General features: G+C 51.2%; 1 protein-coding gene and 1 non-coding gene across 2 annotated transcripts; one reads left to right on the top strand and one right to left on the bottom strand.

The window, feature by feature from the left end:
* Nucleotides 1–849: 849 nt before the first annotated feature.
* Nucleotides 850–120,570, bottom strand: GALNT9 (polypeptide N-acetylgalactosaminyltransferase 9). The gene is made up of 11 exons (XM_043488527.1): nt 119,871–120,570; nt 87,229–87,409; nt 68,669–68,835; nt 66,264–66,438; nt 61,623–61,820; nt 47,906–48,023; nt 12,624–12,809; nt 10,570–10,707; nt 8,979–9,074; nt 2,901–3,068; nt 850–1,746 (listed from the first exon to the last, which is right to left on the bottom strand). The coding sequence occupies exons 1-11, from the start codon at nt 120,109–120,111 to the stop codon at nt 1,600–1,602; spliced, it is 1,815 nt and encodes a 604-aa protein (XP_043344462.1). The 5' UTR covers nt 120,112–120,570; the 3' UTR covers nt 850–1,599.
* Nucleotides 26,610–26,681, top strand: TRNAE-CUC. Its single transcript has one exon. It is a non-coding gene; the product is annotated as a tRNA-Glu (tRNA).
* Nucleotides 120,571–121,896: the final 1,326 nt, after the last annotated feature.

Here is a 121,896-nt window from a genome sequence, read left to right as displayed (position 1 = left end):
CCACTTCTGGGAGGACAGACTACCTGGCTACACTTCAAGTTTCCCCCCAGCTTAAAACCCTGTTGTTTGGGACCCCTGCCACCCTGCATCCCAGGTTACTCTGTAAGAATGGGGAGGAGGGCTTCCACGGTGACTCAGTGGTAAAGAATCTGCAGGCTAATGCAGGAGACACAGGTTCAATCCCTGGTCCAGGAAGATCCCACAGGCTGTGGAGCAACTAAGCCCCGTGCATCATGGAGCAACTAAGTCTTCTAGAGCCCATGCTCTGCAACAAGAGAAGCCACTGCAATAAGAAGCCAGCACACCACAACTAGAGAGTAACCCTTGCTTGCTGCAACTAGAGAAAAGCCCATGTAGCAATGAAGACCCAGCATGGCCAAAAATAAATGAGTAAATAAAAACAAAAGAAAATGGGGAGAAACTAGGAAGTTACTGATGGTGCCCACAACTTCCATCCCCAGGAGACCCTCTGTGTGGGAGGAGACAGTTGGTTGGCTTTCAGCAGCTTGGCATCTCATCTGCTGTTCATTTCCACGGCTGGGTGAGCCAAGCCTGCCCTGGGGCCCCTCACCAATGCATAGCTGAAGACTTTCATCATTGGGAAGGAGGGAGCAGCTAGGATTGGACTGTTGCTTGGCACTGGGCCTGATGGGGGAAAGAAACAGCCAGAACTTTTTGTCCAGCTTCCCTCCCAGTGTCCTGCAGTTCTAAATGCAATCGTGAAGCATCCTCTTGCCCAAGAGAGCCTCTTGGAGGCCCTAGGAGAGCCCTGGTGGGGGGTGTGCTGCTTCTCAGCTCCAGCCTTGGAATGTGAAAGCCATGGACAATACATGAACAGAGGGGTGTGGCCATGTACCAATAAAACTTTATTTATAAAAATAGGCAAGGGGCCTTGGGTTATCGTTTGCTGACCCCTGCCTTAGACTAACACGAGAAGGCGCCTGGCCCTGGGTTAGCAGCTAGAACAGGGGTCCCTCCCCGGACTGCCAACAAGCTCCTGTGGACGAGACGTCAGGTCTGTATGTTTAATCACTCTTTCCTGGACCAAAGCAGTCACAGCCGCCTCCTCACCCGGCGCTGCCCTTGGGGTTGTCTTTGATGTCACCGCAGCTGCTGCTGCCCCGCTCCCCTCACCAGCCAGGGTTTAGGTGGAGATACTCACAGGGGCAGCCCCACCCAGGGCTGGAGACATCGGGAGCTCAGAGTTCACAGGGGGCTATTTCTGCCTGGGGGATGGACAGGGGCTCAGCACATGCAGAAGTGGCTGCGGGTGGCTGGACAGGAATACCGTAGAAAAGGCACGTGATTTGGAGCTGGAGTTGGCTGTCAGCTGACGCGCTCAGGCAGAGCCGCCAGCTGAGGGGGGTCCGCGCTCCTGGAGGAGAGGCTGGTCCCGGCATCAGCCTCCAGAGCATAGGGAGGTCCCTGGGTCCCAGGTGACAGGGCCCGCCAGCAGCCATGGAGAAGTCAGTACCCAAGGTGGTGCAGGCCCGACCAAGGCCCTCTGCGTTCGAGTGGTGGATTGAGTGGGGGGGCCCCACACCTGCCCCAGGTCCTTGGAGTCTTCACTGGGGTGAGGAGGCAGGGTGAGGCTGGGGGTCAGTGCCGCCCTGGCTTGATCCAGTTTCTGATGGTCCATTTCTGTCCTGAGCACCTCTGCACCACCAGGCGGAGCCCGAAGTTGGCATCCTTGGACATCTCCACCTCCAGGCACCGGCCCGTGTCTCTGCTCACAATGGGGCCGCCCTGCGAGGGAGGGAGACCCAGCGAGCCCATGGATCCCATCCCAAGAGCTTCCCAGGAGTGGGGTGATGCCAAGGCCACCTGAGGGTCTGGGTCCTGCCTCTCCCCAGCCCTCTGTCTCCCATCCCTCTGTCCCCACTGACCATCTGCTCTCCAACACTGCCTCCCAACAGCCACCTCCCTTCTCCTGGGGTCCCAGGAATGACCAAGACAATGGACTACAGGGGCCTTGAGATGGGCATTCCCCCCAATATGCCTCCCTGACCCCTGGCAGGTCCGATCTGCCCATTGGTCACCTCTGCAGGCCCTTTGATCCTTTGAACATCAAGGGCTCTGGCCCAAACCTGAGGATCCCAGGCTCATATCCTGTTCTCTTTCCTCCAGACAGGTCCTTCCCATGCACTCTGGACCTCACTGTCCTGGCCCCAAACCCAGCCTCCTGGGGACTCTGATCTCGTTGACTCTACGTGACAAGGTGACAGCTCGTTCCTGCTGTACCTGGGAGCCCCCAGACAGCACTGTGCACACGTCTGTCCCAGGGTCTCCTGCTTGGGAGGAGTTGGGTCAATCTCAACAAATCTCTGGGGCTTCCCAGGTAGCAGTAGTGGTAACAAACCCGCCTGCCAATGCAAGAGATGTAAGAGAAGCAGAAGCAGGTTGGATCCCTGGGTTGGGAAGATCCCCTGGAGGAGGGCAAGGCAACCCACTCCAGTATTCTTGCCTGAAGAATCCCATGGACAGGGGAGCCTGGCAGGCTACATAGACCATGGGGTCACAAAGAGTTGATAGCACTGAAGCAACTTAGCATGCATGTCCACAACAAATCTCTGGGCAAATCCAGCGTGGTCCCACTCAATCAGCAGCAGGGGCAGTCAGACCCCACCCCTTCTGTCTAAACCCTTCCCCCACCCCCAGGAGGCTGGAGGAGTCGGCAGTGTGGGGCAGCGAGGCCCTGAGGAGGCAGCCAGGGCGCTGGGACCAGCCCAGCCCAGCCCTTCCTTGACCTTGACTGCGAGCAGATCCCCTAAGGTCTGTGGAGGCGGTTCATGTGGGAACAGCTGATCCAGCGCCCCTGGGCCTTGAAGTTCGGCCCCCGCTGCCCTCAGCTTCCCCCACGGGCTGGCCCAGAGACCCCGGGGTCCCAGCAGCCCTCTGACCTGGGTGAAGTCCCACAGCCGCTGCGCGGGCCGGGCCACATCCTCGCACTTCTTCAGGGAGGGCGTGCGGCCCCTGCCGTCATCCACCAGGCACTTGGAGTCAGGCAGGAAGGCGGTGGAGCCCAAGGGGCCCAGCTGCAGCAGGCCCTCGGCGCTGTACCGCACCAGCTGAGGAGAGGCCATTAGAGCGGGGTGCGTGGGCACAGGGTGACCGTGCGCAGCGCTGGGCCTGAGGCCCTGAAGGGGGTGGGCGGGGCGGGGCGTTGTGGGCGGGGCCAGCCCAGTCACCAGGGCCAACCTTCCTGGGGAAGGACTGGCCCTCCAAGGAGATCGCTTAGCCCTGGCATGCAGAGGAGGCTGTATCTGGTGGACCCAAGCCCCCAGCCCTATTCCTTCTGCAAATCTCCCCAGGAGGACCGCCTCCGACCCCTTCCCCTGAGCTCCGCGCAGACCCCACCCTCCGGGGAACCGGAGCCTCAGCCACCCGTCTCCCTTTGAACCAGAAGCAGCCCCAAGTTTACGATCCCAGGTTACGTTATTTGCCAAATACCAGGTAAGCAACATCTGTGCTCTAATGAGGAAACCAGTGCTCCAGATTCCTCTGCGCCTGGGCTGTGTGGCTTTGGACAAGTCACGTCACCTCTCTGTGCCTCGGTTTCCTGATTTGTGAGCAGATAATGCCAGTGCCTGCCTGGCGGGGCTGCCGTGAGGACCCTAGGGCACCGCACGCAGAGCTCGCTGAGCACGCAGGGGTCACTGTGCTTCTCGCCTTTCTCCTGTTTGCTTTCGGATAAGAGCGCGCGCGCACATACACACACAAACACACTGCTGTGTTTTCCAGTACAATCTGATAGAACACCACCTTCCCTGCACCTTCACTTGGCCCTGCGACGCTGACACCCCCGTCAAGCGTGGGGCCCACATTTTCTACCGAGTACTCCTGCGGGGGATGGAGAGGGGCGTGTGAACATCGCAGAAATCCTGCCACCGACTCTGGGGCAAGGTGTCAAGACTCAGGACACCTCCCGCATCTCCTTGTACCCTGCTGATGGGATGGCTGCTCTGCAGTGAGGAGCCTGGGGCAGCCTGGCCGGGTGGGGGTGGAGGCTACCTGGGGAGGGCCAGAGACCCCAGAGCAGCCAGCTGACGGCAGCTCAGAGGGTACCCCGCCAGCCTGCCGGGTGGCCTGGGTGATGCTGTGCAGATGACGGGCCCTGCTGCAGATTTATGAGCAAAGTGGTCCTTTCAGGTCATTTTGCCTGGGGACAGGTGATCACGGATATGCTCATGCCCCTTCTCTGTTAACTTTCTGACTCTGAGGAGGGTTGAATCTGGGACCTGCAGCCCATGAACTCCTGCAGCATGAGCTCCAGGTGGGCTGCCTGTGGCTTCAGCCTTGCAGGTAAGGACTCAGTGGAGCCGGGCATGGTCAGTGCGCAGGAGGGCCAGCAGGGTGGGTGAAGCACAGGGATGGTGGCCCATCCCTGTGCCCATGGAGGACTGGACAGCCAGAGGGTCTAGTCAGAAGGCTGCACTGCACCAAGGAGGAGTCTCCGCTCCTGTGCCTCTGGCCAGCGGCTCCCCGGCCTGCCTCAGACACCCAGCCGGGGTGGGGGTGGGGCAAACCAGGCTGAGAAGGGCATGGGCTACTGTAGGCCATCGCTGCTGGCTTGTGGGGAAGCCACATACTTTTTAGAGATGCATCCTCAGGAAGCATCGACTCTGGGATATCACCCTCAGATTCCTTGGGCTCTCCAGAGCTGGTGGGTCACAATGTCCCAGTGGAAGGGATGGGGGAGAGGACTTCAATAATCCAGGCTTGCGTGTGAATGGGCCAGTCATTGAGCACTGGCGGGGAGTGGGTTAAGTGATGTTTATCAAACTGCCAGTCAGGCAAAAATTAGGCACCTACTGTGTGCTCAATATGGTGCTGGGTATAATGTGACTGAAGTTGCCGGACAGGAGTCCAAAAGCTCAGAGTCCAGTCCAGGACAACAAAAGTGTCACAGGCACTTGTCTTGGTCCACAGAGGGCGGAAGGCAACTTACAAAAACAAACAACAACAAAAAACAAACCCTGCAATGTAATAAAACAAAGTACTGAAGAAATAAAGTCAAAGGGAAAATGGGGAGCAGAAAAATATGTTATTCCAGGAAGCAGCATAGTAAACAGACTGTGTGAAAATGGGCAGGTAATTAGCTGCTAAACGAGGAGACTCAGAAGAGAAGAGGGGCTTCCCAGGTAGCTCAGTGCATGAGACACAGGAGACGTGGATTTGATTCCTGGGTCAGGAAGATCCCCTAGAGGAGGAACTAGCAGCCCACTCCAGTATTCTGGCCTGGAAAATCCCATGGACAGAGGAGCCTGGTGGGCTACAGTCCATAGGACTGCAAAGAATCAGACAAAACTGAGTGACTGAGCATGCACCTGATGTTTGCAGAGGTGAAAGGATTCAATGTCTGCAATGTGCTTTAAAATGACTCAGAAAAAAGTAGATGATGCAAACACAGCCCAATCTGAACACCGTCGCATCGGACCAGGGGTGGAAAACCGTGTCTGTGAAGGGCAGGGAAAAAGCAAGCGTGCTCTGTGGACACTGTCACATGTCCTTTCTCTTCTTTTCCCTCCATAAACCTTTAAAAAGCTAAAAACCTTTCTTTGACTGGCAGGCTGCTGTTTGCTGATCCCATGAGTGTGTGGTTGGTCATCTTAAGACTTTTCTACTTTTCTGGATGTTTGAAAATTATCAGAATAAAACCTGACAAGTTAAAGGAAAGTCCTCTAAACAACCCCGAGGCTATCTATCGAGTCCAGCCCGGGAGGGGTCCCGTGCCTATGTGGAGGTGGACGCACTTGCCCTGTGTCCTTCTCAGGCACATTGGTCAAACCAGCACGGTGGACAGAAGACAGAGGGCTGGGCCCTACCATGAAGGGTCCATGCATTCATCTGTGTCCACTAGCTGAAGACTGTTGACTAACCATCTACAGGTGTGAAGATTTGGGTCCAAGACTGGATTTCTTTATGGCCATTGTTAGAGGCTGTATATTGTCATCCTGCTTATTTAACTTATAGGCAGAGTACATCATGCAAAATGCTGGGCTGGGTGAAGCACAAGCTGGAATCAAGGTTTCCAGGAGAAATACCAACAACCTCAGATATGCAGATGACACCACCTTTATGGCAGAAAACAAAAAGGAACTAAAGAGCCTCTTGATGGAAGTGAAAGAGGAGAATGAAAAAGCTGGCTTAAACTCAACATTCAAAAAACGAAGAGCATGGCATTCAGTCCCATCACTTCACAGCAAATAGATGGGGAAAGAATGGAAACAGTGACAGACTGTTTTTTTTCTTGGGTTCCAAAATCACTTCAGATGGTGACTGCAGCCATGAAATTAAAGGACACTTGCTCCGTGGAAGAAAAGCTATGACAAACCCAGATAGCATATTGAAAAGCAGAGACAGGGACTTCCCTGATGGTCCAGTGGCTAAGACTCTGAGCTCCCAATGCAGGGGGCCTGGGTTCGATCCCTGGTCAGGGAACTAGATCCCACATGTCTCATCTAAGACCTGATGCAGCCAAATAAATACATATTAGAAACAAAAAGAAAATTAGAGACCCTACTTTGCTGACAAAGGTCCATCTAGTCAAAGCTATGGTTTTTCCAGTAGTCATGTATGGATGTGAGAGTTGGACCATAAGAAAGACTGAGTGCTGAAGGATTGATGCTTTTGAACTGTGGTGTTGGAGAAGACTCTTGATAGTCCTTTGGACTACAAGGAGATTAAACCAATCCTAAAGGAGATCAATCCTGAATATTCATTAGAAGGACTGATGCTGAAGCTGAAGCTCCAATACTTTGGCCACCTGATGCAAAGAGCTGGCTCATTAGAAAAGATCCTGATGCTGGGAAACATTGAAGGCAGGAAGAGAAGGGGACGACAAAGGACAAGATGGTTGGATGGTATCATCAACTCACTGGACATGAGTTTGAGCAAGCTGTGGGAAATGGTGAAGGACAGGGATGCCTGGCATGCTGCAATCCATGGGGTCGAAGAGTTGCACACGACTGAGTGACTGAACAATTGTCATAGTCTGAACTGTGCCCACCCCCCCCTGCAAAGTCATGTTGAAGTCCTAACCCCCCAGTACCTGTGGATATGACCTCATTTGGAAACATGGTCATTGCCGAAGCACTCTAGGGAAGATGAGGTCACACTGGGCTTGTTGTTGTGGGTTAGTTGCTAGGTGTTGTCAGACTCTTTTCACCCCCGTGTACTATATCCCATCAGGCTCCTCTGTCCATGGGATTTCCCAGACAAGAATACTGGACTGGGTTGCCATTTCCTTCTCCAGGGGATCTTCCTGACCCAGGGATCGAACCTGGGTCTGCTGCATTGGCAGGTGGATTCTTTACCACTGAGCCACCTGGGAAGCCCCATACTGGGTTAAGGTGGCTCTAATCCAACATGACTGGTGTCCTGATAAGGAGAGAAGACAGAGACATGGGAGAAAGGAAGGGGAAGATGAAGATACAGGCCATATAACCCATGTGCCGATGAAGGCAGAGACTGGAGGGAAGTGGCCACAAGAAAAGAACTCCAAGGGCCACCAGAGGCAGAAGGGAATGTCCCTAGAGCCTCAGGAGGGAGCACAATACTGCTCATACCGGAATTTCAGATTTCTGGTCTTCAGAGCTGAGAGAATAATGAACATTTGTCATTTAAGCAAGTGCCCAGTTGGCTGTACTTCATCGCGGTGGCCCCAGGACACTAACACAGCTGGGGACTAGGGTTTGGGGGCATAGCTTGTCCCCCTTAATATTTCAACAGCCTCCATGGAGACCAAACAGACTGAAGTTGTTTGCAAAGAAGAAATCACTGTGGGTGTGTCTGGCTTGGCTATGGACACAGGTCCATCAGATGTTTCCGTGGGGCTCGGCCACGTGGGCTGGCCTCCCCTGTCCACCTGCCTCCACCTTCACTGTTTCCAGCAGCAGCGAGGCCCCTTCTGCTGGCTGCCCCAGGGTCCCTGTGTGGAGAGGGCTTCCCCAGGGAATTGAGCGGGGTCGCTGGTACACCCACACCTCACCCAGCCACGCGAGTCCCTGCCCCAAACACCTCGAGGCCAGCCCTGCACTGCTTCTCTCCACAGCAGGGCTCAGTGGGAAATGACCACGTCTGCCTGTCACCTTGTGTTGCTTCCCCTCGAGGGAGCAGACAAACAGAGCCTGTCCAAAGACACCCTACAAAACATGGCCCCTCACTTAGGATCTATGCCGGCCAAAGGACTCCCCTCCCATGTCTGATGGGCCCAGCAAAGTGGATTTCTTCCTGGAGGCCTCATTAGCATCTTGATGTCATCAGGGGTCCTGGGAGGAGGTGGCAGGGTGGGAGGGAGAAGGTGTGCTCTGTCATCATTATAGGCTCAGGGGTCCCTCCCATCCACAACGCACCCCTGGGCAGCTGTGTGGACATGTCAGCATCCATGGATGTCCTAGAGCACAGATTCAGAGAGCTTGTAGGGGCCAAGTGTCATTTTGGGGGTTAATTTTAAAGAAGACACAACACCCATTGAGAAAAAGCATTTCTCCTACAAGCTGTCCTATACCCCTGAATCCACTGATTCCACCAGCCTGGAGTCTGCATACCTGCACCCACCAACTTCACTGGCCTGGGTTCTGGACACTGGCATGGATGTTTTTAAAGCCCTTCAGGTGACTCTGAGCTGCAGCATGGTTTGGCAGGTGTTCAGCGATAAGAACTGGTGGTTGATGTGATACTGCCTGGGTTTTGTCTACCCTGTGGCCACCCTCATCTTCCACTTCAGTCCACACAGCAGCCTGAGAAGTAGGTACCATGATCATCCCATCTGATGGATGGGGATACTGAGGCACAGATGTTAGGTGATTTGCCCAAGGCCCGTTTGGCACCAAAGCTCTTGCTCTTAATTTATCTGGGGCCTGAACTCAGCCACTGTGGCGTCAGGACGCTCCAGCCAGCCTGACCCCGCTCCCTGGGTGCCACCTCTGGCTGTGGTCTGGGCTGTGGTCCCTGAGAGACATCACCATCCTCCCTACCTGGGAGGACATCCCGTGGCAGGGATACAGGATGGCGCGGTCATCGTCCTCTGCTCCTTGGTCTAAGCAGTAGCCGCTGGCTTTGCTGTTTCTCACCTACGAACAGAAGCCAAAGGAGAAGCCCCATCACAAGGACCCCTAAGGCCAAAGCAAGCTAGAAGGGCTTTACTCACCTGTACCTTGCCCAGGGCCAGCGGTCTCAGGAAGGGGTAGTCCTCCCAGGATGAGAGGGGAAAGGAAGGGGAGGGGGAGGGGAGGATGGCGCTCTGGCCAGTGGGCTGGCTGAGGAAGACTAGCTGGCTCCTGTGAATGGCCTCCCCGAGTTCAGGCCTTTGGCTGTATGACTGCAGCTCCTCCTGTTAATAGCGGTGGGGTTGGGTGGGGGTTGTTGCTATTCCCATGGTCCCCTTCTGGGCCTGCCTAGAGGCTTGTGTGGCTGATAGATGCAAGAGATACCTGTGTGCAGCTCTGAGCCTCGGGATTCCTGCAGCTCCCACTCTGCCCAACCCTGACTCCACCCTGACAGCAAGCCGGGCCCTGCTGGGGTGACAGACAGGGGAGAGGAGGCCTGTCCCCCAGCACAGACCAGAGCAAGGACACAGTGCTCTTCCCGGCTTTAAGGAGAGGTGGGTATGGCCATGCGTGTGGGGGCTGGGGCAGACAGGAGGGTCTTCCCACAGCTGGTGCCTCTCCTGGTGTGTCTCTGAGTCCTTCCATCATGCTCTCAACATGCAGGCACTGGTGGCACACGAGCAAGGTGGTGCATGTGACCACCTCCACCTACAGGCCTTTGCACATGTGTGCTCATGTTCACATGTTATTTTGTCTCAGCAACAAGCATTTGTAACGCGCCGGGCAGGTTCGATGGATGGGGTCAGTGTACAGAGGGGAAAATGTATGGGGTAGCTTTTTGTGTGCATGTATGTGAGCAAAACTGTGTGCAAATGTGTACTTTTGTGTCTGTGTACACTTACACATGTGTGCTTGCTTAGTTGCTCAGTCATGTCCGACTCTTTGCGACCCCATGGACTATAGTCCACCAGGCTCCTCTGTCCATGGGGGTTCTCCAGGCAAGAATACTGGAGTGGGTTGCCAAATCTTCCTCCAGGGGATCTTCCCAACCCAGGGATCGAACCCAGATCTCCCACATTGTGGACAGATTCTTTACCATCTGAGTCACCAGGGAAGCCCAGGAATATTGGTATGGGTAGCCTATCTCTTCTCCAGGGAATTTTCCCAACCCAGGAATCACACTAGGGTCTCCTGCATTGCAGGTGAATTCTTTACCAGCTGAGCTACCAGGGAAGCCTGCAGACTCACACATGTATATGCGTTTGCATGGATCCACACATGTGCATGTGGGCACGTATAAACACATGTATGCGGCACATGTACACATACACACACGTGTCTCCAAATCTACTTTGTGATCCGCGGTGGCAGGCATGCATGTGTGTCCAAGCAGCTCTTACACTGGCGTGTGAGTGTGCCTGTGCGCTCTGCCGGCTGCTGTCCATGGACGTTCACACAGGGACAGGCCAGGGAGCTGGGAGGCGGGGTGCGGGGTGCCAGCCATCCGTGGAGGCGGTACCTCTCCGTACGTGAGGGTGTCGTTGTATGTCCTCATCTCCGGGTACACGTTGTCCAGGTACCACTTGAAGCTGCGGCACTTCAGCCTCTGGCGCAGGGCCAGCCGCTCGGACACGTCCCCGAAGTCCACGCCCGGGTTCTGCGAGACCGGAAGTGAGGCAGGGCAGACGCTGGGGTGTACGGAGCCCCGACAACCCAGGCCACTACCCAGGGTGGGGGAGCTGCGGGACCCACAGGCACCCCTCCAGGAGTGTCCCTGCCCTCAGGCTTCCTTGTCTGGGACCCTCCTGTCCTCCCAGGACCCTGCAAGGTCCAGGGCAGCAGGGCTGATGGCAAAGGCCTGGTGTCTCTGGCCTGTTTGCAGAAGGTCCCGCTGGAGACCAGCCTGGCCTTCAGTTGGCCACTGGCGGCGTGTGTGGGCCTGGCTTGCTTGTCATGCCCTGCACACTCACCTGGGAGGTAACTTAAAACATCCTGAGTACTGCTGTTTACTGGGGCTGGGCCAGGAGGTCTGTGTTACAGGATGATTTATGGGGGTTACTGTGGGCATTAGCTTGACCTCTGCAGGGACCTGAGACCAAGTCTGGGCACACGGAGATCAGCCACGTGCACATGAGCCCCATAAACTCCAGACACTGAGACTCCGGTGACCTTCCCTGGTTGGTGACACCCTACATGCCCTGCTGCTGGGAGAATTCAGCACTGTCTGTTCTTTCATCATAACAAACCCCAATCCCCAAGTGACAGCTCTCCTGAGTTCTGAGTCCTTGTAGCCAAACACTGAAGCTCAGGGTGGTCCCGGAGGCCCTGGCGCTCAGTGAAAGGTGGAGGATGTGGATGGGTCGGAGGAAGCCCCCTCCCTAAGCCCAGGTCCCGGAGGCGTTGATGCCAGCTAAGGACTGCCCTCAGGCATGGAGAGAAGGGCACACTCTGGCTGGACTTGGGTGCGAGCGGCCCTGGGAGATATCACCAGATGCTGGGCTATGATCTGACTCAATTCAGAAGATTCCAGTGAAGCTGTTTAAAATACCAGGACATTTTGCACATAATGAAGATAATTGTTGCTTCTTAACTTTTTTGTTATACATACGAAGCTCTATCTTTTGACAGCTAAAAATCCACACATACACATGTGAGCCTATATGTGTGTGTGGATCCTAAAAGAAGATCCAGCTCTTTCTGTGGGTGGATGTGAAAAAAAAAAAAAAAATGTTCCCAGGACAAGTCTACCCCCAGAGACTCAAATCCTCCTGTGTCCAAGGAAGCAGCTGTGTGTGAAGCCTGGGTCTGCAGTTGGACTGCAGAATCAGTTGGGGGCTTGGGGGACAAGGAGAGCCTGTCCTCAGCACACACACGCCCATGTATATACATGCATGCACATGATGCACACACACATGTATGCCCAAGCCCCCTTCTCAGGCTGCCCTGCCCCCCAGGCACTGGTTAGGACCCTCTGGCTCACACCCAGTTCCTGCTTCTGGCCAGCAGCAGCATGCAGACCCCTGGCGTGGGCCTCCTGCCTCCACTCCCCGCAGGGTGGGTAGATCCGGCTGCAGACACCACACATGAGAGAAGCCGCCATCCCCAGGCCCTGAGACCCTCGTGACAGGGTCCTGTGGAGGACCGAGTTACATGCCTACTCTGCTACTCATCAGCTGGGCACACTCTTGTGTGCAAGGCATGGGGTCATCATATCACTGTGGACTCCTGCAGAACTGACATGAGAGGCTTCCACAGGGCGAGGGGGATGCTTGTGTGTCCCAGGAGGGGCTGTGGTCACCCTGGGGGAGCTCTCTCCTCAGTGCCACCTCTGCAGCCTCTCAGGGGCTCATAACTTCTAGTGAAGGAGCTCTTGTGGTGGTGGAGGGGTCTGCCAACGAGTGTCACAGCTGTTGGAAACAGGCTCTCCTTGCTGAAGGAAATGATGTTTCTGAGATGGAGCTGTCCAGGAGGCCCCACACTGCGTGGATGGGCTGCGCCCTTGGATGACTCTGAGGCTGTCCCCATGTGTTGCCCCCATCCCCGGCCCCTCCCCGCCCAGCTTGGCCAGCTTACGGTCATGGGGATATTCCAGGCCATGTACACGTGGGACTTGAAGCCATCCATCCACACCTCGGCCGCTCGCAGGGCATTGCGCTTGGCGTAGTAGTCGATGTCATTGTTGTAGGGCTTCTTGGTGCGCTCGATGTGGGCCACACGGGAGCAGGGCAGCACCTCCATGCTGCCGCCGCACTGCCACACCTGCGGGGCAGCCGAGGGCCCTGGGTAGTGGCCCCGCCCCTCCTGACAGCCACCGGGGGCCGAGGCTACCAGCCCTCCCTCCCTGCCTCCCCTGCCCACGGTCCCCAGGACAGGTCTTCCCTCCCAAGCGTGAGGAGGCCTGGCCACCTGGGCTATTCCAGGGGAAGAGGCCAACCAGAAGCTAAGGCCTTGGGCTAAGTTCACCAAAGCCTGGGCGCAGGCCTCCCCTTCTGGATTTCCTACCAAATCTCATTTCTTTTGCACATTCCTTGATCTAAACAATGGAAGGATTTTTCCTGACACCCTGACACTTCATTATTATCCCTATCCTGTGGCCCCCGCCCCCACTCAGCATTTGCTCCGGGCCCGGAGTCTGGCCCGAGAGGCTTACCTCCCACCAGCAGCTGCCTCCACCACCTCTGAGCTGGAACAACCAACCTACAGTCTAATTTTAAAAGAGCAGCTTCCTGTGCAAACGCCACCCAAACCACTCCAGATAACTTCAATCCAAGGGTGCACTTGCTACGCAAACATGGCTTCAAGCACCCCAGACACAATCTCAGTCTAAAGAAAAGTCTAAGGAAACAACTGCTTCCTCTGCAAATAGGGTTCCCTAAAGTCCCTCACTGATGCAACCTGCATCATGATCTCCTTTTATGCCTGCTTACTTCTTGCACTGCTTCACCTCAACAAAACTCAGCCTTACTAGACATGGGCTGTATTAGTCTATTCCATTCTATCCCATCCTGCCTGTGATGGTTAATTTTTTTTGGAATTTTTTATTTTGTATTGGGGTACAGATGATTAACAATGTTGTGATAGTTTCCGGTGAACCGCAAAGGGACTCAGCCATATATATATATACGGTACTGGGGCTTCCCAGGGGGCCCTAATGGTAAAGAACCCACATGCCAATGTAGGAGAGGTAAGGGACATGGGTTCGACCCCAGCCCAGGGATCCATTTCCGATACAGGGATCCATTCTCCCCCAAACCCCGCTCCCGTGTGATGGTTAACTTTATGTGCTGTGGGGTGCCCGGATATTTGGTTCAACATTACTTTGGGTGTGTCCAGGAGCATGTCTCCAGGTGAGATGAACACTTAGGTGGGTGGGCTGAGTAAAGCAGATTGCCCTCCTCAGTGTGGGTGGGTCCCAACCAATCAGTTGAAGGCCTGAGTGTACAAAAAGGCTGAGAGAGGCACAATTCTTTTTCTCTGCCTAATGGTCATCAAGCTGGGATGCTGGTCTTCTCCTGCCTTCAGCCTTGAGTTGGAAACATACCCTTGGCTCTCCTGGGCCTCCAGCTTGCCAGCTCTGGGTCTTGTGCCTCTCAGCCTCCATCACTGTGTGGGCCAAGTCCTTGTCTCTGGAGAACCCAGACTATTATCCTACCATATCACATCCCACCCCATCCCACTGAAAAATGCTAGTACCATCCACTAGGTTGATGTCACCATGAACAAATCAGTCTGAACAACTTGGCCCAAGCTCTCTTCAATCAGATTGTTACCCCTAGGCCTCTTCTAATTTAGACATTTTGGAGGTGCCAGGCACGTGCTCAGCACCTTACTCACTTCATCTCACTCACCCCCACCATTACCCAGGAAGGACAGGTACCATGGGCAACATTCTCCCCACTGTACAGAAGAAGATACTGAGGGTCAGAGAGGTTAAGCCAGTCACACAAGATCACGGGATATGACCAGGCCTGATTGATCCAGAACCTCTTAATGTCTATGTTGTGCTGCCCACACCTCCCACACACAGACACTGTCTCCTGGAAACTGTCATCTTTTATAGTTGAAATGTAACATCAATTCACAAACATTTGTCCAGTCAGCCAAAGACCTAAGAGTTGTCGTTTCTGATCACAGTGAAGATGGGTTTTAATTCACTTCCTGTTGCCCAGTTATTAGACATTTAAATCTTCCTCCTTCCTCTTTCAATAGTTCCTTCACTATTCAAAACAATGCTGCAATCTACATTAAAATTGCTTTCTTGGGACAAACCTTCACCATAACTTGGCAGGCATGGGTGCTTTAAGCTAAAGTCTTGATGACAAGTACAATAGGGTGTCTCTCAGCCTTGAGCATGGATTTCACTCTGTGGGTTCCTCTGGCCTCTTGTTTGGCCTTCTTCAGCCTAGAAATTCTTCCTTATGCCCAGTTTAAGTGGCACCAGCTTCCTCAAAGCCTATTTCTCCCTCACAGCGACTGTGAAGAGTGGCTGTGACGCATCGGGGCTCCAGCCTAAGCATCCAGAGCCCACCTCAGGGGCCCCTATGGAGAGGCATGGAAAGTTGACCCTGACACCAGTTAGAGGCCGCCCATGTTTCCTGGGACCACCATAAACAAGGACCACAGACCAGGTTTAAACAACAGACACTTACTCCCCCACAGCTCCAGGGGCCCTGCTCCCTCGGGGGCTCCAGTGGAGGACCCCACCTGCCTCTATCAGCTTCTGGTGGCCCCGTGCCTTCCACCACACGGCCTCCTTCTCTGTGGGTCTGTGTCTTGCCTTCTCCTCTCCTCTTTCTGGTAAGGACACCAGCTGTCAAATTTACAGTGGTTTGGTTTAGTTGCTAAGTCGTGTCCAACTCTTGCAACCCCATGGACTGTAGCTCACCATGCTGCTCTGTCCATGGGATTTCCCAGGCAAGAATACTGGAGTGGGTTGTCATTTCCTTTTCCAGGGGATCTTCCCAACCCAGGGATCAAACCTGGGTCACCTGCACTGCAGACAGATTCTTTACCAACTGAGCCACTGGGAAAGCCCTGTTGTGCTGTGTGGTGCTAAGTCACTTCAGTCATGTCCAACTCTGAGATCCTATGGACTGTAGCCCAACAGGCTCCAGGAAGCCCTCTACACCCTAAATCCAGGAGGATCCTGTCTCAAGACCCCTCACAGATTCTTGGAGGATGTATCATTGGGGTTGCCACTCACCTACCATAGTTGCCAAGCTCCCATTTCAGCAAAGAAGACAGCCTAGCCCTATTCCTTCTGTGTTCCCACTCTGCCTCCAGACAGAGGAAGAAGGCAGGAAAATCTCAGTGGACAGTCGATGGCCCCTTCTCACATCACCCACAGCCAGGATAACAAATCATGTCTGAGCAAGTCAGACATCCTGGGTCAGGGAGGCTGCCTGCTCCTCGTGGCTCACTGAGCCTGTGCCCAGCACCAGCTCCCCTGGCCCAGCTCACAGCTGCTTGGGACCGCCGCTCTGCACCCTGCAGAGGGCAGAGGGCAGAGGGCAGCATCTGCCTCCCTTGCTGGGTGGTGAGAACCCTGTGTGCTCTGTGTCAGAGATGCTGGCTGAGGTTTATGCCTGCATTGTCTTGCTTCCACATCACTGGAGGAGGGACTGCTGTCCATCCTGGCCTGACCCTGGGGAGCTGCAGGGGGCAGGTGGGGGGCACTGTGGAAGCTTTGAAAGGCCAGGCCCGTGTGCCACTCCCACCTCTTCAGCTCACTGTGCTATGCTTAGTCAATCAGTCATGTCCGACTCTTTGGGACCCTATGGACTGTAGCCTGCCAGGCTCCTCTGTCCATGGGGATTCTCCAGGCAAGAACACTGGAGTGGGTTGCCATGCCCTCCTCCAGGGGATCTTCCCAACCCAGGGATTGAACCCAGGTCTCCTGCATTACAGGCAGATTCTTTATTGTCTGAGCCATCAGGGAAGCCCAAGAATCTTGGAGTGGGTAGCCTATCCCTTCTCCAGGAAAACTTCAGGACCTAGGAATTGAACCGGGGTCTCCTGCATTGCAGCTGGATTCTTTACCAGCTGAGCTACCCGGGAAGCCCGGCCGTGACTTTGATTCACACATCTCTATCAAATTCCAGCACGAGGCCCAGCTGCCCGCCAGCCTGGGAATGCAGGTAGACACTTGGTGAGCCAGGAACCTTCCCGGAGGCCAAACATGGAAACAAACAAAAGAAGCTCTGCAGACCTGCAGGGCAAGCATCTGTCCATCTTCTGTGGCCACCTTCACTGGATGTTTTCTGAGGGGCCTCCCTGCTGTCCATCATCCCTGCCCAGTCTCCACCTCAGGCTAGAGGTTCTTCAAAACCCATGTCCAGCCATCCAGTCCTCTGACCCTCCCAGGACTCACCACCCCTCACCCCTGCTCTCCCTCTGCTCATCTCAGACCCCGCCCCACAATCTGCCACGGCCTCTGCACTGGCTGCTGCCTCCATCAGGAATGCCCTCCCCCCTCCCCGGATCTCGGCCTGCCTGGCTGCCTCTCCAGCCTCAACTCCTCAGATGTCACCTCCTCCGCAATTCCCCCCTGAGCACCCCATTTAAAGCTGCAGCCTCTCTGGCCTCATTCCCCTGACCAGCTTTATTTACCTCTGTGACTTCTGTCCCCTTCTCACATGGGACACCATTGGCCTGCTGATTTCATTTTGTCTGTCTGCCCACTACAACATAAGCCTCGTCAGTGGGGTTTTCCATTGCTGTGTTCCCAGCTGATAAAGCTGGACCAGGAGAGAACAGTGAGGTGAAGAGAAACCGCAACAATGCCACGTGGGATGGGTGGGGGATTAACCTGTCTTCAGTGCAGATGAAAATGAGAACTGAGGCTCAGAGGTGTTAAGAAGTACATCCAGCGTCACATAGCTAGTTCGTGGTAGGGCAGGGACTCAGAACTGTTGCACGAAGCCCCTGAAGTTGCTCTTCACCCGGGGCTGTGGACAGCGTCACGGGGCTGATCCACACGATCTAAGTGTTCTGGTCACACCCACTCTGTGTCACAACCGTTAATTATTAATATCTCAACCAAGGTGGTTAACTGCCACCCAAACAGAATAGCAGACATGAGGCAGAGGGCCAGGGGCCAGACCTGCAAGCAGCAGCTTGGGGGGAGGCTCAGGGCACCTGCCCACCCCACCCGAGGGACCCCCCTGCCTGCAGGGACCCCTGTCCCTCAGTCAGCAGGTCTCCTCAGCTCCTGGAGCCTCAGGGCTGGAATTCCAGAGCTGCAGCTTTCACACATAAGCCCTTCTCCTTAAAAAGTCTGGAAATAATGGTCTGCCAGCAGGGATGCCAATGAAAGCTTATTTATCCTCCAGCCCCAGCACAAGCCTGACCTGTGCCCCAGTAGAAGCCAAGGGGCTGGGACGGTGCCCTGGTGTCTGGGCTGAGTGTGGCCTGGGGACGGCAGGGTGGGTGACAGCGTCTGGTGCCTTCCCTCTAAGGGTGCTCATCATGAATCAAGTTGCCATTTCTCGTGGTTTCTTGTCCATCTTCCTCCTGCACCACAATGATCACAACAACATTCTTGGAGAGACCTGCTATCAAAAAGCCAGTGCTTCCCGCAGTTGAGTGGAAAAGGAAAACAGTGCCGGCCGCTTGGCCTTGGCGTTCATCCATGTGGCGGTGGGAGGCTATGGGTCTATACATCATTTTTATGGAGACGTTTCTCTGGACTCTGAGTTCATTTCCTTAACCGCACAGCCTCCCTGCAGCCAAGAGCGTGGCACGCGGCCCCTTGCCAGCCCCCTTCTCTGTGAGCCAGTCTGTCTTCAGGGCGCTGAGCCTGGGCTGGGGAACACGGATGGGGTTGGGGGCCTGCAAGTGCTGCCAAAACAGGGGCACCCCAATCTGCTCCATAGTAGGAGCTCCTGGGGGAGCTAAAAGTCCTGTGGTCTGGGCTTCACCCCTGGCGACCACATCAGAACTGATGATCAGATGGTCGACTCCCTGGGGACTGGAGTCTGCACTCAGGCAGAAGGCCGTGCTGTCTCTGGGCCTCCTGGGAGGTGGAGGGAGCGAGCCCCGCGATTCTGTTTGGATAAAGCTGAACACAGGTGTCCCTGCTGTTGCAACCAGGGTTTCCAACTGGGACCCCCCAAGAGAGGCGATGAAGTGACAAGGCCTGCAGGTTCAGCCCTGCAGTGAGACCTGCTCACACACCCAACTCATAGTTACCGCTGGGATAGCTCGCCCTGTGGACATGCAGTGTTCTGTGGAGCTACCCCCGCCCCATGGCAGGGACACTCAGGAGGGTCGCCTGGGGGCCTGCTGGGGCCTCTGCTCTCTCCTGGCAGCAGTGGAGTCCGAGGGTCCAGTGTCCCGGCCACTGGAACAGAAGGCAGGTCTGTGCTGACACATCAGGCCCAGAGCAGAGACCCAGCAAGTCTCAGGTCCTTCAGAGCTGGCGGCCCAGTCAACAGGCTCAGCTGATTTTCACAGACGCAGCCCCGGTCGCCTCCCAGGATGGAGGAGGAGGCAAGGTCCAGACGCCTGCTCCCCTCTGACTCAGGGTTGATCCCCAAGGCCTCAGGGGCCCCAGGGTGGAAGCTGGAGAGAGGCCAAGGGTACTGCAGCTCCTCACTCCTGGGAGTGGTCTGGGAGCCGGTCAGCAGTGCGGACAGTCAGGCCCAGCTGGCCCTCCCTGATCAGAACTGAAGTGCCTTTGGGAGACCTGGCGGGAGGTGCCACTGTAATGGCCGAGCTCCTTTTTATGCATCCAATCTCCCCACAGGTGGTCAATGACTGTCCAAACAGATGCTGGCCATAAAACACCAGTCTGGGAACACAGGCACAGTCTGAGCCATGAGTGCCTCCCCAAATGTCTGTCCATGCTTCTTGCACTTTCAGAGGACCTGGGGACACCACCCCCTTCAGTATTATTCAAAAAGATTACCCCAAAGGGCATTGGAAAAGAGGGCGTTGACGCCTATGCCCAAATGCACGTCCATGACCTGTAACAGCTGGCTCACTCGGAGATGGCTGGTGTGGCTGCATGGACTCAAGAGAGGCCAGAGGGGAGCTCTGCAGAAGGTCAGGGCTGAAGAGGGGAGAGGAGGGCTGGCCTGTGTATTAACTGTCTTTTTATTTTAAATTTTAATTTTTATTGGAGTGTAGTTTACCTCCAGTGCTGTGTTAGTTTCCAGTGTATAGCACATGGATCCATTTATACATATACATGTATCGATTCTTTGTCCCTTCTCTTTACTCTGATGCTTTGACATCTGGGGCCTTGCCAACTCGGAAGGACTGCTTCTCCCAGGTTCCCAATTCCAGGGGGCTGTAAACCGTTCACGTGAGCACCCCATCATGTGCAAACCAACCAGCCAGAGCTCCACTCCAACCCCCTCTTTGGGCTCTCTTGCCCAGGGTGATGCCAGTCCCAGGCCCCAGAGCCCTGGAGTGATGCCACCAGCCACTGCTGGGCTCCCCCACCACCCCCAGCCTTCCCTGGGAACCCCAGTAAAGGCTCTGACGCCGGTGTACCCCACCTTCTGCCTCCTGACCTCCCCGTGGCCCCTCCTCCTGGGAGCTGGCAGTAAACCCCTCCTGTCAGTGGCCATCATCTCCAGACCCGCTGGCCTCTCCATAAGTGAATAATGAAACAGCTGGCCAGGGATGGCAGCCACCTAGGGGCTGGGACAGCAGGTGACAAGGGGTCTTAGACCCCAATTCCCTCTTAGATTTCATCTTGCAGAGCAGGGTACACCTCACTCCATGCAGGCCCATTCCTATTATTATCCTATGACTGCGTTGGAGGAGGATTTTAGCTGCTGGGCAAACTTGGAATGTCCTGCTTTGAGAGTTCAGAAGCTGCCAACTTTCACGTGAGGGCCTCTGAGAGCTTTCTGCTGGTCCCAGCGTCCTCATGACCTCTCTCTGGTCCAGTCTGTTTGAAGCCCACTTGGAGGAAACTATACAGAAACGCTGGCTCGTGGAGGTGCAGACCCCAGACACAGTGGCCCCTCCCCAGCCACTTGGACAGAAGTCATCAGTTTCACCAGTGACCTGCTCAGGACCCTCGTCTTTCTCAAATGATCTGCAGGTGACACTTGGGAGGCTTTCGGTGACACAAACAGTGCTTCGCATCCCAAGCTGCAGCTGTATCACCCTCCTGCAGGCGGCATCAATTATGAAATTATGTGCCTGGAGATGACTTCTAGCTGGCATCTGAGCCACGGCCTACCCCAGGACTCTGCTCTGAGTCCAGGTGGGAAGGGTTTTCTGAGTGTGGCCCTACCCTCCTGGTGATGCTGTTTCACAAGTTCATCCAGCAGAGACATCCTCCCCCGTTTCCCAGGGAGCTCAGGTCCTCTGGGGTCTCTGAGGGGCCACACAGAGGGTGACACAGCCCAGTTCACCCCGATGGCCCCAGCTGGCCATTTAGTCTCTGAGGCCCAAGACCCGAGGATGATGAGAATGACCCTTTTCAGTATCAGGATTGACTGATCACTTTAATCAGCAACTGGATTTCACTGGATCCGGGCAAGAGTGCACATCTGGTTGCTGTCTGTGTGCACAGAAGTTTGGGGTTTTTTTGGGGGGGGTGTGACAGAATGTGGTCCACTGGAGAAGAGAATGGCAAACCACTTCAGTATTCTTGCCTTGAGAACCCCATGAACAGTATGAAAAGGTGAAAAGATAGGACACTGAAAGATGAACTCCCCAGGTTAGTAGGTGCCCAATATGCTACTGGAGATCAGTGGAGAAATAACTCCAGAAAGAATGAAGGGATAGAGCCAAAGCAAAAACAACACCCAGTTGTGAATATGACTGGTGATAAAAGCAGGGTTCAATGCTATAAAGAGCAATATTGCATAGGAACCTGGAATGTTAGGTCCATGAATCAAGGCAAATTGGAAGTGGTCAAACAGGAGATGGTAAGAGTGAACATCGACATTCTAGGAATCAGTGAACTAAGATGGACTGGAATGGGTGAATTTAACTCAGATGACCATTTTATCTACTACTATGGGCAGGAATCCCTTAGAAGAAATGGAGTAGCCATCATAGTCAACAAAAGAGTCCAAAATGCAGTACTTGGATACAATCTCAAAAGTGACAGAATGATCTCTGTTCATTTCCAAGGCAAACCATTCAATATCACGGTAATCCAAGTCTATGCCCTGACCAGTAACACTGAAGAAGCTGAAGTTGAATGGTTCTATGAAGACCTGCAAGACCTTCTAGAACTAACACCCAAAAAAGATGTCCTTTTCATTATCGGGGACTGGAATGCAAAAGTAGGAAGTCAAGAAACACCTGGAGTAACCGGCAAATTTGGCCTTGGAGTACAGAACAAAGCAGGGCAAAGGCTAATAGAGTTCTGCCAAGAGAATGCATTGGTCATAGCAAACACCCTTTTCCAACAACACAAGAGAAGGCTCTACACATGGATATCACCCGATGATCGATGCCAAAATCAGACTGATTATATTCTTTGCAGCCAAAGATGGAGAAGCTCTATACAGTCAGTAAAAACAAGACGAGGAGTTGACTGTGGCTCATATCATGAACTCCTTATTGCCAAATACAGACTGAAATTTAAGAAAGTGGAGAAAACCACTAGACCATTCAGGTATGACCTAAATCAAATCCCTTATGACTATACAGTGGAAGTGAGAAATAGATTTAAGGGACTATATCTGATAGACAGAGTGCCTGATGAACTATGGATGGAGGTTCATGACATTGTACAGGAGACAGGAATCAAGACGATCCCCAAGAAAAAGAAATTCAAAATGGCAAAATGGCTGTCTGAGGAGGCCTTACAAATAGCTGTGAAAAGAAGGGAAGTGAAAAGCAAAGGAGCAAAGGAAAGATATACCCATTTGAATGCAGAGTTCCAAAGAATAGCAAGGAGAGATAAGAAAGCCTTCCTCAGTGATCAATGCAAAGAAATAGAGGAAAACAACAGAATGGGAAAGACTAGAGATCTCTTCAAGAAAATTAGAGATACCAAGGGAACATTTCATGCAAAGATGGGCTCAATAAAGGACAGAAATGGTATGGACCTAACAGGAGCAGAAGATATTAAGAAGAGGTGGCAAGAATACACAGAAGAACTGTATAAAAAAGATCTTCATGACCCAGATAATCACAATGGTGTGATCACTCACCTAGAGCCAGACATCCTGGAATGTGAAGTCAAGTGGGCCTTAGAAAGCATCACTATGGACAAAGCTAGTGGAGGTGATGGAATTCCAGCCAAGCTATTTCAAATCCTGAAAGATGATGCTGTGAAAGTGCTGCACTCAATATGCCAGCAAATTTGGAAAACTCAGCAGTGGCCACAGGACTGGAAAAGGTCAGTTTTCATTCCAATCCCAAAGAAAGGCAATGACAAAGAATGCTCAAACTACTGCACCATTGCACTCATCTCACACACTAGTAAAGTAGTGCTTAAAATTCTCCAAGCCAGGCTTAAGCAATACGTGAACTGTGAACTTCCAGATGTTCAAGCTGGTTTTAGAAAAGGCAGAGGAATCAGAGGTCAAATTGCCAACATCCACTGGATCATCGAAAAAGCAAGAGAGTTCCAGAAAAACATCTATTTCTGCTTTATTGACTATGCCAAAGCCTTTGACTGTGTGGATCACAATAAACTGTGAAAAATTCTGAAAGAGATGGGCATACCAGACCACCTGACCTGCCTCTTGAGAAACCTGTATGCAGGTCAGGAAGCAACAGTTAGAACTGGACATGGAACAACAGACTGGTTCCAAATAGGAAAAGGAATACGTCAAGGCTGTATATTGTCACCCTGTTTATTTAACGTATATGCAGAGTACATCATGAGAAACGCTGGGTTGGAGGAAGCAAAGCTGGAATAAAGATTGCTGGGAGAAATATCAATAACCTCAGATATGCAGATGACACCACCCTTATGGCAGAAAGTGAAGCGCCTCCTGATGAAAGTGAAAGAGGAGAGTGAAAAAGTTGGCTTAAAGCTCAACATTCAGAAAACTAAGATCATGGCATCTGGTCCCACCACTTCATGGGAAATAGATGGGGAAACAGTGGAAACAGTGGCTGACTTTATTTTTCTGGGCTCCAAAATCACTGCAGATGGTGATTCAGCCATGAAATTAAAAGACGCTTACTCCTTGGAAGGAAAGTTATGACCAACCTAGATAGCATATTAAAAAGCAGAGACATTACTTTGCCAACAAAGGTCCGTCTAGTCAAGGCTATGGTTTTTCCAGTGGTCATGTATGGATGTGAGAGTTGGACTATGAAGAAAGCTGAGTGCCAAAAATTGATGCTTTTGAACTGTGGTGTTGGAGAAGACTCTTGAGAGTCCCTTGGACTGCAAGGAGATCCAACCAGTCCATCCTAAAGGAGATCAGTCCTGGGTGTTCATTGGAAGGACTGATGCTGAAGCTGAAACTCCAATACTTTGGCCACCTGATGCGAAGAGCTGACTCATTGGAAAAGACCCTGATGCTGGGAAAGATTGAGGGCAGGAGGAGGAGGGGAGGACAGAGGATGAGATGGTTGGATGGCAGCACCGACTCAATGGACATGGGTTTGAGTGGACTCCGGGAGTTGGTGATGGACAGGGAGGCCTGGCGTGCTGCGGTTCACGGGGTCGCAAAGAGCGACTGAGCGACTGAACTGAACTGAACTGGGGTAGGGCGCGCTTCTTCAAGCAGCCACTCGGACCGAACGAGGGGCACCTCCCTGCGACTCCGCGCCCTCCCGGTGTCTGTGGATGGAGAGGGAGAGCGGGTGTGGAAGGTGGCGTTGGAGGACTCAGGGTTCAGACTGAAGCCGGGGAGCACGCAGCCGCCTCGCCCCAGCGCCCCATCCCGGGAGCGAGGGGCGGTGGTGGGGGAGACCACACCCAACAGGGCTGGGCGGTGCCAGGCTCCGGGGAAGGGAGGCGGGGCTATGCGGCCCTGCAGCCGGCAGAGGAGAGGGGGAGGGAGGAAAGGAAGGGGGGAGGATAGAGGAGATTGGGGAGGGGGGATAGAGGAGACGGGGGAAGGGAGGGGGGAGGAAGAGAGAAAGGGGAGGGGATAAGGAGGGGGGAGGTTACGGGGAGAGGAGGAAAGACACGGGAGAGAAACAAAAGGGAGCGGGACCATCCGGCCGGAGTGCTCTGCTGCTGCTGCTGCTGCTAAGTCGCTTCAGCCGTGCTCGGCCGGGTGGGAAAGAAGGGGCAGCCGCTGAGTGAAGGCTGGAGGAGCAAATGAGAAGCCCCTGGAGGCCCACCTCCGCGCATCTCTTCCGAGGTGGCAGCTGTGCCGGAGCGGGGGCGGGGCCGGCGTTTCCAGGCTCCTCCCGGGAGGGCTTGTCCGCGTGGCCTGTTTATTGCTTGGATCCACACCAGAGGCACCGCAGCAGGGTGACAGGCAGGGTGGGGCAGCCAGAGGTGGGGTGTGGGAGCCCGCCTGGCGTCTTGTCACCGTCCCACCCTGCGGCCCTGAGCGGCATGTTCTCTGGCAGAGCGAGGCTCCTGGCAGATGTCGGTGGGTCCCCAGGCCTGTAGCACGGGCTCCTGGCTTCCCTCCGATGTGTCCCGGGCCGTCACTGGCCATCTCCCTCCTGAGAGCCATGCGCCCTCGTCATCACTCTGGGAAGCGGCTCCACAGTCTGTGGGGGAAATGCTTTCCTTTTGGACCTAAGAGCAGGGAACTCATTGGCAGGGCCGGAGAGAGCCCGAGGGGTGGAAACTGAAGCTTTACTGAGTGTTGTTCTGAGGTTAAAGCTGGCTTTGTCCAGGCCAGCTATGAGGAGCGTCTTCCTGGGTTTCTCAGCTTGTCTTCCTCAGAGTAGCCTGCGCTTATACATGGTGAGGAAAACTTGGGCCTAATTTAGTTTATTTTTGATTCCAAGGTTTACATATGATGAACTGTGTATGTTTCCTTCTGGATGTTGGAATCCACTAAGCATGATAAGAGTTGATTTTCACCATGAAAATACTGCGGATGGGACTTTGCCTGGCAAGCTATGGTCAACATCTACTCACATTAGCTTCTTTCTCTCTCTCTCTTTTTTTGCCTTTGTAAAATCCATGGATCCAAAACCAATCAAACTGTCCATCCATCCACCCATTTACTCATTAATAAACCCATTCATCTACCCATCCACCACTTATTGAACGCCTAGCCACCATCCACTCATCTATGCATCCATCTAGCCATCCGTCGAACCATCCATCCATCCATCTGTCTATCCATCCACTCACCCACTCATCCATCCATCCATATATTCATTCATGCATTCATCTGTATTCGTTCTTAAATCAACATGACTCTAGGCACTGTGCAAAGGTGTATTAAGAACAAATTGAGAGGCAAAGCAAGTTCAGTGTTCCTAGCCCAGACCTCTAGGGAAAAGTTTGGCTATAACATAGGCTGAGGCTAAAAGGAACCTAGATATCCTGCCTCACACTGTCTCACCTGGTACACACCCAAAAGGTACCAGCCATCGTCTTCCTTTTGGCAGTACAGAATTCCTCCCTTTAACAAAAAAAACTGGGCTTCAGATCCACTCTGGAAAAAAACGTGTGCATGATTTTTTTCAGAGATTTCACATCTGAACCTAATTTTTTAAAATGATTTACAATCTGTTCAACTGCCCGCTGCCCCGCCTCCACGCACACTCTGCCCAGGCCCAATTATTTCAGGAAATAATTCCTAGAGTGCAGCCAAGGAAATGCCTCCCTCTTGTCACACAAACTACTCACGCTGCAGGACCGATTCATCTCCAGGGGCAGAATTTGACTGGATTTAGCTTTGGAAAAGCAAGTTGCAGCTCCCTGGACTCAGTTGGGCTCCATTCGTAAATTTTTGACAAGAAAACATCTCTTCCTGGACTATCTCAGGCCGTATATATACACACACAAATATGCTATAAAAAACAGCTGTTTCAGTGTTCTGTTCTTATGCCAGATGCACATAAACTTTTGAGCTGAGTTTTCATTCCAAATTCCTCCCACTTGTTTCACTGAACACTTTGAACATCTCAAACAAAAGAAAAGAAAAAACTAGTTTCTTTCCTTCTAAACAAGTGGTTTTCAAAGTGTGATCCTGGAGGAATTCCCTGGTGGTCCAGTGGTTATGACTTAGCATTCTCACTGCCAGGGCCCAGGTTCAATCCCTGGTTGGGGAAGGCAGCCAAAAAAAAAAAAAGTGTGGTCCTTGAACCACAAGCATCAGCATCACCCCGCACTCCTTAGAAATGCAGATTCTCAGGTTGGACTTAAGACCTGCTGAATCAGAAGCTCTGCGAGTGGGGCTTCCCTGGTGGCACAGTGGTAAAGAATTCACCTGCCAATGCAGGGACATGGGTTTGATCCCTTATCTGGGAAGATCCCATAAGCCTTGGAGCAACTAAGCCCATGCACTACAACTATTGAGCCTGTGCTCTAGAGCCTGTGAGCCACAACTACTGAGCCCATGTGCTGCAACTACTGAAAACCCACAAGTCCTAAAGCCTGTGCTCTGCAACAAGAGAAGCCACCACAATGAGAAGCCTGCATACCACAACTAGAGAGGAGTCCCTGCTTGCTGAAACTAGAGAAAGTCCAGTGCAGCAATGAAGATCAACACAGTCAATAAATAAATAAAATTATTTTAAAAAGGAGAAACTCTGCAAGTGTTTTAACAAGCCCTTTGGGGAGTTCAGAGGTTTGCTGGAGTTTGAGAAAAGATGTGCTAAATGCTGAGTCTTCTCACCCCTCCCTTATCCCTTCTCATTAGTACTCCAAGCACTTGGCACAATCGTCTATTTCAGTAGCTCTGTCTCTTGAACACTAACTGAAGGTGGGACCACATCTTCTTGACTTTTCTCTCCTCAAACATAAGTAAGGCTGTACTTTTTAGGTCATGATTCCCAAGCCCACTGTAGCTGGAAGAAATGACAAAGGAGATATTTAGTTAATATGGGGCTTCCCAGGTGGCTTGGTAGTAAAGAATCTGCCTGTAATGCAGGAGACACAGGTTTGATACCTGGGTTGGGAAGATCCCCTGGAGAAAGAAATGGCAACCCACTCCAGTATTCTTCCCTAGGAAATCCCGTGGACAGAGGCGCCTGGCAGGGGTCCTAGACCATGGGGTTGCAAAAGAGTCAAACATGACTTAGCGACTAAACAACAGAAAGTTAGTATCATGAATATGGAAATCTTTCCTACCTGCCCCCCCCAAAACATATAAGAATGATAGGCAAAATGATTTTAAAAGTTAAAAGTACATATTAGAAAACAAGATGAAATTCCCCTTAGCTCAGAAAAAGCAAAAACATGATGGTGTAGTGAGGCTGAAGCTCTAAGGCACAGTCATCTAAGCCTTATGAGGAGACAGGGGCTGAATGAGTAGCCAGGATCCTTGCAGGAAACCAGGGCTGAGACTAGGCTCCCTGATTATGAGTAGAAGCTCAAATCAGCTCTGATTGCTCCCTGGTTTTCAGCCATAAACAATCAACTGAGAGAGGAAGCAAAGGTGTACATAACACCTGGAATCAGGCTGGTTCTCTGAATAAGAAATGAAACAGGAGACCTCAGGGTGAAAACTAGAGTTCAATAAAAAGAAAAAAGAAAAGCTAAGCCACTAAATTCTGATCTGGGGAGTGCTTGGACAAGATAACCTGAAACTTCCAAGAAAGAGCGAGTGTGATGTGAAAATACAACTCCCGTGAAAGATGAGCTGTCAAAAAATTTCAAGGCACACAAGGAAATCCAACTCTAAGAGAGTCATCAACAAATCCAAAGATGGGCAAATTTAAACCGAAGGAAAGAGAGAGAAAAGAGTGACTAAAAAGATCTTAAGTAGACTATTAAGATTTTCAGAGATGAAGGAATGAGGGGAAAGCATTCATCAATAAAGAACAAGAGATTAGGAATCAAAACAGGCAGTTATACAAAGGGAGAAGAACCAAATCAACAAAATTAGAAATGAAAATGGAGAGATCACAACAAACAACACTGAAATACAAAGGATCATAAGAGACTACTACCAGCAGCTCTATGCCAATAAAATGGACAACTTAGAAGAAATGGACAAATTCTTAGAAAAGTATAACTTTCCAAAACTGAACCAGGAAGAAATAGAAGATCTTAACAGACCCATCACAAGCACATAAATCGAAACTGTAATCAGAAATCTTCCAGCAAACAAAAGCCCAGGACCAGATGGCTTCACAGCTGAATTCTACCAAAACTTTAGAGAAGAGCTAACACCTATCTTACTCAAACTCTTCCAGAAAATTGCAGAAGGCAAACTTCCAAACTCATTCTATGAGGCCACCATCACCCTAAACCAAAACCAGACAAAGATGCCACAAAAAAGAAAACTACAGGCCAATATCACTGATGAACATAGATGCAAAAATCCTTAACAAAATTCTAGCAAACAGAATCCAACAACATATTAAAAAGATCATACATCATGACCAAGTGGGCTTTATCCCAGGAATGCAAGGATTCTTTAATATCCACAAATCAATGTAATACACCACATTAACAAATTGAAAGATAAAAACCATATGATTATCTCAATAGATGCAGAAAAAGCCTTTGACAAAATTCAGCATCCATTTATGATAAAAACTCTCCAGAAAGCAGGAATAGAAGGAACATACCTCAACATAATAAAAGCTATATATTACAAACCCACAGCAAACATTATCCTCAATGGTGAAAAATTGAAAGCATTTCCCTTAAAGTCAGGAACAAGAAAAGGGTGCCCACTCTCACCACTACTATTTAACATAGTTTTGGAAATGTTGGCCACAGCAATCAGAGCAGAAAAAGAAATAAAAGGAATCCAGATAGGAAAAGAAGAAGTAAAACTCTCACTGTTTGCAGAAGACATGATCCTCTACATAGAAAACCCTAAAGACTCTACCAGAAAATTACTAAAGCTAATCAATGAATACAGTAATGTTGCAGGATATAAAATTAACACACAGAAATCCCTTGCACTCCTATTCACTAACAATGAGAAAACAGAAAGAGAAATTAAGGAAACAATACCATTCACCATTGCAACAAAAAGAATAAAATACTTAGGAGCATATCTACCTAAAGAAACAAAAGACCTATACATAGAAAACTATAAAACACTGATGAAAGAAATCAAAGAGGATACAAATAGATGGAGAAGTATACTGTGTTCATGGATTGGAAGAATCAATATTGTGAAAATGACTATACTACCCAAAGCAATCTATAGATTCAATGCAATCCCTATCAAGCTACCAATGGTATTTTTCACAAAAACAGAACAAATAATTTCACAATTTGTATGGAAATACAAAAAATCTCAAATAACCAAAGCAATCTTGAGAAAGAAGAATGGAACTGGAGGAATCAACCTGCCTGACTTCAGGCTCTACTACAAAGCCACAGTCATCAAGACAGTATGGTACTGGCACAAAGACAGAAATATAGATCAATGGAACAGAATAGAAAGCCCAGAGATAAATCCACGTACCTATGGACAACTTATCTTCGACAAAAGAGGCAAGGATATACAATGGAAAAATGACAACCTCTTTAACAAGTGGTGCTGGGAAAACCGGTCAACCACTTATAAAAGAATGAAACTAGAACACTTTCTAACATCATACACAAAATGGATTAAAGATCTTAATTTAAGACCAGAAACTATAAAACTCCTAGAGGAGAACATAGACAAAACACTCTCCGACATAAATCACAGCAGGATCCTCTATGACCCACCTCCCAGAATATTGGAAATAAAAGCAAAAATAAACAAATGGGACCTAATGAAACTTAAAAGCTTTTGCACAACAAAGGAAACTATAAGTAAGGTGAAAAGACAGCCCTCAGATTGGGAGAAAATAATAGCAAATGAAGCAACAGACAAAGGATTAATCTCAAAAATATACAAGCAACTCCTGCAGCTCAATTCCAGAAAAATAAATGACCCAATCAAAAAATGGGCCAAAGAACTAAACAGACATTTCTCCAAAGAAGACATACAGATGGCTAACAAACACATGAAAAGATGCTCAACATCACTCATTATCAGAGAAATGCAAATCAAAACCACAATGAGGTACCATTACACGCCAGTCAGGATGGCTGCTATCCAAAAGTCTACAAGCAATAAATGCTGGAGAGGGTGTGGAGAAAAGGGAACCCTCTTACACTGTTGGTGGGAATGCAAACTAGTACAGCCACTATGGAGAACAGTGTGGAGATTCCTTAAAAAACTGGAAATAGAACTGCCATATGACCCAGCAATCCCACTCCTGGGCATACACACTGAGGAAACCAGATCTGAAAGAGACACGTGCACCCCAATGTTCATCGCAGCACTGTTTATAATAGCCAGGACATGGAAGCAACCTAGATGCCCATCAGCAGATGAATGGATAAGGAAGCTATGGTACATATACACCATGGAATATTACTCAGCCATTAAAAAGAATTCCTTTGAATCAGTTCTAATGAGATGGATGAAACTGGAGCCCATTATACAGAGTGAAGTAAGCCAGAAAGATAAAGCCCAATACAGTATACTAATGCATATATATGGAATTTTAAAAGATGGTAATGATAACCCTATATGCAGGACAGAAAAAGAGACACAGATGTACAGAACAGACTTTTGGACTCTGTGGGAGAAGGCGAGGGTGGGATGTTCTGAGAGAATAGCATTGAAACAAGTATACTATCAAGGGTGAAACAGATCACCAGCCCAGGTTGGATGCATGAGACAAGTGCTCAGAGCTGGTGCACTAGGAAGACCCAGAGGGATGGGATGGGGAGAGAGGCGGGAGGAGGAATCAGGATGGGGAACACATGTAAATCCATGGCTGATTCATGTCAATGTATGGCAAAAACCACTACAATATTGTAAAGTAATTAGCCTCCAACTAATAAAAATAAAGTTAAAAAAAAAAAAAAACCAGAAACAGGCTGTTATAGAAAAGAACAACCAGATATGAAAAGCACTAATGGAAGATGTCATAAAGCATATTAATTGAAATAAAAATCCAAAGCTAAAGAGGTGGCTTAAATAGTCACCTGGACATGGCTAAAGGTAGAATTTATTTATTGGAATATGGAGCTGAGGAAATTACCCAGAACACAAGGCAGGATGAGGAGGATATAGCAAAGTGGTTGAGATCTGAGGAGATCTGGAGGGTTGATGAGCAGCCCCACCAGGTATCCAACAGGACTTCCAGATCAGGTGAGGCCACATAAAAGAACCCAAGCACTTTCTAGATCTGTAAGCTAAGCCTCAGGTTGATCACCTAAACCAGGACTCAAGAAGAATACAAGGCAAAGGGTCACAGAACACAAGGGATTCAGGGCCCAGGACTATCTTCCCATCCATTCCTGTGTGATACTAAACTCAACTGATGTACAGGTGGACCAGAGTTTGATAAAATGTTTCTAAAGTTCATACAAAAGAGGAAAAACAAGAGAGCAGCCAGAAAGATTCTAAAATAAAAATGAGGTTACATGGACTTCCCTGGTGGTACAGTGGATAAGCTGACCCACTGGAAAAGACCCTGATGTTGGGAAAGATTGAAGGCAGAAGGAGAAGAGGGTGACAGAGGATGCGATGGTTGGATGGCATCAATGGATTCAATGGACCTGAACTTGGACAAACTCCAGGAGATGGTGAAGGATAGGGAGGCCTGGTGTGCTGCAGTCCATGGGGATCTCAGAGTCAGATATGACTTGGTAACTGAACACACACACAGTGGATAAGAATCCATCTGACAATGCAGGGAACATGGGTTCGATCCCTGGTCTGGAAAGATCCCACATGCCTCAGAACAACTTAGTTCACGTGCCACAACTACTGTGCCTGCGATCTATAGCCTGCGAGCCACAACTGTTGAGCCCACATGCTACAACTACCGAAGCCCAGACACCCTAAAGCCTGTGCTCCACAACAAGAGAGTAGCCCCTGCTCTCTGCAACTAGAGAAAGCCTGCGTGCAGCTATGAAAACCCAGCACAACCAAAAATAATAATAAAATAAATAAAAATAATGAGGATGCATTCAACTGCTAGACATCAGCATATTTTATAAAGCAGCAGGCTAAGAATAGAAAGTTTAAAATAGATATAAACACTTCTAGAAGCACTTAGAATATATAAAGAGCACCTTTCCCATCAGTGGGAAGGGGTGGACTATTTAATGGATAATATGAAAAGAGTTAGTCTACCATTTAAAAACGATATAAAGGCAGATCACAACCTTACTTATATAATGAACATATTCCAAATGGATTAAAGCTTTTAATGTAAAAAAGGAACTATAAAGTGTCAGAAGGAGATGTGGTTAAATAGTCTTTCAAATAGGCCTTTCTAAGAAGGAGAGCAAATTCATGTCATTAAAAAAAGTAGATATTTACATTCAAAAATTATCTATATAAAAAGTCAACATCATAAAATTAAGAACAAGGAAAGCATTTGTCTCACACAATAAAGCATCAATATCCCTACTGTATAAAGTGCTCTTAAAATCTACCACAAGATGCCACAAGAAAATATTAGCAAAGAAAGAAAAACATATGGTCAACAAATGTCCAAAAATGTTTAAGCTCATTAGTAATTGAAGAAATGCAAGTTAACCAACAAAACATTCCCTGTGTGTCTTTCATATGTGAAAAAAGGACGATTATATTTAATGAGAGAAGAGGGCAGTAGAGGATGAAACAGTGAGACAGCATCACCACCTCAGTGGACAGAAATTTGAGCAAACTCCGGGAGACAGTGAAGGACAGAGAAGCCTGGCGTGCTGCAGTCTATTGGGTCACAAAGAGTCAGACATGACTTAGCGACTGAACAACAACAAGTATTTAATCGAGGCTCCAGTATCCTTGCCTGGAGAATCAGGTGGACAGAGGAGCCTCAGGAACTTATGGACTTACTATGGTCCACAGAGTCACAAAGAGTCGGCCATGACTGAAGTGACTTAGCACACACACACATGTGTGTTATATGCCCAGGAAACTATCTCATCATGTACCATTTGAGAACACACACATACCACCTCTGGAGGAGGAAATGGTAGCCAAATCCAGTGTTGTTGCCTGGAAAATTCTTTGACAGAAGAGCCTGGTGTGCTGTGGTCCATGGGGTGGCAAAGAGTCAGACGGGACTGAGCGCTCACACACATGCTCACACCACCTACACACCACAAATCACACACATACATCCCACACACACAACCCACATACACAGACACACACCACTCAGCCCTACACATCACAGACATGTAGATATACAGACACATGCCTCACACCACACATCACACACACCCCACACAGACATAGACCCCCATACACCACACATAGACATGTATACACACATGCATAGAGGAGGATTTGGCAAATGGTATCAAAGACCATAAAAACATGTGTTTCAGGTGACCTAGCAATTCTACTTCTAGAAATTTTATCCCGAGGAGATACTGAGAGCTGAAGAAAGATCCAGACAAGAGAACACGATTTCAGGGCTGCGTGGGCTGTAGGGGCTGCCCGGTCATGGAGCCCCACTATCAAGTAACTGCTACAGCAGGTGAACAAAGGACACGCATGGCATCAGGCTTTCAAGAAATGTACACAAAGAAAACAAGCAAGCATGTGCACATCATGTGTACGTGTACCTGTGCACAAGGGGAGACCGTTTAGACACACACAAGGGACCTCTAGGAAGATGTCCACTCCAGCAAAGGCAGAGACAGAATCCTGGATGACGTAATTTTGTTCCCATTAGCTGACCTTGAGTTTTTCTAATGAAAGTCACTCTCATACAGGGAAGAAAATAGTATTGCAGAAATGCTTGCGCAAACAATGAGCACTATCCCATGCCGGTTACATTTCATTTAATCCCCAGATGGCCCCAGGAGTCACGTCCTGTGTGCCCCTGGGGGACGAATGTGGGAACCGAGGTTCAGAGGTGGCCCAGGTGCCTAACAGGCAGAGATTGCCTCCAAATGCAAGTCTCAAGGGCCCTTTTGAAGACCCCATGTCGTCCAGGGTTTTCTCCCAGGACATTCAGTGGGTCGAGACTTTCCCTCCCCTGCTTGCATTCATCCTCACCTAGCAGGCAGATAGACCCACTCGTGACTAGAATAAGCCCTTCCTGAAGCAGAACTGCAATGGGCCTTCACAGTCTGTTCACCGCCCTCACTGAGGAAGACCAGGGACCAGCCCCCCACCACCCCCGCCTCGGTGTCTCCCTCCACTAGTAACCAGGCCACTTCCCTGCTCTGGGTCCACTCCTGGAGAACAGGTAAACCACCCCCGGCCCCAGATGGTGTAGCGCTAAGGCAGCCCCTCAAAGGGTTGGAGTTGAAGGTGCAGCAATTACCCTCAGTGCCTCAAGGTTTGCCTGTAACACTGTGGGGGAGGCAGTGACTGGGAACATTTTAAAATAAAGACACAAACGATTTCCAATTTCTGCGCTGCAGAGCTTTCCTGAGCAGGCGCTCCCCGTTTGATTCTGTCCTGACCTTTATTAAACCTAATGGACGCAACGGATTCATTTCCACCTAATTGGCTCTAGGACTTTCCTCATTAGGGGCTGAGCAGTTGGCAGTTTTACAATCACAGAAATGTAAATTGGCCCCGAGACCACAGAATTACTCCTCTAATTGGACTGAATCGATCAGAAGGGCTGTGTGGCCACCTGTGTTAATGGCGGATCAGAAAGTGTGGCTGCCAGGCCTGTCTGAGTGGGAGCCAGGGGTCCTGGGAAGGCCGGAGGAGTACACGGCCCGGGGCCACTCAGGGTGTCAGCCGGGGGGGGGCACACTCCTGCCACAGGGCCTTTGCACTTGAGGTTTTCTCCTCCTCCGGGGAACACTTCCCTATCGTTGCATAACTTCTTCCCCTCCTCCTTCACATCTGCTAAGATGTCACCATCTCAGTACCCCCTTCCCCGATCATCCCATTTAAAATGACAGCCTCCATGATCCCAGGTATCATTACACTGGGAATGAAGCGACTGGACGCGTGTGCCCTGCTGAATCCCCAGCACCTAGGACGGTGGTCGACACTCTATTCCTCAACAGGAGATTGTTCAGCCAATGAACACCTCGCCTCCCTTTGATGCCCCGGAACCCAGCACTTAGAACGGATGATTCATCTTTTATTCTGTAAGTAAACCAAACACTGAAGGCCGGTCGCATGCAGCAGTGAATGGGACCCAACCCAGCGAACATCGACTTACATCCCAACCAGTGAGGGAGGGGAGGAGAGCCGCAGTAAAACGTAAGCTAATAAACGAGATGAGACAGTGATGGATAGATCCACGTAGCGCCAAAGAGTGAAAAGACAAGGATTAGCTTTGGGGGGCGAAGTGGGGCGGGGCGGGGCAATCAGGCGGGGTGGGGCTCTTTGCGCTGAGTAAGGGAAGGCTCCGGCTCGAACCAGGGAAGGTGGAGGCCCGAAGGTGGTGCGGATAGTAAGAGGGTGGGCACTGGGACACAGGGAGCGGGATGGGGAGCGTCACACACCGTGGGAGGAAGTTTGGGATCCTCAGGGTGATGATGAAAGAGCGCCCTCTCTTGGCTTCTGTGTAGCGTGAACAAGAAGGGTGCAGACTGGGGAGGAGCCCAACTCCAGGTGGGCTTGATACCGACCTAGGTCCTCGGACTCTTTAATCATCAGACATTGATAAGAGGCCAGATGAGAAATTCAGGCAAGGCTTTGTTAGGACTCGCGCTGAGGCACCAGGGAGTGAGAACCAATGATCCGTGCCCTTGCTGCTCCTATAGATAGGGTGAGGGTGGGGGTGGATTGGTGGATGGGGCTGGAGGGATGGCTTAGGTGGTCTGCCCACCCCCAAGGTGATGCTATGTGCAGGGATCGTGGGCAGGACACTGCTTTTGCTGCCTCAGAAATGGCAGTTGGTTTGTGGCCTTTTTGTATCTTACTGTTCATAATTTGACCCGAACTAAGCATGAGAGTTGGACTGTGAAGAAGGCTGAACGCCGAAAAATTGATGCTTTTGAACTACGGTGTTGGAGAAGACTCTTGAGAGTCCCTTGGACTGCAAGGGGATCCAACCAGTCCATCCTAAAGGAGATCAGTCCTGGGTGTTCATTGGAAGGACTGATGTTGAAGCTGAAACTCCCAATACTTTGGCCATCTGATGCGAAGAGTTAACTCATTGGAAAAGACCCTGATGCTGGGAGGGATTGGGGGCAGGAGGAGAAGGGGTCGACAGAGGATGAGATGGCTGGATGGCATCACCGACTGGATGGGCATGGGTTTGGGTAGACTCTGGGAGTTGGTGATAGACAGGGAGGCCTGGTGTGCTGTGATTCATGGGGTCACAAAGAGTCGGACGCGACTGAGCGACTGAACTGAACTGAACTGAAGCATGGGTGCAGTTATTTTTAGTTCCTTATAGTTTCTTTGTATGCTATGGTTCAGGTGCAGCATCTCAGGCCCCAGGCTTTCTCAAAATCACACTTTTGGATGAGTGGATTGAAGCAGAGGGAGGAAAGTGCCCAAGGTCACACCTAGGGAAGGTGGTGGGGGGGTGTGTGTGTGTGTGAAAAGCCTCAACCTGTTGAACAAGCAAAGAGGAGACCATGACATTGGGAGTTAAAGAAGAGTGCAAAATCCCTGGACTCTCTTACTGTCCTGAGTCCCTCTTCTGAGCCTCGGATCTGGTCTGGCTTGTGTGTGCTTCCACCACTCCTGTCTGCCTTTTCTGTTGGTACATGGATGCTGGGGCCTGGGGCCACCACGTGTGAGGAAGTCCAGCTATGGCAAGGCCACAGGGAGGCACTGTCGCCTACGGCCCCAGCTGAACTCTAAGACGGGCAGCATCTACCTCAGATGCCGTGTCCTGCTGGGCTTTTGGATGAATGCAGCCTGGCCACCTTCTGACAGCACACAGGTGAGAAATCATAAGCTGAGCCCTTCCCAAACTCCTGACCCACCAAACTGTGAGCAAAATAAGAGGGTAATTTTAAGCCTCTGAAAGCTGAGCACCAAACAATTGATGCTTTTGAACTGTGGTGTTGGAGAAGACCCTTGAGAGTCCCTTGGACTGCAAGGAGATCCAACCAGTCCATCCTAAAGGAGATCAGTCCTGGGTGTTCACTGGAAGGACTGATGCTGAAGCTGAAACTCCAATACTTTGGCCATCTGATGTGAAGAGCTGACTTATTTGAAAAGACCCTGATGCTGGGAAAGATTGAGGGCAGGAGGAGAAGGGGACGACAGAGGATGAGATGGTTGGATAGCATCACCAACTCAATGGACGTGAGTTTGGGTGGACTCCAGGAGTTGGTAATGGACAGGGAGGCCTGGCATGCTGCGGTTCATGGGGTTGCAGAGTCGGACACAACTGAGCAACTGAACTGAACTGAAATTGTGGACTGTTTGTTACACAGCAAGAGTAACTGACACATAGACTAGCTGTAGCTGGGGGCGCATGTCTGTGTGTCCTATGTTCATTTCAAAAGGTCGACAGGCATAGAAAGAGCTTCGTTAGTGTGTGCCTGCCTATCCTTGTTTTCTCCTGGGGGAGCCCTGCTAGCTCATCCAACTGCTCACACCCTTCACCCCAGGGCCTTGCCACACAGCTGAACACCCACGGTGCTAGATGGGACGCATCACAGCCCAGGAGGTTGCAAGCAAATGCCTCTTTGACCCACAGCCTCTAAATATCGGCTCAATGGGTAACATATGGGGCCAGCTGGGTTCCCTCGTTTGGAGGTCAAGTTCAGCCTCCCTGGGCTCTGATGGTCTGATGTCAGCGGGATCTCACAGATGAATTAGCCAAGACCAGGGTGGAGGCATCAAGGTGGGCCCTGGGTGAGGGGAGGAGCTGGTGTCCAGTGGGAGGGGCCCTGGATCCACTCAAATGGGAGATGGAATCTAGAATTCATCTGAGACTTTTCCACTTGAAATAATCAAGTTAAAAGAGAGAGGGGGCACTTTAGGGTGGCAGATAATTTATGTATCAATGTGGGAGAGGGTGGTCCAGTGCTTACTTTTGACAAAGCCCCTGAGCTGCAGACCTGAGCTGGCGGGGGTGGCAGAGGGGAGAGAAAATACAGGAACCAGCCGCTTTCCCTGACCTGACTCCCATGCTGGCATCCCTCAGGGTGGATTCTCGGTCCAGCCTCCTTCCTGAGCTTCGGGCCCACCTTCCATTCACTTCCTGCCCCTCTTCATGCCTTCTACCGAGGCCCCCATCTTCCAGGGACGTGGCTTTTCTGGGAGGTGGATGCCCAGGGCTGGGAGGCACCCTCCACCAGAACAGAAACTGCTCTAGTCATTTCAAACACGGGGTGCAAGACTGGAGGGGTCACCGATGAGCCAGGCTGTGAGGAAGACAATGCTCAGGAGGCAGCCAGCCACCAGCAAGAATCGAGGTGTATGGGGGATGGCATGCACAGGGCACAGGCCTCTCCCCAGAAGCCTCTGGAAGCACCGAGGGCCTATCGGGGCAGGAACTGGAGCCCCAAGTAAGGGGGAGGCATGCGCAGCCCGGCCCTACCAGAGCCTCTCCGGGAGCTGGGCGTGCAGCCTACAGGGGACCCAGCGGGCACAGCCTCCAGACTGGGGACTAAGAGGACAGAGGGGCCCACCTCGCCCCCTAGTGGCGGTGTGTGGAACTGCTCTAGTGCTTCGGGTCAGCGATGGCCATGGGGACACATTGCTGTGTGATGTTCAACAGCGGCTCCACGGAGAATGGCACTCAGGGAAGGTCACTTGAAATGAGTCTTATCTCTGCCCTAAACGGGGCGGGGGGGCACGCCTGTTCATTCTGACCCCCCCCCCCCAAGGCCTGGGCTTGCCCTTTACTCCTCTGCAGCCTGCTGTGGTCCATGGGCTGCTGGGTTTGTAGGGAGACCCCACCCTAAAACTCAGGACTGGGCAGGAGCCCCCCAGGCCAGTGACAGACAGTAGAACTGCTGCCCTCAGGCCCACGGGTATCCTGCCGCTGTCTGTTAACAGCACAGGGCAGCCTGCAAACCACAGGGTGGGCATCGCTCAGGCCTCTCGCTGGCCCTCCCCACCCCCAGGCCCCGCCTGCTGTGAGGACAGCCTGCTCCTCCTGGACCGGGGTGAGTCACTGTCCTGGGGTCCTTGATCCCAGCCACCAGCCTCGCCCCTGGAGGTCCTGCCTCTCTTTCATGTCGCTGCCTGATTTTTTCTTTCTTCTTCTTGCTATTTATAATTTACTTTATCTTGCTGGGATTTTTCTGTTTCCTGGCAAGCTACCTTAAATCTGGTCAATAATAAAACTTTATAAAAATAGAACTACCATATGATCTAGCAATCCCACTCCTGGGCATATATCTGGACAAAACTATAATTCAAAAAGATACATGCATCCCTGTGTTCATAGCAGCACTATTCATAATAGCCAAGACATGGAAACAACCGAAATATCCGTTGACAGATGAATGGATAAAGAAGATGTGGCATATATATACAATGGAATATTACTCAGCCATAAAAAGAATGAAGTAATGCCATTTGTAACAACATGGATGGAACTGAAGGTTATTATACTAAATGAAGTAAATCAGAAAAAGATAAATACCATATAACAGCACTTATATGTGGAACCTGGCATCCCAGGTGGCTCAATGGTAAAGAATTTGCCTGCCTATGCAGGAGATTCAAGAGACTCCGGTTCGATCCCTGAGTTGGGAAGCTCCCTTGGCAAAGGAAGTGGCAACCCACTCCTGTATTCTTGCCTGGAGAATCCCGTGGACAGAGAAGCCTGGTGGGCTACAGTCCATGAGGTTGCAAAGAATCAGACACGACTGAGCACAAACACACATATGTGGAATCTAAAATACAATAAAATGAACATATCTACAAAGCAGAAACAGACTCATAGACATAGAGAACAGGCTTGTGGTTGCCAACGGGGGTGGAGGGAGGAAGAAGGATGGGTTGGGAGTTTGGGATTAGCAGAAGCAAACTATTAAATACAGAGTGGATAAATAAAAATGTTCTATTGTAGAGCACAAAGAACTATATTCAATGTCTTGGGATAAAGCATAATGGAAAAAATATAAAAAAGAATATATCTAACTAAAAAATATTAAAAAATATATATGCATACATGCACACATCTGGACACTTAATATACACAAGTATGTGTGATTTACGTAAAGTAATATTTTATGGTAGCTCAGCTGGGAAAGAATCCACCTGCAATGCAGGAGACCCCGGTTCAATTCCTGGGTCAGGAAGATCCCCTGAAGAAGGGATAGGCCACCCACTCCAGTATTCATGGGTTTCCCTAGTGGCTCAGATGGTAAAAAATCTGCCTGCAATGCAGGAGACCTGGGTTCGATCCCAGGGAAGATCCCCTGAAGAAGGGAATGGCAAGCCACTCCAATATTCTTGTCTGGAGAATCCCATGGACAGAGGAGCTTGGCAGGCTACAGTCCACGGGGTTGCAAAGAGTCAGACACAACTGAAGCGACTTAGTACGCACTCATGAGTCACCAAGGAAGCCCAGGAGGAGGGTACAGACAGATTTTAATCAGAGGGTCTTAAATTTCTTGTGGGCTTTCCTGGTGGCTCAGATGGTAAAGAAATCTGCCTGCAACACAGGAGACCTGGGTTTGATCCCCGGGTTGGGAAGATCCCCTGGAGGAGGGCTTGGCAACCCACTACAGTATTCTTGCCTGGAGAATCCCCATGGATAGAGGAGCCCGGTGGGCTACAGTCCATGGGGTCGCAAAGAGTCAGACACGACTGAGTGACTAAGCACAGAAGAAGCACAGCATACCATATTACTTTACATAAATGGTAGAAGAATCCACCTGCCAGTGTAAGAATCTGCCTGCTAATGCAGGAGATGCAGGTTCGGTCCCTGGGTGGGGAAGATCCCCTGGAGAAGGAAATGGCAATCCACTCCAGTATTCTTGCCTGGGAAATCCCATGGACAGAGGAGCCTGGAGGGCTACAGTCCATGGGGTTGCAAAAGAGTTGGTCACAACTTAGCAACTAAACAACAACAAAAACAAATATTGTATATGTATGTCTAGCTCTGTCAGCTAGGTTTGTATCTGCATACCAGGTTATCTATATTTGTATTCAGATCTATATCTGAATGGGATGGAATAACTACACCCATATCTAGAGCTACATCCTTATTTACATGCGAGTCCACACTCACCTCCACACCAAATCCATACCTACACCTACACTTGCCTCAACTCAGTTAGTGAACTGGCCCCTGGTGTCCCACCGGCAGCGCCAACCCCAGCACCTCCCCCACAGCGAGGAGGACCTGCCCAGGGCAGAGCCCAGAGCCCCGTTTACAAAGTGGAGACCCAGGTCAGGGGCACTGGGGACCTACCTGTGGTCAAAGCACCAGAGACAGACAAAGCCTGGTGCTGCTCCCCTTTTGCTGGATTCCCCTTCTTCAATATCTCCGAAGCTTCCTACCTTCCTGCAAAGATAACCCCTGGCCTCCCCATCCCTTGTCACTGTAACCACCTGCTAGGAGCCACCCACGTGAACATCGTCCTGGCCCTCCCCTGCTGTCTAATGGCCAAACCTGCAGTGGTCACTGTGTGTTCACGAAGCATGGTGGGTGCAGGGGAGTGTCCACACCTGGACCCCCCTCCTGCCTCACCAGCCAGGACCGGGGGACTCCCCCGCTCTGCCCTCCCCCTGAGCCTGTCAGCACCCGGTGTGCCCCACACAGCCTCAGCTGTCCCCCAGGAGTGCTGGACAGCTACCCCACTTCCAGGAGCCCCCCTACTGTGGGAGGCACACTATCCGTGGTGTGCATGGGCACTGCTGGTGTTATGTGCGGGTCATTCCACTGCCTGTCCCCTCTGTCTCCCCAGCCCTGTGCCCTCTCTTCCCAGCAGGGTGTCTGGTGCCCACGGTTAGGTACCCCGGCCTCCAGCTCCTGCCTCTCCTCAGGAGATGTCCCTCCACCTCCCTGTGGAAGCTCACCTCCTTTCCCGTTCTCTAGGAGGATATTCCCATCAGTCTTCCTGGTGCTCCATGCACCACCAGACATGGAGACGTGCCCGTTTCTCCATCGCCCTCTCCCAGGTGCCTACCTGGCAGCACCCAGGGCAGTACCTTCCCCACCCACCTTGTCCAGTTCTCATTTGGAAAGTTCAGGGGTCTTAGATAGACCCCACCCCTACCTTACCCACTACACGGCCTGCTTCTTAGATTCAGGTGATGGCGTCCAGCCTGACTTCTCTCCCTGCGGTTGCAGGATACAGTTGTCGCCCTCATCCGGCCCCCAGACACCTGGTGCCTGCTCGCCTGGACCAGATCCACCCTGTTTCTCCCTCCCCTGTCGGCTCGCCCAGGCTGGCTTCTGCCTGACCCTGCACTGCCCCTGACTTGAGCCACTGCAAAGCCCCCCTGTGGTCCCTGCCCTCAAATTCCTCCTCCTGCCTCTCATGGCCCACAATCCCTGGATGGTCCCACCTGACTTGGCAGGCAAGCCAATCCCAACTGCCCTTCCAGGTGGGTCCCTTCCTGCCCTCAGCTGCCAGCTGAGTTTGGTTTCAAGGAGCCAGGAAGTGAAAGGTCGTGGGGGTGCTTCTCCTCTGCCCAGCCCCGCATGCATGCCTTGCGTCTCCAGTGGTGGTTCATCCTTGTTGGGAGGGGATCCCTCTGCCCAGGTGCCTGTCCACTGAGCATCATGTTCCCCCCACCCAGTTTGAGTGTCAAGGGCAGCAGCCAGGCTCCCGCATCCCCCAGGACCACTGTAGCTTCCTCGGGACTCTGACCTTGCTCCCTGAGCTAACATCATCTAACTCCAGGACGGATTAGAATCCAACGTAGAGAAGGAGGAATAGACCAAATACAGAGAACTGTCGCTACCTGTCAGGTTCAAGAATCATTTGAAAAGGTTTGATCTTTAATGCTGAAAAGTCAGCATATTGAAGACTACCAGATTAACCCTGTGATTCCATTTTAACATGTATAATTGAGGGTTGATTCTAAATTTGTGGTTTAAAATTGGACCTTGTCAGAGAATTTAAAACATTTGCAAACAATCCTGAAAGGCTTCAGAGAATTTGAGATGTGGTATAAGTTTGATATACCAGACACAGGAGAATTTTGTAAGCACTTAGGGGAGCTTCTGCAGTGACATCAGGCCTTCAAAGTGCTTAAAGAGAAAAGAAAATATGCCACATTTGTAAGTGTCATTTTAAAAGGTTCAAGGGAATTTAACTAGGCAGAAATGGAACTGATCATTGTTTAATAGTGTTTAATCTATTCAATCTGAGTTAATCAAACATTAATCAAAGAAAAGGGGAAGCTGAGTGTTCTTTTTTTATATTTATAACCATAATAATATGATCTCTAGGTTTCACTTTAAAACCTTAAAACAGACAGGTTTGGAAAAGTGTAACTTCAATAAACTCTTTACAAATTTTAAAACATAAGTCTTAAATAATCTTTTCTGTAAATAAAGTCTCCACAGACAAATAAACACCTAAATGAAACTCCAGAAACAAAACATAAAAGCCCAAGGACCCCAAATCAATCAGATCAGCCCCACCTCAGCACAGCCTGGCCACAGGAGACCCCAAGTCCTGGCCCCTGGCCCCTTCCCCTCTGTCCATATTTATGAAGTAAGCTCAGTAATGCTCCAGGCCCTGTGCAAAGCAAGCAGCATGCGAGCCTGGCTGGTTCACGGCCCCCAGAATGGCAGCTGGGGGGGTGGGCAGCTGGTTTTCAAAGTGGGTTCCAGTGGAGTCAGTGGCCCCTGGGAATTCGTTGGAAATGAAGATTCCTGGGCTCCACCCTGGCATACTGAATCCACATGTCTGGGATGGGGCTCAGTGATCTATTTGGAAGGAGCCTCTAGGGGATTCTGATGCTGCTGGCGTCTGAGAACCAGGCTGAGGGACCTGCTCCATCCTCGTGGTGGGTCTCCCAGCCCCTCCGCTCTGCCTGCAAACCTGCTCTGCTTGGCACTCTGAGTGGTGGAGCGGCTGTCAGCATCCTGGGGCCTCGGTGAGACCGGCTGGGACCTGGGACCCTTTGCTGCAGTGCTTGTGCCTGGACAAAGGTCTGCTCAGGCAACAAAACACAAAGAAACTCTAAGGGACTAAAAATAACTGTGAGTATGCCCAGTTGGGGCAAATTCTGGACAAAAGATACAAAAAGACTAAAACCCAACTGCCACTTCTGAAGAGCCAGGAGCAAAAGCAGGGTACTGTGCTTGGCCCCCCTGCACACAGCATCACCTACGGGGTGGACAGACCACCTAAGCCACCCCTCCATCCTGAACCTTTGGACACACCCCTACCCTCACCGCATATAGGGAGCCAGCTCAGCTCACTCCACCTCGGGGAGCAGGCTAGGGAAACTGTTGCTGTTTTCACTGCCTTCTGTAGCCACAGAAGCCCCAACAAAGCTTTGCCTAAATTTTTTGTTTAGCCACTGATTAATTTTTATTGATTAGGGAGGCAGAGAACCCTGGTCAGATCATCAGGATGCAGCATCACAGCTAATGATGAATCTTATCCCAAATTATGTCCTAAAAATTGGAAGTCAGTGCCCATGCTGGCTTCCTCTTATTTAAATCAGAAACAGCTCTGAACCTCATGCTTGGTTGCTGGTGGGTGAGAGACTCATGGCCGGCCCATCCACTGCTGCAGTTGGTCAGTTCACTAGCTGTCCCCAATTCCTGAGTCTTGGCCTCTTTGAAGAGGGGCAGGAGGGCACTGGAGTGAGGTCAGAGGTGGCAGTGTGGGTTTACATGCCTGTCAGGCTCTGGCTCTCCTGCCCCTGGCAGCCTTGCTCCCACACAGCCGGAGCCCGTGGGCCAACTGTCACTTACAGGCCGTGGGAGCCCTGCTTCACAGTTTGGATCCATGACCAAGCTCATTCAGCTTCCCCTAAGAGAGGGCATCACCAACTGGGGTCATCCATAGCTCTCCAAGTTACTCTGCCCTTGGATGGGGCAACCCTGATAATTAAGAATAGTTGGAGGATTCTTGGGCAAGTGTGACCAGAGGGGACTTCCCTGGTGGTCCAGTGGTTAAGACTCCATGCTTCCACTGAAGGGGGCATGGGTTTGATCCCTGATCAGGGAACTAAAATCCCACATACCTTGGAGCAGCTAAGTCTGTGTACCACAACTAGAGAGCCCGTATGCCGCCAACGACTGAGCCCACGTGCTACAACTACTGAAACCCATGAGCCCTAGAGCCAGTGCTCCACACCAAGAGTAGCCACTGCAATAAGAAGCCTGCATACTGCAACTAGAGAGTAGCCCCCACTCACTGCAACTACAGATAGCCCACTCACAGCAACAAAGACCCAGCACAGCCGAAAATAAATAAAAAAATTTAAAAAGAAGTTGTTGGCATCTTGCCCACTATTCTGTCCTCGTTGACCAGTCACTGCATCAGGAGCAGGGAGCTCCTGGTATCTCCCAGATACCAGGAGCTGGGAGAGGCAGGAGGGATCCTCCCCAGCAACCCCCAGCCATGCTGGGTCTTCGGACTGGTCTGTGGGTTTAAGCCTCCCAGTGATGGTGCTCTGTCAAGGCTAATAGATCCTGTGTCAAAAATGTTTTGATTTGGGAGCTCCAGTGTTGCCACTGGGTAGAGACAGCTAACCACTGGTTAGGTAGCCTTGAGCTAGTGTGAGCCTGCTTTCCAGCCCTGGCTACACCTGGCTAAGTTGCTTCCCCATCCTGGGCCTCTGTGCCCTCTGGGTGGAGCAGGGTCACTGGACTGCAGTTGCAACAGGAAAGGAAGGAGTATTAGCAGGAGTGAGGCAAGGACGTGGTGACCCATGATCAGGGGCTGAGGGTTCAAACCCACAGTCTCCTGGAAGCAGGGCCCTGTGGCAGCCCAGGTCCACAGTCTTTGAAAGCCCCGCCCGTCCCTCTTCGGATGGGCTGTGTCGTGTACTGCCAATCATGCTGTGACCATCCCACTGAGCTGAGAATGGAGCCCAGAGTACCAGCCTTCGACTGGGCATTGGCTCAGAACCCAATCCCATTTTATCCTAGGAGCACACTGAACCAAGGAGGTGAAAGACCTGCACGCTGAAAACTGCAAGACAGCAATGAAAGAAATTGAAGAAGACACTAATAAATGGAAAAGTATTCTTGCTCATGGATGGGAAAAGTGTTACTAAAATAACCATACTACTATCTATCTATAGATTCAGTGCATCCCTATCAAAATGCCAATGATATTTTCCCTCAGAAATAGAACAAACAAATAATTCCTATAATTTCTGTAGAATCACAAAAGACTCCAAAGCAATCTTGAGAAAGAAGAACAAAGCTGGAGGCATCACATGCCTTGATTTCAAACTATATTACAAGGCTACGATAATCAAAATATACGGCATTGGCATAAAAACAGACACATGGATCAATGGGACAGAAGAGAGAGCCCAGAAATAAACCCAGGCACACATTGCCAGTAAATTTATGACCAAGGAGCCAAGAACATATAACAGGGAAAAGACAGTCTCCTCAATAAATTGTGCTGGGCAGTCCAGGGAAGACTGGGCAGCTATACACAAAACAGTAAGCTGGACCACTATCTTACCTGTGCACAAAAGTTAACTCAAAATGAACTAAAGATTTGAGCATAAGACCTGGGACCATAACATTCCTAGAAGGCACAGATGTAGAGGACCGTCTTGTGGACACAGCAGGGGAAGGAGGGAGTGGGACGAATGGGGAGAGTAGCCTTGATACATACTACCATGTGTGACATAGATAGCCAGTGAGAAGTTACTGTATAGTGCAAGGAGCTCAGCTCAGTGCTCTGTGATGACCTAGGGGGTGAATTGGCAGGGAGGGAGGTCCAAGAGGGAGGAGATATATGGCGGATTCGCACTGTTGTATGGCAGAAACCAACACAACATTCTAAAGCAATTATCCTCCAATGAAAAGACAAAAATAAAGTGAACTCAAAAAGAAAATAATTAGAAGAAAACATCTTGTCTGGAGCCTTCTCAACACACTGGCCCCCAGGAGAAGCCATGGGGGCTTCCGTGGCCCACAATGCCCATGTGCACTCTGCCTTTCACCTCCACCAAGACAAGCCCACGATCTTCCCGGGTCTCCTCGCCACTGATGCACAAACTCCCCATGCGCAGGACCAGCTCTTAGTTTCCAAGCTCCCCACAAGCCCCGACTTCAGTGTAAAGCAACAGAATGAATGGCTTGAGAAATAAAGTAAGATCTGAAATACAGTCTCTTATTAGCACATTCATAATGCTTCCCAGTCCCCTTGCCACCGAGGTTTCTTACATTGACCTAAGTTTGGGGGCTTTACCTCCTCCTGACCCGTAACAAGCAGCTCACAGACCAGCCAGGCACAACTTTCGACAGGTCTGCTCAGCAAACCATCCCGTGAGTGGCCCCGGCGGCTGCGCAGAGACACTTACCCTCATGCCTAGCTCTATGTTCTCCCCGCCGTACACCTCCATGCCCGGGTCCAGCAGACCAATGTCCCCGAAGTACTCCCGGTCCACAACGAAGGAGCAGCCGATCATGGCCGGGGTCCTGGGGAGGAACAGACAGGGAGTGAGCGGGTCATCAGTGTGTGGCCCGGACCCCGGCAGCCTGGGAGGGCCTGCCACCCTCTTTCCAAGTCCTCACACATCATCCCTGAGCTCCTTCTCTTCCCCTGGTCACTGTGCCCAGGGCTTGCCTCAGGCTTGTCTTCGCACCCATCAGAGATGACCAGCATTCAATTCAGGCAACTTAGTGTAGATTTTAAAAATTTAAAAATCTGATTACCCAGTGAGTTATTTAGTTGCCCTGATCATAAATTCCCAAGCTTCAGTCACTTACCTACCTCCTTCATTATTTTATCTGTGTACCAGGAATCAGGGCCGCAATTGGCAGTCACACAGGTTGTGCACTGCTCAACTCTATGAAATCCCCTCAATATCAGGCTCCCTCTGGATGACAGACCTTGAAGCTGTACAGTGTACAACCTCTGCAGCTATATGCAACAGACTTCCAGCTGTACTATATTCCTGTAATAATTCTATTTACATCTACACATTTTAAAAATGTCAGTAAATCTTGCCTTGCCCCAAGCAATTGTATCTGTAAAATCATGTGTCAACGAGCTAGTTATATTTTCTTCTAAGATGTATTAGCAATATATCAGTGTTAAGACCTCCACTGGACATATGGAGCAGTGGTGATCAAAGCAGGTTGTGATGAGACAGAGTGGCAGAGAAAAGTGGGCGGTGTCACTGTGAATGGACCTGCACACTTGCTGACTCATTCATTCATTCCCGATACATTCACATCATAAACGCAGGGTATACCGAGAACCTGTTAGTTGGAGAAGAAAAAAAAAACATGAAGGAAAAATATCTTTCCAGCAATAGGCTCAATCTCTGTTTTGTAAGAAAGCAGGACCTTCCAAGCTTTTTTTGTTTTTTTAATTTATTTACTTTTATTTTTGTCTGTACTGCGTCTTCATTGCTGCACAGGCTTTTTCTCTAGTTGCAGAGAGCGGGGGCCACTCTCTAGTTGCAGCGTGTGGGCTTCTCACTGGGACGGCTTCCCTTGTTGCCGAACACAGGCTGTAGGATGCGCACACTTCAGTAGTTGCGGCTCCCGGCCCAGGCTCAGTAGCTGTGCAGGCTTAGTTGCTCCGAGGAATGTGGGATTTTCCCGGATCAGGGATTGAACCCACGTCTCCTGCATTTACAGGCAGATTTGTTACCACTGAGTCACCAGGGAAATCCCCTTCCAAGCTTTGGATGGAAGAATTTGCTTCAAAACAAAGACAACCACCTTGTCAGCTAAGGGCTCAGTTTCTTCCAAGCTCTTAGAGGACTGGCAAAGTCTCCCCATTGTCCCCGAAGGCCCCCCAAGACCCCCGAAAGACTGCGGACTGAGGCTGCCCTCTCCTCTGCTTCCATTGTGCTCACCCACTGCTCTCACAGGTATGAAATCTCTCTTAGTGAAAACAACACAAAAAGTTGTTCTTAATCACAGCTTAAAAGAAGCATTTCTGCTCCCAGTGACTGGGACATCAGAAGCAAGTGCCCGTGAGTTGTCCAAGAATAACAGAGGCATTAAAAGGCAATTATCCTTTTATTTGTGTAAAGATCCAATTTGTTCTGTCATGACATTTGGGCCTCAAATCTAACAGTAACGAAATTTTAATGTCACCTGTGACGTGTAGCAAGCATTTAACTGATTAAGTTATAGTTCACCAACGACGACAGCTATTTCTCTCATTTTCTTAACGACAACACAAAAATCTCAGGGTGATCTCTGATGAATGGAACTGCCAAGTCCCTGCCAAGTCTATTACAGCTGTAACGATTTTTTTATTATTGCTCCGAGTTCCAAAATAAACCTAACCTCACAAGGCGACGGTAGCAGAGTCAGCTGGCTCTGAATTTATTTGCATGAGAACTTCTTGCTGTGATTACAGAAAACAGTAAAGGCCAAGGGTTCTCAGGTTAGGCGGAGGAGGAGCCTTGTCGCCCTGGGGCGCTGGGCGACAGCTCAGCCCAGCATCTGGGCTGATGTGCTGCATGCCCGGATACAGCCTCTCTACGAGGGTGTTCCTCTGGGCTCCTGCCTTGCAGAGGCCACAGACATGCAGACACATAGGTGCACAGACACACACACCACACACACATGCGTGGACACGCATACATGCACAACAGACACAGGCACACATGGATACATGGACACATGGAGACACACATGCAACACACATACCCCATGGGGACAGACACACACACACAATAAATAGATGTACAGATACACAGACACACATAATACACACACATAGTCCCACAGATGTACTCACAAACACATACACACCCAAACGCACACAGATACATGCAGACACACATAACATGCACGCACACACTACACAGAGAAACACACATGTGCACACACATAAACACAGATACACACCTGCAGCAAACACACAGAGATACATACAGCACATGCACACACAGAGATAGACACAGACACACATCTAGGCATTCACACATAGACACACATCCCCAGGTCCATGAAGCCTCAGAGTTCTAGATGAATAGGAGCTGATAAAATGAAGGTCACAAACGGGCTCTTCTGCTTTTGGGAGAGTAACAAGGGATAAGAGAGGCACCTGCTCTCGATGTCTTAAGGAAGACCACAGGCTCACAGGCAGGGCACTGCCAGGTGACCACAGGGGAAGACAGCCGACTGGGTGTAGGGGCCACATGCACTGGTGACAGGTGGTGGAGAGACTGGTGTGGATTGGCTCAGCCTTCCTGGAGGAGTCTGAAGCTATGACTAGAGAGCCAGCAATACTTGTGCAGTGATGCAATGCTGACCCAGCTCCCTGCACACCAGCTGTGTGACCTCGGGCAAGCTGCTCAGCTTCTCTGTGCTCTGCGTCCCCACCAGTAACACGAGAGGCAGAATTGTGCCTCCTCCGAAGGCGGCTGTGCAGATGAAAACTGTATGGAGGAGGGTCTGGAGCCTGGGGACCATTTACTGTTGCTATTTTATCCCCTAACTCCATGGCTGGCATTTATCCCAGGAGGCTGATCCCAAAGCTATTTGCACAAAGCGGTGCACTGCAGCGTGATTTACAGTGGCAAAAGGGAAATCAACGTAGAGTCCATCAGTGTGGATGGTCGAATGAGTTTCGAGCCGTTCTTTCGATGGATTGTTACCTACCCAGCAGGCGAGGTGCTTATCAAGACCACCCAGCGCCATAAGAAGTGATGCTTGGGAGAGGGTAAGCGACAAGTCAGCAAGGAAAATGTCACCAACCTACCACTGTGACCAGAGAAGCAATTATGGGTGAGTGTGCCTGTATGCACAGGCTTCCCCTGTGGCTCAGTGGTAAAGAATCCACCTGCCACGCAGGAGGCGCAGGAGATGCAGTTTCAATCCCTGGGTTGGGAAGATCCCCTGAGTAGGAAACGGCAACCCACTCCAGTATTCTTGCCTGGAGACTCCCATGGACAGAGGAGCCTGGTGGGCTACAGTCCATGGGGTCACAAAGAGCCAGACATGCCTGAAGCGACTGAGCATGCATGCATGCACGCACACCTATAATGCATGCATGGATCTATGTGTGGTCTTGTGTGTGTGTGTCTGTGTGTGTGGATCTATGTGTGGTCTTATGTGTGTGTGTCTGTGTGTGGATCTATGTGTGGCCTTATGTGTGTGTGTGTGTGTGTGCAGGTCTATGTGTGGTCTTGTGTGTGTGTCTGTGTGTCTGTGTGTGGATCTATGTGTGGTCTTGTGCATGTGTGTGTCTCTGTGTGTGGATCTATGTGTGTTTTTTTGTGTGTCTGAGCATGTACACGTGTCTGTGCTTGCATTTGTATCTTCATACATCTCTGTGCATGAGTGTGCATCTGTGTGTGAGTACAGGTGTGACTCAGACCCTCATTTCATGTTCCTCTGCTTGTGGAGGGGGGCAGGTGCTGGGTGTGGGCCCCTCCGCTGACCCCAAAACATCCCCTCTTTTCCTCTGGGTTCATCTGGCCCCACGGGAAGCCGGCTTACACCCACGGTCCCTCTGTGTCCACCAGACACACTGGCGTGAATCTGGACTGCCCTGGGGATAGGGGTGCAAACCCACACGTGGGCCCTGTGGCCCCGAGAAGATGCAAGCCAGGTGAGCTGAGGGGCTGCAGCTGCTCTCCTGGAGGCGGGGGGCCCACATAGTGCAGCCAGTGCCCCATACCTGCGCTCTGCTAGCAGCTCAGAGCCACACGGAGACAAACACGCCACTGGTCATGGGTCCCATTTTGACCTCATTCAGAATTCAGGAAACAGCTCCATTTCAATGATACAGTTTACGTAGGCAGCCACCTTCAGCACACAGGACCCCTGGGGTCACGAGGGCCTGCCAGCCCCTCACTGCCCTCTCTTTCTCCATGTGTCAAGGCTGAGATACTTTTCCGCAGAAATCCAGGCCTTCTTTTGACCCTTTTCTTCCTTGAGCTTCCAGGATAATGACTGGCAGGGAAATTTCCTTAGGTAAATCTTCACACACCAGCCTTTCCCAGGCCAACTTCCTCAGAGCAGGTGTGGAAGCTGTGTCCTTCAGGAGAAGGGCATCGGCCCCTCTCCCAGGTCCAAGGGAGACCAGAAACCCCAGAGCACTTCTCAGGAAAGACCCTTTCAGGCCCACAGACTGGCCCCAAGGATGCAGCTTCCCAGCCTGGGGTCAGGCAGGTCTCATGACGCGGTAAGGGGTAACATCACAAGTTTTGCCAGGAGCCTTTGCTGCAGGCGCTGGGGTACCAGGGCTTCTTCTCATGGGTCTGCCGCTGAGGGGATGTTGTGAGAAGACCCTTCCCTGAGAAGGTGGAGAGCAGGGCTATCCTCTGGATAATGACCTTGGAAGCAAAGACCTCAAGGCTGCCCTTGGATTCGTGTCGCTCCAGATCCTCCAGCCTGAAGGGCGTGTGAAGCAGGCTGTTGGGAGCAGTGGGGACTGCGGCACTGTCCCCCTCCCCCCGAGAGCTCAGTAACAACTCAGCTCCAGTGGATATCACCAGCTAGGAAAGGGGACCTGGGTTTTTCCAGAATCTTCTACCTTTCAGAGAATAGATATTGATTTCGTCTGAAATCTCTTAAGTATAAACATTGGTTCGAAGTTTGAGACATATATGACAAGTCAGGTGACATACTGCGACTCAGGCAACTTCCCCAGAACTTGAAGGACAAGGTCACGCCACTCTAGGCTCCCTGAGCACGGTGTACACTAAGAGCAGGAGATTCAGAATGCCTTGCTCTCCCCCCGAGAAGAATCGCTGGGCATCTGGGAGCTGTCCGAGGCATCACAAGGAGGGCAGTGAGTCCCAGCGTAGAGCCTGCTGAGGGCCCGACGAGGTCTGGGGAGAGGCTGGTTGGCTTGTTCTCCAATTTGCAGGAAGCCTTGGCTGGCTGTGGTTAAAGCGATCACACGGGCCAGCTGGCCATCAGCCCCGAAGGTGGCCTTGAAAGGCCCCTGTCAGGGCTCTGCTTCCCCAAAGGGCTGCCCTCATGCCCATGGAGGATACAACTTGGGGACTGGCTGTGACAATAGCACCATATGGACCTGGGGAATGTTTGTGACTGTCACACGCATTATTGGATGTGAAGGGCCCTCAGGGTCTCATCTCAACATGGCTGTGTGTCGGCTCCGTCCCCGTGGGGTCACCCTGCTGGGAGATGCCCAGCCTTGGAGCAAGGCTCTTCAGAGGGCCCTCTTCAGGACACCAGCCATTTTTGGTTACCCAGCATGTTCATTTCTTGCAGCTGTGAAACACGTACCACATGAACTGGAGGTTCAGACAAGAGATATTTGTCCTCTGCTAGCTCTGAAGGCCAGAAGTCTGAGGTCAAGGTGTGGGCAGGGCCATGCTCCCTCTGAAGCTCCAGAGGAGGACCCTCCCTGCCTCTTCCAACTCCTGGTGGCCCCAGGTGTCCTTGGCTTGTGGCTGCACCCCTCCCATCTCTGACTGTGGAGTGGCATGGTCTTTCCTCTTCTGTGTGTCTCTTACAAGGACACTTTCAGCAGCATTCAGGACCCAGTTGGGTCATCCACAGTTATCTCCCTGTCACAACATTCTAATTACATCTGCAAAGACCCTTTTCCCAATGAGGTCGAATTCATGGGTTCTGGGGGGTCAGGACATAGACATGGCTGTCTGCTGCGCCCAGCCCTCCATCTCGGCCTTCTTGTAAACACTGTAGTATCTCCTCGGGAGACCACCTCTCTCCTTTCATGTACTCCCTGTGGGATGGTGAGTCTCTATAATTTCCTCTTGGTGAAGGTCACCGGGTCCTTGGAGGGCCCTTCTCATCCACTTCCAGGAAAGATACAGGCAGGAGTTTGTGACCCTGGAGACTGTCCTGGGGGCTGACTGAGGTGGAGGGGACACCCCCTTCCCAGTGTGGAGGGAGACGTCTGGCATTTCCGCTGGCTCCTTCTCTAACTAGGTGCCTATGTCTCCCCAAAGCTGCCTTGATTCACGTTGGCTGGCGCTCTTCTCTTGTTACTGGAATCCCCCAGACCTCAGCTCAGAGATGCTAATTTAATGGAATGGTAAGCAGCTTGGGCATTAGAATTACCTTTTTGTATGTCTTAAAATTCATTTTAAAAGTCAGTTCAACAGAGTTAAAGTCACATGAAAACAGGACACATCCGTTGAAAGTGTGTGGTTCGAGTGGCCTGATTGATGGATACACTGGGTAACCCTGACCCAGTCCAGGCAGAGAATGTGCCAATCCCAGGGCTCCTGGGCCCTCCAGGAGCTCTCCCTGCCCCTGCCCGCTCCACCAGGTGTCTGCGTCCTCTGGACTTCTCTGGACCTCAATCATACAGTGTGTGCTCTTCCGGGTCTGACGTTTTGGCCACACTTTGAGTTTCATCCTCATTGTCACGGGCATCACCATATGTCCCTTTGTAGTTCTGAGAAGCATCCCGTTATGTGGCTAGATCACGCTTCGTTTATCTATTCACGTCTTGATAGACATTTGGGTTCAATTCAGGACTATTGTGAATAAAGCGGCTGCTATGAACATTCGCATCTTTGTGTAGACATATGTTTTCATTTCTTTTGGGCAAATACCTGGGGTGGAACGGCTGGTCATGTAGGAAGTGTTTTTACCTCTAGGAGAAACTGCCAGGCTTCCAAAGTGGCCTTGCTAATGTCTGCTCCCACTGGCCACGCTGAGAGCTGCGACTGCTCCGTGTCACCGTCGGTCTATCTGGCCTTCACTGCGTCTTACTTCCCTAGTGGCTCTGCAGTGGGCGGCTTTCCATGGGTGTGTTAGTGTTCTGTCTACCTCTTTGTGTGTAGTATTTGTTCAAGGTCTTTGCCCATTTTTTTTCATTTGGGGTTTTGGCATCAGGGTTTTCCAATTCTTTCCAGGTGGTATTAATCAGGAGCAAAGTTTAAGACAACTTGCAGTGTGGCCAGAGCATTCTTTCTTCAGCTTGAGCATCCCGGCTGCTCTGAGACTTAATTTCTTGCTGGACTGCTCTTTGCTAATGGAGGGTAGGTGCCCAGAAGCCCCTCTAAGACCCTCCTAGGGGAATAAACAACTTGCAAAGGTGCCATGATGGACAGTTCTGGTCACTCATGGGCAGAGTGGCCTGTTTTAGCAGGGACGCACCAGCTTGTAGAGATGAGGCAGGAGGCGTCCCTGCCTGAGGCCTTGAAATCCCAAACCTCTGTGGGGAGAACTGGCCAAGGCTCCAGGGGATCAACAGACCCTGGAGATGAACATTCACTCCAAGAAAAATGCCTCCAGCCTGTTAGGCTTCCAGGAGAAAGTGGCAGTCCCAGTTGATTTTGAAGCATGGATTTCCCAGGGGTTCAACAGACCACAGAAAAGAGGAGAGGGGCTGAAAACTGCAGAAGGTCAGTCAGTGATGGAAACGAACAAAGCAAGCCGGGTACGAGGAGAACGAGGGTGCAAATCTGAAGGCAGAGCAACACAGAGACGTCAGGCAGTGGTGGGGACCGCAGCCAACTGGAGCCCTCAGGCCTGTTTAGACAGGGGGTCACTTCTCAGCTCCAGCGACTGGCTGCCCTGTGAGAACGTGCACCTTCTCATTTTAATAAAGGTGCATCTTTAACATGGGGAAAACTCTCCATTTTCAGGTATGGGAACCAATTCAAAATGAAATAAGTGCTTTGGAGGACATTCTCTCTAGCACACCCACCATCCTGGGTCTCCTGGTTTCTTTGTCCTCTGCTTCTTTATGACTCTCGTGGTGTTGCCTCTGTCTGTCTGTTTGTCTCTCCCTCATTCTGTCTGGGTCTCTGTCTCCTTCCCAATCCCTCTTTGCATCCCTATTCCTTTCTGCTCCCTGACACCTTCCTCATTTTCTTTCCACCCTCCCCCAACTCTCTGTCTTCCTCTGCTCATCCTGAAGTAGTCAACAGATGGGCTCCAGGTTAGACATTTACAACGGGCTTCCAATTTGCATTTCTGGGGGCAGGAAGAAGGGGGGCTTCAGGCTGGATTCCTGAGACAAAAGATAGGTGGGCTCCAGATCAGGCATTTACAATCAGCCTCCTGTTTGCCCTCTGAGATGGAAGTAACAGCAGCAACAGGGTAAATAGCCATTGTATGTCTCTTGTAAACACCCAAAGTAATAGTCATGGCAAGGACAAAGAGGGGCAAACCCTGTTTGAGTAAAAGATTAAGGGATCTCTGCTTCCCCCTTTTTGGGACAAAGGAGACACTACATATGCCCCCAAAAGGGTCCTTTATGGGAGTGAAAGTCAAGGGATAACGCCAGGCCATAATGAGCCTTGCTCTTCCCAGAAGCCTTTACTTTGAGATCCATCTTGGCTGAGAGGTGTGTGCGCACCCAGGGGAGGGTCCCAGGGTAGGTCAGGTGTGGAAAAAGGAACCAGACAATTAGCCTGAAGGAAGACAAAGACCCAGAAGAACTGACCTATATAAATGACTTAACCACCTCTTTACTGTGCTGCTCACCACTAGGAAGGGCCCGCCCTTTCTCTCCGTCGTTTGTCTCTGCCTTGCTTCTGTCTTAACTAAGCAAACATTTTCTCTATGTGCTATCTCACCTGTTGTTGTGCTGTGTCCGTAATAATAAACTTTGTACCTGCATTTACAGTTTCTGCCTCCATGATAAATGCATTTTTCACTGGGGGCAAAGATCCAGAGAAAAATAGCCTCTAGCCCTTGCTGGTCTGGTGGCTAGAATTCTTGCTTCTCATCCAGGCTTCCCAGGTTCAGTTCCTGGGTAGGGAATGAAGATCTTGCTTCACACCACTGCTCACTGCTGCTTCCCTGAGATTCATCTCTCTTGTTCCCCTCTCTTTCCTTGGTATCTCCCTTTTTCTGCTCTCCCAAGTCTGTGTGCTTTTTCTCTGTCTCTTCTACTGGCTCTTTCTCTTTTGATGTTCACTCCGTCTGTTTGTCTCCCTCGTCCCTCCTTCTCTCTCCTTCGTCTAACCTGGTTATCAGTCAGTTCAGTCGCTCAGTCATGTCTGACTCTTTGTGACCCCATGGACAGCAGCACGCCAGGCTTCCCTGTCCATCACTAACTCCCAGAGCTTACTCAAACTCATGTCCATAGAGTCAGTGATGCCATCCAACCATCTCATCCTGTCACCCCCTTCTCCTCCTGCCTTCAATCTCTCCCAGCATCAGGGTCTTTTCCAATTAGTCAGTTCTTTGCATCAGGTGGCCAAAGTATTGGAGCTTCAGCTTCAGCATCAGTCCTTCCAATGAATATTCAGAACTGATTTCCTTTAGGATTGACTGGTTTGATCTCCTTGCAGTCCAAGGAACTCTCAAGAGTCTCCTCCAACACCACAGCTCAGAAGCATCAATTCTTCGGTGCTCAGCTTTTTTTATAGTCCAACTCTCACATCCATACATGACTACTGGAAAAACCATAGCTTTGACTAGACGGACCTTTGTTGGCAAAGCAATCTGTCTGCTATTCAGTATGTTGTCTCTGCTATTCAATTTGTCATGGCTTTTCTTCCAAGGAGAAAGCGTCTTTTAATTTCATGGTTGCAGTCACCATCTGCAGTGATTTTCGAGCCCCCCAAAAATAAAGTCTCTCACTGTTTCCATTGTTTCCCTACCTATATGCCATGAAGTGATGGGACCAGATGCCATAATCTTAGTTTTCTGAATGTTGAGCTTTAAGTCAACTTTTTCACTCTCCTTTTTCACTTTCATCAAGAGGCTCTTTAGTGCTTCTTCACTTTCTGCCGTAAGGGTAGTGTCATCTGCTTATCTGAGGTTATTTATATTTCTCCTGGCAATCTTGATTCCAACTTGTGCTTAATCCAACCCAGCATTTTGCATGATTCACTCTGCATATAAGTTAAATAACTAGGGTGACAATATACAACCTTGATGTACTCCGACGTTCCGATGTTCTTGATGTTCTTGATGAACTTGATGTTCCAATTTGGAACCAGTCTGTTGTTTCATGTCCAGTTCTAACTGTTGCTTCTTGACCTGCATACAGATTTCTCAGGAGGCAGGTCAGGTGGTCTGGTATTCCTGTCTCTTGAAGATTTTTCCACAGTTTGTTGTGATCCACACAAAGGCTTTGGCATATTCAATAAAACAGAAATAGATATTTCTCTGCAACTCTCTTATTTTCTTGATGATTCAATGGATGTTGGCAATTTGATCTCTGCCTTTTCTAAATCCACCTCTGCCTTTTTTAAATCCAGCTGGAACATCTGGAAGTTCATGGTTCATGTACTGCTGAAACCTGGCTTGGAGAATTTTGAGCATTACTTTGCTAACAAGTGAGATGAGTGCAATTGTGTGGTAGTTTGAACATTCTTTGGCATTGCCTTTCTTTGGGATTGGAATGAAAACTGACCTTTTTCAGCCTTGTAGCCACTGCTGAGTTTTCCAAATTTGCTGGCATATTGAGTGCAGCACTTTCATAGCATCATCTTTCAGAATTTGAAATAGCTCAACTGGAATTCTATCACCTCCACCAGCCTTGTTTGTAGTGATGCTTCCTAAGGCCCACTTGACTTTGCATTCCAGGATGTTTGGCTCTAGGTGAGTAATCACACCATCATGGTTATTTGGGTCATGAAGATCTTTTTTGTACAGTTCTTTTTTGTATTCTTGCCACCTCTTCTTAATATCTTCTGAGTCTGTTAGGTCCATACCATTTCCGTCCTTTATTATGCCCATCTTTGCATGAAATGTTCCTTTGGTATCTCTAATTTTCTTGAAGAGATCTCTAGTCTTTCCCATTCTATTGTTTCCCTCTACTTCTTTGCATTGATCACTGAGGAAGGCTTTCTTATCTCTCCTTGCTATTCTTTGGAACTCTGCATTCAAATGGGTATATCTTTCCTTTTCTCCTTTACCTTTCGCTTCTCTTCTTTTCACAGCTATTTGTAAGGCCTCATCAGACAACCATTTTGCCTTTTTGCATTTCTTTTTCTTGGGGATGGTCTTGATCACTGCCTCCTGTACAATGACATGAACCTTTGAACATAGTTCTTCAGGCACTCTGTCTATCAAATCTAATCCCTTGAATATATTTGTCACTTCCACTGTATATTGTTAGGGATTTGATTTAGGTCATACCTGAATGGTCTTGTGGTTTTCCCTACTTTCTTCAATTTAAGTCTGAATTTGGAAATAAGGAGTTCATGATCTGAGCCACAGTCAGTTCCCGGTCTTGTTTTTGCTGACTGTATAGAGCTTCTCCATCTTTGGCGACAAAGAATATAATAAATCTAATTTCAATATTGACCATCTAGTGATGTCCATGTGTAGAGTCATCTCTTGTGTTGCTGAAAGAGGGTGTTTTCTGTGACCAGTGCGTTCTCTTGACAAAATTCTATCAGCCTTTGCCCTGCTTCATTTTGTACTCCAAGGTCAAATTTGCCTGTTACTCCAGGTGTCTCTTGAATTCCTACTTTTGCATTCCAATCCCCTATCAGGAAAAGGACATCTTTTTTGGATGTTATTTCTAGAAGGTCCTGTAGGTCTTCATAGAACCATTCAACTTCAGCTTCTTCAGGATTAGTGGTTGGGGCATAGACTTGGATTACTGTTATATTGAATGGTTTGCCTCGGAAGTGAACAGAGATCATTCTGTCATTTTTGAGATTTCACCCAAGTACTGAATTTTGGACTTTTGTTGACTATGATGGCTACTCCATTTCTTCTAAGGGATTCTTGCCCACAGTAGTAGGTAAAACAGTCATCTGAGTTAAATTCGCCCATTCAAGTTCATTTTAGTTCACTGATTCCTAAAATGTCGATGTTTACTCTTGCCATCTCCTGTTTGACCACTTCCAATTTACCTGATTCATGGACCTAACATTCCGGGTTCCTAAGTGGATCACATTTTGTCAGAACTCTCCACCATGACCTGTCCATCTTGGGTGGCCCTACACGGCATGGCTCATAGTTTCATTGATTTAGACAAAGCTGTGGTCCATGTGATCAGTTTGATTAGTTTTCTGTGACTGTGGTTTTCATTCTCTCTGTCCTCTGAGGGATAAGGATAAGAGGCTTATGGAAGCTTCCTGATGGGAGAGACTGACTGTGGGGGAAACTGGGTCTTGTTCTGATGGGCAGGGCCATGCTCAGTATATCTTTAATCCAATTTTCTGTTGATGGGCAGGGTTGTGTTCCCTTTCTGTTGTTTGACCTGAGACCAAATTATGGTGGAGGTAGTGGCAACCTCCTTCAAAAGGTCCCATGCATGCACTGCCGCATTCAGTGCCCCTGACCCTGCAGCAGGCCACCGTTGACCCACACCTCTGCTGGAGACTCCTGGACACTCACAAGCAAGTCTGGGTCAGTCTCTTGTGGGGACATTGCTCCTTTCTCCTGGGTCTTGGTACACACAAGGTTTTGTTTGTGCCCTCCAAGAGTCTGTTTCCCTAGTTCTGTGTAAGTTCTGACGGCTCTATGGTGGGGTTAATGGCGACTTCCTCCAAGAGGGCTTATGCCACACCAAATCTGCTGCACCTAGAGCCTCTACCCCTGTGGCAGGCCACTGCTGACCCATACCTCTGCAGGAGACACTCAAACACTCAAAGTCAGGTCTGGCTCAGTCTCTGTGGGGTCTCCTGGTACACACAAGGTGTTTTTTTTGAGCTCTTCAAGCATCTCTGGTGGGTATGGGGTTTGATTCTAAGTGTGACTTCGCCCCTCCTACCGTCTTGCTGGGACTTCTCCTTTGCCCTTGGATGTAGGGTATCTTTTTTTTGGTAGGATCCAACATTCTCCTGTCGATGGTTGTTCAGCAGCAAGTTGTAATTTTGGAGTTCTCGCAGGAGAAGATGAGCACATGTCTTTGTACTCTGCCATCTTGATCCCTGGTTATCACTCAGGCCACAATCTGGAGCCACCTCCCGTTTCCCCATCACATCGCCATGTCCCTCTGCACACCCAGGGAAACCCTGTACTGCCTGCATCCTGCTGTTTCTACTCTCCCACCTGGTGCCAGGCCTTGGCTTTCTGCAGAGGAATGCCACCTGTCCCTCCAGTCCCCAAGGCCCCTGTGGCAGCCCTGCCCCACCTCACTGCCCTGTCTCTTTTCAGGGCAGGCCCCACTCCAGTGGCCCCGCCCACCTGACTCCTCCAGTGCAGGCCCCGCCCCAGTGGCCCTGGTGGCCGGCTCACCTGATGGGCGCCGCCTCGTCGCCGCGGTCCAGCCAGTCCTGGGGCGGGACGATGTACATGCACCAGAGGCCCCAGTTGTAGCCGTGGGCCGCGCTGGCATACTGCTGCACCTCGAACGTGTCGTACTTGATGTTGTCAATGGCTGGCAAGACGATCCGCCGGCGGTCCTCCCGGATCCGCGTAAGGGCGGGCTCGGCCCTGCAAGGAGATGCAGGCCCGTGAGGAAAGGCACGGATGCCAGGGACCTACCTACCCCCTAGGTAGGGAGCCGGGACCCAGACGACCACACTCGCATCTAATGTTGGGCTAGACCGCCCCTGCGGAGGGTAGATCCAAGCGCTGCACCTCTGGAAGCCCTGGAAGTCTTCTGGGCTGCCCACCCACCTGCCCAAGGCAGCCCGTGGCTAACCACCGATTGTCACTAGGGATATAAACACCATCCAGGCCCAATCTCTGACATCTCTGCTGGGCTCTCCTGGCTTCAGAGCGCCCAGTGAATCAGCTCAGTCTGTCAGCTGGTCTGCCTCACAGCCTGGCTTTTCTCCCCAGTGAATCCTGCTTCCTGGCCCGCCTCCCCTCCAGGGCTGGAAGGTACATTCATTTACAAGCAGGAATCGAGGCATGAATGTGCCACACCCTCTTGTAACACACTGGAGCAGGAACTAGAAAGGAAAAAATAAAATCCGTGCCTCAGGGAGCGTAGGATATACTGAAGGGACAGAAAGGCTAACAAGTGCTGTTGTGCAGTGCACAACCTACGCAACAGTATGTGGTGGTCCTGACTGAGTGGGTATGGGGGGACAGACAAAAATGTGTAAGTAAAGGATATATTAGGAGGTGATATGTATTGTGACAGAAAAAGAGAGCCAAATAAGGGTGATTTGGAATTGCAGTTTTAAATAGGGTGTTCAGGGTAAGTTGCACTGGGTGATGAGCAGAGGTGGTGTAAGATGTAGCAGCTGGTTGTCAGGGGAGGCAGGTAGGGCGCTGAACACAGAAGGAGCAGCCAGCACTGAGCCCCTGGGATGTGCTGGTGTGATTGGGAAGCAGGCCAGGAGGCTGGAGTGGAGAGATGGTGGCCGTGCAGGTGATGAAGGCGGAGAGGAGAGAGACCAGAGGACAAAGGCCGTGGGTTATAAATTTTCAATGCAGGAGTCCCCGGGGGCAAGCAGGTACAGTTTCACTCTGGAGATGACCTTGTCTCTTGCAAGGATGAGATGCTGCCCGAGGGGGTGGAGTTCAACATGGTCATGAGCAGCCTGCTGACTGGGGGACCGGAGAGATGAATGGGGAACAGGAGCCGAGCTCAGTTAGGGACAGCGGGGGCTGGGGTCAGGGTTGGAGCTCTCTGACCCTGCCTGGCCAGATTCACCCTGTAGCCAGCCTTCCTTCCCGTCCTTCCATGCGAGAGCTTGGTATTTACCTGCCTTTCAGCTTCACGGGGAGGATTAATTAATTACTGTTAGCAAAGTGCTTCAGAGATGAAAAGCTCTCTGCAAATGCCACATGTGCTAATAAGGCAGAATCTTTATGGAGGCAGTTCTGGGAGGGGAGGGCTATTTGCAGATGGATAACTGGGTTTTCAGTAGTAAAAATTAAAGTTACAGTAGTTTCAAATGGCATTTTGATGTGATAGACTTGTGACTCTCCCAAACGTCCTCCAAATGCTCCAGGGAGTTTAACATACATGAGAGGGACGGAAAGGCCTTCAAGTACTGCTGTGCCGTTCACAACCTACACAACAGTATGCAGTGACCCTGGTGGAGGGCAGACCATACCATGTCATTGCTGATAGTAGGTGACAGATGTCATGGGAAAAGAAGAGTCGCTTCATGAGGGTGGCAGAGGAGAGGGAAATGGGGGCCAGCAGGGGAAGTCAGAAGTCACATCTCAGTCAGGCACACGCTGGGTCAGAGCCAGCCCTGAGAACACACTGGTGGTCCTGGGCTGGCTGAGATATACCAGCGGGAGCGCAGGAGTGTGGAAGGAAAGGGCTCCATTCACCTGCCTACCAGGCGCCAAAGCCCTGGTCCAACCAAAACAGCAGTTAGGAAAACCGGGAACTTTGAGAGGTCCCGAAGGCCAGACCCTCAGGGGCCCCAGCTGGGGACACCTGGCCAAGCACTGTGGGACTTGATCAGCACGCCCACCACGAATCCCCTCCCTATAACCCTCTCATCTCCCTCGAGGGAATATCTCAGTGAACCTCTTAGTTTAGGCTTCAGAGAGTTTAAAGATGTGACTTGGGAGATTTGATATAAATAAGAGTGAGTTTTAGTTTCTCTCAAAATGGAGCAAGCTGGCTACACGGGGCTGACTTTTCCCTGCTGCTCGGCTGGCAGGGGCTGCAGGCTGCCCCTGGGTGAGGGGTTCATGCTCCCTGCCCACTGTGGACCCCTTGCATACCCTACTGCTACGGGTTTAACTTAAGGATCTTCAGGTGAGATCACACTGGGTGACCTCTGTGTGTGTGTGTGTGTGTGTGTGTGTGTGTGTGTGTGTTATGGCTCAGGTGTGTCCAATTCTTTGTGACCCCATGGACTGTAGCCCACCAGGCTTCTCTGTCCATGAGATTCTCCGGGCAAGAATGCTGGAGTGGGTTGCTGTTTCCTTTTCCAGGAGATCCTGACCCAGGGATCGAACCCAGGTCTCTTGCATTGCAGGCAGATTCTTTACCATCTGAGCCACCAGGGAAGCCTGGGTGGGCCCTAAATCCACAGACAAGGGTCCTTAGAAGAGAGAAGGGGAGAGGCACAGTCACACAGAGGGGAGAAGCCATGTGAAGATGGACACAAAGATTGGAGGGACGCGGTCACAAGCCCAGGGACTCCTGGAGACCCCGGAGCTGGAAGAGGGGTGAATGGTGTCCTCCCACAAAGATTGGTCCACTTGGAACCCGGGATGTGACCTTACTGGGAAACAGAGTCTTTGCAGAGGTAATTCAGTTAAAAAACCCAAGATGAGATCACCCTGGATTGGGTGAGCCCTGAATCCAAGATGTGTCCTTCTAAGAGAAAGGAGAGGGAGACATGAGGCCAGGACACAGAGGAGAAACCACGTGATGACAGAGGCAGAGATGGAGGGATGCTGCCACAGCCCTGGACATCTGGAGCCGTCAGAGCTGGAAGAGGTGGGAGGCTCCTCCCCGAGGGCTTCCTGGGGAGCCCAGCCCTGCCTGCACCTTGATTTTGACTTCTGGCCTCAGAGTTGTAAGAGAATGAATTTCTCTCGTTTGGAGCCACCAGCTTTTGGTCATTGTTATGGCAGCCCCAGGACACTCCTGCACTGGGTGACCCTCCCTCCACCTGCTCATGTCCCAGCCCCTCCAACACAGGTGGTCCCCTGGGGTCTCAGTCTTCAGTCCCAGCTGGGCACTTGTCTGACACCTGTGTGCTAGAGCCGGCACTGCTGGGGACTGGGGCGGTTCACAAGCATCTCACATGTAACCTTGGCAACAATCCAGCTCTCTAACATCACCCGTCAGCGCGTGAAGAAACCAAGGCTTGCCCGGGGCTCAAACACTCGCATCATGTCGGTGGCTCAACCGTCCTGTCCCGATCCTTCCCGCGGGATCGCCAAACTCTGCCCTCCCCACCCAGCTGCCGTTTATTCCTCTCGGGTTCTCTGCAGGGACTGGCGGGAGTGAGGGCTCAGGGGGCGACTCCCAGAGGCAGTCACCAGAGAGGAAATTAGGAAACATACCAAGAGCCCAGCGGGCGCTTTCCAGAAAACTCTGAAGCACATCCTTCTGTTCTAGCAACATATCCTCAGGCACCTGCTGTGAGAGCATCAGCTCACCGCCTGCCTAGGGACATCAGGGCCTGGATAGAGGCACCAGGGCCACCTGCAGCTCTGAAGTCCCTTGTGGATAATTTGCTGGACAAATGACTCAGTTCTTAAGGCATCACTGGCCACCTTTGGGCACAGCCTCATGAACATCCCCAGGCGAGAGAGCAAAGGTCCGGGGCCCCACCCTGAGACCCTGTATCCCACAGACCTGTACTTCCTGCCAGCTCTCAGGGGTGTCAGATGCTGCTGGTCTGGGGTTCACACTGAGCACCAAGGCCCTGCAGGGTCCCTGCCCCCTGGGGCACCTCTAGATCATCCTGCACACGTGCTTGGGTGTTTCCACGGCGTCCCGGCCACTTCCCTGTATCCTGGCCACATCCCCCTCCAGGTTTCTCATTAGAAGCCCACCTCGCCCCTGAATGGATGTGTGGGAGAAAATGGGCAGATGCTGTGTCCTAAGACTTTCTCATAAAGATGAGAAATTGCTTCCAACTAGACTTGGGTTTCTATTAACCGAGACCCGATAGACCACATTTCACATACACAAGACCCAACTTTGTGTGTCTCTCCCTGACCTAAGGTCACATAAACATCCTCATTTGAGCTGTCACCTGCTGGAATGACTGGACAATTCAAATTCCTGTGGGCACAAGGTGGGGAGACAGATCAGTCCTCATACACAGGCATCACAAACAGGGTTCTCGGTTCTAGGAACTGCACATGGAGTGACCACGTGGCTGGACTCAGCTGCATTCCACCCCCACCCCCACCCCCACCCCCACCCGGCTCCTACAGGCCCAGACAAACCCCATCCAGGGCACAGCTCCACTTGGCCCCAGGCCTCACCCTTACCAGCCTGTGCTGAACTCCACATGGGCATCGAAGAAGCCGACGACAGGGGCTGTGGCGACCTTCCAACCCTGCAGCCGTGCCCGGATCAGGCCTTCCCGCCTGCTGTTGCGGACGATCTTCACCAGGCCTGGGTATCTCTTGCTGACATATTGGTCCAGGTTGAGCTTGAGTTCCACTGCGGGGACACAGAAAAGTTTCAGGCATGACCCTGTGGGAGGGCCCGAGGCCACTGAGACCCACGGTCAATGTGTGCTCCGGACCCATACTTCATAAACTTTCAGAGGACACACCACAGCTGGACATGCTCAAGGTACTGGGGGGACTTCGGAGAGATAAGACCCCCACCTCGTGGAGCTGTGTTCCAGTGGGAGAGACCATGAGCAATCAAGCCAGACTGATTCAGACAGAAACACGTGTTATGAGAATAAGGGGAAACGGGGCTGAATTACTCAACTGTAGGAATGCAGTCGACAGGCAGATGGATGGATAAACAAAGTGTGGTGCATCCACACAGTGGAATATGGTCCGGCTTTAGAAAGGAAATTCTGACACACGTTACAAGGTAGATAAACTTGAGAACATGATGCTCAGTGAAATAATCCAGTTCCCAAGGGGCAAGTGCTGTGCGATTCCACTTATATGAGGTCCCTGGAGCAGACATGTCCACAGGGACAGAAGGCAGGATGGAAGAGACATGGGGAGTTAGTGTTTAATGGGGACAGAGTTTCATTTGGGGAAGATGAAAAGGTTCTGGTGGTGATGGCTGTACAATGCTGTGAACATCCTTGATACCCCTGAACTCTACAATTATTTTGCAAATGTTTAATTTTACGTTGTGAGAATTTCAACTCAATAAATCTTTGAAAAAACAGATAAGGGCCCAGGAGTCTTTGTGAAGAAGCTCCCGAGGGCTAAGGGCACAAGCAACAAAATAGGTCACAATCATAGCAAACATTAGCCAAAATGAAAAAGAAAAAGGGGAAAGGGAGTGGGCGTCTGAGTGGGGCGGGGGCTTCTCCGGGTCAGCAGGGCAGGGACAGGGGTGGCCTGTGAAGGTGACACGTGGGCTGTGACAGGATGGGGAGCCGGCGGGGAGGAGAGGAGGACGTTACAGGCATGGGAAAAGAGCAGTGTGGGGACACCCTTGGCTGCTCTCAGGGGTTGGGGGTGGTGGGGAGGAGGTGCAGAGAGGAGCAGAGGGCTTGGGAGTGGGCTCAGGGCTGAGCAGGAGGAGCTGAGAGGGCTTGAACCGGATCCTTGCTCCTGGGCCTTTGTCAATACTCTCACGCCTTGGCTATGGGGACTTCTTGCAGAAGACCTCCACCACCCGGAGGCCTTCCCCCCACATGCCCATCATCAGGCTCCAGTGGATACTCCCAGGAGGGCAGCCTGGCCCCACGGGGGCTCCAGCTGCATAGCCAGTGGGTCCCGGAGCCGTGTCCCCGTGCTCCGTCCTGCCCTCTCCAGGCCTCATTCTCGCTCCCTTGACAGTGTCGAGCGGGGCTCTCCTGGCGTAGACACAGATCACAGGTGAGGTTGGAGCTCCTTTAGGCCAGGAGGGCTCTGGGAGGCCTCTCCCTGCGCTCCTCCACCCTCCCCCTGACTCCCGACATAAGAAGGAGAGACTGCAATGACGGAGAGACCCAGCAGTCACAGCTCCACGCCAGGACCTCAGTGTGGGAGCCGCCCGTAGTTGGGTCCATGCTCCTCTCTGCTTCTGCAGAGGAACGGATGAGGACAGGCCAGGAACCTCCAGACCCTTGTTGGGGGCTTGGAGCCCCATGTGCCTGGTGGGTGTGGATAAATGCCTGGGCTGGATGGAGGCTGAGGTGGGGCCATGATAAGAGATCCCTGGGGACCACGCTCCAGCTGTGAGCACCAGCGCCTTCCCCATCAGCAAGCCCCCAACTGGAGTTTTGTTCATGAACAAGAAGTGAAGGTGTGATTAGCATAGGGAGACTCAACACACGGGGGGCCTTTCTGGATGATGGCTGTAGGGGTTGAATAGCCAACCCCCCAAACTCAGGCCCACCCAGAACCTCAGAATGTGACCTCAATTGGAAATAAGGGTTTTGTGGATGTAAACAGTTAGAGTCTTGAGATGAAAACCTTCTGGGTTAGGATGGGCCCTAAATTCAAGGACAAAGGTCCTTAAAAGAAGAGGAGAGGCCTCAAACACACCAGAAGAGGCCTTGTGAAGATGGAGGCAGAGACGGGAGGGGTGTGGCCACAAGCCCAGGACACCAAGGATGCCAGCAGCCAGCAGAATCTGGGAGAGGCAGGAGGGACCCTCTCCTAGAGCCTCTGGAGGAAACGTGGCCCTGCCCATACCCTGAATTCAGGATTCTGGGCTCCAGAGCTCCAACATGCTTCCCTCCCTGGGGTGCTGAGCTGGCCCCACTCACCATTATCACTGTTGTCGTCCACCAGGATCACCTCCTTGAGGAGCTGGGAGGGTGTGTGGTTGACCACACTGTGGACGGAGCGCAGGATGACCGAGAGGGCTTCATTAACAAAGATGAACACCACAGAGATCTGGGGCAGGTCGTCCGAGTAGGTCATCTGTCTGCACCTGCAGGAGAGATGGCATGAGGGGCAGAGGTCAGCGTCAGGACAGGACGGGGAGGTGGGAGCCTGGAGCCCCCCTAGGAGGCCCACTGGGACCACTTCTAAATCCTGCTACCAATGGAAGAGCAATAGGGATGCCACGGTTAGAAAAGGAATGAGCACAGTGAGAGAAACAGGGTGATGATGTTCATCTCAGAAACCCTGACTTCCACACTCTGACCCTGGACTCTGCTGTCTCCTTGCGGAAAGACAGGGAAATTGCACCTGTAAGGGATTAACGTCCCACTGAGATCACATGGAACATTTTTTTGATGCCCTTGGGAGGCATGAAAGAGAAGTGAAGGGGAGGTGATCATCTCATGGTGCAGTCCAGTGGAGGGTTCAGGAGAGCCCCAGCCTGGAGCCCACATCAGCCCCTCCCCCATGACCAGCTCTATCTGTGCCCCAGGTGGTCATGGTGTTGGCAGCTGCTAGCCAGAGGGCATCTACTGGGAAGGTCCTATGCTCAACAGACACTGTCCTCTGAAGTGGGGTCTGAGTAAACAGTGATGACAAGTAGGAAACTGTCAGATGAGGGCTGTTGAACTAGGAGAGGTGTCTGTATGGGACAGCCTGGTCATGGCCTCCACCTATCCTCAGCATCAAGATAAAATAGAATGATCAACTATCTTCTCCAAAGGTCTTATCTTGGAAGTAGGGATATGGGAGGGGAAATGAAGGGAGCAGGAAAAGCAAAATATTCCATAATTAAGCGTGGGGTGAGGCTGATGAGTGCCTGGTAATAATACAGTGGAATAAATTCACAAGGGGACACAGGAAATTATCAAAAATACAGAAGTGGGGGGAAAAGGAACAGAAATTGAAGTAGATAATGAAGTAAGACAGAAGGAATTCAAGTATGCTGGCTGCTACAATAAATGTAAATAAACTAATTCTCTCTTTAAAATAGCAGAGGCTGTTCAATGAAGTTAGATACATACACACTAATGCACACACATGCACACATTCACTCACATATTCATTTACACACAGCTCCGCTGTGTATGATTTATAATAAACACAATTTAAAAAGAGTGGTTTTTTAAAAAAGATTGGAAATACAAACAAGTGAGAAAGAGATGCCAGACGAATACTGCCTCCCTAAGCCAGACATTTGGCACAGATATCACATAGGATGGAGAAGGCTGTTTAAGAAGGAGACAGAATAATTATAAACCGTTATCCCAAAATGAACTGGCAGCTGGGTATAAAAGGAAAAATTACTGGAAAAGTAAAAGGAGAGTTTGATGAAACCATAAGTGTGCATCACCGTCAGACTGGGCAGACTGAAAAAGTAAGACTGTGGAGGAATTTACATAAGGAAGCCCCTAATTCCTTCAGGGAAATTTTTTTTTCCTTAGGCTCATAGGACATTTACAGAAAGTGGTCATGTATTTGCAAAACAGAGAACTTCAGATTTTTATGAAGCAGGAATTTCACACGCTGGGCTGGGTCTGTGGGCCTGTGACCTGAGCAGTCCCATGGGGCCCACACTGGGAGTGACCAACTCCCATCACAGCCTGCTCCGCATTCATCCATGAGCTTCTTAGTCTCATCAGCTAACCGGTCATTAGGTTAGGGGTCACACTGCTCCAGTATGACCTCATCTTAACTAATTACACCTTCAATAGCCCCATTTCCTAATCAGAAACATTCTGAGGTCCTGGCAGGTAGATATGGACATCTTTTGGGGGACACACTTAGCCCATGATTAGTCATGCCTATCCCACAACTGGAGAAAGAGCTTTATTTAAAGATGGTGGTGTGGGGGGTATTTCCCTGGTGGTCCAGTGGCTAAGACTCTACACTCCCAATACAGGGCTCCTGGGTTTGATCCCTGGTTAAGCCACTAGATCCTACCTGCTGCAACTAAGACCATGTGCAGTCAACAAACAAACAAAAATAAAACGAATACAAATAAAAATGGAGAGTCATTGTAGTTGTTGGGGGCTAAGGGTGAGGACGAGGTAGAGCTGTTTGAGAAAGATGACCAATACAGGGCGTAACCAACCACGATGATAACCGATAACTGTAATAATCAGTCATGAGAATAACTGATCATGATGATAAATAGTAATGAGGATAACTGACACTGATGACAACCAATTGTGATAATAACTTATATTAGTGGATAATCAGTCATGATGACAACCAGTCAGGATGATAGCAACAGCTGAGGGTCCCCAGCGCACGGCACTTGCTCTGTGCATCTCAGCCCTGCAGCTCCCTCAGCAGCCCCAACAGAAAAGTGAGGATCCTGGCGGTTAACTCCCCGCTCCTGTAGTGAGTGCTGCCCTCAGAGGTGGTGCTGGCTGCCCCCAGAGAGTGGGGAGCGAGCCTTGAGGGCAGCCCTCCCTCCCTGCCTGCTCCAGCTGGGGTTGGAGCGCCCTCCTGACTCTGACTAAGGAGAGCCCTGCGTCACTGCCGCGCTGGTACGGGCTGCGGGGCTGCAGGGAGAGTTCATCACTCAGGAAAATGCCTTCTGACAAGAAGACTTCACTCCATTTTTCTGTAGAGGAAGACAGTTGGAATGTATGGATTTCATGAACTTGCAAAATGTGTAAAACAGGAAAAAAAAAAGACACCTTGAGAAAGGAAATTTATCTTGAGAGTGACTGCGGCTGCAGTTGCAGACAGGAAGGACGGGTTTGGAGGAGGGGTTCTTGGGGGCCTGTGGGGTAGAGGCTGCAGCACCCCCCACTGCCTCCCCATCCCAAAGGCCTGGGCGCTGTCAGTCCTGCGCCTTCTTCCCAGCCCACCGTCCTCAGGCGCCCTCACGTGGCTTCTTTAGGGTCTCTCGCCCCCCATTGCAGGCCCCCCAAGAGCAGGCTCCTTCACTGCTGTACCCCAAGACCCCAGAGCTGGTCACACAGTAGGGCTTATGAGCATTTGTTGACAAGGGGAAGAAAGAACAAGTAAATGGGTCATGCATGGCCAAGTCCTGACACTCATGGGCTCCCCTGCCCCCATCTCAATGCACAACAACCTCAGCGCAGCAGGAGCCTCCACTGTGTTCAGGGTGTGGAGGAAGCTGGCAGAGTCTGGGGGGCGTGGGAGCTCTCGTCCCCCTTCTTCTCCCTTCATGACCAGGTTAGGAGGCTGGGGAGCTCTCCGGCTTGGCCACTGGGCCACAAACTTCTGTTTTAAAAGAGATTTCAACCAGCACGAGCCACCTGGCGCTGCCTGTGGAGAAGCCACCAGCGTCTGCAGCTGTCTCCTGGAGACACACCTCACATGAGACTCCTTCCGGGGGCTGGAGGCCATACTGGCCAGAAGGGACGAAGTGCCCGCCACCACGGCTTCCACTTGTGAGGGCACGGGGGTGAGGGGGGCAAGCACGGAGACAAAGGTTTTGGCTGCAGAGAATAGAGGTGACGGGGTGAAGAGTGGTCACAGGGAGGTGTCTTTGGACGAGGCAGTGGAGGAGGTGTGGGGGTCCCAGAACAGTCAGTCCGTTTAGGCCCTGGAAACGTACATCCAGATATTTATAGTCCTAGGTCCAGAGGCTGGAAGTCCAAGGCCAAGGTGTCCCAGGGCTGGTTCTCTCTGAGGTCTCGCTCCTTGACATGTATACAGCCATCTCCTCCCTGCGTCCCCACAGAGTTGCACCTGTATGTCTGTGTCCAGATCTCCTCTCATAAGGACACCAGTCCTGTGGGATTAGCCCCACTTTGCAGCCTCACTTTACTTCAGTCACCCATTTATAGGCCCCGTCTCCACATACAGTCACATCCTGAGGTTCCTGGGGTTAGGACTTTAACATATGGATTTGGGGGGGGACACACAACTCAGTCCACAGCAAAACCCAAAAGATAAGTAGGACCCAGCCAGGCAAGGACCAGGCAGTTCCATGGGCTGGGAGTGTGTAGGGCATGTTTCCCATTGGGCGATGAGCTGTCTCACTTTATTGTTTGTCTACACTTAACAAATCACACCCGTTGCAAACATTTGCAGCTTACAAATTGTTGTTTAAGTTAGAAATCGTGCAGTAGAGGTGGCTCATTTTTCTCCAGCACAAATTTGCATAAAAATAATCTGTTTTCCTTAGTATATAATCCCCTTCTCAGTTGGAAAATAAAATTGTTTGTGTTAAATATTGAGCAGAGGGTGTTCCCTGGTGGTTCGGTGGTTAGGACTCTTCGTTTGTACTGCTGAGGGCCCAAATTCAACACCTGATCGGGGAACCAAGATTCCACAAGCTTTGCAGAAAAATAAAAAATCAAAAAAATAAATATTGAGCAGATAGAAGGGTTTGTTTATCACACACAAGTAGGTAAGATGTCAATGGGGCAGTAAGAAAACCATGCTAATACCCCACTGGAGATCAGGAATGTTACCATCCAAAGTGTAGCCTCCTTCTCTATGCTTTTCTTTATAGCCTCTGATCCCAGGTACCCAGCCCATAGCGCACATGAATTTGACCTTGGGCCGAGCTCCTCTGGTCCTGGCTTTGTACCAGCACAAGCTCCACTGGCCTCCTGGCCAGCCTGTCCCATGATGCGCCTGCTTCTCCTCCCAGCAGTGGCCCTGTGTTTCCTCATCTCTTTCTGTGCCTGAATCAGCTCTCAGTTTCAGGGCTCAGCGGCCTCCCTGCCCTGCAGTGGAGCCAGGGAGGGGCTGGATGTGATGGTGGAAACAAAACTGACCACGCGGCAGTCCTGGAATAAGTCTAAGTAGAACCGGAGGGCTCTTCTCTGTAATTAAAAGCCCTATTTCTGTCAGACAGAAAATAAACCAAGTTTGACGGAGTTTGGAAAGAATCAGAGTTCAGCAAGAGGGCAGCTCTGAAAGCTTGTAATCACAGTGACCCAGAATGGGCCCAGGAGTGGGGCAGATGCAGGGGACAGAGGGGGGCACATGGGCAAAGAGGGAGAAGGACCTCCATCATCCCCACTCGGGGCCTCCAGGGGGGAGGGAGACGCAGGGCACACCCACACGCTCTTGGCTTACTGTAAAACTGAGGGAAGACCGGGTGATACACTATAATGATTTCAACTTGACATTGAATGTTACATCAACATAACATTTTTATGTTCAAACCGGCAGTGGGGTGTCCCCACCCTTCCGTAGACAGTCACAGGTCAGGAGAGAAAGAGATCCTGTCTCCCTGACCCCCTCCCTCCTGCTACTACCCTCCCTTCGCAATGAACCCGTCCCTTTCCAGCCCCACCTGCTCTGGCAAAGCCTTGGCCTTGACTTTGGTCTCCCCTACCTCCCCCCTCACCACCCACTAAGAAAGGCATGATCTCTAGGATGTGAGCTGGGCCCCCTCTGACCTGACCTCTGTATTTTTCCTCTTGCTCACCTGATGGCCCCTTGTGGCCCCAAGTGCTTCCAGGAACATGAGAGTCTGCGCCTGCCTCAGGGCCTTTGCACGCCCTCCCTGCCTGGCACATATCTCCTCTATGTGGCCACATCACTGACTGCTCCTCTGCTCTGCCTCCCAGGCTGGGAGCCCCAGGCAGGGCTTCCTATTTGTCTGGTCACTGCCTCACCAGCACCTAGGACTGCAGACGCTCCAAAGGCTTCAACACATATCGTCATAGCTTCTGGTGGACTCAAAGGTGGGGTGTGAGATGCACATTTAAAGCTATGACACATGTGGATAAGCCTCTGGATAATTCTGCACGGAGGAAACATTAGAAGTCTAAACGTGAGTGAGGCTCAAGCTGAATTTGAGGATACATGTGCACGTACACCCCACATGAGCACACACATGCCCACACTCACACCTGCCACACACATCCATGAGCCCCTGACAGAGGAATTGTGTACCCCCATCAGGAGCATTCGCCTTATTTGGGGGACTCTTCAGTCCCTGCTGAGCTATGTGTAATCCATCCAGACCAGGTTTTCCCAGTCTCAGCCCTCTGGACTTTTGGGGCGGGATAATTCGGTAATTCTCTGTTGTGGGGGCTGTCCTGTGCACGATAGTGTTTAGCAGCATCGCTGGCCCCCACCCAGGTAGAGACAATCCAGAGTGCCTCCAGGTGTCTCTAAATGTGCCCTGAGGTGACATTACCCAGTGAGGAGCCCTGGTCCAGGATCTGAGGTCTGACCCTGGAGGGCTTGAATTTGGCAACCATTCTAGCATTATCAGGCTCTCACCACCCATCCCAGTGCGCCTGGTGATTGACACTTGTTGGAGTGCAACCCTCTCGAGGTCCCTTCCTCCCCCTGAAAATTGAACGCCAGCCAGAGTCCTGTCCATCCTGTCTCAGGCTGAGGACATTTGCTGTGGTCCAGCTCAGCCCCTTCCTCTTCCCCAGTAACACATGAAGTCCACTTCCCATCATCACATTCTAAGTCCCAGCCCCTGGATGCAGTGAGGGATGTGACTAGGTCTGAACCAGGCAGTTCCCCAATAAGCTCAGGAATAGATGCACAGGGTCACAGAAAGTTTGTCTGAGGCCTTGGGGAGATAAGATGTGAGGCTGGAGCAGCTGCATTCATTTTGTTTCCAGTGGTCAGGATGAGGCCATGAGGCAAGAGCAGAGCAGAGAGACGGTGAGATGCCAGGTCCAGATGACATCAGCTGAACCTCAAATCCAACTTGACATGAGGCCAGTGCTTCCTTCAGACTTTGTAGTTGCAGGAATCATATATCCCCTCCCTGTCTCTCCCTTTTTCTCTCTTTTTCCAGACTAAGACAGTTTGAGATGGATTTTCTGTCACTTGTGATGGAAGGAGCCCTGATCCAGCACAGGTCCTAAAATGTGCGTGATGCAGGGACGCACTTGCCTGAAATCAAGGATGCCCATCAGGAGGGGTCTGCCTGGCTGCAGCATCCTGGAGTCCCTGACCATGCAGAGAGGGGAAAACAGGGGAGCTGGTGGGTTCAGTGCTCACATTCCATCTCAAGATGTCCCTGTCCAGGTGAGCTAGGGGCTTTTATCATATTGTTGGTGGAGATGACACCAGCTGCTTCATCCTAACCCTGTCCTTGTCTGGGACACAGACAGTCCCAGCTTGGAATCTTAGTTGACTCAAGAGGAGGGGAGAGCCAACTGCCAACCCCCTCAGTTAAATTCTCGGCAAACTCCTGTCTCCAAGACTCGGGTGTCCCCATCATCCTGTGAGGCAGAGACTGAACAAACCAAACTCTGCAGGGGCCCTGAGAAGGAGCAGGAAAGCATCCTTGCCTTTATTGGTTCACAGGTGAGACCCACAACAACCTAGGACGCATGAGGGGAAGCCTGCTGGGGGCCCAGGGAAAGCTTCCTCTGTTCTTAAAGAGCGACAGGATGTAGGAATGTATTTATTCTAGCCCTTTGGAAATTTGACCTATGAAGTTGTGATGCTGAGAGCTGCAGCAGCCATGTTGTGACCATGAGGAGCATAAGCCCAATGCATGAGTGTGACAGAGCAGAAAGCTGGAAAGAGTACAGGTTCCTGGTGATGTCACTGAGTCACCAATGCACAGCTCTGTGCCCCCTCAAGCCTGTGGACTTCTTGCTATCTGAGATTAGGAATTCCATTATAGTTGCAGCCACTCCTGAGTTGCTGGGTTTTTCACCTGAAAGCATTCTTTCTGACATGGAACATCCATTCTTTTTAGGGGGAATCCCACTTCTACCTTGAAATGTCATCTAGCCCCTGTACCCCCAAATGTCACCCCATGACAGTCTGAGATGGGTGTTCTGGCAGCTTATGCTTTCCAAAGATGCTGCAACATCAGCTCCCAACCCTCCTGGCACTTTGCCTCCCTCCCCTCGAACCTCAGGGGCTCAGCAGCCTCTCGCCAACGGAACACAGGGAAGGGATGCCACGTGGCTTCTGAGCTGAGCCATGAAGAGCAACAAGGTTCCATGTGCTGGGACTCTGTTCTGCAGCCAAGTAGTACCACAGAGGGAACCGGGCTCTGCCCTGACTGCCAGGCTGTGAGGAGGTGCAGGCCATGAAAAGGGGCCATGTGTGGGTGCTCGGTGGACTATACATCTGCTGGCAGGCGTGTATATGATGGCACCCCCAGGTGATTCCAGCCCCCGTCGTTGAGCTCCCCCGCCAACATCACTCCTTCCCAGAGCAGTCCCAGAAGGCACCGCTCAGCGGGTCAATTTCCCCTGCACCCGGTCTGACCCCTTGCCTCTGAGTCCATTAAAATGTGGTTTAACACAGCTGACTGAGTAGCAGCTGTAACCGCGACAGGTATGCTCCCCAAAGCCTGGGAGTTCCATCCTTCTCTTGGACACATGGCGTCCTGCACAGTGCTAGGCACACAGTGGAAGCTTCCCGCAGGCTGGCGGGCTTCACACGCGCCCCCATGCCCCGCCAGATCACAGCTACAGGAGGGGCTGGGCTGTGGGCACCCCCCAAGAGGCTCTGACTCAGCCTTTGCGTGCCCCACCTGGAGCCAGAGAAGTCAGACATCCTCAACCACCAAGCCGTTTGGCAGAGGATTTATAGACCCAGAGAGCAGCAAGTGGTTACGAGCTCTCGAAGCCACTTCCGAGGTCGTGGCTGGAATGCGCAGCAGGCGGTGTCCCGGCTGGCCTCACGGGAAGCGGGGCCATGGCAGAGACACTAATGGAAATTTATGGGGACGCCCTTTGTGCCGCTGGAGAGATAAACGCAGGATGGAGAGGGGATGAAGTGGCCACGGCCTCCCAGGAGGACAGCAAGCCTCGCCTGGTGACAACAGGACACACATCCATCTCCGGGCGGGGGAGACAGGTCTGAGCTGAGCGCAGGCCGGGGAAGCTGAGACTGATGTTTCAGGGAACAGCTGCCAGGAGGTAGCTCTAGGAAGCCTGTCACCAAGGCAGCAGCATCTGTCTGCTGGGCCAACACTCTCCTGCCCTCTCGGGGACATCAAGGTGAGCCTGGAATCCCCAACTAGCTCGGGCCACAACAACGCCCAAGACAGGATTCTGATGGGCATAGAGGCAGAGCAGCCCCCACAGAAAACCAGCACAGATTAGGCTGCTTGGGAAGGTAGGAACTGGAGTCAGCGGGACGAGAAGCACCAGAGCCTCCTGCTTGGGGGTCCTGTCTTTCCAAGACTGAGTCCATCCTTCTGTCCAAGGAGTTGGCTGCAAGACCTCTCAGAAACAATATGTATGTGCACAAACACACACTTGTGTGCATACACTGCACAGGTGTATAAGCACACATGCACACAAGTAATAGTGAAGTGAAAGTCGCTCAGTCGTGTCCAACTCTTTGTGACCCCCATGTCCATGGAATTCTCCAGGCCAGAATACTGGAGTGGGTAGCGGTTCCCTTCTCCAGGGAATCTTCCCAACCTAGGGATTGAACCCAGGTCTCCCACATTGCAGGCAGATTCTTTACTAGCTGAGCCACCAGGGAAGCCCAAGAATACTGGAGTGAGTAGCCTATCCCTTTTTCAGCGGATCTTCCCAACCCAGGAATCAAACCGGGGTCTCCTGCATGGCAGGCGGATTCTTTACCAGCTGAGCTACCAGGGAAGCCCACACACAGAGTCAGACACAACTGAGTAACTTTCGCTTTCACTTGCATACAAGTAAAACACTATGCAAATACACATACAACATAGATGTACACACATGTATTACACATGCCCGTGCGTGCATTCTCCTGCGTGTACACATAGGGCACCTTGCACACGGCCACACACCGTGGAGATGTTAATGGCTCACACTTTATTTACTTTTAATGATTTTTGGCTGTACTGGGTCTTTGTTGTTGATGGAGGGCTTTCTCTAGCTGTGGCAAGCGGGGGTTAATCTCTAGTTGCGGTGCCCAGGCTTCCCATGGTTGTGGCCTCTCTTGGCTCTCGGCTTTAAAGCACCAGCTCAGTAGCTGTGGCATAAGGACTTAGTTGCTCTGAGGCATGTGGGATCATCCCGGACCAGGGATCAAACCCATGTCCCCTGCATTAGTAGGCAGATTTGAGGGAAGCCAAATGGCTCACATTTATTGAAGGCACCTATGCATGGAGCTAAGGGCAGCCCCCACTTGCCCACAGCAAGCAGGTTCAGGCTGACTTGCATGTACCCTCGGAGAGACACATGGGCTGTGATGCATGAGAATCTTGACACCACATATTTGAGGAGATCTGAGCACACACACCACCATCAGAGCTCAGAGCAAAAGCCAGTCAGAAACAGAACATTGGGCCATGCACAGAAAGACCCCTCCCAAATCTCCTTCGTAAGGGGCCCAGTGGGATAGTCACACCTGGGATTGTAGGATGAAGGGCATGGTCGCTATCCAGGTGCCCTGAGGCCTGCCCACACCCAGGAAAGTGAGTGGACTGCCCACACCCAGGAAAGTGAGTGCCCAGGCTGCAAATCCCTGGGTGCAATGCTACAGAGGAGCCCTGGGCCTCCTAGCATGCCTGTACATGGACAGCAAGGTCCATCAGGGCCCAAGTGCACGATCTTCAGGGCCTATGACCTCCAGGCCCTCCAGGCCCTCCCTCAGACAGTCTCTGGGGATGCTGGGCCAGAGGCTGATGACCCTTCACATGCAGGAGTCCAGCTCAGCACCGATGTCTTCATTCTGTTGCTCCAGCAGCCCCAGCAGGGCCTCTGAGGATGCTCGGTGAGCCCATGGGGAGGACAGTGGAAGGGAAGGGAGAAACAGGACCCCAGGTGTTTGTTCATCCACTTCCACATTGGGCCCTGCTCCCCCATCCAGCACATTCCCAACTGAGATGGAGCCATGGGGCAGGCGGCCCCTGCTTCTCCGTCTCCTGAAGCTAATGAAGCCTTGGACCTGCTGCCAGAGGACCAGAGGGCTCCAAGGAAGAGCCCAGTCTGCAGGAGAGCAAGCAGGTGGGGATCTGTTCCCAGTAGTGACCATCCCATGCTAAGAAGCAGGCTCACCTGACGGGTCTCTGCCCTCCCAAGACAACTCTTTCCCTGAGCACAGAGGAGGCTCCGGGGGCTCTGGGAGCTGGTGGGAGGGGAAGAGGGTCAGCTAGCTGCGGCCATTCCACCCGGGGAGGAAAGAAACCGGCATGTTTCCATGACAACCCCACACTTTCCATCCCATCCCATCAGTCTGGGACACGCCCCCACTCGCAGACCCTAAGCCCGCCAGCAGCAGTGTCGGAGCCACTGCGTGGAGTCGGATCGGCATGCGGGGCCTGCCTCCAGTGCCTCGCAGTCACCATCCACTAAATCTGCACTTATTACACTTGACAGCCAAGTCGTGCACAGCGGAGACGATTAACAGGCACTAAGTCTTCGCCAGCACCTAACGGGGGGCAGGATGGGGTCTCAGATGAGCCCATTCATTTTTATGATGCTGTTTAATTTGGGTTTGCCAGTCTTCCTTCCATTATCCGAGGCCCAGTCTTAATAATCAAGATCTATGCTATGTGCTTTGTGGCATAATTAAAGCTGCTGCTTAATTAGAAAACCTATCTACCTCCAGACAAAGGGAAATCGATAGTGTACCTAATGGAGAAGGGTAGAGAGAACTTTGGTTTGAGAGTGGAAAGGGTTGCCAGCTGGGATTAGCACACGAACACACGTGTGTGCAGGCCCAGTGCACACATGCACATGCTTCTACCTTCATGTGTGATTCTGAGGACTACACCTGCCAGAACCAGTCAGTAGGGCAGTTTCTGATTGGATGGATGGGCTCCAGGAGCTAAAGGTTGCTCGGGAAACCAAACTCTGAAAGTTTCCAACGGGCATAGGCTGAGCTTGCATTTGTTCATTTAATCCTCCATGGATGTTTGCTGAGGGCCTCGAAAGCATCAGACATGGCCATGACATGTCAGCTGCCACTGTCAGCCTCGCAAGCCCCGTGTCAGCCTGCCGCAGGGCCAGGCTCAGATCTCCTCCCTCGGGCGCCAGGCATCCTTAGCGCATCACATCATCCTCTGACTCCCTGTCATGGCCCCTAGAAGCCTCGGCTGGCGATATCAGGTCAGGTACTGCGGGCTGGGCTGTTGGATGGCGTCTGGGGCAGCCACACTGGTTGGTGTGTCTCAGAGGCTGGCTCTCAGAGCCTGGCCAAATGGATACTCTGACAGAACACGCTGGGGTTTCCTTACAACATGGCCGCTCGTGGGCCAGGGGACATGCCTGGCTGGGTGGGGATCCCCAAAGCCCTACTGCCTCCCCTTTGTCCTCCTCAGTGGGATGACCAGCCATATAAGCCCACTGATTGCAAGTGGGGGGACACTCTCTCCACCTCCTGATGGGGGCGGGGCGGGGCTCCAGAGGAGGGTTTTGAATCCACCTTTGAAAAATGTGATCTGTCAACAGGGTGATGTGAGGAAGGTAAGATGCGGAAAACTCACCAGGCACAGGCTGCTTCCTGATGGTGTAAATAGTTATGTGGGGCCACAGCCAACCCCGTTCACTTACATATCAACTATGGCTGCTCTCAACCCTGCCCAAAAGCCTGAAACGTTTACTCTCTGCCTCATGAAATTACGAGAAATACATACTGGTCTCTGCCCCCATTTCCTGACACAGGGCAACACCCTTGGAACCTCCAGGGTGATGGGCGAAGTCAGAGTGCCTACACTGAGCTCCTGAGTGCCTTGAAAGCTCCTGGGTTTAGGGAAGAAGTTTTGTTCTAATGAGGTGATTCTGGCTGAGTCCTGCTTGGGGCCTGGTCACCAGAAGGACCAAACCATGATTAGAAGTTAGAACACTCACCCCCATCTCCACCCTCCAGGGAGGAAGGGGCTGAAAGTGAAGCTAAAAATGGACCGTGCCTATATGAAGAAGCATTTATAAAAGTCTCTAAAGTAGGTGATTCAGAGTTTCTGGGTTCCCAAATAACCTGTGCCAAGAGGTTGCATGCTAAGTTGCTTCAGTTGTGTCTGACTATTTGTAACCCCATGGACTGTAGCCTGCCAGACTTCTCTGTCCATGGGCTTCTCCAGGCAAGAATACTGTAGTGGGTTGTCATGCCCTCTTCCAGGGAATCTTCCAGACCCAAGGATCAAACCTGAGTCTCCTACATCTACCTGCATTGGCAGGCGGGTTCTTTATGACAAGTTCCTGGGAAGCCAGGAGGGTGGGTACTCCTTGGAGAATCTCCTGTGCTTGGGACCCTCCCAGATGTCCCTGGGCACTCCCCAACTGGCTGTCCCTCTGTGACCTTTATCATATCTTTATTACATAAAAAGCCAGTAAACACAGGTGTTTCCCTGAGTTCTGTGAGCAGTTCTAGCAAGTGTCTGACGCCAAGGAGGGGTCAGAAGTGCCAGGGGCAGCCTAGATTTGAGATTGACATCTGAGTTTCACCGGTGGGGTCTAATGCTGACTCCAAGCAGATGGTGTCAGAACAGAGTCAAACTATAGGACAAGCAGCTGGTGTCAGAGAATCGGTCAGTGTGGGGAAAACTTACACATCTGATACCAGAACTGTTGTCAGTGTGGTATCATTGTGAGAGTAAACAGTGAGGGGTTTATTTTTAACACGTGGCCTTTTTCAGAAAAGATTTTCTGACACTCCCCCGCCCCACTGCAGAACATAAGGCACAAGGATACTGCATTTTATTGAGCACTTATTGCTGTCCTCTCTGATGCCTCAACACCCCTTGTGGGTTTCCTAGATTCTGCCTACATCCCACCTGAGGATGCCATCAGTTTCCTTCCAGGATCCTGACTGATCCTGGGGCCGACCTGAAGGCAAGCAGAGCTGATGGCTAACAGCAGCATCCCCTAGATCAAGCCACACCTGAAAGCCTACCGTTCAGTGCTTGAGCCAATAAATTCCTTTTTTTTTTCCCCTTAAGTCATTTTAAATTGGGTTTTAAGTCTTACCAACTCAGCAAACTGGGGCTCATGTTTTATGCAATGCTCTCACGATGCCTTGAATAATCCCCTAGATGCAGTCTATTGAACATAGAAGGAAGCTCTGGGCTGAGTGACTGGAAGCAATAAGCTCCAGAGAGGCCCAGGGTAGAGTGTATGGGGCAGGAGGGGTGAGGGGGAAGGGTATGGGGGAGGGACATGAAGGAGGGGCATGGGGAGGCCTCTTTTTATTTCTAGTTCCCCAGCCACACTGCCCAGGGGGATAGGGGCGCCTGGTGCCAAAGACTTCTCATTTCTTTTCTGGGAAAAGAATTGGTATATAAACAAACAGATAACTAAATAAAATCCACATTCTCTAATTCAGGGAGGCAGAGAGCTCTGCCCCTGCAGATCAGAGTTTCTGTAAATCAGGCTTCTATCAATTAAGGTGGATTGTAAATGTCAGCTCTTTCAAAGTTCGCCCTGATGTCTTCTTTTGTAACGTGAGAATGACAACTGGGATTGATCGCTCTGTCAGTTTTTATTTTGGCAGACTGAGGTTCCTCACAGGTGGCCCGCCTGCTCTGTGAGGGGAGGGCGGGTCTGAATCCTCAAAGGGAAAGTCAGAATTGCTCCTGCTGCTCGCGCAAATCCCAGGCCCAGCAAGACCCGGGAGGTGCTTCCGAGGACAGGAGGGTGCGCAGTGACGCACCACACACATCAGGGGGAGCACTTTCCGCTTAAAAAGCAGAAAGGCCAATGCAAATGTGCTTAAGCAAAAAATTTAAATATACACGTGTAGGTGTAAAGAATCCATCTGCCAAGCAGGAGATGTGGATTCGATATCTGAGCCAGGAAGACCACCCTCGAGAGGGAAATGGCAACCCACTCCAGTATTCTTGCCTGGGAAATCCCAGGGACCGAGGAGCCTGGGGTTGCAAAGACTTGGGCATGACTTAGTAACTGAAATAACAATGAATGTGTGCATATTTGAATTTACTGCAGAGTCTAGAGGATTTTTTTTTTTTTTTTTTTGTAATTTATTGCAAGTGGATTCAGGGACAGCTGGATCCAGGTGCTCACAGTATGACGCTAGAACCCAGTTCCTCCCCACCTCCCAGCTCTGCCATGCCCTGCACTGGATTTTTTTCTTGGGTTTCGCAGGTGAGCCCTGGGAGGTCAAGCTCTTCCTTCCTGTTGATAATATGGTGTAGCTCCCCAGGCTCCAAAACTTGCAGTTTTACTTTGTGGGGGAAAGCTTGACTTTTCCCTCATGGCCGAGACGCACTCTCAACCGGTCTAGACCGTCTGATCTTCCTGATCCAATCACTGTGGCCGGTTGACCAGAAGCTCTGATTGGCTTAGCCCTGGGTCATGTGACCAACTCCAGCAGGAGTGGGACGTTTCCATTGGTCCCCACATTGAACCGGGAGCTACTACCCAAAGAAAGAGAAGTGGATTTGGAGGAGGCAAAGGACAAGTCTGTTACAGGCAGATTCTCATCTGTTCTATAACTGCCCCTGCTCTGGTGTTTGGAGAGGTGGCAAGACCACTGGGAGACCCCTGCCCTTGGCCCAGGGCTAGGGGGCCTGGAACGCCAGAGGTCCAGTCACCCTGAGCCCTGAGGGCTGGGACCCCTTGGAAAGCAGGCCCTGGGGGAATCGGGGATCACAGAGGCTTCAGTACCACCGTCACTTCTTTGTGACTGAACACAAGCCCGATGCCTGTTGGCATCATGGAAGGCAGCATGGAAGGGTTCTAGAAGGTTCCACAGAACCACAGGAAGGATGTGGTAACTGGGAAACAGGGTAAGAAAGGGCTTTCTTCAGTCATGACAACGAATGCTATGATTTAAAGTAAGAGATGCAGCAGGAGAAGGAACACTCTCCTACTGTCTCTGACCCACGTCCAGTGGCTGAAAGTCCCCTAGAGTCACAGGGACGGGGTCCTATGACCCGATATGCCATGTGACGCAGGGAGGTGGAGCATGGCGCCACCTCTGAGCCAAGTCAGCTGAGGTGTCCCCACTAGGACCACGTGCACGGGGAGAGGTCACAGGAGGGAGCCTGGCTTGTCCACGCCCTGTACCTCCTGGGAGGTGACCTCTGAGCCCTTGGAACATCCTGATTGATGAGAGGCCTGGAGCCTCGCAGGGTAATCTTTGCTGCAAGCAAGTTCCTGTGGGGCCTCAGCTTGACCTTGGCAGGAGCTTGGAGACTGAGGTCAGCCAGTAAAAACCCAGACACCAGGGCTCAAGGGCGCCCCTGGTGGCAATACGTCGCCGTGCGCTAACACCTCACTGCGCGGAGAATCTGGCACTGTCCCCGCGAGCCCCGCGGCTCTGAGGGGCATCTGGGACTCCTTCCTGTTGTCCTTCGGTGACAACAAGCTGCACCACATGTGTAACAGCTCTGCGGAGCCCTGCGAGTCCTTTAGTGAGTTATTGAAGCTGGCCTTGGGGGTCCTCCGAATGGCACCATGGCTGCCCAGGGGCTCAGAGCCAAGAATGGTGCTAAATTCCAGCAGCTGTGCTGACTCTGCTGACTGAATAACTGGGGTCATTCTCCAAAAGTCAGGACACAACTGAAGGGCGGGGAGGGGGTGGCTTTCAGAAATCGACGCACACTGGAACACATGCGCACTCACACACGTTCTTGCACGTGCACATGCGCGCGCTCACACACCCTCAGAGCGCAGACTGGCGCTTCCCAAACCTGACTCGTTCAGGTCCATGCCTGTCTGCTGTCAATCTCAGCACCCCCTGCCTTATTACTTACTTAGGATGTTTCTCCAAATTGGTCTTTTTACACCTAAATGCACTTTTTATTCAAAAGAGGACCTTTATGTCATCCCTGCAAATGGAAAGAGGCACTACTTGTGCTATTTCAGTGGTAACCATGAAAATAAATGTGATGAAAATAAAATAGCACCGCCACCTGCAGCACGTGGTGGAGCAGGTGGCAGCCGCCCGCTCTAGGCTCTCTGACTGTAACGGGGACAGAAGGGTAATTTCTTAGGGATGGAGTCACAAGGGCGCCTAACCTCCCACCCTGTGGCTCCAAGCTGTCCAGGGAACACACCAGCACATCTAAGGGACAGGGTGGGGCGAGTACATGGACTCAGAATGGGGCAGACGGGCTGGTTACCACGTCCTAGGCCCCAGCACTCCCTGTTGCAGCTGTGTGCTCACACCAGCCCTGCTCCACGCACCCCAGAAACTGGTCTCTGGGCATCTCACCTCACTGCCCCTACAGCAAGCCCTCAAGTTTGGATGAATGAGGAGTCTGTGAGAACTGCTCCCCCGTCCTCCCTGGGCTGGGGTAACCCCGAGGCCAACTCCATAGCTGCCTCCATCCCCAGTGGATCTGCCACCGTCCACCTGAACCCACAACAATGATGCACTCTCTCAGGGTCCAGCCCTTCTGTGTCAGCCTTCCCATTCCCTCCCAGGGCTTCTGGGTGTGGTTTTGTGCTCAGTTGCTAAGTCATCAGACTCTGCAAACCGGTGGAATGTTGCCTGCTAGGCTCCTCTGTCCATGGGATTTCCCAGGCAAGAATACTGGAGTGGATTGTCATTTCCTTCTCCAGGGGATCTTCCTGACCCAGAGCTAAAACTCATGTCTCCTGCATTTCCGTCATTGGCAGGCAGACTCTTTACCACTGAGCCATCTGGAAAGAGCTTCTGGGACCACTTTACAAACCAGTGTCCTGTCTCAGAGGCCACAGCAGGAAGAGGGGTAAACCAAGACAGGAGCTAAAAGTAGACACACTCCCACCCCCCATCCGCCTTTCCTGAAAGACTGCTTCAGAGGCCAAGGCACTGCCTGTCACCAACTCAGGACCCAGAGTATCAACTATGACTACACGGCTGCTCAGCCCAGCCTAGGCCTAAACTCTGTGCTCTGCTGGAAAGGTGTGGCTGAAAGTGTTTTGCTTGTTCTAGGTTCCCAGCTGTGGCTGAAGCCACAGCAAGGAGCCTGGCCAAACTCTTCATTCATGCCCAGTGCGCAGGCACTATGCTTGGCTGATTTATTAAAGCAATGAGGTCCACTCAGTATGGCATTTTGTTCCAATCCCGCCTCTGCCAAAGGACCTAGTGAGCTTCAGTACAGGATGCGGGGGTCTGAGACCAGGAATCAGTCAAGGGGCCGGAAGGCAAGGCCACAGCCATCCGTTGGTCTGACTTTTCTGACTCAACTGCTGTGGCTTTAGGGATCAGTGGGCCTGGGGTTTAGAGGCAACTGACAGTCATGGGAATATCTTTTAGACACAGGCAAGGCTCATTTGAGGCATACTCTCCACCCACCATCACAGTTCCTGGACCAAAAGCAGGGAGGACAAATACACTTGGCAGAGTCTGATGCTTCAAGCTTGTGTCACTTGTCACTTGTGTCATCTAAAGTGGTGGCCCCTGGAGCATCAGCTGGTGAGGCCCAGCTCCCTGGGCAGGTCCAGACTCAGTCCCGTGGTGGGCACCTGCAGAGGACACCCCGGGCACAGGGGGCAGGACGCCGAGGGGCAGAGAACCCGGAGAAGGCAGATGGGGAGGGCCCTGCCGGCCTGGGTGCCCTTCCCTCCGCTCTGCCCTGTGAGTGTCTGGGTGCCAGGAGCCTGGGCCTGCAGGGGTGCTGCCTGGAGGTGCCTGTGGGAGGGGGGCACCTACTCACTTTTTGGGCCTGTAGTCCGGGATGGTACGGTCCAGGGAGATGCGGTCGCTGAGCTGTGCGTTGTACCCGTATTCCTCGAACTTGCCTTCCGTCTCCTGGCTGTCATCCCGCAGGGTGGCTGCCATGCCGCCCTGGCCCAGGCCTCCTGGCCCCTCCACCAGACCAATGGGCTTGGCAAGACCTGGTGGGAGAAAAGAGGGGGTCAGGCAGGTCCCAGGCCCTACCGTGGTGTCCCTCCCCTCCCCTCCTCCCAGCCTCGCCCTGACAGCCCCTTTCTTTCAGATGCAAACACAGCCAATTCCTCACATATTGCAGAATTCCAACTATAGGACATTGCAGGAACGCAAAGCTATGGGAACAGTATAAGGACCAGTGCCAAGGTTTCAGGGTAGGAATGAACAGACAGAGCACAGAGAATTTTTAGGGCAGTGAAACTTTCTATGATGATGGATACATGTTAACATACATTTGTTCAAACCCAGAGCAAGTGGGACACCAAGAGTGAACCCTCATGTAAATTATGGACTTTGAGCAATTAGGATGAGTCAATGTAGCTTCATTAATTGTAACAAATGTACCACATTAATGCAAGGTGTGAATAACAGGGTAAATGGAGTCAGGGGAGGGGCTACACGGGAGCTCTCTGTACTCTCTACTCAGTGTTTCTGCAAACCCAAAACTGTTCGAAGAAGCAGACTCTATTGGTTTTTTTTAAAATGTCAAATAAAAATAAGTGAGCTTTAAAAATGTAAAGCAGCTGCTCCCAATCCTTAATACTGTTGATCTTCGTACTTCCAACTAATTGTACATCCACACAATGCAACGCTACTTTGGGATGGAAAGGAAGGAACTACCAAATATGCAACAACCTGGATGAGTGTCAAAAGTATCATTGAGCAAGAAGCCTCCCAAGGCACAGAGGAAAAGGTAAATACAATTCTATTTACCATCAACTACAGATTGGCACTTGACATGGGCACTTGCCATCTACCTCTACAAGGATTAAGTCATGTGCTGCTGTAGCTGCTGACCTTCCACACCCCCTGAAGGAGTTCAGAGTGGAGAGCAGAAACAAGGCACTCTTTTGAGTCCTGCCCCAAGACCATATAAGCAAACCCCAGAAACAAGGTCCTCTCTGGAACTGCCTGAACCCTCTTTGTAATTTGCCCCAAACCCCTCTGATCACCACCAGCAGACTACCTGATTCCAAATTAGGCAAAAGTGCCCATCCTGTTACCCAACCTACGGCACCCTAGCCAATCACCTGATGCCAACCTTCCAGCAGGCATTTTCTTTGTCTTGAGGCTATAAAAATTGGCTATTAACTCATGAAAGCTGTCGACTCTCCCAGATCTGTCAGGAGGTTGGCCCACTACACTCACAGTGCCCACATTATCTCTGCTCTTTATTCTTAATAAACTCACTCCCTTCTGAAATGCTCTGTGTCTGGAATTTCTTTTCCAATCTGTGTTTAAACCACCTCAACACTCTGGGCTCTGGGAAAACCGGCAGGACAGGTCTTCAGACAGTTAGATATTCTCAGGAGCTGATCTCTTATATCTCCTCATATCCAGAAAAGCACTAGAATCCTTCATGGTGGCGACTGTTTCTTGGAACTAGCAGAAACTTCATGAGATAAGCAGAAACTTCCTACAAAATAAATAAGTGCTTGATTGCCTGTACTCCCCCTTCACCAAAATCACATATATACTGTCTTCCCCGACTACCTCCTTGGAGCAGTTTCTCAGAAGTATCTGAGGTGCTCTATCTGGGTCGCAGTCCTCATTCTGCCTCAGATAAAAACCTGACTTGCAATTCTCGTGCTGTGCATTTTTTTAAAGTTGACATTACAAAAGTTCAAAAACAGATGAAGCTTCTCTATGGTGACACCAGGAGACCTCTGGGATAAGGGTGGCACTTGCTGAAAAGGAACCCTCCTGGGGTGACCAGGGCAGGGATTGGGAGAGGGCTGACCTCCGTCTTCCACATGCCCGAGGGTCTCCTCTGCTTACCAGAGCCAAGGACCTGTGAGTGCCTGAGAAGGACAAGCCAGGGGAGTGGTCTTCTGGAATGTTCCATTTGGTCTCTTGTGCCAGGAGAGGAGTCATCATCCCAGGGGGAATCAGGGACCAGAGCAGTGCCCACCAGGCAAGGACCACATACCTTGCTCTCTCTGGGATGGACGACTATGGGGCATCTTGGCTTTGAGAGTAAGGTCCAGGGAGCAGAAGCTTAGGACAGAAAGAGTTGAAGTGAACTCCCATCCTGGAAATGCATTTATTAGCTTTCACAGAGAAGTTTCTGGTCTTAGTTCAGGCCACTAGAAGTACAAGCTCTGAGAAATATCTAACACTGATGTCATATGCTGCTCCACACTGAATATCAGGCTATTCCCTTGTGATACCCACTCCCTCCTCAAGGTTTTAAATTAATTAAGCGAGAAGTCCACTTGGCTGGGGGGTCTAATGCATGGTGCCTATGCAAGTAAACCCAAACCTAAGCCTGTGAATGCGTCAAGGTTAGGGGCTTTAAGCTCCACCAATCAACAACCTCCTTTGTTTCACACTTTTTCTCTATACTTTCTCCAGCTCCTGGGGGTGGGGCACTCTACCACTTCCTGTTGGAGGTTGCCCCATTCCAGTCAATCCAGTGGCATTCAGGATCTTAGTTCCCCAACCAGGGACCAAACTGGCACCCTTTGCAATGGAAGCATGGAGCCCTAACCACTGGACCAACAGGGAATTCCCAGCCCAAATATAATCTTAAGATTTGTAATCTGCTTCAGTTTATCTTTTAACACTTCCCAGCGAAGGCAGGAGTGTGGGGGGCTGTCTTCCCTCCTCCATACACCCAAGGGGCTCCTGTGCTCACCAGAGCCATGGCCACAGGCTCCAGGGACCTCCCATGATATAGAATATTCCATTTTAAATGACAAATGTAGCATTGGTATCTATGTTGAACTGAAGGATACTCATTGGATGTAAAACTGAAAAATCACATGACGCAAATCACTTCCAGTTATTTTAATACTGCAAAATATATATAATCATGCTGTTTTTAAATGTCTGTACTGTACTTGCAATTTTCTTTGAAAGATCTGTAAATAGATGTCTCCCATGGGCACATGTACTTTCAGACCTAAAGAGAAAGTCTCACGGCTCATGGGTGCCAGAGATTGTGTGTAGGGGGGCCAGGGTGGGGCCTGGCACCGCTGACCCTGATCCGCTGTAGTCAGGCCCTGACAGCGGCAACCAGACTCCTTCACACCAGTTTCCGCTTACAAAAGCAGAAAGCTCACACTGAAAAATTCAAACCATCCAGAAAGTTATAAAACAAGGACTTAACGTTTCCTGTGCTGTCTCCCTCTCTTCAAAGGAAATAATTTTCTTCTGATTTTAGGCTTTCTCATTTTGTCCACTGCAGACACACATAATAATTTTATGGGTCTAGTGCTTGCTTTGTCAGCCTGAGACAATTTCCCTTGACTTTCTGGCATGAAAGATGAGGATTTAGTCCTACCGCCTACAACCCTGTCCCCCTTCCTCCCTCCCTTGATTTTTCTTAGCTATGTTATTATTTTTAGTTATTCTCACAGTTACTTTTGTGACCTTAAAAGGAACACTTAAGGATCTATTTCAGGAAATATCAACTTCAGCTGCTGTCTATGGACTCCCTACCAGGTTAGATGAGAAATTAGCATACTCCCAGGGTTGCTGTTCAATGGTATGAAGTTTCGGTATATGTATTTGTTTCAGGGATCTATATATATATGTATACACACACACACACATATATCTGAACAAACTTGGAGGTCTACTGAAGAGCACTGTACCTAGTTAGCAATACTGCATTGTGCACTTAAAAATGTGTTAGTGATTCACTTGGCTGTACCCCTGAAACCAACACAGCTTTGTATTCAACCACACTCCACTTAACAAAAATTGTTTTTCATGTGTTAAGAAGGCAGATCTCATGTTCAATGTTCTGGCCACAGTAAAAATAAAAACATTAAATGTTGAATTGCAAAATACAGAAAAGACCTTAACAGACTTCTCTCTGCATCTTCCATTTAGCTTTGCCATCACTTTTATGGTGTCAAAGATCATTTGAGGGCTTCCCTGGTGGCCCCAGTGGCTAAGACTCCGCACTTCCAATGCTGGGGGCCTGGATTTGGTCCCTGGTCAGGGAACTAGATCCCCCATGCAGCAACCAAGACCCAGTGCAGCCAAATAAATAAATATATTTTTTTAAAAAGACCATTTGTAACATCTACATTTTGCTCTGTAACTACGATCAAGCTTTCCGCAGATTGGTCCATGTGTTGATTCTAAAATGAGAGAGGAGGCCACATTTGCCACATGGTGATGATGTAAATACTATTCTCTGTGGAGCCAGGCAATGTGGGTCCATGAGGACCAAAGTGAAATTCTATCACTAACTGCACCCGTGCACCTAGTGGCTAGTGAAGAATTATCAAATGTCAAGATGATATTGATAGCTTTTTCTGACATTCTGTTAATTTCCCCCAAGTATGCATATTTTGGTTTGCATCTTTTTTTTTTTTTGGTTTGCATCTTGACTTCCTTTTTAAAAGAATATTTGTTTATTTGGCTGTGTCAATGTCTTTGTTGTGGCACATGGGATCTTTCATTTCATCTAGAGGGCTTCTCTCTAGTCATGGTGCAGGGGCTTAGTTGCCACAAGGCACTTGGGATGTTAGTTCCCCGCCCAGAGATTGAACCCACGTCACCGGCATTGGAAGCTGGAGTCTTAACCGCTGGTCCTCCAGGGAAGTCCCTGCATCTTGGCTTTCTGTACAGCATTATAGGGTGAAAGTAGAAGGAAATGGCAACCCGTTCCAATATTCTTGGGCTTCCCTGGTGGCTCAGTTGGTAGAGAATCTGCCTGCTATGCAAAACACCCAAGTTTGATCTCTGGGTTGGGAAGATCCCCTGGAGAAGGGAATGGCAACCCACTCCAGTAACTTCCCTGGAGAATCCCACGGACAGAGGAGCCTAGTGAGCTACAGTCTGTGGGGTTGCAAAGAGTCGGACACGACTGAGCAACTAACATACACTTGTCCAATATTCTTGCTTAGGAAATCCCATAGACAGAAGAGGCTGGTGGGCTACAGTTCATGGGACTGCAAAAGAGTCGGACATGGTTTAGTGACTAAACAACAACAAACCTAAGGACGATAACAGTAACAGTCAGGTAGCATGTATCTTTTAGATACGAGCACATCCATTTCCCACAACACCCCTGTGAGGTAGGGTTATAATTCGCCCCATTTTGCAGATAAGTTAACTGAGGCACAGAGAGGTCAAGTGACCCGCTCAAGGTCACACAGTTTGCAAGCACCAGAACCCCCATCCGCAGGCAGGCAATGTGGCACCATAGGAAGGTGTTTGCTGCCATGTGCTGCTGCCTCTCAAGAGCTTCTGAACCCCTGCCTATGAGATGGGGTCCAGGTTCCTCTCACAGATTCTCCTCACAGCAGGGCTGGGACTAGACCAAAGTGCCTGGGGTGCAGGATTCAAGGAAATCCCCGCTGTGAGGGTCCCCCTTCTCAGAAAACCCTCCACGTCTTTACTCCCTGAATCAGCCATCTGCCAGGTGCCCACATCCACAAATGACCACAAAAGCACCATGCATGTTGATCTGGGGGTAAATAAAGTTTACTGAGCAAGTGGGTTCACAAATGCAGAATCTGTGAATATCAGGGCAGGGCTGCCCTTTGATATTGTCAGCTACAAGTTGGCACTTGCCATGGGCACTTGCCAGCTACCTCTACAAGGATTAAGTCATGTGCTGCTGCAGCTGCTGACCTTCAACACCCCTGAAAGGAGTTCAGGGTGGAGAGCAGAGATGAGGCACTCTGTGCTTGAGTGAGGGGAGAACAGGGAGGACAGGTCTTCAGATACTTAGATATTCTCAGAAGCTGATTTTATGAGCCAAATTCTTGTATCTCCTCATATCTAGAAAAGCATTCATGGTGACTGTTTCTCATGACCAGTAGAAGCTTCATGAGACCAGCAGAAACTTTCTGGAAAAATATGTGCTTGATAGAATGTATTCCCCCTTCACCAAAATCATATATATATTTCAGTTTCAATTCAGTCGCTCGGTTGTGTCCGATTCTTTGTGACCCCATGAACCACAGCACGCAGGTCTCCCTGTCCATCACCAACCCCCGGAGTTTACCCAAACTCTTGTCCATTGAGTCGGTGATGCCATCCAACCATCTCATCCTCTGTCGTCCCCTTCTCCTCCTACCTTCAATCTTTCCCAGCATCAGGGTCTTTTCAAATGAGTCAGCTCTTTGCATCAGGTGGCCAAAGTATTGGAGTTTCAGCTTCAGCATCAGTCCCTCCAATGAACACCCTGGACTGATCTCCCTTAGGATGGACTGGTTGGATCTCCTTGCAGACCAAGGAACTCTCAAGAGTCTTCTCCAACACCACAGTTCAAATGCATCATTCTTCAGTGCTCAGCTTTCTTTATAGTCCAACTCTCACATCCATACATGACCACTGGAAAAACCATAGCCTTGACTAGACAAACCTTTGTTGACAAAGTAATGTCTCTGCTTTTTAATATGCTATCTAGGTTGCTCATAACTTTCCTTCCAAGGAGTAAGCGTCTTTTAATTTCATGGCTGCAGTCACCATCTGCAGTGGTTTTGGAGCCCCAAAAAATAAAGTCAGCCACTGTTTCCACTGTTTCCCCATCTATTTCCCATGAAGTGATGGGACTGGATGCCATGATCTTAGTTTTCTGAATGTTAAGCTTTAAGCCAACTTTTTCACTCCCCTCTTTCACTTTCATCAAGAGGCTCTTTAGTTCTTCATGTTCTGCCATACGGGTGGTATTATCTGCATATCTGAGGTTATTGACATTTCTCCTGGCAATCTTGATTCCAGCTTGTGCTTCTTCCAGCCCAGCGTTTCTCATGATGTACTCTGCATATAAGTTAAATAAGCAGGGTAACAATATATAGCCTTGACGTATTCCTTTTCCTATTTGGAACCAGTGTGTTGTTCCATGTCTAGTTCTAACTGTTGCTTCCTGACCTGCATACAGGTTTCTCAAAAGGCAGGTCAGGTGGTCTGGTATTCCCATGTCTTTCAGAATTTTCTGCAGTTTATTGGATCCACACAGTCAAAGGCTTTGGCATAGTCAATAAAGCAGAAATAGATGTTTTTCTGGAACTCTCTTGCTTTTTCTATGATCCAGTGGATGTTGGCGATTTGATCTCTGATTCCTCTGCCTTTTCTAATATATACTGTCTTTATATATAAAGACAGTCTTTCTCCCCTACCTTTGGAACAGTTTTCTCACAGCTATCAGAGGTGCTGTCTCCCAGGCTGCAGTCCTCATTTTGTCCCCAAATAAAACTTAATTCGCAACTCTCATGTTGTGCTTTTTTTTTCTAGTTGACAATATTTTAGCCTCCACTGTGGGCATGCTGATCGGACCAGCTGGACATGGTCACGGTTGGAACCAGAGCCCCAGGAGCCTTGCTTGCGTTCTTCTTTGCTCATCTCCCAACAGCCACGGAGCCTGGAGGGGACATGAGCTGGTAGAGTGAATGGAGAAGGAATGAATGAGCCCGGCAGATAGGGTGGGCAGCAAACCAGCAAGCCAGCTCCGTGTGTGCACACCCCTGAGACTGAGCCCTGGGGGAGGGAGGAACAGTTGCCCTCAGAATAGCGGTTATCAATCTAGAGCAGCGCCCCCTGGAGGACACAGGCTGCAGGGATCTACCCAAAGTATCTGACTCTGCAGATCCAGGTGGGCCAGAGAGCTGGCATCTCTGAGCAGCCCCCAGGGGATGCTGATGCTGCTGGCTGGGGACCCCACATGGAGGACCTCTGCCGCGCGTGGAACAGGGGCTCATGGCCTTTCACCTTTTCAAGGGTACATGATGCATTGCTGACGGAAACAATGTACAGACACTGCTTCTGGGCTCTAGAGGGGCTGAGAGCCAGGGCAGGGTCCTCGGTGGGTAACTTCTGGGCTTTGTCCTGGGCCCTCTTGGCCCTGCTGATGGCTGACCCAGGGGGAGCCTTCAGGGGCTCTGAGAAGCTGGCCCTCCAGAGCACCCCTGAACCCCCTCAGGGAGGCAGGCCCCGCCAGCCTCTGGTCTCTGATAGTCCTCATCACAGTTCTCTGGAGCAGGAGACATCTGTCACAGCTCCCCTGATTGAAAACCCACGGATCCGATTTCACTTTGAAGGAAAGTCACGCACATCGGTGCTTCCCTGCAGGGTTCCCGGAGCTCTCATCTCCCCTTTTTTCTCACATCCCAGCGTTGACTCACATCTTTTCTCACAAAGAATTCCTTCTAAAGAGGCAGGATTGATTGATCCCCCCAGGAAATGAGGGCAAACGGAGAGAGAGGGAAATTGTAATGATTAAAGATGGCTCGGCCGTTACTGCAGGATCTGAGGCCCACATTTCCCTGAACCTATGGTCAGGTAGGGCCTGCCAAGGCCTTCTGGAGTCACACTGCACTGGGTTTCCCCCCTCACATCTGTCAACTCCCAGTTCCACCAGGTAACCAGCACAGGCAGTAGGGGTGGGGGTGGGGGACAGCCAGGTGCCCTCCTTCCCACCCTGCCTCTGGGGGTCCTATTCCAGTTAGTTGTCCTTGGTTCAAAGGCTCCTGAAAAAGCAAAAGACCAGATTCTGCAGACAGCTGTGGGTTGAACCGTGCCCACCCCCGCCCCCACCCTCAAAGATACGCTAAGGTCCTGACCCTGCAGACCCATAGGTATGACCTTATTTGGATAGAGGGTGTTTTGCAGATGTAGTTACGATGAGGTCATCCTGAATGGGGGCCCAATGACTAGGACCCTTATACAAGATGGAATTTTGGACACACACAGAGACAATGGCCACGTGACAGCAGAAGTGGTGACAGCAGTGATGTGGCCACGAGCCCAGGACACCTGGGACCACCAGGAGCTGAAAGCGGCAGGAAGGATCTGTTAGGGGAAATACTGACTGAAACTGCCCATGCTGGCCAGGCATCACAGTAACCATTTGTGTGAGTTATTTTATGACAGGAGGTCCTGGTATGGAGCATGGAACTAATAAGCCTCCACCAACCAGAGCTGACTCATTGGAAAAGACTCTGATGCAGGGAAAGATTGAAGGCAGGAGGAGAAGGAGATGACAGAGGATGAGATGATTGGATGGCATCACCGACTCGATGGACATGAGTTCGAGCAAGCTCTGGGAAATGGTGAAGGACAGGGAAGCCTGGCATGCTGCAGTCCATGGGATCGCAAAGAGTCGGACACAACTGAGAGACTGAAGTGAACTGAACTGAACTGTACTGAATCAGAAGAGTTCAGGAAAGGTCAAAAGGGGACACCACGTGTCCTACCACCTCCCAGGAGCCTTCTTACTGACATCTATCTTGGCTGAGTGACATGTGCACCACCAGGAAAGATCCTAAGTCAGAATAATTGGCCAAAGACAACCTGAAAACTAATCCCATCACCACAAAACCCGAGACTGGGAGCCATGTGGCAGAGCAGTCCTCTTGGGTTCCTTGACCCTCCTGCTCTCTGCCCCGGCGCCCCTTCCCAATAAAGTCTTTTGCTTTGCCAGCACATGTGTCTCCTTGGACAATTCATATCCGAGTGTTAGACAAGAGCCCACTCTCAGGCCATGGACAGGGTCCCCCTTTCTGCAACAGATCTGTCCCTGGAGGCTCAGAGGGGTCTCGGCCCTGCTCACACCTTGGTTTCAGATATCTGACCTCCTGGACCGTGAGAGGGCAAAGTCGGTTGCTTCAGCCATCAGGTTTGTGGTACTTTGTCAGAGTGACACTAGGAAACCTACACACAGATGCAACCTCACCCCACCCGCTGGGACATGGATCCCAAGAACTGGGCGTGTGGGGGTGGAGCAACAGTCACATCCCACAGGCGCTCAGCCTGTTGTCTGGATGATCTGAGCCGATGATGCAGGTGCAGATTCAGAGGCGCTGGGCTTCCTTAACAAGAGCGGAGGGGTGGTTTTTCCTGTTTGAAATCCTCCACTTCCTCCTCCAGGGGAGGGTGACCCAAGCTTCTCATTTCATCCTTGAATAGATGTGATTTTGAGAACAGTGGGAAATTTGCATTCATTAGCTCAGCCTTTGAAACTTCTGTCGGACAACTTCTCAGACAATCCGACAAAGGAGACAAACAAAAGCCACCATCCTCTCCACATTTCTGGGAGGTCGCTGTGGTGGCCGGGCCTTGACAGGTGTGGCCCACATCTGTCTCCTTTACCCGCCACGGGTCCTTCTGTGCCGAGTGCTTTCATTCTGCCCAGTTCATAGAGCGCCCCAAGTCTCTCCCTGGCCACCTGGCCTCTTAGCCACATGCTCTAAACTTCTGGGTATCTCAAAGAAGCATCTTAGAAAGGACTCATAAAGATCATCCACTTTTCATTTTGACACCAGGGACATTTTAACTACAATTATTACTATTCCAAAATCACTGCGGATGGTGACTGAAGCCATGAAAATAAAAGACACTTGCTCCTTGGACGAAAAGCTCTGACAAACCTAGACAATGTATTAAAAAGTAGAGACGTTACTTTGCCGACAAAGGTCCATATAGTCAAAGCTGTGGTTTTTCCAGTAGTCATGTATAGATGTGAGAGTTGGACCATAAAGAAGGCTGAGCGCCAAAGAATTGATGCTTTTGAACTGTAGTGTTAGAGAAAACTCTTGAGAGTCCCTTGGACTGCAAGGAGATCAAACTGGTCAATCCTAAAGGAAATTAACCCTGAACATTCATTGGAAGGACTGATGTTGAAACTGAAGCTCCAGTACTTTGGCCATCTGATGCAAAGAGCTGACTCACTAGAAAAGACCCTGATCCTGGGGACGATTGAAGGCACGAGGAGAAGGAAGCGACAGAGGACGCGATGGGTGGATGGCATCACCTACTCAATGGACACGAAATTGAGCAAACTCAGGGAGATGGTGAAGGACAGGGAAGCCTGGTGTGCTGCAGGCCATGGGGTCTCAAAGAGTCAGACCCAACTGAACGAAGGAACAACTATCACTACTGTCTCAAGAAAGAAGGGGCTACACTACACCCTGGGCAGGAAGAATTCACCCTCATGACAGTATACTAGTGGAGGGCCTCTGGCTGTCCCATGGCCCAGGCTGGTGGACAGCATGGGGGTGAACACCAGGCCCTTACTACAGATGACTGACACAAGGCTTCAAGGGCACCTGCTGGTCCATGGTGCTCCTGGCTGCGTAATTCCACTCCAGGAGGGTAAAGGGCTCCCTCCATGGGGTGGATGCCAGCTCTTTCCCCTCTCAGTTGGGGTTAGAGGTAAGGATGGTGGTGGGAACACTCACAGTTAGCATAGCTTGAGGACCAACTAAGGGACGGTGGATAACCAGTGTGGACATGTCTCAGCATCTAGATTGAATACAAGTCTGGTCAGGGGATCTGCAGAAGCTCTCTGCACGCCCAGTAGGGCATCACATCTCAGAAAATGAGCTGCCAGCCGGCCATCAGGAAGCTTCTCCAGCTCAGCGGGAACGCCAGGATGAACAAGGCTTCCCGGGCACCCACTGGCTCCCAGCTTCTGCACGACCCCTGCAGAGGGGCCAGGGGAGCACAGGGGTCAGGGGAGCACAAGGGGCAAAGCTGCATCCCGCTTTTGCTGCCACTTCAAGTTACTGTCAGGACTTCCCTGTTGGTCCACTGGTTAAGAATTGGTCTGCTAATGCAGGGGACGTGAGTTGGATCCCTGGTCCAGGAGCTAAGATCCCACAAGGCAACTTAGTTGCCTTCGAGCAACAAAGCCCACATGCCGCAATTACTGAAGTCTGAGAACTCTGGAGCACTTGTGCTACAACTGAAGAGTCTGTGCACCACCGTGAAAGGTCTCATATTAACGCAACTCAGACCCCATGAATGAATAAATATGAAAAAGAATAAAGTTACTGTCAGTGTCTCCCACACTGTTATATGTGAGTCGATAATAATTATAATTAATAACCATCTTTTAAACCACCATGATAGCCAAACATTTACTTAACAGTTCCTCTATGCTTATACATATACTTATTTTACATATTTAGGATCATGTTCTTATTTCAGAAATTGAACCACTGGGTCAAGGATAAAATATTTTTTGAATCTTGGTGCCAAATTACTTTCCAGAAGGGTTAGATTTGCTTTATACTGTGGCCAGCAATGTCTGTTTTTACTTTTCTCATTAGAAGGTGCATTCTTCTGATTGAAAAGGTCATAAAGACTTATTGTGGAAAATTCTGAAAACATATACACACAGAATCACCCAGGATGTCACTCTACCGGGAAAACCAGTATCAGTATTTTAGTGCCCTATATTATTTTTATAAGTTTATGTATAATAATTTCAAACAAGTTTAATAAATACATGTGATGTATATATAAGTCCATGTTCTGTTCTTATCACTACATCTTAAGCATTTTCTTATGTCACTAAAAATTCTACCTAAGTGTAACTTTATATGGCTGCAAACATAAAAATCTCATCTTGTGGTTGTACCATTTATTTCTTTATCCGTTCATCAAAAATATATGATGTGTCTCAAATGTCAAGAGCCGTGCCGGGTGCTGGCCATCTTTGTCTACACAAAGGGAGGTGGCCCACTCAGTTGTGCCCTAACCCAGGTGGGTAACCTGCTCAGGTGTGCTCCAGCTCAGCCCAGATAGACAGGAGCTGGACTCACCAAGGCAAAACAGGTGCCTGAGGCCCCAGCACAGAGGCCTGGTGGGTGGGCAACTCTCCTAGGAGCCCAGATGACTGGGAGCCCAGGTGCAGGGAACAGAGGTGGGCCCCGGGCTGAAGGAAGCAAGTCGTCAAGGTTGGGCTCTGAGGGGGCAGGCACAACTCGCGGGCCCTTTTCAAATCCAAAGTCCCACCGCGCCCCTGCAGATGGAGTGTGCATCCAGAACTCTCTCTGCGCTGATGCTCTTGTCCAAGGCCTGAGGTGACACTTCTGGCAAAATGCATTTGGTTTCTGAGGCAGAGATTGGACTTTCCAGAGGAAAAGTGGCTTCCGTTTGAGGACTGGGGTGACCAGAGGGCCCTCCCCTCTTTAAATTCATCATCACGGCTGTAATTGGCAGAGATCGCCCACGGATGTGAAAGGCTGCTGGAGGCCCACAGCAATTCTACTTTTATGGAATAATCATTGGAAGTTCCTTTCCCGTGACCTGAGGGAATGCACTTTTCTAATTAGAAGAGATAATTTGGAAGACACCACGGGGAGGAGGAGACGGCTCTATCAGAGCATGGGTGTGAGATGCTATTCATGCAGTGTGGGGGGAGGGGGTACTGATTTGGGTCTGGAGGCAGGATAGTGGGGGTGGGGGTGGGAAGGGGGGAGCGGCTGGGAGGAGTTTGGATCCTGTTTCCCAGACGCTTTCTCTTGTGCCCTGAGAATAGTGACAATGGCTGTTAGTGATAAACAGGACTGTCACTTGGCATGAGTCAGGGGGCGAAAGGGAGTGGTGGGGATGGGGTGAATGGGTGCATACGCCCCACGTGCAGCAGCCACTGTTCCAGATCTAATGGGTCCAAAAACACTAGATCTTTTAGACTTCCGAGAGAAGGCAGCAGTACATATTTGTATCTCTAAATATCAGCAACTCATTCATATTTTGGAAAAAAATCACATTAAGTTAACAAATAGGATCTATGTCTGTTAGTTAGCTGGGACAGGTGTGGTGGGCTGAGTAAAGTCTCCCAAATGGCATCAGGTTCTAATCCCCAGAATGTGTGAATGCATTGCCTTATATGGGACTCTGCAGGTGGGATTAAGGTATGACCCTTGAGATGAGAGATAGATGGGTTACCCCAAATGCCATCACAAGTGTCCTTGAATGGAGAGGGTGGGGGGAATCTGACACAGAGAGGAGGCCTGTGGCATGGAGCTGTAGCCATCAGCGAAGGCACAAAGGAAGGGACATCGGGGCCCCCAAGAAGCTGGGAGAGGCAGGAAGTATCCCACTGGAGCCTTCAGAGAGTGTGGCCCTGCCCACTCCCTGATTTTAGCCCAGGGAAACCCGTCTTAGGCTCCCGATCTCTGTAACTGTGAGAGAAAAAAATCTGTATCGTTTTAAGCAACCCCCAGCCCATGAGTTGTCACAGCAGCAGTGGAAAAATGCATATGACAGAAGAAGCTGCTGTAACAGCTAAAGGCGTTCATATCCTGGGTGGCCCCTTCCTTGCTCCTCTGCCCCAGGCCTGACATCCTGACATCCTCAGGATGGGGCAAGGGACCAAGCAGAGAGCTGGGTGGAGACCTGCCTGCCAAAGCGCAGTCTCATGGGGGTGGGGAGGGCCCCAGAACTGGGATCTTGGGATGGTCAGCTCTCACCAGTCCTTCCCAGGAGCCCTGGGCTGGACAGTCCAACAGCTTTTGTCTACAGTCAGCCCATGTGAACCACAGCCCCCTAGGTGGGGCACAGACCGTCAGATGTAGAAGTTCGGGGAGTTGGGGGGGAAGGCATCTGCTGAAAAGCCACAGGAGCCAGGTGGAGGCAGGGCCAGGCCTGGAGTCCAGCTGTCCCGGGTATCCTGACCCTGGAGTCCAGAAGGATGCTCCAGCCACTGGGCACCTCAGAACTCAGGGTAGCCAGGTAGAATGCAGGAGCCTGGGTTCTGGGGTGCCCAGAGGCTGGATGCACCTCAGGAAACTCGGGCACTAACCCTCAGCAGATGGCCCAGAGCCGGCAGGGAAGCAGCCAACAGGAAGAACCAGGGGGCCCGGCATGGGGATCAAGTCCCAGAGGCACGCCAAGTCCCCACATGGTGTTCAGAGAAATCAGCGCAAGCAGGTCTTGCGGGAAGCCTGACTCCCGCTCCTTTGGAAGGATCCGGCAGGATAGCTGCATAGGTCTGCTTCTTCACAGGCTGCAGCCGAGGGCCCCACCTGGACATAGGCAGGGCCGCGGCCCCACCCTCGCTGAGGGTTCTGCTCAGTGCCCTGGAGGGTCAAGAGCTTGTGGCCTCAGTTTAGGTGGATGGATATGGGTGGTGGGTTGAATGGTGGCCCCAAAGCCCTATCCAGAGGGAACCTGTGACCGTGGCCTAATACAGAAACAGGGTTTTTGCGGATGAAACTAAGGTAAGAACTTTGGGTGAGGTCATCTGGATGAGGTGGGTCCTAAATCCAACGAAGAGCGTCCTTACAGTTCAGAGAGACACTTACAGAGGGAGAAGCCACATGAGGAGGGAGACAGAGATCTGAGTGAAGTGCCCACAAGCCAAGGATCACCAGGGAGCCAGGACTGCCAGGAGCCGAGAGAAGCTGGAGAGAGGCCTGGAACAGATTCTGCCTCAGGGCCTCCAGGAGGATTCAACCTGCCAACACTTTGATTTCAGACTTCTGGCCTCTAGGACAGGGAAAGGATAAATTCTGGATGTTTACAGCTACCCTGTTTGTGGTCATTTGTTAAGTAGCAGCCCCAGGAAACTCAAACAAGAGGGAAGGGGGAGGGGGAGGAGGGGGGAATTGTAAGAAAAAGGCCAGCGGCAGACCCCATGGTTGCTCGGCTAGCATCTACTCTCTCCGTCCTTTTTGTTAGTAGAACCACAATTTGTTTTGGATAGGAAAAAAAATGCTAAAGCGCTCGCCTCCCTGGGCTGACCTTGCAGCTAGAAGTGGCATGTGCCCAAGATCTGGTCAATAAGATTTAAATGGAATTTTCAGGGTGGAATTTCTGGGAAACGTGTCTAAAAGGCACAGACTCAGCTAGTATATGTGGGGTTTGCTTTTGTTTTTTGCCTTTTATCTGCGTTCTTTCCCCCTTTCTCCTACCTGGAATGAGGACTCAATGCCTGGGGTCCAAGCAGCCATTGTGTGACCATGAGGTGGACTGTCACACAAGAGGAAGGTGGGGGCTGGAACTTAAATGGGATTGGGCTCTTGAGGATGTCTACCATCCTCTAGATTTCATGTTCCATAAGAAAAACAAAGCATAGTGCAGTTACGTCATATCAATCAGGGTTTTGTCAGAACTCTGAATTCTTCTCCCAGAGAAGTAAGGGAGTCCATGTTAGGAATAAGAGGACACCACAACAAGAAAGACCAGGCCACCTTCCCCAGTGGACTCCCACCCAAGAAGGACTTGGCTGCCCATCCCGGGCCAAGAGCCTGCCACATACGCAGACGAAGCCACCAGCTCCAGAGGAGCGCCTCCAAACTTTCTCTCCCCCAGCAAAGTCATTTCACACTTGGCCAACCCACTCCTTCCAGCACAGAAACCTGGGCTATGTGGGTGGCTGTGATTTTTCAACTTGGAAGGAAGCGTGGCTTTCAAGCTTCCAGCTTGTCTTTGAGTCACTGATTTCCATCTGTCACGGCGACTTAAGCCAATATTCTGAGAGAGGAAGCCGCCCAAATGAAGAGGCTGCTGGTCACAAGATAATCTGAGAGGAAGAGGTAGGATGGAGACACCTTCAGGAAGCCAGATGCTGTCCTCACCAGAAGGTCGGGCAGGACATCTCTGGGGACACACAGCAGCTGGCAGCCCAGATAAGGGGACTCCATCAGTAGGGGACCCATAGAGATAGGCCAGGCCAGTCAGGCCAACTTGCCCCCTAAAACCACCTAAGAATGTTAGATTTAAAACAAAGTAGCAACATCAATTGTGAAAAAGCCGTAAGTATCTGACAAGATGGGAAGAAATTACTAGGACAAACCTGAAGAACAGAAGGGATCTGAGAGGTGACTGAGTCCAGGACTTGCTTTTTTCCCTGAGGATGCTCTGAACACTGGGAACTTAGGGACGCAGAGGGGAGGAAGTCAGAGGGCCAGATGGACCCCTGTGTGGAGCACATAGACTCTGGGAGGCCTGGGGACCCACAGGCCTTGAACAGGTGTGGGAGGGAGGGGCTCTACTTCAGTAGAGCTTCCTCCTCGCAGCCCCCCACCCCCAATGAACCTGGAGGAGGAGATGCAAAGCTTGCCCTTCCAGGCCTCCAATGAGACCATAAATCCATGTTTTCTGAAGGTGATCAGCACACAGCAAACATACCGGGACGCTCGAGGAGAGCAGACAGACTCCAGATGGGTGGTGCTGGGTGGTGGGTCCTTACACTCCCCTGGGATCAAAGAGGTATCAGGGGATTTCTCTGGTGGTCCAGCGGTTAAGAATCAGCCTTCCTCTGCAGGGGACGCAGATTAAATCCCTGGCTGGGGAACTAAGATCCCCCATGCTGTGGAGTGACTAAACCCACACGTAACAGCTAGAGAAGCCCACACGTTGCAAAGACCCAGTGCAGCCAGAACAAAACAAAGATGCCATCAGTCTCCTCTCCTAGCATCACCCAGAAAGTGGGACTCCACGGTTTGCAGTGGGGAAACACACCTACCCCCCAAGACCCACTCATCACCCACCAGGCTCCTGATGGTCCTCCACGTGCCCATGACCTTGACCAGTGACTTCACGGAGCATGGGTTTGGGGGTTGAGGGGTGGCAACGATGGCAAGCCAAACATCCCACTGCCCCAGCTTCCCTCTCTCTTCCCTGGTGAGAATTTAGGCCGATTTTACGTGCTTGGCTATTAATTTTAATGATTACAAAGCGGAGATAAAAGCAAGAGCCCCTGGTTTGCCTTTGAAGATAACGTCCCTCCCAGCTTCCGTTTTATCCACTCTCTCCAAACACAACGGGTAATTTCATTACAGACAGGTCTTTTAAGATTCCCTGGGGACCCAAACCAATAACATATTGTCAATAGCGGGAAGACTGACTGCCCTTCTGAAACTATGAAGTCATGAAGATTTCGCAGGACACAGCAGTACCTGTAAAATATATTCTCACTGAGACTAATATAGTATTTGATAAATCTTCACACATAGTACTTGTGTTCAACTAATATGAATATTTATGGGACCAAAGCAAGGGAGATAAGGAATGATTGGAAATATCTGGCAAAATGGATTTCCTGGTTCTTTCACTTTGTTAAGCATGTGGGGCCATGGAACGTCCCTCTGTTAGCTCTGTGCAGGAATATGTCCCCTAATTTGGGTCTGGTTGCTACTGGGGAGCAGGAATGGGGGATGTTTGGGTGTCCTGTCACTTCAAGGTGACCTGGCTCTGAGTATAAGCTTCCCGAGACCGTCAGGGTGGCCAGGGCCTGATGCCCCCATGCCCATGGCATCAGACTCCAGTCCTGATGGCAGAGTCTCCCAGGAAATGCTTGTCCCTTGAGCCAGCCCAGCTCTGGGGGTCACAGGTAGAAGGAAACCTCGGAGCCCACACTCGGGTCTTTAGGGAGCCGAGACCCTGGGTGGCCCAGAGAGTGAGGCTGACTCAGTGCCCCCAGCCCCACTGGGGACCAGGTCCTCGCCCCGCCCTGGTCTGCCTGCTGCCCTCCAGGGCTGCCTGCCAGGCTCAGGCCGGAGCCCCAGGACCTTGTGCATAGCAAGTGCTTACGAACGAATGAAGGAATGAATGCATGAATGAATGGGCCACCACAGGCCCCCAAGGGAAGAAAACAGAATGGGAACCAGGAGTACTGGCCCTGAGCTCTGTCCTGGAGACAGTGACCTTCCAGACAAAGAATGATGGATAAGCATGGAGCTTATGCTGACCTCAAAAGGCAGAGTGCCCCCCCGCAGTGTGGCCCCCCAACTCAGTCAGCTTAAACTGCATAACCATCGACAGGGAGCCAAACAGCAGACATTTCTTTCTCATGGCTCTGGAGGTGAGAAGTCCAGATCAAGGCAGTAGTTTGGTTCCTGATGAGAACTCTCTCCTTGGCTTGCAGACGGTGGCCTTCCTGCTGCGTCCTCAGGGTCCTTCCTTGGTGTGTGCATGCATAGAACATGAGATTCCCATCCTCCTCTTCTTAGGAGGCCAGTGATCCCACCACGGGGGCTGCCCTCATGACCTCATCTAACCCTAATCACATCCCAGAGGCCCCACTGGGGTTAGGGTACCAACATAGGAATTTGGGGGACACAGACATTCAGTCCATTGCATTTCACCCCAGTTCTGGAAATTCACATCCTTCTCTCATGGAAAATACACTCACTCCATCCCAACAGCCAACAAGATGTGAAAGTCATAGGTCCACTGTCAAGTGGGTTTATGAAGATCCACCTGTCCATCATCCAGCATCCATCCACCTCCCCACTCATCCACTCATCCATTCAAGCATCCTTCCTTCCTCCCTCCCTCCACCCATCCATAAATTCACCCACCCATCTGGGGAACAAATATTTATTGAGAAAATGTTATGTATCAGGCATCATGCTACCCCATCTATTCAAACTCTGCCCCATTTCAATTCTTTTCCTTCCATTGTCTTTGCTGACATTTCTGAAGAGTTCCTACGTATCAGGCACTTTCACATGCATCGCCTTGTCTAATCTCCTCAAAATCCTATCATGGAAGGGTGATCATGTTTCCCATTTCACAGATGGGAAAAGCACAGCTCAACAAGGAGAACTGGCCTGACATGGTTATCCAGTTGGGGTTTGGACCCAGGTCCATCCAACTCCAGTGTGCAGCTCCAAACTCCTCTTCATCCATGAAGCCCTCCTGACCTTCAACACAACCCATCAACACAGTGCTCCCTTTTGTTGCTGATACTCAATGCCTTAGAGGCCAGAGAATGCCAGTTGGCTACCTCTTTCCTACCTCATTGTAAATGCTCAGAGGAAGGCACCCAACCTCCAAGCTTTGGGCACCCCCTCCTATGCTCTGCACAACAGATCATGTTCTGTGAATAAAGCATTAATTGGATTAAGCCATCTCCCTGATCCCACCTCTTCAACTTCCCGTGGACATCATGGGGCCTTGTGTTTTTCTGCAGGGGTGGGGCTGTATAAGAAAGAGAACCACAGGGCTGGTGGTGGGCAAGGGGAGGTCAGAGAAACTGTGGACAAGCAGAAACCAGGGCTGGTGCTGAGCCAGAACCACATGTCAGGCATTACCCCCACAAGCTAACCTGCTTCCTCCACTTACTTCTCACAATAAAACCAAGAGATAATTACTACTTCATCCCATTTTACAGGTGAGGAAACTGAGGAGCAAGGCTGTGAAGGAAGCTGCACAAGGCTGCAAGGAGCAGGGCTGCTCACCTGGGTGTTTTGACTCCGCAAGTCACATTGTGGCTGCAAGGCTCTGCCCCCATCAAGGAAGATATAAGCTTATTTGCTTCCCTGTGTCCACTGCAAAGTGCTCAAGCACACAGAATATTAACACATTTTCCACAATATGCTCAAATAGTGTGAAAATAGTCCCAGGCACTTTCTGTTATTGTCTTTCTCTGGAATAAAATTGAAGCTTGCTGGGTTTCAGATGAGGGCTGCACATAGAACCGATTTGACTTAACTATTCTGTTAAAAGTAAAAGTAGTCCTTTTTGCTTGAGCAGGAGGTATTAGTCCTCACCACTGAGCTCGCTAAGTTGATGTCTTCCCAGCTCATCGTTGGGGAGACGGCGCAGGGCAGGGACCTTGGCATCAATGTGCCTGGGTCCCAGTCCCACTGCTGCTAGTAGGGGCTGACCTTGGTTGGCCATGGTCTCATCAGCGAATTGAAGACAGAGAGATATTGTCTCCTGCACAGGCTGCTCTGAGTACCAAGCATGGTCACAGACCTCAAACCCATAGCATGGTGCGTCCACCTTGGTTATTGTTACCACCAGGTGAGTGCAAAGCATCTCAGAACAATGCCAACCGATGGCTAGGACTCAACACTGGAGCTGTGGGCAATCTCTGTCCTGGGGTCTCCCCCAGAAATGTGAAGCCTGGGAAGGGGGTTTCAGGGTGTGGGAGGAGAACATCCCTTCACCCGAGAACGCTCTCCAAGAGGTGGCAACATCTTCAGGGTGGAGGCGAAGGATGGTGGGGGTGACAGTGCCAGAGAGGAAGGGGTGTCCAAGATGAGAATCCCGGAGGAGGTACAGCTGGCCGGGCAGCCCCCCACCAGTGCCCACTCACCCTTGGAGCCAGATGGATCTTTCCCAAACTTGCCCCCTGCTCCCCAGAAAAGGCCTGGGGATGAACCACCCTTGAGGGGAACAAGGGGGGAGGAGATCAGCTCCCCTCTTGGCTGGGAGGTGACAAGGCCCCTCTCTACCCAGGCCCTTGCAGCCCCCAGGCCTTTAGCGGCCTCTCCCAGGCTCCTACCTGTCCTGTGAGGGGTTCCCAACCCCACCGACTCAGTGTTCCTATTCACAACACACATCTGTAGTGGCCCCTATTCTGAAATAGGATGTAGATAATACATAACCAGACATATACTTTCTTTTTAAAAACCCATTTACTAGTACATGTGTGCTAAGTCACTCCAGTCGTGTCCGACTCTGCAACCCTATGGACCATAGTCTGCCAGGCTCTTTTGTCCATGGGATTCTCCAGGCAAGAATACTGGAGTGGGTTGCCCTGCCCTTCTCCAGGGGATCTTCCCAACCCAGGGATCGAAACCTCAACTGATAACTTAATTTGCTGCCTCTCTGAGAAAAGGAAAAAAAGAGAACACCCCAGCTTCCACCCCACCCTGCTAGCTCACCTACTGCCCCTCTACCTCAGAAGCAGGAGCAGAAGGGGCTGTCCGAGGTGCTGGCCAGGCCCCAGCTCCTGAACTGGGGTGCCACCCTCTCACGGGCTCCAGGATGGGCTCCAGGACCCCATCCTTCCCTCTCACCTAATTCTTATCTTAGAAATAACACCCTCTGTCAGCCCCATCTCCCTCTCCAGGACCAACCCTCATCTCATCCTCCTTCACAGGACTGGTTCTCAGTTGGGGGAGGAGATGCCCCCCGGGGAAATTTGACAGTACTTCTCCATGTCTCACATTGCATGGGAGTCCCACCACCAACAGTCATCCAGCCCCAACATCCACAGTGTTTTGCAGAAGGGCCCCATGTCTGCCACTTCCAACTTCACCCCCAACCTGCATCTAAGCTGACTTTGTCCAGGTCACCCCCACCCTTGGAGCAGCAGTCAGCCCTCAGGGCTTGTGGAGTGTGACCCATCAAAGCACTCAGCAGTGCTGGTCCCTTTGACTCCCGGGATCAGATGCTGGCCTGTCCGCCTCTCTTCTGGCTACTCCTCATCTCCTGGGAGTATCCCAGCTCAGCCAACCTATCTCTTCCCCTGCACTCACTCCCTGGTCTGGGGAGTCCATGCACAGCAACAAAAAGATCCTGCATGCCACATCTAAGATCCCATGCAGTCAAATAAATAAATACTTTTTTTAAAAAAAAAAAGTTGTATGTTGAAGACCTAACTTCAATGTGACTGTACCTGGAGAGGGACTTAGGGGAGTAATTAAGATTAAATGAGGTCACTGGGGGACCCCAAACCAATAGGACTGTGGCCTTACAGAGGGAGAGACACCAGAAATGCTCGTGCACACAGGAGAAGCCATCCGCAAGCCAGGAGGGAGGCCTCATCAGAAACCAGCCATACCAGCACCTCGATCTTGGTTTTCCAGCCTTCAGAATTGTGAGACAACAAATTTCTGTGGTTTAAGCCCTCCGGGTGTGGTACTTTGTTACAGCAGCCGGAGCAGACTCATACAGCTCCCACTGTGAGTTACTCCCTTCCTGAGGCCTTCTCTGGACACCTCATGGAGATGCCAGTGTCTCTCCCCTGACACTTTATCCTCCTGCCTTATTTTGCCCCCTAGCATGTCTCCATGTTCAGTAGTCTGTTCAGTTTGCTCACTGCAATTGGCAGAATCACGGACCCCAAAGGTGTTCACATCCCAGCCCCCAGAACCTGGGAATATGTTAGGTTACATGGCAGAGAGAATTAAATGTGTTCATCAGCTGAGTGAACTGGATTATCCAGTGGGCCTCTGTGATCATAAGGACCCTTAAAGGTGGAAGAGGGAGGTGAAGAGGAGAGTGGGGGTTGGAATGTGACTTTGGGAGAATGGCACAAAGGGCGAAACGCCACTGGATTCGGAGATGGAGGCCGGATGCGGGTGCAGGATATGGGTGCTGAACCCCCAGGAAAGGCAAGAACACAGTCAAGAAAAGGCTTCTCTCAGAGCCTCCACAGGGCACCCTCCCCAGGAGACCCATGTCAGCCTTTGACCTGCAGGAGCCTGAGAAGAAGGCATTCAGCACACACCTCTAAACACGTTATGTTCTCAGACCAGGACGTCTGCAAGAACCAGCGCTCCTACAAATCCCATGATCTTCCTGTAAATAGTACAACTACACTGCACTCCAGTATCAAAAGCATTAACTCGTTACATATAAATGTCTAAAATATATAACTATTTTGGTAACTTCCTATTGAAATTTCTTCCATTTTTTAAGAAATACACTTAGAAGCTCATGAACCAGCTGTGGCCTGAGCCTCTCAACCTCCAGGAGGTCCCGTCTGGCAAGTCAGTCCACACACAAGTGGGACCATCAGGACCTCCCCTCGTCCCAGCCATTATTCCCCCCGTACCAGCCCTGTGTCTGGCTCTGGGCACACGCTGCCCCTCTAGCCTTGAAATCAAGCCTCACTTTTAATCAGGGTGGAAAACTCAGGGAGGAGGAAGGGGTTTACTTTGGGCCAGCCAGGAGGCTACTGGAGTGGCTACCAGGGCCGGGACCCAACAGAGGCAGGGCACCTGTAGATCTTACTTCTCTGGCACACTGCCAGGCCTGGGGTGGCATATTAAGAGCCATTGTACTTGGGCTCATTTACTTAAAAATAAAACCCAGCAGCTGAGGTTTCTGAGCAGGGCGCCCCTCTGCAGGACCAGAGGGTCTCTGCCTTGAGCCAGGCCAGACATGTATGGCAGGATTGCCTGCCAAGGTGGATCACCCCTGTGAAGCAAGGAAGGGTGGGGGGTGCTGGGGAGTGGCCTGGGGGTGTGGTCACTGCTGCTGCCTCCTTCTCAGGACCCAAGAGTCAGGGCCACATCTGCACAAGTGGGTTATTTTATTTTTATTTATGTTTTATCAGACTCGGAGCTTCGGAAAGCCTTGGCAAGAGCACAGATCCAGAGTCTAGCATCTCCCTTCATCAGTTCTGAGGCCATCAATCCACAACCCCAGGGGAGGCCACTTTCCAAGACCAGGTGCTATAGCCTGGAGTCTCAAGGATCATCCATGACAGCAATCCCACACTGGTTTTTCCTCCAACCTTCCTGCAGTATCCATGTCTCTGTAGACCACTCAATTCATGTTGCTTAATAGCTTCCTTTAAACTGATGCACGTTTGAATTAAGTGAATTTGCTTCTTAAATAAGTGATGTATTGATACGCAAGATAGGAGATCTCTATCCTTTGCCCAAAATGTTAATCAATAGAAAATGAAACAGCATTGGGCTATTAAAGTCTAGCTGGATACACAGCCAGCCAAGGATACTGAGCCTGAGGGTGAGTCTAAAGGTAGATAGGCAAGTTCAGAGCATGCAAGAGGCATGTTGCCATTGAATTGAGACTGTCTTGGTACAGTCAGCAAGGTCAACAGAGGATGGATGGGGGACGGCCCTCAGGATGGCACTCTTCCTGTGCCCAGCAGGATCCTGAGCTTTCGGCAGTGTGGGCTTAGCATCACACTGGACACAGGGATGACCGCTTTCATTCAAGCCAACTCTTTTTGCCTCTACAAGGTTCTGCTGAGGTTGGTGTTTCCATCATCCCCACTTTACAGATGACGAGACTGAGACTAGAGGGGGTGACTGACTCCTGAGAAGTGGAGCCAGGTATGAACCCAGCCAGCCAACCCCCATGTTCTAGACAGAAGGCAGGGATCTCCGCGGGAGTTTTCCTAACCCCAGGGGACACTCAACAATGCCTGGACATTTCTTGTGCCGCAGCTGCAGGTGGGAGTGGAGAGGACTACTTGTATCTAGTGGGTGGAGGCCAGAGATGCTGCTCAACAGTTTACCAGCACCCTATCACCATGTGCAAAGATTACCTGGCCCAGATATCAACAGCAATATGTTGAGAAGCCCTGACTGGGGACCCCAAGGCAGGTCACAGGCTGAGCAGGCATAGAATCAAGACTGTCCCAACCCTCGGGTGGCTGGAGAGATCATGTGCTGTCACCCCCTGTGGGTCTCATTTCGGTCCCAGAGATCTGAGTGAGATCATAAATGTGCTTTAAAAATCCAACCAGCTAGATGGAGGCACAGACGTCCGTGGTCGCAGATGAAGTCCAAGCATTCCTGGCACACAGGACATTTATAATGTATGAGCATACCTTCCTAAGAGCACGGTCCCATGTCCTCCCTGATGGTCACACACCACTCTCCTCCTTCATGGCATTCTCCACTCACCTAGGTTGGGAAGATCCCCTGGAGGAGGGCATGGCAACCCACTCCAGTATCCTTGCCTGGAGAATCCCCATGGACAGAGGAGACTGGCGGGCTACAGTCCAAGGGGTCACAGAGAGTCAGACTGAGCGACTAAGCACAGAACCAATCACATGGGGCTGGCCCCTGCCCAGATGCCCTTCCCCGATCCCCTCACAGCTCACTCACATCTGAGTTCAATCATCATAGAGGAGCTCCCCACCTACCCTCGGTGTCAGGGTCCCAGCACACATGGCCACTGTGGTCCTCTGGTGGTCAGAACTCAGGGCATCATGGTTACACTCCCTCTGGAGGCCCCAGGAAAGGGTCCTTCCTGCCTATTCCAGCCTCTGGAGTTGCTGGCATCCTCAGAGTCCTTGGCTTATAGACACATCATCCCAGTCTCTACCTCTGCCTTCTATGTTTTACATCTGTGTCCCTCTTCCTCTCAGAAGGACATTATTGTTCTTCTAAATCACTGGACCAGGGCCCACCCTACTCCAGTACAACCTCATCTACATATATCTGCAAACAGGGTTACATTCTGAGATTCCTGGAGGACATGAATCTGGGGAAATGCTATTCAAGCCACACCCCATCTAAAGTGGGACCTCGTCCCACCCACCCACTCTCCGTCACTCTTCCTCTTGGTGGCCTTTCTTTCTGTCTGGAGTTGCCCTGTTCACACCACTCGTTGCTCACCTGCCTCCCTCCTAGGACGTCAGCCCTGAGAGGCAGGGACCTGCATCTCCTTTGCTCCCGCACCCTGACTCAGCATCAGGAACACGAGGAGTGAATGATAAGGATAAGGAGATACTGCCTTCATTCCAGAGAACAAGAGAGCTTCAGCCTGCAGCGCAGTTTCCAAGGACCCATCTCACCATGAATCGGCCTCTCCCCATCCCTCCTATGACAGCTGGCTATCCTCCCTTCGAGAGTACCTGTGCTTTATGAGCGCAGAATAGAAAAGCTGACCAAAGAGCAGAAAAGCTGTTCCAAGAGCTGGATCCCAGGCGGGAATGTCCCCAGTGGGACATGGGATATGGAAGTGATTAGAGACTTATTTTTGTCGAGTTACCAGTCAACGAAGGATAAACTGTCCTTTCAGAAAATAGTGCCGCACCTCTGAAATATGCAAATTGCTGAGCTGAATTGTAAATGCAATCACTCAGCCCCAGCAGGCTCCCAAGGTGGGGGCCACGGTCGGCCTGAGTTATTCCTAGAAGCAGGGGCCCCTGCTGGATCTACAGAGTCTTTGGATAGAGCCAGCCCTTCCAGAATGAGGTCTGCTCCTCCCAAGGGAATTGCATGAGGGGTGTTTATCTCAGGGTGAAGCACTCCTGCCTTTCATCGCCCCAGATGCCAAAGCCCAGGACTGCACAGCGCTAACCTCGGTGACCGGAAGTGGCTTCGGGTGTTCTGACATGGGTGGTTGGTGGTTGGATGGGGTCACAGCTAGACCAGCAGGCAGAGGAGCACTGGCAAAGAAGGGGGAAAAAAGCAAAACCAACATGCTGTTAATCTCAGGGTGAGTGAAATGTAATTGCAGGCAGCTCCCATGTAGGAGAACGGGAAAAGCCATTCATGTCAAAAGCTCCCCCCGCTGCCCGTGGTTGTGTAAAAGCCTGAGCTCTGGTTGGGAGCACCATTTTTTCACTTTCTGTAGTAAATCAACAACAGTGGGGGATGTGAGACAGATGCAGGGGGAGAGGCCAGCCAATTAATGACCTCAGGCTGGGGCCGGGGTGGGGGCAGAAATGGCCAACCAATTAATTGCTGCCATTCTGAAGCAAAACCTGCCAGGACCCGTGATTAAATCCTGAACGAATGGCAACTATTTCTCTGGCCACGGTGGCTTTGACTGCTGGGATCAGCAATGCAGGACGTTTTAACTCATAAAGCAGATTCAAGGAAGATGGAGGAGATTGATGAACTCGAGCTGGAAGGGCCCGGGAACCAGCGGGGAGCTACTTCTAGAATTAAAATTCACAATGACTAGGGAAATCTTTCTGATGAAACACACATGCCCTGCAAGTGGAATATCTTAGGCATCTTCAAAATGGAGCTGCTCGTGAATAAGAAGGGCTTGAAAACCCCTCTTGAGAAGTCAGCACCTTGACTGGGCCAGGCATACCATAGAGGTGAGGAGTGGTCCAGAGGGGCAACCAGCCCCTCAGTGTCCCCAGGAACCTTCCAGGCCCCTCTCAGACACCCATGCCCGCCCCTCCTCCACCAAGCTCTCCTGCAGGCTCCACCGACCTGCGGCATTCATCCTTTGGTCACTTGAAGGGCACTGATCGGGCATCCACCCCATGCCAGGGTTTGAGGCACTTGCTGTCCTCATGTGGCTTGTGCTCTCATGTGATATTTGAATTCCCACACCAGGTGGGGACTGTTTGGACACCTCCCCAAATTCAGCTTCCCAGCTGTGACACCTGCCCACCGCCAAAGCAAGCACCGCAGTGCAGAAAAGACAGCTCCACACAGAGGGGTTTGTTCCCCCTGCAGCCCGAGGGGCCAAGGCAAACACAGGGTGACCACCTGGCGTTCTCTCCATCCTCCTCCTTCTCGCCCCTCCCCAGGCACCTCCTGGTCTCAACTCCAAAATTCTTCGATTACTAAAACTCAGGGTGGGGACTTCCCTGTCAGTTCAGTAGTGAAGACTTTGCCTTCCAATGCAGAGGGTGTGGGTTCAATCCCTGGCCGGGGAGCTGAGATCCAATGGAGGAGAACAGAAAAAGAGATTCAAGTCAAACACCCCCCTTCACTCCTCATGGCCAAAAAAGCAGAAGGTAAAACAGAAGCAATATTGTAACAAATTCAATAAAGACTTAAAAACCAAAAACCACTCATGGTGCTCAGACTATTATTAGGATTTCAGCTTCCTGATCTGGGCTCCCTGCAGTGGATGCAGCCTCAGGGACAAGTGCCCCTTAGCAACCTGACAGCCACTTCACCACTCTTCCCACCCAATTCATCCCCCGATCACATCCCCTTAAGCAATACTCTGCTACAGACCTGGGCTTCCCAAAGTGTACAGTCAAAATCCTGGGAGGGGGACAGGATTGTTGGCAGAAAACGAACACAGCCTTAAATAACATTGACTCACACTGTAAGACTTATCCCCTCTTAAAGGCTGTCTCAATCCCCTGATTTCTTCAAGGAGAAAGTCTTGGTTTCATGCCAATATATCCCCCACACTTGAGAATCTCCCTTTTAACAAAGAGAGGGCAGGTTTCTGGCTCAAAGCCTCTGCTGACAGCCCTATCACACTGGAATTAAAGAGCATGATTTTGTTTTCATTACATTCATTCACCTAGTCCCCTCCTGCTTACGGGTACGGTGGTGATTTGCAAATGTCTTTTAAAATAAATTTATTCTAAACAAAAACAATCAATCGTTTAGAGAAAGATCCACTCACTCTCTCATCCAACAAATATTTCTGGAGCATGAACTGTGTGCAAGGTACCACCCAAGACCCTTGGTATTAGAACTGTGAATAAAACAGACAAAAATCCCCACCCTCAGATGAACAATGGAACAGGTGTGATGCACAATTATGGCAAAACCCGGTACCAGTCTTATGTGAATTTCTTCAGTTTGAGAGAGCAGGGCCAGCAAGTACCTCTCCCCAGTGGAGGGGAAGTGGTGCTGGCAGAGCTGGTGGGAGGCAGTCCACACCCAAGAGGTACAAGGCCATCACCCGATAGACCACAACTGGACCTTCTGTTCTTTTAACTTGAACTTTTGATAAGTGCAGAAGTGTAGATCATTCTAAAGCAAGTATGCTTCTAGCAGCTTCCACAACTAACTTCCTAAACAACCTTGAGTAAGCCCTGCTGTCTCACTGGCCCTCAGCTTTTCCATCTGTACAATGGACACATGGCTTTGACCTCTGATTGTGACAGACTTGGGCTGGTTAGAGGGTCAAGTTAGGGGGAATTAACACACATGTGTCTGAATTTTAAAAAGCAGCCAACCAACCCAAATGGAAACCTCCCCCTCCCATCCCCAGTTCGAATTCAGCCTCTGCTCCTAAGGGATCATAGAAGGCAGAAGGGTTTGAACATATGACCAACTGAATGGGATTCCCTCTCCCTCCTCACTGAGCTTAAAGTGAAATTGAAAGTTGGTTCCTCAGTCCTGTCTGACTCTTTGCCACCCCATGGACTGTAGCCCACCAGGCTCCACTGTCCATAGAATTCTCCAGGCAAGTATACTGGAGTGGGTAGCCATTCCTTTTTCCAAGGATCTTCTCAACCCAGGGACTGAATCCAGGCCTTCTGTATTGCAAGCAGACTCTTTGCTGCCTGGGCCACCAGGGAAGCCCACTGAGCTTAGAGGCTCTCCAATTCCACCTTCATAAGACTCTCTGTGCCAGTTGCAGGCATGAAACCAGGGATGCTGTACTTGATATCCAGTTTAAGATATTTGGAAGGATGATTTTTGCCTATAAACATTTTTTCTTGCCTTGAGCACTAAACTTAGAAGCAAACTCTCATGTACATACAGCATATGACTACACTGCATTTCCTTAAAGAAAATCTGACCCCCACCCCCAGCCAGGTCCTGTGAATTTGAATCTACACACACCATTAATAAGTCTTTGCTGAGTCAACAAGACATTTCAAGTAAAGGGCACTGGACCAGCTAAAGAGAGGCTGTGTGGGGTGTTGAGGAGGATGCTCTGCTTCTAGGCCCTGCTCCCCAGGGACAATCTTTCCTCCCCACCAGCTCCTTCAAGCCAGGAGAAGTGTTTCTAGGAAGCAGTCAAGGCAAAGGAATAAATCAATATAAGCATTAAATCAATTTTGTTGGGGTTTCTCCCTCTCCTTTCTAAACTCAGCTGAATTAGTATTGAATAGAAGCTCCTAGGAATCCATATCCTATTTCTTGGATCTAAAACACAACAGACACTAATGTAAAGGGCTGTGGCTTGCTTGCCTCCTCTGGGAAGCACTGTCCTTGATGTTCTTCAAAATCCTTTAACAGAGGAATCTGTGCCAGTTTGAAGGGTGAGCACTGGCCTCAAAGGGCTTCTTGTGAACAAAGGTCAACCCCATTCCTACACTGTCCTCTCCTTAGGGACCGACCTGGGCTGAGTGCTAGATTGGGGCTCTCTTGTCATATCCAGAAACAAATAGTGAATGACCCCTGGGTAAGACGCTATGCTGGGCACATGGTCTGAGATGGGGATGCAAGATAAAGAGTGGGAGTGGCGGGAGAGACAGAACAGAGATTGGAGAGAGACAGAACAGTTGGGGTAAGGGAGGGTAAAGATAGAAGAGAGCAAAATTGATAGGAGGAAGAGATTTGGTAAAGGGATGAGGGAAAAAATATTTTTAAAAGGAAAAAGGGGTGGGAAGAGGAGTAGGAAGAGAGAAGGGGGGAGGGAGGAGAAAGAAGCCAGGAGAAGGGAAGGGGAGAGGCTGGGGTGGGCCTGGGAATGACACTCCACTTTCCCAAAACACTTCATCATCTCCCATCAGGGTCGAGAAAGTCGGTCAAAGGTACTGGCTTTTTCTGCCTCCAAGAATCCCGGCTCCTTCTCACCTTGATGTGCGGGAGCGGGGAGAACGGCTCTCAGCGCTGAGCTGGCCGTCAGGATGTTACACAACCCAACGTGCTGCCAATGTTTTTATATAATCCTCTACTTCTCCCCATAAAACAGACCATAACACCCTGGCAAACACACTTCAATAAAGCTGTGTGCTATTACCGGGGCACACCGCCTTCCTGGAGATGAATCACCACCGGAATGGTCAAGTGACAACTGAACTAAACTTTTCTCCCTTCATGGTTTCAGCTGAATAGGGAAGATCAGAAAAGCTGAGCAGCCCACCAGAACTACCTCCAGACAAAAACCCAGGAGTTTAGGGGTGGCGAGAAGGCAATTGGGAAGTCAGAGGATGTGCTAGAGGGCGGGCATGGCTGCAGACAGCTCCCGTATCCCGGGCATCACCAAGCCTCGGGTTCAGAGCCACTGCTCCAAGGCCGGCTGGGCATCCAGAAGGAAATCCCAAGAGGACCTTCACATCGGACTGAGTGACGTGTGGAACAGGCCCCGTCTATGCAAGCTGGCTCCCAGACAGCTCCTGCTGGAGCCTGTTACTGACGCTTCCTAAAGAGCATTGCCAGGGGCTGCTGGTGCAGAAACCAGAATAGCACAGGACAGAAGGGGAAAGCCTACTAATGAGGTAAACATAAACTTTCCTCTTTCCTCCTTGCACACTGGCACAGAGTAAGCCCAGGGAGCAGCAGTTGCTTTTCTCTGCTCTGCTGCAACCCAATGTGGAAAAGTACCCCTCCTCCCCCACCACCTGGCTCCACATTGGCCCTGACCCTCCTTGACTCCCACACTGACCCTCAGGGTGACTCACATCCGCTTGGGATGAAACAAGGAACCCACTTCCAGGAGCCATTTCCTGTAGAAGCTTCCAAGGACTGCAGGTTCCCAGGCACCACGGCCCAGGGCCCATTTAGGTAATTAATATCTGCCAAGCCCCTGCCAGGACCTAGACTCTATTGGTCCATGAGTCACAGGTTCACAGCCTCATACTCAGCCCACAGTATTTGGTTGATTGAGTCCTGAGCATCCCCAGGATAGGGAACTGAACAGCTCCAGTGGTTGGGGCGTAACTCTTTGCAGCCCCCGTGGATTGTAGCCCACCAGGCTCCTCTGTCCATGGAATTCTCTTGGCAAGAATACTGGAGTGGGTTGCCATTCCCTTCTCCAGGGGATCTTCCCAACCCAGGCATTGAACCCAGGTCTCCTACATTGCAGGCAGATTCTTTACTGTCTGAGCTACCAGGAAAGCCCACTTTTCTCCATCAACATCTAAAGAACACCTCTGATGGGCAGCATGGCCATCCTGCCTCTCTCCATTTCTTCCTTAGGAGAGAGGAGTGAGTCTGGGATCAGTCCTGATGGCCCCACAGCTCCTGAAGCAGCACGGCAGACTCCCTTGCTTTTGGAACTGAGCACTGCCTGCTCTTAACACGGGTCCTACAATCTCTAGAAGTTCTCTCAGTTCCTCGGGGAACAAGGTGGAGTCCCTTCATGCGTACTGGTGGGTTGGGGTACTCAAGTGTCCTCTGGTCACGTAAGTGTCTGTGTAGTCACTCAGGCCAGCACCCTCAGCTACACAGAGCCTGTATTCCCATCTGCCTTCTACCTGACTCACTCCCCAAGTAACAGGAAATCGATCCTAGCCCTGGTTGGCCACCAGATCCCTGGGGTCCTCACAGGTTGTAGCGCCAGGGACACAGTTAAGCGTCCCAACCCGGGAACAATTTTTCCGCAACCCACTCTGCCCAGCCTCTTTGTCCTGAGAGGGGCGCTGGCTCAGCTCACCATTCAGCTGGTTGTAGACTACCTCCTCCAGGTGGTCGAGGCGCTGCAGGATGGCTTCGCGCTCCGCCAGCGCGCCCACCTTGGCGTGCCGGCTGCGCACCCGGCGGTCGGCGCTGCGAACGATCTGCACCAGCCCCTCTGAGCGGTCCTGCAGGCGGCAGTACACGGAGAAGAGGATGATGCCCACGAACACCAGGATGTTGACCGTCAGCAAAGTTTTGATCTTCCTGGCCACCGCCATGAACGCGGTTGGAAGCTGGGGGCTGCCTCACCCGCGGGGCATCCCCGTGGGCCCGGTGGCCACAGGAGCCTCCGCCTGGCCCGCTGCTTCGGGGACCATGAGCCAGCCCAGCTCACCGCGGGCTGCGGGCTGGGAGCCGCGGGCCGGGAGCCGCTGGCAGGGGCTGCAGGCGGATGCTGCGGGAGGGCTGCGCGCTCTGCCGCCCGTGCCCGGGAGCTGTCCCTTCAGCACCACCCGCGCCCTCTCAGCGCGCCCCTCTGCCTCCCGGGTTCCCCACGCGCAGGGGCTGCCCGGGGCCGTGGGCGCAGGGCGCACTCGGCATCCTCCTCAGAGGGGCGCGGCCCCCTCTCAGGGGCGGCGGGGAGGGCCTCGGGGCCCGGAGAAGAGAGGGAGGCGCGGGCCGGCAGGCGCTCGGCTGGTGTGCGGCTCCTGCCCGCCCCGCAGCCACGGCGCCGGTGCGGAGTGACGCGGCCGCCCAGCTCATCAGCATGCACGCGGGGCCCCGTGCCCGCCCCCGCAGGCCCGCCCCTTCGGGACCGCCCCCTCAGGGACCACCCCCACCCCACCCCACCCCACCCGGTGGGGTGCAAGGTCTGGCGCGCGCTCTTGGCGCCCGAACAGGGTGGGGCGGGGCGGGGCCTCGCGTTCCGGGGACCCAGACCAAGGGCGTCCCGGCGGGTGCGGCCGGGCGGAGCGCGCGAACAATCTCTCCACACGCCCCCTCCCCAAACTTGACCTCCGGAAGCAGGATCTTGGGGAGTGAGTGTCTGGTCAAAGCGGTGTAGTCTGCGTGGATGAGCAGGGGTAGGTGGGCGGGAAGGGTCTTTGTGAGAAGGAGGGGGGACAGTAGGGTCAAAGCCTCCTTGGTGGTTTGTCTCTCCCTTCCCTCATTCAAACTGAATCAACTCCCGGCCTCCCTCCCCTTCCCTCTCTGCAGGGCAGAGGGCTGGGAAGAGCTGAGTCCAAGGACTGGTGCACTGGGCTTGAGAGTCCGTGGTACCCAGGGACACCCAGGCAGAACCGCAAAACCCACCGGGGGGACGGGGGACGCGCAGGCTCTTGGGCGTCGGGTGCTGCAGGACGCGGTCCTCAGACCTCAGGGAAGAGCAAACCTGGCTGACCCCATCTCCACGTCAATCTCTAATACAGCCTCAAACCCGTGTTTTATAGGTGAGACAGCTGGGGTTCAAGAGAGTAAAGACCCAGCTTTGGACCCTGAGCACCGAGAAGGCAGGAGGCTCTATCTACTTCACATTTTCTTCCCAGTGCTTGATGCTTGGTGCTCAATAAATATTTGTTCAGTGAATAAATGCGGGAACATTCATTAAGAGCTGATTTGTGTTGGTCGCTCACTACAAAGAGATGAATAAGGACCTTTGGGCTTCAGGGAGCTCTTGGTGTGCGTGCATGTGTGTGCATGTGCACATGTGTGTATACATGTATGTATGTGTGTCTCTGTTTGTGCACTTGAGTGTGTGCTCCTGTGTGTGTCCATAGATGTACACTTATGTGTTCATTAGTGCATTTGTGTGCATCCATATGTGTACATGTGTGTATTTGTCTATGTGTGCATTTATGTGTGTGTCTGTGTACGCATTTGTGTGTATGTCCATGGGCATGTGTCTCTGTGTGTGTCCGTGTGTGTGTGTCCATGTATGAGTGTATAGGGGGACTTCAGGGGTCTTCCGGCTCTTAGTTCAGTGTTCTTTCTGCAAACATGCATTTCTAGACTTCAGTCATACCGGTCTACCAGCTTGGAGGTTTTGTGCCTCTGGGTAGATTCTC

This window comes from Cervus canadensis, chromosome 1 (genome assembly GCF_019320065.1).
Source record: "Cervus canadensis isolate Bull #8, Minnesota chromosome 1, ASM1932006v1, whole genome shotgun sequence".
Taxonomy (NCBI): domain Eukaryota; kingdom Metazoa; phylum Chordata; class Mammalia; order Artiodactyla; family Cervidae; genus Cervus; species Cervus canadensis.
Note: the sequence above shows the minus strand (reverse complement) of the source record. Positions and strands in the feature narration are given on the sequence as shown.

Coding starts and splice junctions, on each gene's coding strand:
- GALNT9 (XM_043488527.1), bottom strand. CDS start 120,111: ATGGCGGTGGCCAGGAAGATCAAAACTTTGCTGACGGTCAACATCCTG. Junction 66,439..68,668: donor GGACGACAACAGTGATAATG/GTGAGTGGGGCC, acceptor GTGTCCCCGCAG/TGGAACTCAAGCTCAACCTG. Junction 9,075..10,569: donor ACACCCTCACGTACGGAGAG/GTACCGCCTCCA, acceptor TTCTGTTCGTAG/GTGAGAAACAGCAAAGCCAG.